We start from the raw sequence: 144,179 nt of genomic DNA, 5'->3' as shown, positions 1-144,179 counted from the left end.
AGATGGCAACAGGGCAAAATAAGAAATTGCTAGGATTGGTGAAGTATGGCATGGCCTTGTGCTACTGGACTGCTATGGCAGCTATGAAAGCATCCTGGACCATCCTGAAATGAACTGGCACCAAAGGGTCTGTTGAAGCAAGCCAATGATGGATAATATATTGCTGCAGAAATTACGAGGAGATACAAACAGACTGATCTATTCTATACTGCTTTGAAATTATTAAGGCAGAGTCTAAACATACAGTTCTCTATATTAATTTACAGATCTGAAGATTGCATAATCCTGGAAAGTATATGACCTGCATCATATAGACCTGCGTGCAAGTATATGACACTGGACCTGGCTTGATAAAAGCTTGGTGGAATTTCATTATCTTCTCCGTTTTGTTGTGTCTCTTTATTTCAGAAATATCAGGAATCTCTTTTCCATTTATTTTTGAGATGTTAAAGGTAACTCAAGGGAAATCCAAAATCTATGAATATAAATTGTTCAGAAAATGAGAGGAAATCCGAATCAAAACAATCCCCTTCACTCAAGCATTCTGAATGTTTACCATTTCTCATTATGGGATTGGTCAATGATATACATAGAAAGATGCAGGACAAACTTTAAAAATGACCCAGAAGAGGGGCTTCCATTCGTTTTATTTCTTTAAAGCAGTGATACCTTTTTCAGGCCTTGAAAAGTCTGGCTTTTTGAAGAAACTGCAAAAAGGTGTTGCCTTTTAATAGCAATTGTTTTTCCACAAACTGCCTATTTCCCCATCCCACCATCACCACGAGTAAGTAGGCCCCAAGTAGAAAATATCTAAAAGGAAATGATATCAAAAGATTGTACTCAATTCTTCTTGCATTAGGCAGAAGGTTGGACTTGATGACCTTTGGTATCCCCCAGCAATTCATAAACTGCAAATACCTGCCAAACTGAATATGAAGAGAGGACTATACTACCAGAAATATAGGATGAAAGATCATATATATGTATGTATGTATGTATGTATGTATGTATGTATGTATGTATGTATGTAGGTCTTTGGTTATTTAGGTTTTCTCCCGTGTAAAATTGAAAGAATTTTACGCAGGAGAAAACCCTAATAACCAAAGACCTACATACAAACACCCGCGAAAACCTCAGAAAACAAATATATATATATATGTTTTCGTAGGTTTTCACGGGTATATGTAAAACCTGCATATATATATATATATATGTATATATGTATGTATGTATATATATATGTATATGTATATATACATATACATATATATATACATATACATATATGTATATGTATATATATATGTATGTATATACATATATATATACATACATATATATACATACATATATGTATGTATGTATATATATATGTATATGTATATGTAGGTCTTTGGTTGTTCGGGTTTTCTCCCGTGTAAAATTGGAAGTGTCTGTGTCTGTTTTCTCATGGGAGAAAACCCGAACAACCAAAGACCTACATACAAACACCCGTGAAAACCTCAGAAAACATATATATATATATATATATATATATATGTCTTTGGTTATTCGGGTTTTCTCCTGCGTAAAATTGGAAGTGTCTTGGCGACGTTTCGACGAAGTCTCATTCGTCATCTTCAGGCTTCAGCTTCGTGCTTCTGGGAGCAATGTGTGATCGCAGCTGTTTCTTCCTTTTAACTGCTAGTGGGGGTTTGAACTGATTGGGTGGGAGCTTGGCTGTGCTCTGATTGGATGGGGTTTTTTCTGTGCTCTGATTGGCTGGGGTTGTGTCCTGTGTTGGTGGGTGTTTGGTTGTGCTCAGTCTAGTCTGTGCTGCAGGGTGATTTGAGCTGGTGAGCTGCATAGCTGTTGTTTGGCTTTGTGGTCGTGCTACATCTTCATAGTGGGTGTCAGTCTGCTGCATGAATGGATTGGAGGGGTTTGAAATGGCTAATGTTGCAGCTGCGGTCTGGCTTCTGGTCCTTGGTCGTGCTTCATGATCAGTGTGGGTTTGGGTCTGCTTTCTGGGTGGATGTGCGGTGGTGACATCCTGTGTGGATCTTGTGAGTGTGGGTCTGGTGTCATTCCTCGTGTTAGGGACTCGTTTGTCAATAAGGCGGGTTTCCAAATGGCTGGTAGGCGGAGGTGTCATCTCGTTTGTTCATGCTGTGTGGGCGTTTTTCTATCTCAATGGCTTCTCTGATTATTCTGTTGTTAAAGTGTTCAGTTTTGGCGATAGTTCTGGTCTTTTTAAAGTCAATATCATGTCCTGTGACTTTAAAGTGTTGGACCAGGGAAGAAGTTGGTTCCTCTTTTGAATGAGTTCTTGTGTTCTTCAATGCACTTATTCTTCTGTTGGTTTGTCCAATGTATGTGGTGGGGCAGGCGGTGCATGGGATTTCATATACTCCTTGATTTTCTAACTCAATTTTGTCTTTGGGGTTTCTTAGGATGGTGGATATTTTTCTGTTTGTGCAGAATGCTGTCTTGATGTTGTGTTTGTGGAGGATCTTGCTGATTCTGTCTGTGGTGCCTTTTATATATGGGAGGAGGGCTGTGCCGTTTTCTTGTTCTCTGTCTTGGATTTTAGTGGGGGGTTCTTTTTGGATTAGTTTGGTAATCTTATTTGTTTGGAATCCATTGGATGTTAGTACGTTAGTGAGAGTGTCTAGTTCGGGTTTTAGGTGTTGTTCATCAGCTAAGCATTTTGTTCTGGAGATGAGTGTCTTGGCTACGGAGTTGATCTGTGCTGGGTGGTGGTGTGAGAGTGCGTGCAGATAGCGGTTTGTGTGTGTTTTCTTCTGGTAGATGGTGTGTCCTAGGAGCCATTGGGTTTTCTGTAGACTAAGACATCCAGGAAGGAAGTTGGTTATTAACTTCTGTTTCCATGGTGAACTGTATTTTGGGGTGTAGGCTATTGAGGTGTGTGAGGAAGTTGTCAAGTTTTCTTTCCCGTGTGGCCAGATTATGAAGGTGTCGTCTACATATCTGAGCCAGAGTTTGGGTTGTGATCAGATTTTTCTAGTGCTTGGGTTTCAAAGTGTTCCATGTAGAGATTGGCAATGACAGGTGAGAGGGTGATCCCATGGGTGCTCCTTCTACTTGTTTGTATTTTGTCCATTATAGATGAAGTATGTGTTGGATAGGCAGTGGTTGGTCAGATCTAGGATGTGCTTGGGGGTTATATTTGTTTTGGATAGCTGTCAAGGCTTCTTTGATTGGCACTTGGGTGAACAGGCAATCACATCAAAGCTCACGAGTAGGTCGCTGGGCTGTAAGTTTTGTTTCTTTATGATCTCTATGAACTGGAATGAGTTTTTTACGTGTGAGGTGATGGATTCTGCATAGGGCTGTAGTTGTTTGGCGAGAAATTTGGCTAGGTTTTGTAGAGGTGAGCCTATGGAGCTGACTATGGGTCTGAGTGGGGTTCCTTCTTTGTGTATCTTGGGGAGGCCATAGAGCTTAGGGCATCTGGATGATTTCTCTCTGGGAATGATTCTTTGTTGGATTTCTTCGCTGATGGGGGAGGCTTTTATTTTGGATCTAGTGGTTTTTTCTAGGTAGGTGGTGGGGTCTGTGTTTAGGGGCTTGTATGCAGGGTCTTGGAGTAGGTTGGTTAATTTGGTTTGGTAGTCAGATGTGTTCATAACCACCGTGGCGTTGCCCTTGTCTGCTGGTAGGATTATTATACAGGATGTCACCACCGCACATCCACCCAGAAAGCAGACCCAAACCCACACTGATCATGAAGCACGACCAAGGACCAGAAGCCAGACCGCAGCTGCAACATTGGCCATTTCAAACCCCTCCAATCCATTCATGCAGCAGACTGACACCCACTATGAAGATGTAGCACGACCACAAAGCCAAACAACAGCTATGCAGCTCACCAGCTCAAATCCCCCTGCAGCACAGACTAGACTGAGCACAACCAAGCCCCCACCAACACAGGACACACCCCCAGCCAATCAGAGCACAGAAAAACCCCCATCCAATCAGAGCACAGCCAAGCTCCCACCCAATCAGTTCAAACCCCCACTAGCAGTTAAAAGAAAGAAACAGCTGCGATCACACATTGCTCCCAGAAGCACGAAGCTGAAGCCTGAAGATGACGAATGAGACTTCGTCGAAACGTCGCCAAGACACTTCCAATCTTACACGGGAGAAAACCCGAACAACCAAAGACCTATATACAAACACCCGTGAAAACCTCAGAAAACAAATATATATATATATATATATATATATATATATATATATATATATATATATATATATATGTGTGTGTGTGTGTGTGTGTGTGTGTGTGTGTGTGTGTGTGTGTGTGTGTGTGTGTGTGTGTGTGTGTGTGTGTGTGTGTGTGTGTATTTTCGGCATAATCTGCTGGACAAAACAGAAGTATCTCTAAATTATAACTATCTTGAGATCACAGAAGATGCTATTTTTAAAAAAATCAGGTTTTCAAAGAATAATATTGCCCCCTTCTGGCTGTAGTCTCCTCTCAGATTGATAGCATATGACAAACAGTTAAAACAATGATTGCACTCTATTTTATTATATTAAACTAGCATATAAAAAGCTGGTGTAAATATAGAATAATATATCATAGTTTGCATTTCTGTTTATAGAAAAGTAAATGAAGAATTCACATGAAGGGAAGTGATAAATTGAAATTGATTGCTAGATTACGGCCAACAATTTCTATATTACTCCTGTAGCAAGTGAAAGACAAATAAATCATACTGAAGAACATTTTAAGGGAAATAATATTGGCATGATCTATGGAGGATTTTTTCCCCTTCAAAGCACTAAAACAATTAGTATTTCTTCATAAAACAGAGCTGGAGAAGATTCCACGTACCATAATTCTATAAAGCAAAGTAAAATTCAAGTACAAATCAAATACTCAATTTAATGAATTATTTAAATACTATAATATAGGGATATATCTTGAAAATACCCACATTAATAAAAGAAATTGACCCTGTTGCTTTTTTACAAAGTTTTGAAGATAGAGTTTAAGATGATTTTTTTTTATAGAAGACAGCAGATAAATCAACAACTGGGAAGGAACAATATAACAGGTGCTATCTCTCTGCAGAACATATCACCAACTAAAAAAGGAGAATATTTGTAGCTCAGGGCTGAAATGAGAAGTCCTTGGTGCTCTTTGAGCTTGGTTGTTTTCTTGCAAACGTTTCATTATCCAAAACTAGGTTAACCTCATGAGTGCTAGGATATTTCATTACCCAAAACTAGTTAGCTTCATCAGTGCTTGCCTTAGCACTGATGATGTTACCTACAGTAGTTTGGGTAATGAAACATCCGCAAGAAAACAACCAAGTTCAAAGAGCACCAAGGACCCATCATATCACTAAACCTTTGCTTGTGATTTCAAATTCTTTGGCAAGAACTCCCATTACCAAGACTGAGGCAACCACCTCAAACAGCAAAATCAGTCCTCTGAACTCCAGCTCAGCTGTTTTCATAGGATGAAAGAAAGAACCACGTGTCCTACTAACTATACCAATTCTCTCCACTTACTTACCTCTTACCCTTGTGTGGGATGGAAGATTGCATTATCAAGTAAAATTCAATTGAAAATCTAATCAGCTTCTGTATGTGATGGAAAAAAAGGAAAAAGGCATCACCCCCTGTGGTGGATTTCTTCCGGTTTGCCTCGGTTCAAGCTCCGCCCACCCACTCATCATCATGGATGCTCTGAGCATGTGCAGAAGGTTCTGTGCATGCACAGAAGCGCCACACAAGAGCAAAGCGAGTGCCCGCCCGCCTGCCCGCGCTCACAGTTCCGAACCAATAGCCAAGGTAAGTGGAACCCACTACTGATTGACCCAGTAATTAGTAAGGTTATTCTCAGGGAATAGGCAGGTACGGGTAGTCCTTGTTTAGTGATTGCTTCTTTTAGCAACCATTTCAGTTACGACAGTGATGAAAAAGTAAACTTATGATTATGCCTCATGTTTATGACTTTCACAGGTCTGTAAAGCAAAGGAAAGCTGATGTAAGATCATAAGCACAGGTGCAGATTCACTTAGCAACTGCTTTGCTTAATATCTGCTGGTTCCAATTGTTATCACTAAATGAGGACTAATTGTATCAGTTTATTCCTCTAATCATGGAGCCATAGGAATCAGCAAAAAACAATAACAGGGAAAAGAGAATAATATGTAATAAGTAAATAAACCATAGCATATGGATTATGTGGGTTGGAGATGAAACTGCAATTATACTGGAAGTGATTGAAAAATAATTATGCAGCAAACAAATTTAATACTGTTCAAGAAATTAACTAACAAGCTTCAAAATTTCAGTCCTGTTAATGATACCTATGATGCCACAGGACAAGCAGAATGTGGGACTCATACTTTTTTTGCAGCAAATATGAAATTAGTTGTTTGCTAAAAGCCTTAGGACAAATGACTATGTCTTAATGTTATCAAACATTCCCTGACAGTTCTTGCTGTAGAACTCATAGCTGTTTTTCCACCTGGAAGAACATGATAAGTGCAATTTATTCTTTTAATTATCATTCATTGTCATTCTACAACCAGTGCTTAAAAATTCTTACCACCATGTTCTGCCACACAATTAGAATGCTATGCTTTCTCAGTAGTCCAGGTGATGAAACTTGTAACAAGGTATTTTCTATAAATTATGTTGGGCCATTTGGGGGTCTGAAAAAACCCATAGCTTAGATTATGTTTCTCTAAGAGCACCATCCTAAATGCAGTTCTAGGAATTTATATTCCATTGAAATTTTAATACACTAGGGATCAAAGCCTATCCTGCTTTTTCCCACTGGCTGCTACACTGTGAATCATTCTTTAAAGCAAAGGATTACATTCTACTATCTATTTCAACACAGCTCATATTACCATAAGAAACAAAATTGTATCTATGGGGCAGAAGGAGCAGAGTTTTACAGTACTTTGAAGCAAAATCTCTTGGTAATGGGATAGTGAGACAAGGCATTAAGACAGAAGCGTTGAAGAACAAACCTTAGCAATGCTTAGAAAAGATGACAGATTGGGGAGAAAATCTGATACATTTGAAAAACAGATAGCATAGCATATTGTATGCTACAATAGCACAAAATATAAGATATAACATGGAACGTCTTCCAGCATTCAGACAAATAGACTTATTGGTCCTATGTTGGGCTAATCAGTCACCAAATTGCTCTAGAGCAGGGGTATCAAACTCGTGTCATCACGGGGCCATCATGTGACGTATCATGACTTTTTCCCCTTTGCTAAACTGGATATAGGCATGGCCAGGGCATGACGCATCTGGCCCATGAGCCGCAAGTTTGACAGCCCTGCTCTAGAGCTAAGGATCAATCTCTCGGTCATATAGTTAATGTGAATGACTGGTCACTATCTCAAAAAATGCACCAGTAATCCATATTCCTAAATTCTTAACAATGCCCCCAGTCTACTAAATGTGCAAAGAAATGATAACTGATCTACAAATGTCCCAGTCAATAGCACTGAAGGCTGCCCAGAGGTCTAAGGGTATTAGAAGGGGCACATTCAGTTCATAACAAAGGCCCACAAAAGTTCCTAACAAAGGCACATGCTGTTCCTGTTCTGTGGGCAGATCCTAATTAAATCCTGATTAAAAAGGAACAAAATGCTCTGCTTCCTCTATGTTGCTTTGACTTCTACACTAACCACCATCTTAATAATGTTCTCCTAGGCTAGAGAAAGGGCAATGGTTGTCAACTATAGATAGATCCAGGATTGTGCTCTGAAAAATAGGGGTGCCTCAAAATCCCTTTCAAGTGATTGGCATTATTCCATGAAAACGAAGGCATTGTCATCCATCTCCACATAGACCATGGCTTCAGAAGGGAACAAGACCTAGCCCACAAATTGCTGGGTAAACCCCACCTCATCAGAGAGAAGACACCATACAACTATTCCCAGATAACCAGGCAAGATTCTGCCCTGCCACTATCAGACTCATCCAGAGGAACTGAAATGAATGATAGCTGAACATGAGTGATTGTATTGGCAAAATGCTCTACAAAACAGTAATAGGCAAGGTAGCAGATCTAATTGCTTCACCCTCCCTAAGAGGGAGCGATCTATTCTAAATGAAATTACTGCCTAACAACCCACCAGTGCAGCCAGGAAGGACTGACGTTTCACCTCCATTATTACTATGACGCAGGCTTAAATTTGAGACTGTACACTTGTTTTGTCAGCAACATTTTTATTTTGATTCTTCAGTGCTATAGGCATTTTTCTGCATACCTCTACTTGGTAAATTAGGGAACCATCCAAAATTAGCCAGCAGAGAAAGGCCTCTTAGAAGCAATCAGATCAAATACCCAGTTCTTATTGCCAATGGCTAACCAAGTACTCAATAGAAAGCTTTTCTGCAGGTAAAAAACAGCAGCCTGTCAGAACCATTCAGATCCATAAGGCATCTGAGGCAGACCACTTTCATTGATCTCTTTATTCTGCAGAGATCATAGGCATCAGTTAATCTCATTGTCAGGGTTCCAAGTAATACCCCCAACGAAATCAAACTCCGAGGCTTGCGATTCCTCAAAGCTAAATTTTATTAGAGATATCATATTGGCACATCTGAGAAAACCCAAATCTGAGAGCTTCTGGGTTTTCCTCACCCAAAAGAAAATTCAAGACCTTGCCCACTTCTCCACATGTCCACCACTGCTCCAATCAGTTCTGTCACATACAGAACAAAACCTCCACTTTCTTCTCAGCACAGCTGTCAGACACCATGGTCTTTAACTTCTCTGCAAAGTTTTGTTATGGCTAATTCTACTTCACTCATGCAATCCCCTCTCCCAACTTCCCATGTAGGATTGTGGCGGGCCTGGATCCTGCAGGCACCAAGGTAGTATGGCTTCCAGGCCTGACACTCATATGCACTAGAACAGGGGTGTCAAACTCATGTCATCATGTGACTTTTTTTTCTTCGCTAAACCATGCATGGGTGTGGCCAGTGCATGATACATCCGGCCTGCGGGCTGCAAGTTTAACAGCCCTGCACTAGAAAGTGATTATTTTAGCAAAGTGTTAAAAAAATGCTCTTCTGCTTTCAATAACTGTTATTGGAATTCCTAATGACTGTCTTTAAGAAAAGGAAAAAGAAAAAGAAGGTGAATGTCACACAGGACATGGACAGGTTGCTGGGTAGGTTGAATGCCACCACATGTTTACTGGACCCGTGTCCCTCTTGGTTGGTGCTGGCCGCACAGGATGTGACACGAGGCTGGCTCCAGGGTCTTACAAATGCTTCTTTGTTGGAGGGGGTCTTTCCGGCCTCCTTGAAAGAGGCGGTGGTGAGGCCTCTTCTCAAGAAGCCTTCCCTGGACCCAGCTGTGTTAGGTAATTATCGTCCGGTCTCCAACCTTCGCTTCGCGGCGAAGGTTGTAGAGAGTGTGGTGGCATGTCAGCTTCCCCGGTACCTGGAGGAAACCGTCTATCTAGACCCGTTCCAGTCCGGTTTCCGGCCAGGTTACAGCACTGAGACGGCTTTGGTCGCGCTGGTGGATGATCTCTGGAGGGCCAGGGATAGGGGTTATTCCTCTGCCTTGGTCCTATTAGACCTCTCAGCGGCTTTTGATACCATCGACCATGGTATCCTGCTGCGCCGGTTGGAGGATTGGGAGTGGGAGGCACCGTTTATCGGTGGTTCTCCTCCTATCTCTCGATCGATCGCATGAGCGGTGTTGACGGGGGCAGAGATCGGCCCGGGCGCCTCACTTGTGGGTGCCTCAGGGGTCGATTCTCTCGCCCTCTTGTTCAACATCTATATGAAGCCGCTGGGTGAGATCATCAGTGGTTTCGGTGTGAGGTACCAGCTGTACGCTGGCGACACTCAGCTGTACTTTTCCACGGACCACCCCAGCGAAGCTATCGGTGTTGTCGGTGTCTGGAAGCCGTGCAGGTCTGGATGGGGAGAAACAGGCTCAAGCTCAATCCCTCCAAGGCGGAGTGGCTGTGGATGCCGGCATCCCGGTACAGTCAGCTGCAGCCTCGGCTGACTGTTGGGGCGAGTCATTGGCCCCAATGGAGAGGTCGCAACTTGGCGTTCTCCTGGATGGACGGCTGTCTTTTGAAGACCACTTGGCCGTCTCCAGGAGAGCTTTTACCAGGTTCGCCTGGTTCGCCAGTTGCGCCCTTTCTAGACCGGGATGCCTTATGCGGTCACTCATGCTCTCGTGACATCTCGCCTGGACTACTGCAATGCTCTCTACATGGGGCTCCTTGAGGAGCACCGGAGACTCAGGTAGTTCAGAATGCAGCTGCGGGTGATAGAGGAGCCTCGTGGCTCCCATGTAACACCTCTCCTGCGCAGACTGCACTGGCTGCCTGTGGTTTTCAGTGCGCTTCAAGGTTTTGGTAATGATCTTCAAAGCGCTCCATGGCAGACCACTTTCATTGATCTCTTTATTCTGCAGAGATCATAGGCATCAGTTAATCTCATTGTCAGGGTTCCAAGTAATACCCCCAACGAAATCAAACTCCGAGGCTTGCGATTCCTCAAAGCTAAATTTTATTAGAGATATCATATCGGCACATCTGAGAAAACCCAAATCTGAGAGGTTCTGGGTTTTCCTCACCCAAAAGAAAATTCAAGACCTTGCCCACTTCTCCACATGTCCACCACTGCTCCAATCAGTTCTGTCACATACAGAAGAATACCTCCACTTTCTTCTCAGCACAGCTGTCAGACACCATGGTCTTTAACTTCTCTGCAAAGTTTTGTTATGGCTAATTCTACTTCACTCATGCAATCCCCTCTCCCAACTTCCCATGTAGGATTGTGGCAGGCCTGGATCCTGAAGGCACCAAGGTAGTATGGCTTCCAGGCCTGACACTCATATGCACTAGAACAGGGGTGTCAAACTCATGTCATCATGTGCCTTTTTTTTCTTCGCTAAACCACGCATGGGTGTGGCCAGTGCATGATACATCCAGCCTGCGGGCTGCAAGTTTAACAGCCCTGCACTAGAAAGTGATTATTTTAGCAAAGTGTTAAAAAAATGCTCTTCTGCTTTCAATAACTGTTATTGGAATTCCTAATGACTGTCTTTAAGAAAAGGAAAAAGAAAAAGAAGGTGAATGTCTCTATGAGTGAGGAATGGCTGATGGGGACGGGAATTTTAATGGCACCCCAGCTGCTTTAGCATTGGTTGAGCAAACAACTCAGCCTTTGATAGGAATGACATGATAACAGTCTCCAAAAATCTGAGAGGCTGTCACAGAGAAGAGGGGGGGTCAACCTATTCTCCAAACACTGAAGGCCAGACAAGAATTAACAGATGGAACCTTATCAAGGAGAGATCCAACAAATAAGGAGAAATTTACTGATTGAGAATAATAAATCGGTGGAATGGCTTGCCTCCATAAATTGTGAATGCTTCATCACTGCAGTTTTTAAGATGAGGTTGGCAGCCATTTATCCAGAATGGTAAAGGTTCTCCTGACTGAGCAGGAGGTGGGACTAGAGGACCTCCAAGGTCCCTTCCAACTCTATTATTCTGTATTCTGTGATCCTCTATGCATCAAGTTTGGGGTTGCTTGGCACGAGCCCATATACACCTTTGAGCCCATAAATGCTTCCTGAACTCTATCCAACCAGGTCTGAATCCATGGATGCGAAGTCACCCAATAACAACAGGCATAGGAGGTCAAACACCAGCCCCCAGATCAGATCAATTTGAGTAGGGGTCATGCAGGAGCAGATAGCCAATACAGCAATAGAATGTATACTAGTACTTTATTCCTATAACCCAATTTAATGTCTAGGCATTCCATTCTTAAACAGAGTCCCTGGATATAGGCAAACTGCCTTGTTGGACTTCAGTCAACAATTCCCATAGTTCTCAGCATTTCCAGTACATATGAAAATGACTCATTTGGGAAAGTCATTTAAAAATATCTAAGCAAGGCACACTCAACCAACTATTTAAAAGATACAGGCTCTTGTTGTTGCTGTTTTTTTAAAAAAAATTGCTATCTTTTGCCACCCCATAATCCAATTTGCTTTAGAAAACAAAGACTATTGATGTTCTTTTCAACTGACAACAGAATTTATTATTTCAAGGGTGGGGGGGAAAGTACCCAGAGAACTGTTATCTGAAATGAAAATAAATAGCAATCATTGTGTTTGTTAAACAAATTGAAATATTCATTACTAGTAATCTTTATCCCTTTAAAGTGAAATATTCATACTTTTTTTTCAGACTCTTATTTTTTGGAGCTGATTGAACTATTTAATACCAAATATCCTTGGAACAAATCCTGTCTCTGTACAAAGAACCCCAAATTACAGAGCACGAAAGTATTCCTCTTCAACCATAGATACTTCTGATACAGACAATATTTCCATTTCCACAACAGTTGCGTGTTTTTGTATGAAGCAAAACATGAAAGTTTAACAAGAAACAATGGACTATAAAGCTTTTGACCATTAACTATTCCACATATTATATCCTAAGCATAAAAACAGCATTTCCCTTGCTAAAGCAGGAATATGAAAAACGAACAGCATGCAGGAAGGAAAAGGTGCTCCAGGGCTTCTGGAACATTCTGGAATTCTCTAGAAAAGATCATTTCAAGATTGATAAATTTTGCACATCCTTACTATTTTTCTAATGTAATTGGCTACAACATGCTGCTTTGGGTCTTTTGTGATAATTTTTATCATATTGAGTTTTCATGTCATGTTACTCACTGCCTCAAGCTTGTAGGGATTAAGTGAATAAAATGACTAAATAAACAAGTGAAATGAATTTTAAAGAGAGAGCAGCTTCGTTCTCATTCTCTGTACATGGATAATATAAATAGAAAATCTTAGCTATGGATATGAGATTCATCTGAAAAGGTCAGGATCTCCACTCTGTATTGGAGACTCTAAACACATAATATGAGATTGTATTATTTGTAATCTGTATCCCATTTGCCAGATGAGAGAAGACCTTCTGTAAGTCATGGCTATATATATTTACTGTAGTAACATAGATAATTTTCTTTCCATTACCCTCCCTCTCTCTCTCTCTCTCTCTCTCTGTCTCTCTCTCTCTCTCACACACACACACACACACACACACACACACACACACTGTACACCAGTGGTGGCTTTCTATCAGTTCGCCCTGGTTTGGGCGAACCAGAAGTGGCGGCAGTAGGAGGCTCCACCCACCCACCTGAACATCATCATGGATGCTTTGTGCATGCGCAGAAGGGCCACACATGAGCGAAGCAAGCGCACGTATGATTTTGAAGTGGTAGCGAAGGCAAGTGTAACCCACTATTGCTTTACATCCACCCACCCATTTATTTTATTCAGAAAAAGGTCTAAACCAAGGGTGTCCAACCTTGAGAACTTTAAGACATGTGGATGTCAACTCCTAGAATTCATGGGAGTGGGGAATTCTGGGAGTTGAAGTCTAAAAGTCTTAAAATTACCAAGCTTAGACACACACACACACACACACACACACAAGTCTAGAATGAAATCCAATCATCCCCTGAGCAAGGAAGCAGGTTTGTCATCCTTGCAAATTGTCACTTTAATCAGCAGAACTCTCTGAGAAAAGCTTGTTTTTAAAAACAAAAACAAAAAAGTATAATTTGCAATAATTTTATTGACCAGAGATAGTCAATAAAGAGAAGGCTGCCACTATGCACAGTGTTGAAATAAAAAGGTTCCTCCCCACCCCCGAGTTTCAGTTGCAAAGAGATTAGTACACTATTTTAACACCATAGCCATCAAGAGATAGAACACAAATGAGATGTGTAATGTTTACTATTCATCCCCCCCAAAAATGAGCTAGTTCACGGTTCAGTGATGGCTAACCTTTTCTGGACCAAGTGCCCAAAGCGCATGCATGTGCCCAAACCCCCAAAATGCAATGTGCACACGGCCTCTGTACATGCGTCCCACCCCCCATGCATGTGTCCCCACATGTGCCCCACCCCCACCCATGCACACATGGCCCCCCGCGCAGAGACCCAAAGACCAGCTGGCTGGTGGGAGGCAACGGCTTGTGAGCCATCAGAGAGGGTGCTGCGTGCCTCCTCTGGCACACGTGCCATAGATTCGTCATCACGGATCTAGTTGATGCTCTGCACTTGAAAGTCTCAACCTTGCCTTTTAAATTTTGATTTCTTAATTCTTCACTACTGTACATCTTGGTCACAAATTTTCATCCATATTTACATTCTCCTTAGTTAAAACAGAGAGATTATTTATTTTATTTTATTTATTTTATTTTATTTATTTATTTATTTATTTATATAAATAAATAAATAAATAAAACAGAGAGATGAGTTTCTTTCATCATGCAAGTGACATGGCAAGGAATAAAGAGGAATATGAAGAGTTCCACTCAGTTTGGGTGTTGTAAATCATTCATATAAATAGCTACATGCTTCCACTCATCTGACTACAATATGTATTCTCCATATTGCCACCTTTTCTACCCATCTAGTAATATGTGACTTTCTTGCCAAGGCTACTAAATGGAACTAACGTCACTAGCAGTGCACTGAAAATAGTCTTGAAGTTACTGTTGATTGCTAGAATATTCTGCTGGTAATTTTTAAATAACAGAAGGCTTGGTTTTTTTCCCTGCAACTGTTCACAAACCAAGCTAAGCTTAGTAGCTTAAAATAAATATGTTCCTTTTCTATTTAATTTCCATACTTAAATTAGCTGGAAGGCACTAGAAAGTCAACAGCAGAGTTAATTTTATATCACAGTTCCAGGCCTTGTGAAGGGAAAAGAGGATTTCTTGCTCAAATATAATTTTGGCTGCCTGTTGAAACCCTCTTCTGATGTACATTCAGCATGTAGAACTGAATGTACATCAAGCAGGTTTCTTGACCTGCTGGAAACAGCAGCACCCTATTTGCCTTATATCCCATTACTTCTAACTTCAGGATATGTACTTTGCAGTCAGACATTGGGTTTTTTTCTATAATCAGGAAATATATTGAGCAGAGCTTCAGACCATGTAGAGAAACTGTGACTGGGTTTAGGTTACACTCATTATTAACTAAACCACTTTATATGACTCTCAGATGCTAAACTATCAGTCATGTCTTTTACATCACTACTCCTGGGTTCATGTATCACACAAAACCAGAACCAAACAAGTTACAGTAATGGTTGGGAAAATAAATGAATCCATGTGTTGTTGTTGTTGTTGTTAATTGCGAAGTCATGTCTGACCCATCACGATCCCATGGACAACATACATCCTTTCTGTCCTCTACCATCCTTTGGAATCCATTTAAACTCACGCCTACTGCTTCAGTGACTCCATCCAGCCACCTCATTCTCTGTCGTCCCTCTCTTCTTTTGCCCTCAATCTTTCCCAGCATTAGGCTCTTCTCCAGTGAGTCCTTCCTTCTCATTAGGTGGCCAAAGTATTTCAGTTTCATCTTCAGGATCTGACCTTCTAAAGAGCAGTCGGGGTTGATCTCCTCTAGAACTGACCAGTCTGATTGCCTTGTAGTCCAAGGGACTCGCAGGCATCTTCTCCAGCACCAGAGTTCAAAGGACTCAATTTTTTGGCACTCAGCCTTTTTTATGGTCCTACTTTCACAGCCATACATTGGGAAAACCATAGCCTTGACTATACACACTTTTGTTGCAGGGTGATGTTTCTGCTATTTAGTATGCTGTCTAGATTTGCCATAGCTTTCCTCCCCAAGAGCAAGCGTTTTTTAATTTCTTGGCTGCATTCTCCATCTGCAGTGATCTTGGAGCCCAGGAAAATAAAATCTGTCACTACCTCCATTTCTTCCCCATCTATTTGCCAGGAATTGGGAGGGCCGGATACCATGATCTTAGTTTCCTGAATGTTGAGTTTGCTGTACTTCTGCATATCTTTTTTTTTTTTTTTTTGTATGTGGTACTGAACTTTCTCCTGTTGAGGATGGGATCAGAGGGAACATGGTAGTGTCATTGCACATATGGGGTAAGGATATGGTTCTTTTATGATAATAAAATGACTGGACATCCCCGTTTTTGAACAAATAAATCATCTACATTTTACTGTATATATTGCCTATTATATGACATCTCATTTCATGGTGATCGGAGGTTAATGTATCTTTCCATAGCTTAAGATTTACAGATGTGTTCTGGTTTGGAATTCAGGGATTGAAGTCTAACACATATGGAAGGCACCAGATAGCTAAAATCTGGATGGCTGCTATATTTTTAGTATAGCCTTCGCTACATTTACTACAATTCATTGCATTCCTTTTGTGTCAATAATGTCAGCAAACATTCTTTTCTGTTAAGATTCATGGATGTGTCAAAGCACCTGCAAAACTATTTGCTCAATGCAAAACTACTTCTTCATTTTATTGAAATTTTGAGGGATTTAGAATTGGATAAAATGTATCCTTGATGGGAACAAAAGTGGGAAAAAGAATGCCATTAGTCTCTGTATGGCCCTCTCCTCTTGTACTGCTGCTCTGCCTGGGAAGTTAAGAAGAGAGATATCATGCAATGGGAAGCAATTAGGCAAGCCTGCTTCCTTTCATTCTAGTTCTGCAAGATCCCAGTCGAAGAAGTTTCTGCCTATAGTTACAAATAATTCAGAAATCCTATTTTAAATTAACTCCATCCCTGGACAGATTAAACAGAAAATACAAACTTCTCAGCTATTACATTCTTATACAATCTAAGAAAATAATTCAATTTCTTTTCTTTTCAAGTAAACATAGCAACTGGCAGCTGATATAAATAGCAGTTTTATAAGCATCACCTATAATCAATTCCACATTCTTTCTTAGCCCATAATTCACAGTAATGATTTACTATTTTATGGGCCATGCTAACTCCATATGGGCCATGCTAACTCCATATCACACATTCTCATTTTCAATGCCCTTTTTCAACTATGTCATTTATATCAGGGACAGGCGAACATTTTTCAGTCAAGGACTATGGTTTTAAAAAGCCATTTGATGATACCATTTTAGTAGGGGTGGGGCTGGCATTTTCAGCCTGCTTGGGGAATTTAGTCTTAACCTAAGTAAAGATTTCATATAGGTATTTTCAAATTTATTTGATGCAAGAAAGAGACTGACTATTGCTATTTTGCAACTAGTTGTTGATTCTGGAGGAACTTTAGGCTGCAAAATGGGCCTGGCCATGACTTGCTTTCTGTAGGAACAAAGATGATGATGATATTAATAATTATAATAACAACAACAACAACAACAACAAGTTGGAAGGGACCTTGGAGGTCTTCTAGTCCAACCTCCTGCCCAGGCAGGAAACCCTACACCGCTTCAGACAAATGGTAATCCAACATTTTCTTAAAAATTTCCAGTGTTAGAGCATCCACAACTTCTGCAGGCAAGTTGTTCCACTTATTAATTGTTCTATCAGGAAATTTCTCCTTAGTTCTAAGTTGCTTCTCTCCTTGATCAGTTTCCACCCATTGCTTTTTGTTCTACCCTCAGGTGCTTTGGAGAATAGTTTGATTCCCACTTCTTTGTGGCAACCCTTGAGATATTAGAACACTGCTATCATGTCTGAGCTGGAATCCTATGTGTATTTAGGAAGTTTTTGCCTCACTAATTTCATTTGGACCTGAACAGCATAACCATTTTCTTTCTGATTGGCTTAAGTAGGCTTGTGAGGTTCTTTGGGACTCCAGGTTTTAAATTAGCCCTAGGCTAACCACAAAATTTTGAGTTCTAACAATGAAGGGGGGAAAGGTCTTGTAAGATCATGTGGGGATACATTTAATGGTTCATGTAACTTTGAAGCTAATGTGTCTTTGTAGAGTCTCACTGCCATTCTTTTCATATATCTACTTTCTCATATCTACTATGAGAGAATGAAAAGTACATTAGGAAGATGAAAGCTTATGTGCTGAAGTAAACAGTTCAGCTGTACTATGGCATTGCTTTCCATTTATATGACAGCAGCATCCTTCTGCCTCTTTCCTGCTTTTTGATATGACAACCCAGCCCTAGAGAAAGCATTATACAGGAATACATTATGGAAATAGAAAGTAATCACTGTTTAATTTTTTTAAAAAGGGGATTGAAATCTAAGAGGTGCAAAGGAAGAATGGGAAACATAGATGGCAACTTCTGAAGAGTTTTACTTTTTGGTGCTAAATAGTATAAAATCATTGAATTGAGAAGAATCGTTTGATCCAAGAAGCTGCCACTTTCCCTTCTACCTCCATCAAAGACATTTTCAAAATAAATTGCTTTGGCATGGATTACAGTTGGAGGAGGAGGAGGAGGAGGAGGAGGCTATCCAATTGTTCAGTCTTCCCTATCTGGCAGTTTCCAGGTGCTTAAGACTGCAACTTCTATCAGTCATAGTCTCCATCATTGCAGTGGCTGGGGATGATGAGAATTGTAGTTCAACACATTTGGAAGCTGTCCAGATTTGGAAAATTATATTACACCGGTATTATGTTTAAACAAGGAAAGGGTAGAAAAATCTTGTGAAACGTGATCTTTTGTTCAGTGCACATTTCATTATATTTTTAAGTGCTTGAAATACAGCTTGCAGTTGAGAGAGACTTACGGTCTGAGTACTGTAAGTAAAACAGCATGCAAATCTATAATAAACAATTCATAACGGATCTTCAAGGAGCAATTGTCTTCCGGGATGCCTAGATACTTTGGCAACTCAAAGTGGTATTTTGTTTCCTAATCTGTGCTGTGCCTGTCAACATCAACTGATATTAACACCATTGAGCACAAAGCTATTCGTGTTTACTTAGAGAGAAATGGCAGGTTACGCTAAAGATGCAGCTAGTGCTGCATATCTGTTTTTGCAATGGAAGGCCTGGCTGTTGTAGAGCTCTCTTACATGGGAAAGAAGGCTGAGTGCTGAAATTTTAACAGTAATTTTCCTATTACTCCCATAGCTATCATCAAGGCCTTTCCTATGGGAGCTGAAGTGAAAAAAGAAAAGCTGAAGAACAAATCATTGTATCACCCGTACCTGTACATAGAGTCTCAAATAAGAGGTAGACATAGTCCTAAGGCAAGCAAGCAAGCAAGCAAGCAATAACAGTATTGTATTCTCGGAAATAAAATGCATTGGGTTTTACATAGGAATGCAGGATTTGTTGTTGTTGTTGTTGTCAGTTGCAAAGTCATGTCCAATCAAAATGAGACCCCATGGACAATGTTCCTCCAGGCCTTCCTATTCTCTAACATTCTCTGAAGTCCATTTAAGCTCACACCTACTGCTTTAGTGACTCCATCCCGCCACCTCATTCTCTGTCATCTCCTTCTTTTGCCCTCAATCTTTCCCAGCATTAGGATCTTCTCCAGTGAGTCCTTCCTTCTCATTAGGTGGCCAAAGCATTTGAGTTTCATCTTCAGGATCTGGCCTTTTAAAGAGCATTCAGGGTTGATCTCCTCTAGGACTGACCGGTTTGATCGCCTTGCAGTCCAAGGGACTCGCAGGAGTCTTCTCCAGCATCATAGTTCAAAGACCTCAATTCTTTGGCGCTCTTCCTTTCTTATGGTCCTACTTTCACAGCTATACATTGCAACTGAGAAAACCATAGCCTTGACTATACATACTTTTGTTGGCAGGGTGATGTTTCTGCTTTTCAGTATGGATTACTGGGTTTTTAAAAATTGTTCAGTGAAAATAAGATTGTTTCAGCCAGCTAACCTCAGCTGATCTTGGCAAGTATCTGATAGGAAACTGGGAATTCTAGGGCTGATGCCAAGACTGGAAAGTTGAGCAAACATTCTGGAAGAAGGCAGATAGAAACGTCTCCTATAAACCTGGCTAGGAAGTGGCCCAGATACAGTCAAACTCAAAGGTATCATTATCTTTTTTAAAAAAAATAAGCTGATCATATAACACAATATGGTCAAATACTGTCATTGCTATTTTGGCTTTTTTAAAACAAAATGTCAACTTGGCCAGGGCTAAACACCTGTTGCTGATTATCTATAAGCTTTATGAAACACTAGACTTGAGCAGTGCCACACCGCAGCCTGAATTATTTCTCAAGCAATTTGGGAATTCTAATCCAGATTGCAATGAGGCAGGTTGGTGCTGAGCCTGACTATGCTCCCCACAAAATATGACTGGTCATTCTCCTGCTTCTTGTATTTCCTGTCAATTCCTTCCTGCTTGGGTTCTGGATGGACTGGTCTCCCAGTGCCTGCCTTTTTTGTTTTAGGGATTTTTTCCCTCTCCACTAGTTTCCATGCCCTTTTTTTGTTTTCCCAGATACTTGCACACATGGATGTCTTCTCACCTCTTTCCTTCATTATATCCACTGAAACTAACATAGATCTTTCCTTTCCTTTCCTTTCCTTTCCTTTCCTTTCCTTTCCTTTCCTTTCCTCCTCTTGACTATGGTAGCTGTAAACCATAATAATTAAAGCGCAAGAGTAAGCTGTCCTTTCATTCCTGATCCTCTATCGGTCTATAGAAATTTTGGAAACTTTGTCAAAAGTAAGAAATTATCATTTATCTCCATGAAACAAAATCCCAAAGTTCATATTTCAAAAATAAATATGTGGGCATATTTGTAGGATGAAAGATGTAGGAAAGCCAGGGGAACAGACTTCATCCATCTTAAACACAAATTAAGAAGGTGGCCCCTGAGAGATGTAAGTGTTGAATGGAATATGCATGGTAGGGGTGAGGATGGTTTATTGTCTTAATAAACCTTTTGTTATATTCATTGCAAGATTTTTTTTAAAAAAACACAAACAAAGAACATAGCTGCCAGCAATCAAGTATAGAATGGCTACTCATTGCTGAAGGAGATGGGGGATGCCAGACACCGTACAATGGGATTCTACTAGAAAGGAACAAAGCATTGAAAACATTGAGATTTGAAGGACTTGAGGTCTGAAATCAGCAGCTTTGAACTGAATCTGCAAACCAGGCATAATGTCCATTTTCAATAATGCATGAATCAGGAAAGGATGACATTATCTGTCCCTGCACACAGAAGTAGTGGGGGAGGGGGGGAAGGCATACTGGAAATGAGCCAAAGCAGAAGTATACCTCTGTCTTAGAATAAAATGAAATTGGGTCAGTCAGCTTCTTCGTGTGTTAAGTATGAACAGGATAAGACAAGCCTGCATATTAGCTCCGTTATGTTCAGTGTCTATATAAATCAGTTTATACAGTGTTTAGGGGAGCTTAATCTGTTTTTGCCCAAACTGGCAAATGGGCTGTTACAGATCTTGCTTCATGGAGATGATGTTGCTTTTTTCTCTGAGAGTCTAGTCAGTCTCAGAAGAGCTGCTGGAGCCTTGGCACAACACTGTTAGAAGAGCAGTTGGTTATCAATTACCCAAACAAGAGAAATATTGCTTTTTCCAGGATTCACAGCTGGTTCACAGGCAACCAATCTATAGAACAAGTCAAATGTTTTAAATATTTAGGGATTGTTTTTAATACTCCAGGAGAAAAACAACTCAAATTAATAATGCTTCCTCCCTAGCTCAAAAGAGTGTTGTAGCGATTTGAAGAGATAACAGGAAACTCTGTTAAACTATTTGTAGTAAAAATGACTGTACAATTCCTTTATGGGAACCAATTAAACCCTGATTCCATCTCTGACTTATCTGGAAAAAATCCAGCCAGGTTTCTTAAATTCTCTTTTTATGACAATGAGATGCATTTCCAATCCAATACTGAGATTAAAATCTCAGCTGTGTACAACCGAAGCCAAAGTCTGGTAACTGATAATCATTGCCTGGGTGGAAATTTGGACGGCTTTCATTAATCACTTTGGACTGACGTATATCATTTCATGTAATGGTATGTAAAAAGACCTTGGGGAGAAAGGGGTAAGAAATGCTCCCTAGGGAGCAATTAGGTAAAAGAGAACATAGCCCTCAGCTGGATAGAAGGCAGGGCAAGAGACTCAGACTTTCTTGGGCTGTAAAAGAGACAGTGGCATAATTGTGATTTCAGATGTACAAGATTGATGTCAGCCTTCCCAGGTAACCAGACAGGAAACACAATGAGATGAACTATTTCTACTTTATTGTAAGTCTACATTAGCAGAATCTTGCAACAGAATCTGCCCCCTTGGGTTTTGTACCAATTGTAATATCAAAGAAAGGAAGGAGAAGCAATTCACTTTTAAAGCAAGTCACTTCTGATCCAAAGGCCACTCCAGAGCTAATAGGCTATGGATGCCTATGGATTAAATTGATCTGTATGGCAATATACTCATGTATTATCCAGCCCGCTGCCCAACTCCTGAGCTGCTAGACTTTCTTGCTGGGCTAGTGGTGGAGTATTCCCAGCTTATCAATGCTGGGTGGGGTGGGGTTAATAAATTTCTTGGGAATAGGAGTTGGAAAGGCTCAGGATTTTATGAACTCTGTGGCAACATTCATTTAGTTCTCAAATAATGTTGCACCAATCAATGTATTTGATTACCTTTGTTTAAAAAATTTCTGGATGATATGAAGATGAAGATGAAGAACAGACTGTGAGTCTGGTATGAAGTTCTGTTGGGTGCCTGGTCAAATGTTGAGACTGGAAGATGTCAGGGTGTCCTTCAATAATGATTCCCAAGTGGCCTCTTTCTGTCAGAAGACCTTCAGAGGAGGATATTGAGATCACACCTGCCAGCTTCTTTAGAACATTAGGATGTAATCCATTCAATGGTGGTGATTTGAACTCACTTAGAATCAATAGGCATTCTATTACCATGTTCTTGCTTATTTTGACTTGCACGCCTATAACGGCTTCTACAGTGCTGCTTTTGATAGGTTGGGTTATTTTTTCCTTTTGCATAAAGACAGATGCAAAGAAGAGCAACAAAGATGATTAGGGGACTGGAGGCTAAAACATATGAAGAACGGTTGCAGGAACTGGGTATGTCTAGTTTAACAAAAAGAAGGACTAGGGGAGACATGATAGCTGTGTTCCAATATCTCCGGGGTTGCCACAAAGAAGAGGGAGTCAGGCTGTTCTCCAAAGCACCTGAGGGTAGAACAAGAAGCAATGGGTGGAAACTGATCAAATAAAGAAGCAACTTAGAACTAAGGAGAAATTTCCTGACAGTTAGAACAATTAATAAGTGGAACGACTTGCCTTCAGAAGTTGTGAATGTTCCAACACTGGAAATTTTTAAGAAAATGTTGGATAACCATCTGACTGAGATGGTGTAGGGTTTCCTGCCTGGGCAGGGGGTTGGACTAGAAGGCCTCCAAGGTCCCTTCCAACTCTGTTGTTATGTTATGTTAAGGTGTTAATCCATTCAGCTTTCTTCCTGCCTGTCAGTTTTTTGACATCATCTCTGATTAGTGGTCTGATCTTTCCTTGACTTTTTTTTCTTGTTCCTTATACAGTGAAAAGAACATTTTTGTGATTTTTGGCATTTGTTGCAAGTCTGAGATCATTCTGAACTTTAGCCTTCATGACTCCAGCCTTGCAGTGATACCATCGAGTGGTATCACTGGAAAGAGCAGGGTTAGTGTTTTTATTCCCTTTTCCTGGTTTCTAGGAGCAAAATGGGCATATTAAGCTTAATTGGGGATTTAACACAACATTTGATTCAAAAACAATACTAGAAAATTATTTTACTGCTATTTTTGTGTCATGGTCGCAGGGGCTTAAGGGAATGTAAAAGAAGTGCCTGGGCTCCATGCAGTTCATGAGTTCCCCATGTTTGCATTATGGTTCACTCGGAATAGCAATGTGCTTTTGGCAAAGCAGATTTGCACAACTAGCAAATCCATCCCATCATAGATCCTCTGAGGCTTCAAAATGCAAATTCTAAAAGAAATAATTGTTCTCTGGGTGCTTCCTTTGCCTGTAGCTTGCTAGGTATGGAAGAGATAAAATAAACACCATATTTCTGAATCATTTCCTTATAAATGCAATGAAGCTAGAACAGACGCAATTGCTACCCAGGAGTATTCAAAGCAGAGGCTCCTGCCATATTTCATCTCTTAATGCACCAAGGATTTCAGAGCTGTTTATTCTTTCTAAAATTCAGTAACTAGTTATTGTTATTTTAAATATATACATATATATATTATTAAAATCGTATGATAATTGAATTTTAATATCATTACTAGATTATGGCCCTCATGGCACCTAGCAGTTTTAATAAGTTTGCAGAAAATGGTTTATGAATTATAATATCCCAATTTTTTAAATGGAAGATGAACACTAGCTTCTTATATGATGTAAAGAGATTTAAAGATTCTTTCTCATGACTGGTGAGAGATATGGCTTGGTTCATTTCTGGAGTGAATTTACATTATAAATTTAAACTTGTGTGTCCAATCACACTTGGCCAATAAAAAATGCTATTCTATTCTATTCTAAAGTATTTATTTTAGTGGTTAATGTTTATTGGTATAAAAATATCTAACTGAGATGGGAGACTAAAAGACAGAGAAGCAACTTGTCCTCCTGGAAACAGTAAATTTAATGACTTTATATGTGGAAACTTGCACTGGTTTGTTTGACCACCCTGTGGTGCTGGTTCCAGATGCAAATTCAGTGGTGAAATCTGGCTGGATCTATCTGGCTCATGCAAACCAGTAGGGCTGGTGGTGGGAGGCTCCGCCCACCCGTGGGACATCATTATGTCCCATTTTTGACCCTCTGCACACCTGCAGAAGAGGCACGAGTGAGCGTAGCAAGCGCATGTGCGCGTGTGCGCTCACATATCCAAACCGGTAGCGAAGGTAAGTACATTTCACCGCTATGCAAATTCCTTTACAGTATTTAATTCATAATAAAGCTGACCCTATGTCCAAGAGATGAAAACAAACATTATTCTCCAGAACTGTGACAATCTGAATCTACTTCTTTCCAGTTGGTTCATCTGTTCATCACCATATCATCATCGCTGATCTTAGAATTCATATTTCAGTCTGTAGTTTCTAGAATTATTCTGCTTTACATAGTTTATATCTTGAAATCTGGATGGATGGTTTTTGAAAGAAACAAGTTTTTAAGTTTCTTAGGATTACAACTGGCCTGGTTTCAGCTGTGATTAATTGTTATTTGAAAGAACTGGACACCAGGTGAAGTCTGGGAAGACTGATCTATCCAGCAGAATGGTATCAGAGCAGAATGGTAGAGTTTTGATGGCAAGATTCAGTAAATCTCAACTTGTTATGTTATGAACAACTCTGGAGGAACTAGCAATATCCAGATATGTAAAGCTACATTATTATAGCAGCAATAGCAAAAGCCTAGGATAATACAAATAACTGTAAATAAATCCCCTCAAATTCCATGTTAATCTTTTCTATGTTGAATTAGCCTACTTTAGTAGCTTGCAAAGCAGGGGTGAAATCTAAAAATTTTCCCTACCGGTTCTGTGGGTGTGGCTTAATTGGTGGGTGTGGCTTGGTGGTAAGATGACTGGGTTGGCGTGGCCAATAACAAAAAAATAATAAAAATAATAAATAAGGTATACAAAACAATAAGAGGTACCAAAAACCAACTTTCACACTTTACACACACACAATACAACACAACTGACACACATAATGTAAAAGCAGCTGCACTTCACCCAAAATGGCCCCTGCAACAAGCAGGAACCTCACACTTTCACACTTTACACACATACAGCACAACTGACACACACACACACACACACAATGCCACATACATCTTTGTGAGATTTTGTGTGCTTGCGTAGTTAGAGTGAAACACTACAGAAACACACCAAATGAAACCTGCACAAATATTTTATTTTATTATTTTTATTTATTTTATTATTTTTATTTATTTTTTTAGATAAGGGGTCTCCAACCTTAGTAACTTAGATTGTGGACTTCAACTCCCAGAGTTCCTCATTCAGCAAAGCAGGAAGTCAAAGCAAACTGTAATCAGTAGCTGAAGAAAAATGCATGCCGTGCCCGAAAGGAGCAGTAATTATAGGTAAATGAGGAGGGGGAATTGGCTGGCCTTGGGTGGGGGCTCTTGTAAGTGGGGGCTGTTAAAAAGTGAGTTTAAAAGCCTGTGAGGATCAGGAAACTCCTCTGGGATCGCCAGAAGAGGCTTTTAAAACCTCTTCTTTTTCCGTTTTTTTCCCCCTTCGGCTGAAGAGGGTTTTTTTAAAAAAAACTTTTAAAGGGTTTTGATGATCTCTGCTCAGCCCCGCGATCATCAGAGGGTTTTTTTTTACTTTTCAAGGCATGTTTCGGCTGAAGAAAAACTGCTTTAAAAAGTAAAAAAAAACCTCTGCTGATGGTGCGGCTCAGCAGAGGCAGGGGGTGGGGCCAGGGATTTTTGCTACCGGTCCTCCGAACCAGCAGCTGCCATCGCTACCGGATCGCCCGAGCCGGTCCGAACTGGGAGCATTTCACCCCTGTTGCAAAGTTAGGAACAATATTCATTACAGTATATATTTTCACTTCCATCTTACTCATATTCCTACAGGCCTTCAATTTTTCAGAAAAGTAGTCATTTCTCTTATATTACAAACTGCTTCACTTTTTAATGAAGTTGTCTACCCTAGCATTGTCATAACCAGATGGACAGAAACTCTCTGGGCCAAAACTAAAATCAATCAATGTCTTCCTCTGTGTCCAATATCTCTTGAATTTCACATACAAAATCATCATCCTTTGTCATGGACCAAGAGCTTTCTTGTTATTTCACTAATAACATAGTCACCCAGAGATGCCTCAAATTGAGAGGTGGGCAGGATATTAGTTAATGAATTAATTACTTAATTAGGAAGTGGTGCCTTACAAATGATATCCAAGGGAATAGATTATTATTTTAAAACTGGGAGATAACTTTATTAATTCGTTTCTTCATTCAGTTCAGTGCCTTCTCTCTATTTTGACCAAAAACCTATTGTCCATGAGAGAAAATAACAGTGAAAAGACAGGAAACCAAATTTATTCAGGGAGGAGACAGAATCTGGGGAAAACAAAATTTGGGGAGAACAAAATTTGAGGATGGGAAATTTGTTTTGGCGGAGAGAAGAGTGAAAGTTGAAGGCAGCCTGGTAGTGTTGAAGAGGTAGCTGAACAAGTCCTATATTGTTTTTCCTATTGATCTTTGGAGGCCTGTATGTCATTGTCTGTCTGTTTCTGTCTGTCTCTCATTAATATTCTCTCAAATCCTCTTCTTATTTTTAATCTGAACTCCTGGTTCTCAATATTTTCTTCTTCCCCCATGTTAAAGAAGGAAAGACAGAGAAGTGGGCTTTTTATCATAGTATATAATATTCCCAATGAAGTATTTGTCCTTTTGAACCCTGAACAGCTGTCTCTATATATTCTTAATGGACTTGGTTCTGCTTGCTCCTATATGCTTTGCTAAATATGGACTTCAACAAATGAATTTGACGATTTCAATCCAGATTTACTTAAACAGTTTCCCTTCCAGAACATCCAAGAATTATTCAAAGTTTTCATTTTGTTAGGAAAAGGTAGGAGGGATCCTAAGTTATAATGGGAAGCAGGGGTGGATAACCACCCACCGGTCTTCTCCAGGGCTAAAGACTAACATTAAACAATATATATCCGTGATGACAAACCTATGGTACGCGTGCCACAGCTGGCATGCAGAGCCGTCTCTGTTGGCATGCAAGCTTTTGCCCAGCTCAGCTCCACTGCGCATGTGGGCATGAGCCTCCCGCCGACCAGCTGATTTTTGAGATGTGCAGGGGACAGAGCATATGTGGGAGACATGCGCGCATGCGTGGGGGGGGGTAGGGGTTGCACATGCATGCACGGGGAATGTGGGGGGGTGCAGCACCCCCCACGGCCCATTTTTGGGCCTAGGAGGCTCCCAGGAGATGCCCAGGAGGCTCCACATGGCCCATTTTGGATGCCAAGTAAGTGCAGGGCCCGCACGGAACCTGAGGAGGGCGAAAAATGGGCCTTCCGGAGGTTCCAGAAATCCAGACATGAAGAGAAAAAGGTTAGCCATCACTGAGTTATATTGACCCAGTTGCTTTCAGAAATATGTCCCATTTCTCTACATTAGTTGAAATCACTTTGATGTTCCTGGCTAGAAGATTCACATATTTGTGAATTTTGGGCTAATTAATCAGGAGGAGGAAAAAAAACTGTTTTAAAATTAAAATCTGGCACATATCTAAAGAAAAAACCTGATTAATGAAGCAGCAGGATACTAAGACCTCCTGCCAGCATTAATAAATTTAAGTTTCTGTAGCTATCTCCATCCAGAGAGACAAACTGATCATATGCTGTCATCTTGTGAACACTTTAATTTGAAACTGAGGATTCATTAAGTATTTATGGAAATTTAGAATAGTCCTGAGTGGAGACCTTCTTCCATAGCAAAGAAGAACATACAAATTGATTTTGTTTATAACCAGATATAGGAAGCACAGGAGAGGAAGGAGACAGATTTATAATAGTAGGCCAGTGTGTTAATACTAGTTTTCTTATCAAAACAACAGCCCAATAATTTCTTAAAACAAAGGTATAAACAAGAGTGCTGGTTATTTGATTTTAGGAAGAAAAGCAGGTAATCTATTAACTGATTCAAAACATTTATTTACATTTAAAATGATTTTAAATTTATTTATTCTGCACAAGTTCCCATGGGCTCCATAAGGACAGGTTTATGAAATTAATTTTGACTAGCTACCAGCAGTTGGCATATATTTGCAACAGTAAACAAGGAAGCATAGTCATCTAGTCCTATCAGCATTCCTATAAAAATAAACTACAAACCTCTTTTACCATTCAAGTTTCTTCTGCATTTGTTACCATCTTATTAAAGGATCTCTTGTGAGGGCTGCAAAGCGGTAAACTATAAATCAGAAAACTCCTGTGATAACAAAGGAGAAATTGAGGCTATAACAAATATACCTGCAGCATATTAATATTTATAGGAGACCCATTCACACACACACACACACACACACACACACACATATATGAGCATAAGTATGTAATAACTATATTAATTGGATATAATCAAAGGAAATAATAGGACAGGAACGGTAGGCATGTTTGTGCTTTTATGCATGCCCCTTATAGACCTCTTAGGAATGGGGTGAGGTCAATAGTAGAGAGTTTTTGGTTAAAGCTTTGGGAATTTGAGAAGAGACCACAGAGTCAGGTAGTGTGTTCCAAGTATTAATAACTCTATTACAGAAGTCATATTTTCTGCAATCAAGATTGAAGCGGTTGACATTAAGTTTAAATTATTGTTTTCTCTTGTATTGTTGTGATTGAAGCTGAAGTAGTCTTCAACAGGAAGGACATTGCAATAGATGATTCTATGAGTTAAACACAGGTCCTGTCGAAGGCGGCGGAATTCTAAGTTTTCTAAACCCAAGATTTCAAGTCTGGTGGCATAAGGTATTTTGTTGTAATCAGAGGAGTGGAGAACTCTTCTTGTAAAATATTTCTGGACACGTTCAGTTGTATTGATGTCTGAAATGTGGTATGGGTTCCAGAAAGGTGAGCTGTATTCAAGAATTGGTCTAGCAAATATTTTATAAGCTCTGGTTAGTAGTGTAGTGTTTCTGGAGAAGAAGCTACATAAGATTAGTTTTACAACTCTTAAAGCCTTTTTTGCGATGTAGTTGCAGTAGGCTTTGGCACTTAGATCATTTGATATGAAAACTCCAAGGTCTTTAACAGGATGGGGGTCATCTGTAAGGTAATGTCCATTGAGTTTGTATTTAGTGTTTAGATTCTTTTTTCCAATGTGTAAGACAGAGCATTTGCTGGTTGAGATTTGGAATTGCCAAGTTTTTGACCATTATGACATAAAGTCAAGGTCTTTTTGAAGGGTAGCTGTATTGTTGGTAGTGTTAAATAATTTGACATCGTCAGCGAAAAGAACACAATTACTTTTAATATGGTCACAGAGATCATTAATGTATAATATGAAGAGTATTGGTCCAAGAACACTGCCTTGGGGAACGCCGCTATTGACAGGAACAGGATTTGATAGGGCACTGCCTATTTTGACAACTTGTCTGTTCGACAGGAATGCTGTTATCCAATTGTGGAGGGTTCTGGAGATGCCGTAGGATTTTAGTTTAAGGAGACGTTTGTCATGTACCACTGAGTCAAAAGCTTTACAGAAGTCAATGTAAATTGCATCTATTGCTTTGCCCTGATCAAGATTTGGAGTCCATATGTTTTTGCAGTGAAGAAGTTGTAAGTTACATGATAATTTTTTTCTAAAACCAAATTGTTTATTAGAGAGTAGGTTGTTTGTTTCTAGGTGGAGGGTAATGGATTGGTTGATGATAGATTCCATAACTTTACAGGTGACGCAGCATAGAGAGATTGGTCTGTAATTTTCAACTAAGCTCCTTTTTTGAAGACAGGGATGACCGTGGCTAGTGACCAAAGTTTGGGAAGGGAACTGGTCGTGAAGGCTTTTCCAAAGATTATGCTTAGGGGTTCTGCTATATTAGTGGAAAGCTTTTTTAAGAAGTATGCACATAGTCCATCAGGTCCTATAGATAGGGATGGTTTCAGTTTGTGAAGAGGTTTTTCAATATTTTCTTCAGTGAAATCTATATGTGTTAGGTTGTTGTTGGTGCGGTTGGGGAATGTCAGGTAGGAGCCATTACTGTTAACAAAGACTGAGCAGAAGAATGTGTTAAAGAGGTTTGCTTTAACTGTTTCATCATTATTTTCTTTGCCGTTAGATTCTTTTAGTGGTGGGATGGATCTCGAGTCATTAAGTTTGTTGTTCACAAAATTATAAAAAGCACAATTGGAATTTGTGTGCAGAAGGTCTTCTTCTTGCTTGGTGTGGTAATTGGTGCATTTAATTTTTATTTGGTTGCATATATCTCTGTATCGGTTTTTGAAATTAGCTACATGTCCCTTTTTGTTTTTTCTCCAAAGGGAATTTTTTTATTTGGATTGAAGCTTTTTTATTGATATGGGTAATTTGTTTTTTCTGATTTTGGTGGTGGTTTGTGATTCGTAGAGTTTAATTACTCTATTGACTTCGAGTAAGAAAACTCTGTAGTGGTCTTCAGCAGTGATACAGGTTGAGAGTAGATTTTGCCAGTCAAGAAATGAGAGGTAGGTGTTTATAAGGTCATAGTTGGCTTTTTTGAAATTGTAGTTTGGAATACTATTATTATGATGATTTTTGTAAGGGCGTATATTGAGACAAAAGTCTATCATGCTGTGGTCACTGTTGGAAAAGGATTCTTTTATTTGTAGTCCATAAATTGAGTTTGTGTTGTTGCCGAAGATGAGGTCAAGGCAGTTGTTGATTCTTGTATTGTTAGTTACTAGTTGTTCAAGACCTAGATTTGTGACAGCGTTGTATAGGGTAGTATGGATGGGTTCAGTTGTACATTCATTTGTTATCCAGTTAATATGAGGTAGATTGAGGTCACCCAGGAAGATGAGAGAATATGGGCAAGAGGTAGCCCAAGTTAGTAGTGAGGTTAACTTGTTCGCATGTGCGATGTTGTAGTCAGGGGCTCTGTACATAGTAGGAATCGAAGTATGGTGTTTAGAGACAGGTCGCATACAATAGTTTCAGGGATAGCAAGTTTATGTGCAACTTGAACATTTTTTAGATAACTATTCCACCTCCTCTGTGGGTTTCATGGTCTGATCTAAAAACATGGTACTCTTTGTCTGAAATAATGGAGTCAGGGATGGATGAGTTCAGCCATGTTTCACATAAAAATATAATATCAAATGTACCATTGTCTAACATGAGTATAAATTCAGGCAATTTGTTTACAATGCTTCTTGCGTTTATCAATTTGCATTTAAGATCTGCAGCATTAGGTGAAGAGGAAATAAGGGGCATGCGTACCTAGTTATTGATGATAGTTGGTTGGAGGTTCTGATCCACGGATGGTTGGAGGTTCTGTTCAACGTGTAGTTGGAGGTTGGTTGGTTGAACTACGATTGGTTGAGCAGTGGATGGTTGAGCAATGGATGTTTGGGGGTTCTGTAAGAAGGATGGATAATAGTTGAAGAATTGTTAAAGAAACAATAAGGGTTTAAGCAGTAGTTTTTCACCACAGAATTGTAACTCTAAAAGTTTGGCTCTAGTAGATTTTTGCATATTTTCTTCAAGCAAGAGTGGAGAATCCTTGACCGTCTAAATCAGGGATGTCAAACTGGTGACCAATGGGTCAGATGCCTCACATGCAGGCCACGCCCATGCCAGTTCCATGAAGGGAAAAAATGTCATGAAATGTCACGTGACAGCAATGTGACATGGTGAGTTTGACACCCATGCTCTAGATGTTGCTGAGCTATAAGCAATTTCTCATTACAGGAAGGATGCTGGAAGTGGCCACAATTCCCTAGCCAATTTGAAAGATTGTCAGGGTTCCAAGTAACACACCCAATAAAAAAAAACTCTGAGACTAAGAGCTAACAAGGATGCGGTGGCTCAGTGGCTAAGATGCTGAACTTGTCAATCAAAAGGCCGGCAGTTCAGCGGTTCAAATCCCTGGTGCTGTGTAACAGGGTGAGCTCCCATTACTTGTCCCAGCTTCTGCCAACCTAGCAGTTTGAAAGCATATAAAAAATGCAAGTAGAAAAATAGGGACCACCTTTGGTGGAAAGGTAACAGCATTCCTTGTGCCTTTGGTGTTTAGTCATGCCAGCCACATGACCACGGAGATGTCTTTGGACAGCTCTGGCTCTTTGGCTTTGAAACGGAGATGAGCACCGCCCCCTAGAGTCGGGAACTATTAGCACATATGTACGAGGGGAACCTTTACCTTTACCTTTTTTAACAGCCTTCACCTTGGATCCCATGCTCAAAACAGGGAGAACACTTTTATACAACCTCCTACTAGGTCTGAAGAGAAAAGTTTTCTATCAGTGTGTGCTACCTGCTCTGACATATGCTGGTGAAACATGGACACTAACCTCACAATCGGCATTACAAAAGATAGAAAGACCTGCACATGGATTAGAGAACAACAAAAGAATATGATAACATCAGGAGAGTAAAAGAATTGAAAGGAAATGGGCTGGTCACATAGCAAGAAGAACTGATGGCTGGAGGGCCAAGGCAGTCATAGAATGGAACCCACTTGGTAAAAAGCATCCACGAAAGAGACCTAAAACAAGGTGGATCAATGACATCAGCAAATATTGCCGGCCCAATTGGCAAAAGAAAGCTCAGGACCATATTGGTTGGAAACATGCAGAAGAGGCCTTCATTCTGCAGTGGGTTAGACAATGGCTACAATGATGATGATACATGGAATAACAAGTATAACCCTTCACCCTCTATTCATGTCAAAATCTATATTGGCAAGGATGGGGCAGAGAGAAATAGAATAGAATAGAATAGAATAGAATAGAATAGAATAGAATAGAATAGAATAGAATAGAATAGAATAGAATAGAATAGAATAGAATAGAATTTTTTTAACTGGCCATGTGATTGGATACACAATGAATTTGTCTTGATGCATATGCTCTCAGTGTACATAAAAGAAAAAATACCTTCATCAAGGTACAACACTTACAACAATGATAGTCATAGGATACAAATTTAACACTTAATGATACAACACTTAATGATAGTCATAGGGTACAATTAAGCAATCAGGAAACAATCAATTACAGTATATAAGCAACAAAGTTACAGTCATAGGTGGAAGGAGATGGGTGATTGGAACGATGAGAAGATTAATAGTAGTGCAGATTTAGTAAATAGTTTGACAGTGTTGGGGAAATTGATTTTTTAGCAGAGTGATGGTGTTCAGGAAAAAACTGTTCTTGTGTCTAGTTGTTCTGGTGTGCAGTGCTCTATAGCGTCATTTTGAGGGTAGGAGTTGAAACAATTTATGTTCAGGATGTGAGGGATCTGTAAATATTTTCACAGCCCTCTTTTTGATTCGTGCAGTATACAGGTCCTCAATGGAAGGCAGGTTGGTAGCAATTGTTTTTTCTGCCGTTCTAATTATCTTCTGAAGTCTGTGTCTATCTTGTTGGGTTGCAGAACCAGACCAGGCAGTTATAGAGGTGCAGATGACAGACTCAATAATTCCTCAGTAGAACTGGATCAGCAGCTCCTTGGGCAGTTTGAGCTTTCTGAATTGGTGCAGAAAGAACATTCTTTGTTGTCCTTTTTTGATGACGTTTTTGATATTAGCTGTCCATTTTAGATCTTGCGATATGGCAGAACCTAGAAATCTGAAGGTTTCTACTGTTGATACTGTGTTGTCTAGTACTGTGAGGTGGAAGTATGGAAGGGTTTCTTCTAAAGTCTACCACCATTTCTACGGTTTTGAGTGTGTTCAGTTCCAGATTGTTCTGGTCGCACCATGAGGCTAGTTGTTCAACCTCCCATCTGTATGCGGATTCATCATTGTCTCGAATGAGACCGATCACTGTTGTGTCACCCGAACTTCAGTAGTTTAACAGATGGTCTTTGGAGATGCAAGATGTTGTAGGATGTAGTGCAGAGCCATATTAACAGCATCATCTGCTGATCTATTTGCTCAGTATGCAGATTGCAAGGGGTCTAACAGCAGTATAATGCTTGCCCAAAAAGAATACCTTTATTTCAATGAAATCCTTATTGGCTTGCCAATTTTGGCCACAAAGAGTTTGTTGTGTTTGAAAATGCCAAGGGTGAAAGTTTTTACTGCTGCATGCTAGGCTTTGATACAGACTGCAAGCATTGCATTTACCTCTGTGAATAGGGACTGCAGGGAAAAAAAGCTGTTGTTTTTATTTCTTTTTCTTTAAAGTAGCAGACAGTTGACTGAAAAGACTTTACGGCTTTTGCTAATGTCTCCAAGGAGCTGGTGCTTTTCTTATGGCAAAATCCTAAGGTTAAACAGTGGAAAATACTAAGTTAAGAACTCATGCAGCTTTGCAACCTCCAAAGTTATGAAAACAGAGGGGCTTATCTCAGTACATAATCCATTAGAAATGGAAATTATTCTTTCTTTAGGGATATATTTCTATAAGAATATTTTTAAAACTCTATTCTCCAGAACACCAGGAAGTCAATTTCATAGGTAATGCACATGGAACATAGAGAGAGAAAGATGAAAAATCATTCTTAAAAAACAATTTTTCTAAATTAAGACCTTTTTTTTGCATTTCATCAAATGGTTTCATCTCTTGGCTAAGATTAAAAATGAAACTGGCTTTAAAAAGAAACAGTTTGAATATTTTTTATGTTGCTCAAAGGAAGCATGTTCTCTTTGGAAACAAAATTAGATTTTTAAAATTAAAATCCTTTTGCTGGTGTATTTTCCCATATATTCTCAAAGGGATTTTTAAAAATTATATCTAGTTACTTTCCTTATTCTTTATTTTTTCTTGTTCCTATTGTATTTTATTGCTGTTATATTCTGAACTGCCAGAGTCATCTGGAGACAGGCAGTGTCTAAATTGAATAAATTAAATGTGCTATATATTCTGCAATATATTAATTTAGTGATCAGCAATCAATATGTTACTAGATATGTCAGGGTGTGACATATCTAGTAACAGTTATACCTGTGAAGCATGCATCTTCTTCTCCTGAAATTTTTTTACATAAGACACTGAAATCTTTTGTCATGAACTCATACCTCCAGGCCATACATTAACCCATTTCTCTGAGTTACAAACAACCATTAGCAGCCCCTTATAGCTTTATCAGATACCGGAAAATTTCAGCAGTTGTGTTGTTTACTGTTATTTCAGAGCCATTAGGCTTAGTAGTTCACCACCCACCTAATATTCTTCTTTTTTTCAGGTGATACCTAGGAATACATATTTTTGCTAAAAGTGGTGATTTTTATTACTTTAAAAAAATACATTAAGGTATTATCATACCCACACAGCTTTCAAATCTAAGCTTTGGTTTCTGCCATTAAAGAGAATAAGAAACTATCTACCTGTTTTCTGATGGCCACCTGATCATATTAATAAATTGCTCAGTAGGCAAAATTGGCTGGATTTATTTTACTTATTTATTTGTTTTTGTCACAACAATATATGTAGGTATCATACAAAAAGATTATATAGTATATAAACACATATATGACTAAATATAAGGAGGTATAAGCATATATATATATAGGAAGAAGAAAAGAAAAACAATAGGACAGGAACGGTAGGCACGTTTATGCGCTTATGCATGCCCCTTATGGTCCTCTTAGGAATGGGGTGAAGTCAATAGTAGAAAGTTTTTGGTTAAAGCTTTTAGGATTATGAGAAGAGACCACAGAGTCAGGTAAAGTATTCCAAGCACTGATGATTCTGTTACAGAAGTCATATTTTCTGCAATCTAGATTAAAGCGGTTGACATTAAGTTTAAATCTATTGGTTGCTCTAGTATTATTGCAATTAAAGCTGAAGTAGTCTTTGACAGGAAGGACATTACAATAGACGATTCTGTGAGTTAAACTTAGGTCTTGTCGAAGGCGACGGAGTTCCAAGTTTTCTAAGCCTAGGATTTCAAGTCTGGTGGGATAAGGTATTTTACTGTTTTCAGAGGAATGGAGAACTCTTCTTGTAAAATATTTCGGACTCATTCAATTGTATTGATGTCAGAAATGTGGTGAGGGTTCCAAACAGGCGAGCTGTATTCTAGAATTGGTCTAGCAAACGTTTTATATGCTCTGGTTAGTAGTGTGGTGTTTTTGGAAAAGAAGCTACGCAAGATTAGGTTTACAACTCTTAGAGCTTTTTTTGCTATGTAGTTGCAGTGGGCTTTGGCACTTAGATCATTTGACATGAAAACTCCAAGGTCTTTAACGGGATGGGGGTCCCTGCAGTTCTCTGTGTTAAACTTTTGTGGCCTAGGTTTTTATATGGCTTCTGATTGCAAGTTTTCCCTGAATACAATAAATATCCCTTCATTGATATGAGCATCTCTGGTTGGTCTGTGAATTTATCTCAAGCTTGGAGACACACATCATTCTATGATCAATGAGGAATACTGAGACAGAACAAAGTCAGTAGTCAGGACTAAAAATAAGTAAAAATCAAACCCAGAAATCAGGATCAAATGACATACTGAAAGTATATAGTAGAATATTCTCTTCTTTTGTTCCAGTGTTATCTTGTTGGAAGAAATGTCCATCTGGGTTCAGTTCCAAGTGGGGATAAAGACACTGGAAACATGGAGACTTCTTGGAAAGATGGTTTAATGGTGGTCAGGATCGATAATGAAATACATCATCTTGCACAATGGGATCTATACATACAGTATATTTTCAATATTTGAGGATATTGATGCTTGTATCTATATTTAAGCAACTTAGGCATTTTTAGCATATTGGTATGCAGAGCCATTCCATCAAGCATTTGCCTTAAGAGTGCTTGGAATTTATTCCAACATGTTAACTGCTAAAGATAATCTCATATTCAAGGTGAGATAGGAATTAGAAAACATCTTTTCTTAGCCTGCCAATGTGTACCGTGCATTGGTGAAATCCAATTTTTTTTACTACCAGTTCTGTGGGCGTGGCTTGGTGGGTGTAGTGTGGTTTGGTAGGCGTGGCAGCGGAAGGATACTGCAAAATCTCCATTCACTCCTCATTCCTGGAGGAAGGATACTGCAAAATCCCCATTCCCTCCCCACTCCTGGGGGAAGGATATTGAAAATCTCCATCCCCACCCCACTCTGGGTCCAGCCAGAGGTGGCATTTGCCAGTTTTCCGAACTACTCAAAATTTCCGCTACTGGTTCTCCGAACTGCTCAAAATTTCCGCTACCGGTACTCCAGAACCTGTTGGATTTCACTCTTGGTACTGTGTCTGCTTATGTACAATATAAGTGCAAAAAATGGCTACTACCAATACATTTTCAGATTTTAGTATTATTACTTCTTTAAGGCTTCCAGAGAAGAAAAAACTCTTTTAAGCAGCAACAGTGGCACTCAGTGGTCATCTACACTATTGACCACTCTAGAAATTCCAATGTTTTCACTGAATTTGTACAATAAATCTGGTGGTTCTCTCAGCTCTAGACATACTGCATTGATCATTTACAAAACCTGAAGAATTTAGTAGATCTCTGGGACTACCCCAGGTGTCATGTGTGGTACATTTATAGTTCAGTTGTCTGAAGTTATATAATTAATATGGGAAGTAAAAATTCTGAGGGTCATACTTCAGTAAATCTAATCTGCTTCATGTTCTCACTTAGGTCTCAGTATAGATCCTGGGATTATTAACACAAAGTAAATAGCAATAAGATAAAGAATCCAGATATTTAAGTAGGATGTTTGAGAGACTTCTTTTTGGAAAGGAAATTTCCTTTCCATCTTCACAAATGGAAAACTATTTTGAGCTACATTTATTCAGCCTTTCCTACCAGGGTGCCCTTAAAAGATACTGAACGCAACTTTGGGAATTCCCAGCCTATGTATTTGAGGAAAGAGAACAAAAGTAAAATAGAAAGAAGTTCCCAAAAGATGGGAATTTGGACTCCATCATGAGTCCAAAAGCTTGGAAGACAAAACTTCTGGTCCTGGTGATTGACTCAGATTTGATCTCCGAAAGAAAAATTCTTATCAGGTGTATTTGCATCTATTTTTAGGAGCATCTGTCATTCTTATGAACTCACTATTTCATGGCCCAGCCTGCCTCCATAACGATTTACGGCAGGGGTCTCCAACCTTGGCAACTTTAAGCCTGGAGGACTTCAACTCCCAGAAGATTGGGGAATTCTGGGAGTTGAAGTCCTCCAGGCTTAAAGTTGCCAAGGTTGGAGACCCATGGCTTAGGGTGAACAGGAAAATAAGTTCCATTTTCACAGACTAGCTATGATTGGATTTCTCAACTAAATTACAGACATCAACAGCCTCCAAACAGTCCCCAGTTTTTAAGGAACTGATGAATGTAATTTGCTAAGATGCTTAAATCTATTTCTCATCATCACTCCTTCTGTATTGGCATCAATTATTGTTTACAAAAAGGTCTGCTTTCAATCCAGTGTTTAGCCCATTCATATCTTTCTGAATCTTGATTTTGTTTCCTATGCTAGCAATATTTCATTGTGGATGTCACTGCAAAACAGAGAAACATCTGCTCTTCATGTTCATGCAAGTCATTTATAAAAGTGTTGAATTCTGCCTAAGACAAAACTTTCTTGCCCTCCATTAAGACTCTCCTCTAGTTTAGAATAGAATAGAATAGAATAGAATAGAATAGAATAGAATAGAATAGAATAGAATAGAATAGAATAGAATAGAATAGAATTTTTTATTGGCCAAGTGTGATTAGACACACAAGGAATTTGTCTTGGTGCATATGCTCTCAGTGTACATAAAAGAAAAGATACGTTCATCAAGGTACAACATTTACAACACAATTGATGGTCAGTATATCAATATAAATCATAAAGATTGCAGCAACAAGTTACAGTCATACAGTCATAAGTGGAAAGAGATTGGTGATGGGAACTATGAGAAGATTAATAGTAGTGCAGATTCAGTAAATAGTTTGACAGTGTTGATGGAATTATTTGTTTAGCAGAGTGATGGCCTTCGGGGAAAAACTGTTCTTGTGTCTAGTTGTTCTAGTGTGCAGTGCTCTATAGCGTCGTTTTGAGGGTAGGAGTTGAAACAGTTTATATCCAGGATGCGAGGGGTCTGTAAATATTTTCATGGCCCTCTTCTTGATTTGTGCAAGTTCAAACTGCCCAAGGAGCTGCTGATTCAGTTCTACAGAGGAATTATTGAGTCTGTCATTTGCACCTCTATAACTGTCTGGTTTGGTTCTGCAACCCAACAAGAAAAACACAGACTTCAGAGGATAATTAGAACTGCAGAAAAAATAATTGCTACCAACCTGCCTTCCATTGAGGACCTGTATACTGCACGAATCAAGAAGAGGGCCGTGAAAATATTTATACAGAGACATTATTTAACAGTTTGTTAGGTTTGGTTCCATCAGCTGTGGCTTCAACTACTAGTATGAGGAACCATGAGGGCCGCGGTGTGGCTCAGGCTGTAAGAAGCCTGTTATTAAAACACAGCTGCCTGCAATTACTGCAGGTTCTAGTCCCACCAGGTCCAAGGTTGACTCAGCCTTCCATCCTTTATAAGGTAGGTAAAATGAGGACCCAGATTGTTGGGGGGGCAATAAGGTGACTTTGTAAATATACAAATAGAATGAGACTATTGCCTTACACACTGTAAGCCACCCTGAGTCTTCGGAGAAGGGCGGGATATAAATGTAAACAAAAAAAAATGGTGATGCAGTGGTTAGAATGCAGTATTGCAAGGTAACTCTGCCAACAGTCAGGAGTTTGATCCTGACCAGCTCAAGATTGACTCAGCATTCCATCCTTCCGAGCTCAGTAAAATGAAGACCCAGATTGTTGGGGGAAATATACTGACATTTGTAACCCGTTTAGAGAGTGTAGGAAAGCACTATGGAGCATATCAGTCTAAGTACTATTGCTATTTTCTTAAATGTGTCCCTTCCCCCCAAAAAAGGAATATATAGAAGTTTATGGGATTCCTGCAATGCTATTAAATAGATTAACAGGACATTTTTTTCTTCATAAATTATGACTAGCATCTGATATTTTAATCATTCTTTTTGAGATGCTCAGAGGAAAAATTACAATTGATGAACTGTTTTTGAAATACAGTCAGTAGTGTTAAAAAATATATTTTCATTCTAATAAGGACCAAACCTGTCTTGAATATTTAGGCACCTAAGCCATATTCCATGACTGCTCAAAGAAAATTACCAGTAACTCTAATGTCTATAACCTTCTTCTGTATTTGGGGATTAATTCACCTTGTCTGCCAGTATCCTGGAGTATAATTTATCTGTTACCTTCAATATACTTACAGTTTGTTTAATTGTGTTTTGACTTACCTGAATTTGATGTATAGTCTTCCTTATATTGTAGATTATTTTTCACATTTTTCAACTAAAAATAGCTCTTCTTATACCAGACAATTAAGACTAAATATGAGCTTGAATAATTCTGTTTTCAGTTCTCTCCATAGTCCATTAAAATGTATCACATTCTTCAAGTAGCAAGCATTTTATTCTTGTCTTTCTTATAGAATCTTTCATAACGACTTAACTCACCCTTCTAACCAAATCTTTATTGGTTGCAACCAGGGCTACCTCAATCTGGTGTGCAAAATATATACCACATGAGGGCACCGTATGAGAGGGGGCACCATTTCAGGTAAAAAAAAGAGAGAGTAAATAGAATCGAATAGAATTTATTGGCCAAGTGTGATTGCAATATCACAATACAGGTTCACTGACTTGCATTTACACACTCGTCATTAAGACTGGTGATAGGAACCTATACATGTGACTCAATAGGCTATTTTTCTTATCTAATTACATTTAGTATATATTTAATATAAAAAAATATTTTGTGGGAACTAAGTGGAATTCTGCACAAGGCACCCTTGTATGAGCCCTATTAGCAATTTGTTATTTCTTGTTATAAACTTCATCTTTTATCATAAATATATTTGAAGAGTCAACTTATAAGAAGGGAACAACAGTATAAGAATGGGACAACAGTAGCCACAATAGTTTCTTCTGAAGTTTTCCATTTGCCATTGTCAATGGCAAGTTTTGCAGCTGTCTGTTCAGAACCTTCTATTTCTCTAATTCCTTTCTTTTTCAATTGTGTCCAACATTCTGAAACTGACTTTCCTAAAGTGCAGGTTAGATGTTCAGCCAGGACTGTTTTCATGTTCCCGCAATTTTTTACTTCAGCTATCAGTTCTTACTTATTTGATTGGAACCATTATTCCTTCTTCTGACATAAAGTCAGAAAGGACAAGTTTACTTTTAAATGTAATTAGCTGTGTTACCAAAGCACAGGTTACCAAAAATGTTAATTATGGATTTCAGAGACTATGAAGTGTGACACAATTAAATACAATATTCTAGCTAGTGTATTGATAATTTATGTATTAATATGATATATTAGCCGTCAGTGAGCGGAATGATTCAGAAAATTACAAACCTCCATGGGAATAGCTAAAACCAAGACAGAAATATACATCATATTTAGAACATGTTTATTATAAAATGTTTATTATCAGAAAATAGAACTCATTTTACATAGTTTTAAGAATTGATATAGTCAGAAACAATGATTTTGCAAAGAGGTGTGCCACCATTACTAACAAGATACTGCTAAATGGATTTAGATAATTAACAAAGTGTACAGGGGGGGGGAATCATCATTGGATTCCCACACTTAACAAGTAAAGCAAGACTAATGTTTTTACAATAAAAATGCTTCTTCAGAACTTCAAGGATGATAATTTGTATTTCACAACCCAATGCTGCAATTCATGATGATCTTAAATGGATGAAGAACTAACACGATATATCAAATGTCCAAGATTTCCTTTTTGCCCACATTATTTAAAAAGTTGATGCAAGAACTCATTTTGTTCTTCTTCAGAAATTGCCACCTGCTAGTGCTAAGATATTGAACATTTCAGCTATTAAAATTGGGTGCCTGATAGGAATACCTCTTTTGTAATTTGAATGAAAAGTTTCCTTGTTTATATGCAGAAATCTATACGGCAAAACCAGTGATGGGATTCAAATAATTTAACAACCGGTTCTCTGCCCTAATGATTTCTTCCAAAAACCAGTTCACCAAACTGCTCAGAAAGTTAACAACCGGTTCTCCCGAAGTGGTGCGAACTGGCTGAATCCCACCACTGGGCAAATCCATCTTTGGATGGATTAAAAAAAACTTGATCCCCATCTTCTTTGACTGAAGCACATACCCGAAGTAATCAAAGTTCACTATAACCATTAGAACAGAGGGGAGAAAAATCCTCTACTAAAGTTCCTTCATTTTAATTAAGTATCCAATTTATATGTTATATAGTGCATAGCAGAATTATAATTTTAATCAATTGAATCAATAAAGATTTAATTGATTCATTGGAGAGGCAAATTTTACCAGTGAAAAAGAGCACAGAAGGTAGATTTTACAGATACTTTTGGTTCCTGGTGTATTGCTGAAATAGGGAATTAATTTAAAAAGTCCCCTTTAAAAATTAACTGTAGCTTTTGCTTATTGCGCAGCTAACTTCTGTCACACTTCAGACTCTCAAAAGGACATTATTACCAAAGTTTAGGAAATATCTAAATATGCTCAAATGTAATTCAGAGATCAATTAATGTATTAAATGACAGGTGATTAATCAACTGAAATTATTTAACCAGTAGACAGCTCTAAGATAATAATAAGAAATAGTGTATTCTCTTACAGTCCCCAGGTTTTCCCATGAGTGCCTTCATTTAAGTTGGAAAGTATTTATAGGGACTTTAATAAGGTATTAAATCATGCCTGTAAACCTCAAATGAGCATTTTGAAGCAGGATCAGTTTGTAAGGTTATATATTTTTAGGAGGGAGGGCTATCATCTATTGTTAGTTTTCTCATGACCTATCTGCTTTGTTTTGATTGTAATAAACTGATTTATACTAACCATGATGGTTAAGGTTTGCCCTGGTCAACGTCTACCTGCTAGTTTAAACAATTCCAAATCTGTTTGAGATCCTTGTAAATTAGACCAAACCATAATGTGTGCAGATAAAAGCAATGTTAATGGTCTGTCTACAGGATTATATCTATACATAGACAGGCAGCACCTTGTTTTGATATATAGTATATTCAGTCCCTGTTGGTGACATGTTAGCATGAATGTCGGCAGGTTGTATGGGGTAGGGTCTTTCCATTAAAGGAACAGAAGATAGTCCCCTTCTTTTGCTAGACACCTCTGCTTCTGATCAAGGATAGGGTAGGATGGGACTTCCAGGTAAATCAAGAGTAGGAAGTTTCCGTCCCCCTTCCCCATTCCCAGTGACTGGTTTCTGACAAATGCCTAAATCCGCCATTCTAGCCATTGGTCAAAAACCCATGTCCTATTATAATGAGAGCTATTGATAGATGTTTTGCCCACAGTTCATGAAATTTTGGCTCTTATCCCAAGTCTTAGGCAAATTGATGGTTTGTTGTTCATATGAAAAGTTTGCCTTCCAGACATGTCTGTTTCCTTTTTTATTGAGCTTAACTTTTAAAATTTAAGTACCCAGAGTTATCTAGAGTTGAGTTTAACAGCCGGTAAATTGTATTAAATAAATAAATAAAGTCCACCCATCACAATCCTTTCTCTTTTCCCTCAGTAAATTGCTAGAAGGGTTTCATTCTCCAGCCTCACTGCAGCGTAGAGGATGGAAAATAAAGATGAGCTAGATGAGCCAGTGCAAATTTGTGATGGCCTGAAATGGAAGCAACATGTTAGGCCAGCTGTCCTTTGAAATAGAATTTTCCTCACAGGATTGGTCACTGTCTTTTGTCCTACAATTTCTATGTATACAGTCTAAAGGCTTCCTACCTAGGAGTTGTGGTCTGTCGGCTGCCGGTCCCTCTAGCGGCTGAATCAGAGGAGGAGGAGGCATGGGAATCAGGGTCATCAGGGCAACCTGGGAGTTCCAAGGGGGAAGACGGAATGGAGCTGGCAGAGAGAGAGACAGAGGTGGAGCCTGGGCCATCCATCAGCCCTTAGGTGGAGAATCAACAGCCCCCAGGTCTGGAGGTGGTTGACGAAGAAGAGGAGGAACAGCTGGGTGCAGTGCCTGACATGCGGTTACGTAGAAGACAGAGAAGAGGAGAACAATGGAAAGCCGTGGGCTGATCCTGGGGAAGGAAGAGCCACTACTGCTAGTGAGGCTCCACCTTAGCTCTGGAGATAAAAGGCAGGGGGCAGAGATGAATAGGTGTGGCAGACAACTATTCATCTTCCAGGCCGGACGGACTTGTTAGCCTGTGAGAGAAACTTTTTGCCAGGGCTGCCAGCACTCCTAATAGAAGAATCTTTTGAGTTCACATCAGAGGGTCTGTCTGTTTGGGGCGTGGGATCAGAACACTATGTATCTTTCTAGATGTGATGTACTATATTGTGATTTGATGTTTGATAAGAAAATAATTGGCTAATGGGTTGCTGGATGAATAGCACTAATAGAGTCACTACTGTTTGCACTAGCTTAAGTTAATGTTTTAGAACCCTCTGGCATTTTCATGACTCTGCCCATTGCCAAGAGTTCGATCCTGACTGGCTCAAAATTGACTCAGCCTTGCATTCTTCCAAGATAAGTAAAATAAGGAGCCATATTGTTGGGGCAATAGGATGACTCTGTCAACTGCTTAGAGTGCACTGTAAAGCATTATGAAGTCTATGTGCTATTGCTATTATCCATCCATTAATGTTGAGTTAATGTCACTATTCTCTTGAGCTGAACCAGCAGGAGAATGGGAAAATGGTTCATTCAGCAACATCTAATATATCTTCTATGCTTATGTTTTGTATTTTCACAGCGTAGTGATAATGTTCCTGGCACAAGTTGAGTATAGAATTGTTCTGCTCAAACTAACTTATGTACTAAAGTACAATAATTGTCCCTTGTGATTAGCTGTGGGAAAAAAAAGATGATCAATACTGGACATCTAAATATATTACTTAAGGGCACAGTATTTTTGCTTTTAAATGTTCTCATTTAATATAAATTAAATTTTTACTTGGAATATTTTAGATTGACATGATAACTTGATTACTCCCACCGTTTAACTGGATTTCATCATAATTTTTGTAGTTGCTTGATGGGTAATCTAATAATTCCAGCCTAGAGAAAACTGGGGTGCCTACAATTCAGTTTTAAGTTATCTATGATTTGTAAGGCTGTTAAATTAGGCAAGAAGGAAACAATACATGCAGTAAAATCACCATTATTAAGATTATTTGCTAATTAACAATTACAATTTAAGATATACTCTTATACCCTAAACGGCAGTATAGTTACCTGTACCTCCCCTTTTATGGACACACCCAGCATGTGTATAAAATCTTCTAGTCAAGAAATGAGAAAGAATGAACCCATCCCAAAATATGAACCAGGATTTTGTAATCTACGTCCCGGAATAACAACTAGATGTATTCCCTAGAACCCCTTAAATTTTCAGAAATTTCTTCCAGTTGGCAGTAAGGCTTGTGACATTTCAAAGGATGCATTCTTTTGTTTCAATAAAGGAAAGCAAGAAAGATAGAGGCCACAATTGTCTGTAAACTACTAAGAAGAGTCATAGGTTTAATGCAACAAAAAATAAGTACAAGTGCAAGCTTGCTGTAGTGGTTAAGGTGTTGGTTTAGAAACCAAGAGACTGTGAGTTATAGTCTCACTTTAGGCATAAAAAAAGACAACAACTGGTGACTTTGGGCCAGTCACACTCTCACAGTCCAAGTGACCTGACAGGATTGTTGTTGTGTGAAAATAGAAGGAGGAAGAAGAAGAATATTGACATGTTTGAATGATTTGTATATGAAAAAAAGGCAAGGTTAGGCAGCATTTTAAAAAATGTTGCAAGCATTTCTAGCATTTATAGCATTTTTATACATTTATGAAATAAGATAGGATTAGAACTAACACAAAGCAAAGAACAGTAGTTAAAATGCCACAAGTGGCTAAGCATTTAAAATTAGACAATCAAAATTAAGCCAAAACAAGACAATCAAATATTCAAATAATGGAATCAGAGATCAGCTGAACCAGTGGTAGTCAACCTGGTCACTACCGCCCATTAGTGGACGTTCCAGCTTTCATGGTGGGCAGTAGGGGTTTTGTCCGATACTGAAGCACTTTCCTTTTTTTAAATTTAATTGACTTTTTAAAAATCACAAGCTTCCTATCAAACAGGAAGCAGCAGGTGAAGCTAAGCAAGATCACATCAAATACCTGTAGAACTAGCAGAGGGGCCCCCGAAGGCTGTGTGCTCTCCCCACTTCTCTTCTCTCTGTATACCAATGACTGCATCTCCAATGATCCATTTGTTAAGCTACTGAAGTTCGCAGATGACACAACAGTGATTGGTCTCATTCGAGACAATGACGAATCCGCATATAGACGAGAGGTCGAACGACTAGCCTTGTGGTGCAACCAAAACAATCTGGAACTGAACACACTCAAAACCGTAGAAATGGTGGTAGACTTTAGGAAAAACCCTTCCATACTTCCACCTCTCACAATACTTGACAACACAGTATTTTTGCTTTTAAATGTTCTCATTTAATATAAATTAAATTTTTACTTGGAATATTTTAGATTGACATGATAACTTGATTACTCCCACCGTTTAACTGGATTTCATCATAATTTTTGTAGTTGCTTGATGGGTAATCTAATAATTCCAGCCTAGAGAAAACTGGGGTGCCTACAATTCAGTTTTAAGTTATCTATGATTTGTAAGGCTGTTAAATTAGGCAAGAAGGAAACAATACATGCAGTAAAATCACCATTATTAAGATTATTTGCTAATTAACAATTACAATTTAAGATATACTCTTATACCCTAAACGGCAGTATAGTTACCTGTACCTCCCCTTTTATGGACACACCCAGCATGTGTATAAAATCTTCTAGTCAAGAAATGAGAAAGAATGAACCCATCCCAAAATATGAACCAGGATTTTGTAATCTACATCCCGGAATAACAACTAGATGTATTCCCTAGAACCCCTTAAATTTTCAGAAATTTCTTCCAGTTGGCAGTAAGGCTTGTGACATTTCAAAGGATGCATTCTTTTGTTTCAATAAAGGAAAGCAAGAAAGATAGAGGCCACAATTGTCTGTAAACTACTAAGAAGAGTCATAGGTTTAATGCAACAAAAAATAAGTACAAGTGCAAGCTTGCTGTAGTGGTTAAGGTGTTGGTTTAGAAACCAAGAGACTGTGAGTTATAGTCTCACTTTAGGCATAAAAAAAGACAACAACTGGTGACTTTGGGCCAGTCACACTCTCACAGTCCAAGTCATAAAGTGCCAAGGTTGAGACCCCTGCTTTATAGACCTTTCTGACAGATTCTATATCACATCAGCAATTTTTAACAAGAGTTTAAAAAAACACCCTTGGGGAGAGTTTCTAATTCATTAATTCAGTCATTCGTTACAAACATTTGTATACTGCCCATCACAAAACTCCAAGTGATTTGCAATAACAAAATATATTACTTAAGGGCACAGTATTTTTGCTTTTAAATGTTCTCATTTAATATAAATTAAATTTTTACTTGGAATATTTTAGATTGACATGATAACTTGATTACTCCCACCGTTTAACTGGATTTCATCATAATTTTTGTAGTTGCTTGATGGGTAATCTAATAATTCCAGCCTAGAGAAAACTGGGGTGCCTACAATTCAGTTTTAAGTTATCTATGATTTGTAAGGCTGTTAAATTAGGCAAGAAGGAAACAATACATGCAGTAAAATCACCATTATTAAGATTATTTGCTAATTAACAATTACAATTTAAGATATACTCTTATACCCTAAACGGCAGTATAGTTACCTGTACCTCCCCTTTTATGGACACACCCAGCATGTGTATAAAATCTTCTAGTCAAGAAATGAGAAAGAATGAACCCATCCCAAAATATGAACCAGGATTTTGTAATCTACGTCCCGGAATAACAACTAGATGTATTCCCTAGAACCCCTTAAATTTTCAGAAATTTCTTCCAGTTGGCAGTAAGGCTTGTGACATTTCAAAGGATGCATTCTTTTGTTTCAATAAAGGAAAGCAAGAAAGATAGAGGCCACAATTGTCTGTAAACTACTAAGAAGAGTCATAGGTTTAATGCAACAAAAAATAAGTACAAGTGCAAGCTTGCTGTAGTGGTTAAGGTGTTGGTTTAGAAACCAAGAGACTGTGAGTTATAGTCTCACTTTAGGCATAAAAAAAGACAACAACTGGTGACTTTGGGCCAGTCACACTCTCACAGTCCAAGTGACCTGACAGGATTGTTGTTGTGTGAAAATAGAAGGAGGAAGAAGAAGAATATTGACATGTTTGAATGATTTGTATATGAAAAAAAGGCAAGGTTAGGCAGCATTTTAAAAAATGTTGCAAGCATTTCTAGCATTTATAGCATTTTTATACATTTATGAAATAAGATAGGATTAGAACTAACACAAAGCAAAGAACAGTAGTTAAAATGCCACAAGTGGCTAAGCATTTAAAATCAGACAATCAAAATTAAGCCAAAACAAGACAATCAAAATTAAGCCAAAACAAGACAATCAAATATTCAAATAATGGAATCAGAGATCAGCTGAACCAGTGGTAGTCAACCTGGTCACTACCGCCCATTAGTGGACGCCCAGCTTTCATGCATAAGAAGGAACTAGAACTCTCCATCTCCTGGTGACTGGCCCAAAGTCACCCAACCAGCTTTCATGGTGGGCAGTAGGGTTTTGTCCGATACTGAAGCACTTTCCTTTTTAAATTTAATTGACTTTTTAAAAATGTTGCAAGCATTTCTAGCATTTATAGCATTTATACATTTATGAAATAAGATAGGATTAGAACTAACACAAAGCAAAGAACAGTAGTTAAAATGCCACAAGTGGCTAAGCATTTAAAATCAGACAATCAAATATTCAAATAATGGAATCAGAGATCAGCTGAACCAGTGGTAGTCAACCTGGTCACTACCGCCCATTAGTGGACGCCCAGCTTTCATGCATAAGAAGGAACTAGAACTCTCCATCTCCTGGTGACTGGCCCAAAGTCACCCAACCAGCTTTCATGGTGGGCAGTAGGGTTTTGTCCGATACTGAAGCACTTTCCTTTTTAAATTTAATTGACTTTTTAAAAATGTTGCAAGCATTTCTAGCATTTATAGCATTTATACATTTATGAAATAAGATAGGATTAGAACTAACACAAAGCAAAGAACAGTAGTTAAAATGCCACAAGTGGCTAAGCATTTAAAATCAGACAATCAAAATTAAGCCAAAACAAGACAATCAAAATTAAGCCAAAACAAGACAATCAAAATTAAGCCAAAACAAGACAATCAAATATTCAAATAATGGAATCAGAGATCAGCTGAACCAGTGGTAGTCAACCTGGTCACTACCGCCCATTAGTGGACGCCCAGCTTTCATGGTGGGCAGTAGGGTTTTGTCCGATACTGAAGCACTTTCCTTTTTAAATTTAATTGACTTTTTAAAAATGTTGCAAGCATTTCTAGCATTTATAGCATTTTATACATTTATGAAATAAGATAGGATTAGAACTAACACAAAGCAAAGAACAGTAGTTAAAATGCCACAAGTGGCTAAGCATTTAAAATCAGACAATCAAAATTAAGCCAAAACAAGACAATCAAAATTAAGCCAAAACAAGACAATCAAAATTAAGCCAAAACAAGACAATCAAATATTCAAATAATGGAATCAGAGATCAGCTGAACCAGTGGTAGTCAACCTGGTCACTACCGCCCATTAGTGGACGCCCAGCTTTCATGGTGGGCAGTAGGGTTTTGTCCGATACTGAAGCACTTTCCTTTTTAAATTTAATTGACTTTTTAAAAATGTTGCAAGCATTTCTAGCATTTATAGCATTTATACATTTATGAAATAAGATAGGATTAGAACTAACACAAAGCAAAGAACAGTAGTTAAAATGCCACAAGTGGCTAAGCATTTAAAATCAGACAATCAAAATTAAGCCAAAACAAGACAATCAAATATTCAAATAATGGAATCAGAGATCAGCTGAACCAGTGGTAGTCAACCTGGTCACTACCGCCCATTAGTGGACGCCCAGCTTTCATGGTGGGCAGTAGGGTTTTGTCCGATACTGAAGCACTTTCCTTTTTAAATTTAATTGACTTTTTAAAAATGTTGCAAGCATTTCTAGCATTTATAGCATTTTTATACATTTATGAAATAAGATAGGATTAGAACTAACACAAAGCAAAGAACAGTAGTTAAAATGCCACAAGTGGCTAAGCATTTAAAATTAGACAATCAAAATTAAGCCAAAACAAGACAATCAAATATTCAAATAATGGAATCAGAGATCAGCTGAACCAGTGGTAGTCAACCTGGTCACTACCGCCCATTAGTGGACGTTCCAGCTTTCATGGTGGGCAGTAGGGGTTTTGTCCGATACTGAAGCACTTTCCTTTTTTTAAATTTAATTGACTTTTTAAAAATGTTGCAAGCATTTCTAGCATTTATAGCATTTTTATACATTTATGAAATAAGATAGGATTAGAACTAACACAAAGCAAAGAACAGTAGTTAAAATGCCACAAGTGGCTAAGCATTTAAAATTAGACAATCAAAATTAAGCCAAAACAAGACAATCAAAATTAAGCCAAAACAAGACAATCAAATATTCAAATAATGGAATCAGAGATCAGCTGAACCAGTGGTAGTCAACCTGGTCACTACCGCCCATTAGTGGACGTTCCAGCTTTCATGCATAAGAAGGAACTAGAACTCTCCATCTCCTGGTGACTGGCCCAAAGTCACCCAACCAGCTTTCATGGTGGGCAGTAGGGGTTTTGTCCGATACTGAAGCACTTTCCTTTTTTTAAATTTAATTGACTTTTTAAAAAATTTTCATAGCATTATTTAAAAACATTTTCATTAGGTTTTCATAAAATTTCCCATGACAATTTAAATTTCTGAAAATATACTATTTGTATTGCCCACGCATAAGTTTAATTCACGTTACGTAAGTGAAACTAAATGGCGCTATAATGCGACCGCAAACAAAGGAGCCTAGTCCCAGAATAGCTCCCCCCACACCACCCAGCTGTAATAGACAAGCAGACCTGGTAGCCGGCACCTCCCCCCAAACCCAATCCATGATGCACGAGAGGCATGCACAGACAACAATACACGGCACATTACTGTGGAACCGGTGGGCGGTTAGAAAATTTTACTACTAACAGAGATACAAAAGTGGGCGGTAGGTATAAAAAGGTTGACTACCTCTGAGCTGAACAGACAGTAGGGAACTGCCAGTTATTATTACATAGCAGCATACAATGGATTGGAAGAAACAAAAGGAGCCAAGGTGCTTTGCAATATCAGAATGAACTTAATATTAGTTTTTCTATGCTGACTTTAGTATTCTTAGCTTGAGACTGAAGCTAAAAACAACATCAGAAATGTGTTCCTATCTCTCACACTGTGTAAAAGAATGAAAATTTCCTTTCCCCCAAGAAAGGACCTGTAGAAATCATGAAAAACCTTGTATATGGGGTATGACATAATGTAACATCTGCAACTTTGTCTCTGAAAGCTTAAGCAGAGGTGCTGTATAGCAGGGGTCTCCAACCTTGGCAACTTTACGACTTGTGGACTTCAACTCCCAGAACTCTTCAAGTCTGGGAGTTGAAGTCCACAAGTCATAAAGTTGCCAAGGTTGGAGACCCCTGCTTTATAGACCTTTCTGACAGATTCTATATCACATCAGCAATTTTTAACAAGAGTTTAAAAAAAAACACCCTTGGGGGGAGAGTTTCTAATTCATTAATTCAGTCATTCGTTACAAACATTTGTATACTGCCCATCACAAAAACTCCAAGTGATTTGCAATAACAAAATATATTAACAAACATCAGGATTAAAACACCTCTGAGTCATAAACATCTTAAACATGCATATCATTCATGGACTTAAAAACATATAGCAATAGCACTTAGACTTATATACCACTTTACAGTGCTTTACAGCACTCTCTAAGCAGTTTTACAGAGTCAATATATTGCCCCAACAAACTGGGTCCTCATTTTACTGACCTCGGAAAGGTGGAAGGCTGAGTCAACTTTCAGCCTGGTGAGATTCGAACTGCCAAATTTCAGTCAGCCTGCAGTCAGCAGAAGCAGCCTGCAATACTGCATTCTAACCACTGAGCCACCATCCAACCCAACCAATACCAACACTGCACCCCATTCCCCCACCAAGTCCAATAGAACTATTTTTAATGTCTTTACAAAAAGCCACCAGAGTCAAACTAATTGAATGTTTGGGGTAACCTTTTCTACAGTGTCAGCATCCTTACAGAAAAGTTTTCCTCTGAGCCTCCATCCCTTAAGCATTCACTTCCAGTAGGATCACACAGGATGGATAGATTTGGACCAGTTGAGTTTACAGGGGATCTTCAAAGATAGCTCTATGTACAATGTGTGACAGTAATCTAGTTGCACGATAAGCTCATGAGCCACTTTCCTGAGGGCAGTAGATATTTGTCAGGATCCCCTTTGCTATATTCATCTTTCATTTTGAAAGTCTCAACTCAGCGAGCTGCTAGTAAGTATATGCTGCCAGTTTCCACAGTGCTAATTTACCTCAGAGAATTAGCCCATAAACATAATAGCCCCGTTGTCTTCATTATTTCCCTTCCCTGTTGTTTTCAGCCACCATCTAGAAGACACTGGGAGATCCATTTGCACATCTCTAATGCCATGTCTCTGACTCTAAATGTGAGTACTAAACTAAAATCAATACCTGCAATTTTTTTTGAATATCCTAAGCTTCCTTCTACTCCCTTTCCCTTCCCCCATCATCTACACACCAATTCCATAAATTTATGTAATCATTAATCATCTTGACAAATAAGAGTTTGGTCACCCGCATTCCTCCTGCTGGGTCCCCGAGGCAGTAGCAAATTGACCAAGCTTATTCAACAACCATAAAGAATAAGCTGCAGTCTCCCACAGCGGAGAGGAACAATTGAACAGTTTCTACATGTAAGATAATTTTAGAAGTGACCTGCATGGAAGTTCATGATGGGAGAAATGAGAGCTAAAAGCTGAAATTGAAAGCAAACAAGGTACCCACAATAAATTAAAATTACAAGAAGAATAACTTGTTTTTAGGTAGAAAATGCCCAGACCCAAAGTATCTGTTTGAAGGAATGTTTCAGATAAGCTTTTGAAATGAAATAGAAGGAGAGAATCAAGATGACTTGAAGTGTTAGTAGCACTTGATAATGCCTTGGAAAGACCACATTTGGATATTGAATCCAGTTTGGGTCACCATGATATAAAACAGATGTTGAGACTCTGGAAAGAATGCATAGAAGAGCAAAAAAGAGGACTGGAGGCCAAAACATATGAAGAACTGTTGCAGGAATTGGGTATGTCTAGTTTAATGGACAGAAGGACTAGGGGGTCACATGACATATGTATGCCAATATCTAAGAAGCCGCCACAAATAAGAGGGTGGTCAATCTGTTCTCCAAAGCACCGGAATGCAAAACAAGAAGTAACGGATGGAAACTAATCAAATAGAGAACCAATCTATCCTGACAGAATAATTAATCAGTGGAATGAGTTGCCTCCAGAAGTTGTGGATGCTCTAACATTGGAGGATTTTAAGAAGAGTTTGGACAGACATTTTATTTATTTATTTTATTTTTATTTATTTGTCACAACAATATATATAGGCATCACACAAAAAGATTATACAGTATATAAACCTATATATGAGGAAATATAAGGAAGTATAAGCATATATATATAAGAAGAAAAAGAAAAACAGTAGGACAGGAACGGTAGGCACGTTTGTGCTCTTATGCACGCCCCTTATGGTCCTCTTAGGAATGGGGTGAGGTCAATAGTAGAAAGTTTTTGGTTAAAGCTTTTGGGATTATGGGAAGAGACCACAGAGTCAGGTAATGTGTTCCAAGCACTGATGATTCTGTTACAGAAGTCATATTTTCTGCAATCTAGATTTATCTAGATTGCAGAAAATATGACTTCTGTAACATTTATCTGAAATGGTATAGGGTCTCCTTTATACCATTTATCTATTTATAAATATAAATATATATATATTATAAATTATATATATTATAAATTATAATATATAATATTATATATATTATAAATTATAATATATTATAAATAATATATATTATTTATAAAAATAATATATATTATTTATTTATACTATTTATACCATTTATCTGAAATGGTATAGAGTCTCCTGCTTGAGCAGGGGTTGGACTAGAAGATCTCCAAAATCCCTTCCAACTCTGTTTATTCTGTCATTTTAATCACCTCAGACTGACTCAGGCTAGCCTGATGCAATTCCAGAATCCAAGATAAGATTTAGAAAGCACCGCATCGTTCCTTCCTTCACTTCTTGCATGGAAATGCACAACCAACTTTAAACCTTTTAACTTTGTAACTCATCTGAATAATTCTTTTTTGGATTAGACACTTTTGAAAGAATGAAGCCATGTAATTTCATCTGAAGAAATGCAAGAGCTTTCAAAGTCCATATACTTTTTGATTCTGATTTTTTCTTTAACTTTTGCAAAGAGAGGTATCTGTCATTTTACTTTTGGGGAACCAAATTCAATTAAAAAAAATTAGTAACCCCATAAAATACTCTATTTCCAATACTAAAAGGCCAATTCATTTAGCCCAGCATTTTTTTCCCTCTGCATTTTGCCAGAAGAAGGAAAATTCACTTCCTTAAAATATGCATGCCATACTTCGCAGTCCTTTCACTACCAAACTAGGTAAAATCATTGGTACATTCAGTGCAGTCAGTGAATTCTGTCTGTCTAGATCGTCATAGAGCTAAAAAAAATCCATCAGCTGCTTTAAAAAAAAATCCTTTCCCAGATCAGGAACATAAACCACAGAGAAGATAGGTAGCAGAATCCCTAAAACATTTCAAGATATTGATGCTATAAACAAACATTGATGTATGCTGAATTGTTAATTGGGGAAACAAAACAACCACTTCATAAGCACATGGCACAACATAGGAGAACAAACTCATAAGGACTACATTCAGCAGTCCATTCAGCAGTGTATTTAAAAGACAAAGGCCACTCTTTTGAAGAGAAGCAAAGTCCACATCTGGGACAGAGAGGATTGCTGGTTTGAAAGAGGGGTCAAAGAGGTCATCTATGTCAAAATTGAATACCCCGTTCTCAACAGAGGGGGAGGAATACGACATCATCTATCTCCAGTCTATAACACAGTCCTTTCAACATTTTCAAGAAGATTCCACACCCATTTGCACCACTCAGGTGACCCTGATGACACAGATAAACCTCCAGATGGCCTTAATGACTCGCTAAAAGAATGCAAATGACCAGCTGTCTGCAAGGACTATAAATCCTTCCATTCGCCACCATCCAGTCAGAGCTGAAGAAGCTTCTTGAATGAAAAGCAAAATGTTTTTAAAACATTTTTGTTGCCTCTTGAAAAAAGCACCTTTTGGGACAACCATGACCTGCATGATTCAGAATCTCCATAGACATTTCTACTTTATTTGCTTTTATTGTTGACTGCTTTTCAGACTTGCTGAAATATTTGTTTTAGTTTTGCTTTTAAGGTATTTTGTTGCTATAGAAATACTTTGTTCTCTTTAAATAAAATGGAGATCTAAAACAAGAAAGAAAAGAAGTAAATTGTAAGACAAGAAACAATAATGAGCAAAAACTGATGGAAAGTTACTGGTAGGAAATTACATTTGATATTTTTTTCTGCAAAAGTGAATGGATACGTACAAGTTGCTGTTTATATATCCATTTATTCTACTTATTTAAAAAAATGCCTTTTTATGACTCTGTAATCCAGGGATGTCAAACTCAAAGCTCGTGGGCTGGATCTGGCCCACAGGGTGCTTAAATCTGGCCTGTGGCGCCACCCTGGAAACAGCAAAGGACTGGCCCATGGGGTCTCTGCCAGCAGAAACAGAGCTCAGGAGGACGACACAACCCCCCTCCCCAAACTCTGTTTTCACTGACAGAGGACTGCAGGAGACAATTGTGACTGAAAATGGAGCTTGGGAGGGCCAACTGTGGCCGTCCTGAGTCTGTTTTCACTGGCAGAGGGTTGCAGGAAGCCATTGCAGCTGAAAATGGAGCTTGGAAGCCCGTTTTCGCTGGCAAAGCACTTGGGACATCACACCCATCCCCTGACATGAGTGACATCAACCTGGCCATGCCCATCCCTGCCCCCCGAGGTCAAACACAACCCTGATGCAGTCCTCAATGAAATAAAGTTTGACACCTCTGCTGTAATCTCTTAATTTGGGATAGAGTTGGGCTGATTGAATGGAGCTGAGCTTTTACTAGCCAGATGCTTTTCTGAGGCAAGATGGAGTTCAGATAGATTTTCTTTGAAGACTAGGAGAGAAATATCTGTCTATCTATATTCAAACCCTCAACCTTCTGAGTGGAAGGTGAGCATCTTCACCCCTACTCTATCACACCACTCCAATATATTTAGTCATTATGTGTGCTTGTTTACAGATTCAAAATAACAAAATAATATGTATGCATTTTATCTGGAATTTACATCACTAGAAATAATTAAATTAGAAGCACAGAATAAATATTAATTATATAATTAAGGTAATCTGAATATTTCTTCCTGATTAATGGCCACTTGGCCTGTGATTAAATCTTACTTTTATTCTCCCACACCAATAATTACTATCTGTAAAAATAAGTTACATTTAAAAGGACATGTTATGTAATAGTTGATGGCATGAACTAAGTGGGGACAGGAATATCATGCTATAACTATGATTATGAGTATTGGTTCTATGTTTTATGAACAGTGACACCTGCAGGATCTTTCGCCTTTGCAATGCCACACTGTTGTTTTCATCGTGACCCCTCCAGAGGCCATTCATCCTGGTACCAGACGCAAGAATGCAATTTTTTCACAGATTAAAAATAAAAAAGTAATAGATTGCCTGTAAAATACATTCTTCTACTCCGTTGACATAATAGGCTCCTTTGTGCTATTAGAGAGAATGACTTATTTATTGCAGGCTGCCTCAATCACCAGAATAACTGCAGAAGGCTTAGGCAATAGGGTTTCCAAAGAGTAAAATAAGAATAATTAAAATAAGCAAGAACCAAGGAAGCAATCATGCATACAGCACCCTGAAGAAAGAGCAAACCAAATTCAATCCCACTATTCTAAAAAGGGCCTATTCTTGTGAGTAATAATAGTACCATAATGCATTTTCAGTGTATTTTGAAATGATTTCTTGGGAGCCATTATTTAAAAACATAGTTGACATCCAACCAGCATATTTTTCAAGGATATTTTGAGGATAGATTCCTCAAGTAACTCTTCAGAATCTCTCAAGCAAGTATGTTTTCATATGCCAGCATTGGAGGGAACAATAGAACTCTTCAAAGGCAGTGAAGCCTTCTCTGGAATTGTTTGAAGCCGAATACCGGGGGAGAATATCTTCATCCCTGAGTGAGTGTTGAATAGATACAAATGGTACAATAGCAAAAACATATTCATAAACATTTATTTTTAATGGCATCTGCCTCAGGAGAAGCAAACATAGGGTATATGGGGAGGTATTTATTTATTATTTATATTTTTATACCGCCCTTCTCCGAAGACTCAGGGCGGTGTAAAGCAGAAATAAAACATAAATATCGACAGTTTAAAATACAATAACCATTAAAAATCTAATTCAATTACGCTGAAAAATTTAAAAATTTTGAATAAAAGTCATAAATAAAATTAATCCCCTTAAAATCCCATTAAAACATTCAATTTAAAATTGTCTCAGACCAGCCCTGCTTGATGAAAAAAGAAGGTTTTGAGCTCGCTCTTAAAGGTCCGAAGATCAGGGAGAAGTTGTAGCCCAACGGGAAGTTCATTCCACAGGGCCGGAGCTCCCACAGAGAACGCTCTCCCCCTGGGGGTCGCCAGCCGACATTGTCTGGCCAACGGCACCCTGAGGAGGCCCTCTCTGTGGGAGCGCATAGGTCGATGGGAGGTTATCGATGGCAGTAGGCGGTCCCGTAAATATCCCGGTCCCATGCCATGGAGCGTTTTAAAGGTGATCACCAGAACCTTGAATCGCACCCGGAAGACCACCGGCAACCAGTGCAGCCTGCGCAGGAGAGGTGTTACATGGGAGCTACGGGAAGCTCCCTCAATCCCCCGCACGGCCACATTCTGTACCAGTTGGAGCCTCCTGGTGCTCTTCAAGGGGAGCCCCATGTAGAGAGCATTGCAGTAATCCAGACGGGAAGTAACGAGGGCATGAGTGACTGTACATAACGAGTCCCGATCCAGGAAAGGGCGCAATTGGTGGATCAGGCGAACCTGATAAAAAGCTCCCCGGCGACAGCCATCAGATGGTTTTCTAAAGACAGCCGCGTGTCCAGGAGAATACCTAAATTGCGCACCGATTCCCTGGGGGCCAACGATTTGCCCCCCCACAGTCAAAGATGGAGTTAATTGACTGTGCCGGGACAATGGTATCCACAGCCACTCTGTCTTGGATGGGTTGAGCTGGAGTCTGTTCGTCCCCATCCAGACTCAAACGGCCTCAAGGCACTGGGTCATCACATCAACGGCTTCGTTGGGGTGGTTCGGGGTGGAAATGTACAGCTGAGTGTCATCAGCTTACAGTTGACAACTCACCCCAAAACCACGGATGATCTCCCCCAGCGGCTTCATATAGATGTTGAACAGGAGAGGCAAGAGAATCGACCCCTGTGGAACCCCACAAGTGAGTTGCCTAGCAGTCGACCTCTGTCCCCCTGTCAACACCGTCTGCGAACGGTCGGAGAGGTAGGAGGAGAACCACCGAAAAACGGTGCCCCCCACTCCCAAACCCTCCAACCGTCGCAGCAAGATACCATGGTCGATGGTATCAAAAGCCGCTGACAGATCCAGATATGGAGTATGCGGTGCCTTATTTTTGTGCATCACAGGTGTTTCTCAACTTATGGCCACAATTGAGCCCGAAAATTCCTGTTGTAAAGTGAGAAGGTTGTTAAGTGAGTTTTGCTTCATTTTATGACCTTTTTTGTCACAGTTGTTAAATCATTACAGTTCTTAAGTTAGTAAGATGGTTGTTAAGTGAATCTGGATTCCCCATTGCTTGTCAGAAGGTTGCAAAAGGCAATCACATGACTCCAGGATACTGCAACCATCATAAAGATGAGTCAGTTGCCAAGCATCTAAATTTTGATCATATGACCATAAGAATGCTGCAATGGTCATAAGTGTGAAAAATGGGCATAAATCACTTTTTCAATGGCATTGTAACTTTGAATGGTCATTGAATGAACCGTTGTAAGTCAAAGACTACCGTTACTAATAAATTCAGAAGTATTATTTTACAGAATCAGGACATTTTTTTCCTACTTTCCTTTAAAGACCAGTGTTCCATTGTGACTATTTATATTAATTTATGTCATATATTGCTAACAGAAGCTCCGTACAAATGTTTCCAAAATGAAATATTCATTCCAATTCCTGTAGGTCCTTTACATACTTGAAATGAAATCCACCTTTCTGAGGCACAACATAATATTTTGATATATTAGAAGAGTTACGCTTATATGATAGACAGCTAAATAAATTTTTTATCATAAAACAAATCAAGTTGTTTATAGATTAAATTTGTGTGTTCTGTTTTTATATTAAGGTATGAAATTTAAGAAGTTTTGCCTATTTTTCTGTGCCTGTCACTGAGAGCTTGCTCTTTAGCCCGGGGGGGGGGGGGGAACATAATGAAAAATGTGGGGAAAAAATGTAAGCTGACAGGCTAAGAAGCTCAAAAAGTTGCAACTAGCAACAATTGAGTCGTAATATTTATTATGTAATACTGATCATACTGTATTTGTTCCTGAGGCATTGAGTTACAGAACTGAATCAAACAGGCAACTGATTTTATTTTCAATACCTGAAAGCAGAAAACTAGCTCAGTTGAGATATCATGTAATGAACAAACACTCTTTTTCAGCATGTCGCCACCAAGTTCCTCTTTACTATCTGTGCTTGAAGCACGTGTCTCATTCTTTCTAATTGTAGGGCCAGCCCTAAATAATTATATGCTCCTAGAAATACAACAGTGATCCTATGGCTTCACTGCTATAAGGTTTAAAACAGGGCTCACAAGGAAATCTATAGTTTCTAGCTTGAGTAAAATATTCACTTAGTTAATCAAATGTCTGTGGCTGTTGAATTTGCAAGCAGGCTACAAAAGCTTTCCAGACGTTGTGGGATAGTGGGAGGAAACTAGAAATATTTCATTCCTGTTCAGATCACTCAAAGGCTATCAATCAGAATGAGAGCACTTCACATTTACACTAATGGAAACAAATCCAGAATGCTAACTACACTATATGTATTTAATGCATTATGCAATTCATCCTTAAAATATGCAAAGTCATTTCTTCCGTGTGTGGATAACTTCCACATTCTGTTCAAAGACTGGCATGTCTTTTAATGTCCCTGTGAGTGATAGTTTTGCTCAACAGTCAACTGAACTTTTCAAAGCTACTAGTTGCTTTTGTTTCTCCAAAGCCTCCTAAACAGGGGTGAAATCCAGCAGTTCTGACAGGTTCTGGAGAATGGAGACAGGTTCTGGAGTAGCAGAAATTTTGAGCAGTTTGGAGAACCAGCAAATACCACCTCTGGCTGGCCCCAGAGTGGGGAGGGAATGGGGATTTTGCAGTATCCTTCCTCTAGGTGTGGGGTGGGAATGGAAATTTTGCAATATTCTTCCCCTGCCCTGCCCACCAAGCCATGCCCACCAAGCCACGCCATGCCCACCAAGCCATGCCCACAGAACCAGTTGTAAAAAAAAATTGGATTTCATCATACTGCTCCTTAAACTACCCTGCTCTTTTCCCATTAAAAAATAGATGGTATTATTTTCCACTTTGAAAGTGCCATCTACTAATATGGTCTATTATCAGACGAAAGCAGCAAGTTGTCCTTCATCTCAGGGGGCAAAATATTGTGAATAGCATTTTCTATATGAGGTTTCTTATGACAGATGGTGATATATACATTTTATAAATAAATAACATAAATAAATAATAGATACAAATATAGATTCTTTTAGCCTAAAATGTTTAGATGCTCACTATGAGAATCTGCCTGGCAAGAGCTGGAATTTAAGATTGATTGATTGATTGATTGATTGATTCATTCATTCATTCATTCGTTCATTCGTTCGTTCTGGACCCATCCCAATTTGAATCAACGTGCTTTTTATTATTGCTTATACCTTGATTAGCAATTATTACAAATGAATCATTTTAGCCAATTATGTTGTAATTGCTTGCTTAATTGTGTTTTAAATATCTGAATCATTTTCTGTTGTGTTTTCAGTGTTCTTCGTTGACTTGTCACCACTTTGCCTATTTATTCCAATAAATATTTATGCAATAATGGTATAAAAGAACTCAGCTTTCAAGCAAGTTAAATTAAGAAGGGAGAGATAGGGTAGTGAACTAGCAAGGAGTATGTGATGCACTGTAAATTAAAAATTGACATAAGGTATCACAAATATTAAAGAGGGGGTTTAGTAGATATTATATTATAATTAACCATAACTACACATTAAGACAACTAAGATTATGGCATCCGGCCCTCTCAATTCCTGACAAATAGATGGGGGAGAAAAGGAGGTAGCGACAGATTTTATTTTCCTGGGCTCCAAGGTCACCACAGATGGGGACTGCAGTCAATAAATTAAAAGACGCTTGCTCCTGGGGTGGAAAGCTATGGCAAATCTAGATAGCCTACTAAAAAACAGAAACATCACCTTGCCACCAAAAGTGCATATAGTCAAGGCTATGGTTTTCCCAGTTGCAACGTATGGCTGTGAAAGTTGAACCATAAGAAAGACTGAGTGTCAAAGAATTGAGGCCTTTGAACTCTGATGCTGGAGAAGACTCCTGCGAGTCCCATGGACTGCAAGATGATCAAACCGATCAGTCCTAGAGGAGATCAACCCTGACTCCTCTGTAGAAGGCCAGATCCTGAAGATGAAACTTAAATATTTTGGCCACCTAATGAGAAGGAAGGATTCACTGGAGAAGAGCCTAATGCTGGGAAAGATTGAGGGCAAAAGAAGAGTGGGATGACAGAGAACAAGGTGGCTGGATGGAGTCAACGAAGCAGTAGGTGTGAGCTTAAATGGACTCCAGAGGATGATAGAGGACAGGAAGGCCTGGAGGAATGTTGTCCATGGGGTCACAATGGGTCGGACATGACTTCACAACTAACAACAACATAATTAACTATAGTTTTTATTCTGTTTTATCAGAACTACTTGTTGATACTACATTCCAAGAATAGATAGATGTTTAAGTTTCTACAGTGGTTTACTGTCTATATGGATTCTAAAATTAATATGTTTTATCTTGAGTCCTGGCTTTGGCATTGCCAGTTAAATATATATAGAACTTCTGCTTTCTGAAATTAGGTACCAGATTATTGTGCCCATTATTAGGGGAAGCTTGAAATCATCAAACCAGATTAAAGTCTTTCTCAGAGAAGTCAGAACTTCATAGGAAATGTCTTTATATGTTACAGTTCTGTTGATACTTCTTTTATAGCTAATGGCAAAGGCAAATCTCAGAAATCTTAAGTTTCATAGATGGGTTCATATACATTGCCTTTGCAATCAGAACTCTAGTGGGGAAAATTTCATTAGAGGGACATTATAAATGCAAGTTAAGGTTCTCTAATCTTTTGAGTGTAGAAGTAAATATAATTTTGCACATACCAAATGAAATGTTACAGCCCTTGGATAAAAGAAAACTATACATTATCTAGCAGCAATTCCATTTTTGAGTGCCACCATATTATAAGGCAATGAATAAAATTCAGGTTTTGCAGTGAAATTTTGTATATAATCAGAAAGATATTGCATGGTACATCAACAGTTTAAAACCTTAAATAAGTATCCCAGAGATAGGTTGCTGACTGTCATTTTTGATACTTCATGGAAATTAGAAAACTCTCTGCAGTTTTAATCTATTTGCAAAAGTCTATGGCCACATAAAGATTGATTTGATCTGATTACAAAAGACGAGAAGTTTCATTACCTTCATTTAATTTGCTTTGACTCCTTAAGATGGAGCCTATACTAAAGATCCTACACTACACTACACAATATAAATTCCATTTTAAAATACAAAATAATATAGATAAGGGAAAGAAAAAAAGATATGGCCAAACAATCATTACTGCACTATAAATTACTAATATAAACACTGATGAACATTTGATTGCAATGACCTAATTATTTATTAGCAGCTAAGTTCTCTAGAATGGTACAGCTGCTATATTCACTTAATTTAGAATGCTCACTCCACAACCTATGCTATTTTTTCTTGTAGATAGAAATGCTATGTCTACCTATAGATTTTGTATAAATATTATTAAACAAATTGAATAGACTACATATTCAACCATAAAATTGATTTTAATTACCAATGAATGGGGATATTCATTGCAGTTTAGAATAGATTAGATAAAGAGTTATCACTAGTTATGGTCATAAACCTTAATAAATGGATTTAAAATAGTTCTGCATCTGAAACATATCATATCATTCTAATGGGATGGATGCCGGATGATTGCTTCAAGCAGAAAGAGTGTGACTTGTTTATAATCCTGATTTCTCGGTAGTATTGGTGAAATGGCCTATAGTAAATCTTTTTAGGCTACTATGTTTCAGTGACTCATTTCAAAAAGGTGATGTTTAGAAAACTACTTTTTCTCCCAATTATTATTGGCTTGGAACATCACAGAAACAACTAGATAAAATTATTTAAGCAAAACAGGGGTGGATTTTAAAACCAATCGCTACCGGTCCGTTCGTGGCCATGCACGTGCAACACTTCTGCGTGTGCACAGAAGCATCTGGGTGGGTAGGTGGAGCCTCCTACTTCCGCCGCTACTGGTTTCCCCGATCTGGGGCTAACCGATAGCAACCCACCACTGAAGCAAAAATAGCATCAGTGTGCTAATGAAACTGGTTGATACTTTTTATCTTCTAATTCTAGAGACAATGGAAAGTGAAGTGCTCAGATGGAGAAATAGAATGTTTGTATGTAAAAACAATAACAAACCGTGATAAGTAAAAATACTGTAATATGGAGGATAAAGATGTAGTTTATCTGAAAGCTCAGCATTTAGTATCAATGATCTAGCACTAATTTTAAATGTTAGGTACTGCAGAGGTTAAGAATACCTTTTATCAACTTCAGTTCATATACTATGAAAGTAGCCACAATGACAATAATTCACATTTCAGATTAGATTTTTGTTCTTTGATTTAGATATGTCTTGCAGGGGTGAAATCTAGCACGTTCTAACAGGTTCCAGAGAACCGGTAGCAGAAATTTTGAGTAGTTTGGAGAACCGGCAAATACCACCTCTGGCTGGCCCCAGGAGTGGGGAGGGAACTGGGATTTTGCAGTAGCGTTCCCCTGGAGTGGGGTGGGAATAGAGATTTTGCAGTAGCCTTCCCCTGCCACACCCACCAAGCCACACCATGCCCATCAAGACATGGCCACAGAATCAGTAGTAAAAAAATTTGGATTTCACCACTGGTGTCTGGGCTTTAAAGGGATTCAGAAAGTTTATCCAGTAATATGATACATAAGACTTTGTAGGAAGAAAAGGCCACCAAAATGTGTAATATTAGCTTTAATTTGAATTATTGCAGTCAGTTATTTCTACCTGGACTTAATTTTAAAGTGTGATAATTTTAACGTGCTATAAAACCTGAGACTACAAAATGCTGTTCAGATTCTTCCACCAAGAGTGTAATTTGGGAACAAAAACTGGGAGTTAGAAGTAAAGACCAGACTGTGTTGTTGAGCAACCCTTAGTGACTCTTCGAAATTTCATTGTCACTGAAAAAAGTGACCTATGACTGGTTTTCACACTTACAACCGATGCTGCAATCCCATAGTCATGTGATCAAAATTCAAACACTTGGCAACTGACTCATATTTATGACAGTTGCAATGTCCTTTTGCAATATTCTGACAAGCAAAGGTCAATGGGGAAGCCAGATTTGCTTAAAACCATGTTACTAAGTCAACAACTTCAGTAATTGTTTTAACAGCTCTGGCAAGAGAGGTCATAAAATGGGGCAAAACTCATTTAACAAATGTCTCACTTAGCAGCAGAAATTTTGGACCTCTTGTGGTCATATTTGAGGACTTCCTGTATACAACTCTTGTAGTACATCAATATTCTTATTCAGATTTAAAGGAGTGATGTCTTTGTCCGCTTGTGATTGTAAATGACAATTGTAAATTATAGATTGTAATTATAAGATCTGAGTGCAAGATAAAAAGTAATAGGTGGACAATCATTAAAGAAGGATCCAATCTAGAACTAAGGACAAATTTCCTGACAGTGGGAACAATTAATCAGTGGAAAGACTTATCTTTGTGGGACCTCCTTTGCTGGAGAGATTGGGAACTCCTTCATAAAGAGATTGGACAACCGTTTGTCCAGAATGGTATAAGGCAAGGGTGTGAAACTCAAGGCCCAGGGGCCGGATCCAGCTTACAGGGTGCTTAGATCTGGCCCATGGGGCCGCCCTAGAAACCCCAAAGGACAGGCCTACGGTGCCTCTGCCAGCGAAAATGGAGCACGTTGCCCTCCCAGGCTTCATTTTTGCTAGCAGAGTGCCCAGGTCACCACAGACGCCCCTGACATGAGTGACATCAAGCTAGCCTGGCCACATCCACCTTGGCCCCCAAGGTCAAACACATCCCTGATGTGGCCCTCAATGAAATTGAGTTTGACGCCCCTAGTATAAGGTTTCCTGCTCAAGCAAGGAGTTGGACTAGAAGACCTCCAAGGATTCTTCCAACCCTGTTATTCTATGTACTCTGTTCTAATTCCTCTCATAGTATAATATCAGCAGTATGTTGTCCAATATGTTTAAGTTTTCTAGTGAATAATCATTCGTATATATGAAGCATCAACTGCAAATCAGCAATGGCTTTGCTGGAAATCCATCAAACTGAGATCAAGCAGCTGTTTATTGTTAAAAACCACTAGATCTTGATTGAATGTGTTGTACTTCCTGCAAGGAACTAGACATTAATTAAGAATAACACCCACTTCCTTGGACCAGAAGGGAGGCAGAAATGTCAGAGCAGGAGAGCTTTGTAAAAGCTTCACTTAAATAAAATTCACAGTTGGTTTAGAGTTTGCTTGAAACTATAAATAATGCCATATTGTTGAAATAATAGCTATATTTTCTAAGGATTTAAAAAAAGAAAGAAAACTTCAAATTGCCTTGTGTCTTTTAATTAAAGATGGAAAATTACAGATTTCCAAACCATGGAAAGAGAAACAATATTTTTTTCAAGCTCATAAGAAGGCTCAAAAAAGTCAGACTTGAATAAGAAAAAACAGCTATATTTGCATTCATGCACCGTCTAAAACACATCTCCTGAATCATTTTCAGAATCTGCACACTCCAGCTATGCCATGCCTTGCAAATCATTGTTTCCAACTCCTCATTTCCTGATATGAAAGGAAGTGTTTTAGAAAATGGACTCAGACTAGAGAAGTCCAGATTCAAACCCACACGCAGTTAGGAAATTGCATAGGATGTCTTTGAATCAATCAACTTTGCTGGATTGAAATATTCAGATCAGTCTCTGAGTGGGCCTGTAAAACCTCATAAGCAGCAGCAGTGGCATTGGCGACTTCATAGTTCAATATACATTACACTCCAAATTCATACAACTGAATTAATTCACTAAAGCAGGTTTGTCATACATTTGCATTTTACGAACACATCCACGATCGTACAGGACTATTTCAGAGAAACGTGCAGATAACAGCACTTTGTTCCTGAAGGAAAAAAGCAGTTGAATGTATGAATATATGTATGTATGTATGTATAAATGATATTGCTGTCATCATCTTCACCATCATCCTCATCATCAAAGGAAATTAATAATCCTTAATCCTATAAATCAACATTGATTCTATTTTCAAAAAGCTCTCTCCAAACTCATTTATCCTGGAAGTACGCTGGTGGGTGAGTGGGTGGAGAATTAATAATATTTTTTTTAAACCTAGAAACGCGGTTAGGAAACCTGGTGATCCATGTGATAATTGTTTGGGAATAGTTAAAATTTCTATGTTGCAAAAAGAAATTGAAATTACTTATAGAGTTAGAATAGACCTGAATATCTAATTAGAGAACTTAGAAGGAAATTGTTGCTTATTAACATCTACTGTATCTTGTGAAATTTTAAATTTGGTTTTACTGTTTAAGAAAGAAAATGAAATGCATTACTTATATTGTAAGAATATTAAATGCAGGACAGTAATGCAGCATCTAAGATTCCTACCACTCAGTTGAAGTTAGTCTTCTCTACAATTTCTGTACAAACTTACATTTACACATAGCTTTCTAAATGTGGTGACAATATGGAACTATGGTACATAATTAATTAGTGATAACAGAAAAATGTCAAACTCAAGCTCAAGAACTAACATTTCACATAGCTGAAATAAGACACATTTCAAATTCGGGTTTCATGAAAGCTAGGCTACCATATAGGCATTGCCAAAATCTAGAAGGCCACTAGATGGGTAAATGGGTCAAGGTTTCTTGCAACCCGTCGGCTACCATCTAGTAATCATCTCTATTTCTGTAGTCCAGAAATCTCATAGGCTTTTTATGTGGCCCAATTAAGATAAATGAATACTTGCATATAAACAAGTGGATTTAATCAATGATCTTGGGTTAGTGGTCATAATACTAACCAACATTGCTGTATTAGAAAGAATACCAACCTTGTAGAGTCGAACCACATTTTTAATCAGATTTTTTAAATTAGCACATAATTTCAGTAAAATCATTTGGGGTTGGGGGGTTGTCAAGTCAGTTCCTGGTGACACTTAGACAAGTCCCTGCTGTTTTCTTGGCAAGGTTTCCGAAACAGTTGGCCACTGACTGCTTACTAGGACTGAGAGAATATTAGTGGCCCAAGGTCACCCAGCTGGCTTTGTGCCTAAAGCAGAACTAGAACTTATTGGCTCCCAGTATCTAGCCTGATACCTTAACCACTACACTAAACTGAATCTCCATAGAATCATAGATAATGGTAAATGTCATCATGTTGTTTATATAGCCTGAATATTCATTCACTTTCTTCTCAACAGGCTTCAGGATTGATGAAATGAAATGGTGGTGTCTTCCATTTTATAGGGTCTTTCCCTATGTAGAGGTTATGCCATGTGCAACTAATTAATGAATAAGAAACTAACTTACATTAAAATTACTAATGAAGGTGAACCTCTTTAGAGAAGCCCATTAGTGATGTTATTTTCTTCATTTCTTCCAAGCATTACAGTTTCATCCCTTTGTTTCATTCCACATCTCCTGTTATGGCTGCTGTAATATGCTTATTTGCCAATATCTCATTTGAATGGTTCCAGTTCACTTAATATAGCATTTAATTCAGAGTTTCTGAGCCCCTGTCATCTATAGCAGAGACTTTTAATATAGGCCAATTTTTGTGAATATTAAATATTAAAGCAAGGAATGACAATGGACATATCAGCAGAAAACATAATATGGTAATTGTACTGTATTATGCAAGTGAAGAGATGACCTTAATTGTTGGCTTTGATCTCAACCCCAAAACTGTAATTGTTTCACGTGTTCATGTGTTACTAAGCCATGGTTTGTTTAAACCATGATTTGTTGAATAGGCCATAGTTTATAGCCGTGATGGTGAACCTATGGCACGTGTGCTAAAGTGGCACATGAAGCCATGTCGCCCGGCATGTGCAGCCTTGCCTGTTTGTCTTCCGGGTTTCTGGCGCTCATGCATGCATGACGATCAGCTGTCCTTCGCACGTGTGGCAATGCTGAAAACCAGTACATACATGTGTGCCAGCCAGCTGATTGTCAGGTGCACATGCACAACAGAACCCAGAAGTTCGGCTTTTCTGGAACGCGGCCCCAACAAGCACGCTCTTGTTCATGCGCGATGTTTCCACATAATTTTTTCGGCACCAAGTGCCGAAAAGGTTTGACATCACTGGTTTATAGAATCACATAATGTCTTAAACGAAAAGCAAATTGAACCAAATATGATTCAATGGGATTACAGTTTAGAGCAGAGGTGTCAAACTCACGTTGTCATGTCTGCACCAAGTGACGTATAAGGACTTTCCCCCCCTTCGCTAAACTGGGCATGGGTGTGCCCAGCATGTGAGACATCTGTCCTGCAGGCCAGAAGTTTAACAGTCCTGGTTTAGAGTGATAGTCACAAAATCAGATTATTTGACTACTTAGGTTTGAGTTTTTGATATTGTCTCTCAAAAAGGAATCTTTTTCAGAGATATTTTAAAATGCTAGGTGCTGAAACTGACACTGATTGTGCGTAAAAATGTGCTTTATCTTTGAAGATATACTATTTCCATTCTTGTATCCATTTTGTAATAAATGAAATCTTAAAACCTTAACAAAGATCCACGCATAGATGCTTTATTAACAAATTCTGTTTACCACTTCTGATCCTCCTTCAAACAATTTAAAAGAGTGCACTGTCCTTCCTTCTAATTCAGGGATTCCCAGCCTCCAGGATGAAGACCACTATCGGGTCGGGCCCTATTCAGAACCAGGCCTCACAAGCAACAGGAAGTGCTCCACTTGTCCAAGCAGTGAGCACTCACATGCAAAGTTCCATTTGCTCCAAGGTAGCTGCGCTTGATCATGTGTGCACCTGCCACTCACATGGAACCATTTCCCCTCTCCCTAACTGGGCCGCCAAGCCAGAAAGGTTGGAGGCCACTATTCTAATGGCACAATTTTTTTTAATTAAAAAATTTTACAAAGTTTTTGCAAATTCTCCCTCCACCCCTCCCTCCACCTCTCCCCCCTCCCCCCTTCCCCCTTTCCCCAATCCCGCCCCCCTCGGACTTCCCCGAGCAAAATACAGGGTATAACATTTAACAATCATAAACTAGACTACACTAACTATCCATAGACTCCCCTCCCTCCCTTGGAACCTTAACTCCCTTTTTATATATAAAAAAAGTACAGTTCTTACATTCTATTGATTCATAAGCTATTTGATATTTCTTAGTCTGATACTTATTTTGAATATAATCAATCCATCTTCTCCATTCCAATATGTATCTTTCTTGTGAATAGTCTTTCAAATACGCTGAAATTTTTGCCATCTCTGCTAAGTTTGCTACTTTTAATGTCCATTCTTCAATAGTAGGCAATTGTTCCTTCTTCCAGTATTGCGCTACCAATAGTCTAGCTACTGATATTAAATTTAAAATCAGTTTACTCTCTATTACCATACAATCCATAATTATACCCAGTAAAAACAACTGCGGAGTAAACTTTATCTTCTTTTTCAAAATATTTTGCATAATCCACCAAATTTTTATCCAAAATGATTTGATTTTTTTACATGTCCACCATATATGATAATAAGTAGCACCATCACAATCACATCTCCAACATTTAGCTTGCAAGTTCGGATACATGCACACTAGTTTTTTAGGATCTAAATGCCATCTATAAAACATTTTCTAAAAATTTTCTCTTAAATTTTGTGCTTGTGTAAATTTAACATTTCTAACCCAAATTTCTCCCAAGTTTCATCATTATAGGTTTCTGTATATTTTGTGCCCATTTTATCATACAGTCCTTAACTAATTCGGTTTATGAATCTATTTCTATCAATGCATTATACAACCTTTTAATATGCAATTGACTTTGATTTCTAATTTGTTTTACCAAGTTTTCCTCATTTTGCATGATACCAATTTTCTGGTCTTCTTTCCATCTAGCTTGCAGCTGTCCATACTGAAACCAAGTATGAATTATCCTTTCCTCTTTCATTGTATTTAAAGATTTCAATTGTAGTTTACCCTTTTCCATAAAAAGAAGCTCTTTATAGTAACCACCTCCTGTTTTCATTCTGTACTTACATTCTCTATCACATGTCTGGGAATTGCCCATATGGGTATTTTATAGTCTAACTTGTATTGATACTTTTTCCAAATCCGCAACAAAGCATTTTTAAGTATGTGAGTTTTTAAAACTTTATCCACTTTTTTATCATATAGTAAATAAGCATGCCATCCATATAGCAAATCATACCCCTCTATATTTAATATTCTTTCTTCTGTTGAATTAAACCAATCACTAATTAATGATAGGGCAGCTGCTTCATAGTATAATCTTAAATTAGGCATTTTGAGACCTCCTCTTTCACGTGTCTAATGGCACAATTTGTTAATGTGATTCTCTCTCTCTCTCTCTCTCTCCAGAGAAAATAATTAAATATGAATGCGCACTCTCTTTTTGAAGAAAAGAATCTATATTTTCAATCCAAACATATATATTAAGATTTTAAGAATCATTTCTACAATGAGAAGACAAGAAAGACTGGTGTTCTGTCCCCCCACCTCAGTCTGGGAGGCACGTGAAATGACTCAATTAGCCAGCAATTTAGTCCATGGCAGCTATCAGCTCTGGCAGCAAACCAGTGAGCGTCTGCCAAGGTTTTCTTTTATCTTTCTTGATGCCGGCGTGTCAACCAGGAAGTCAGGAACAAACATCACTCCAAGCCAAATGCTCAGTCAAATAGTTCAACTTAAGTTTTCTCCAGTCAGTTGATTTGTTCATCACGAAGTAGTATAACAGCCCTTCCTGCTTTTATACCCTGTGGGGTGTGGCTCCGTGACTCAACACTTTCTAGGCTTGCCCCACCCCTGCTTCTGTTGATCCCGCCTCTCTTGTCTACAAAACCTGGGATCTAACCAGGACTGGTTGTCCACAGCTGGGTCTGGGAGCATTGCCTGGGGGGGGTGGATACAGAGGCCTCGTTACTTCCTCCACCTGGCCTGCCTCTGGCTCCTGGAGCTGAGCCAGAGTGGCCGGCCCTGTGGAGTGGAGCCCTGACGGCCCTTCCCCCTCACTCTCTGTCACTCTCTGGCAGGGGGCCAGGCCCCTGAGGGGGGGCTGGAACCACAACAACTGGATTATTTTGCAGCATATGGTCTTGTTATCCTTTCTGCATGCAGCAACATCTGCTTTTCTTATTTTAACAACCTGTATAAACATTTGGGAAATGAAATGTGCTAATTCTTGATAATTAATTGCACTCAAGTAATGTCAGGAATACCCATTTTTTCTACCCATCCTGGTATCAAATTGTGATATCCACTTTATACACACACACACACACACACACACACACACACATACATACACATCTTAACTCTCCAAATATTCCATTCTCTTCAGATAATGATATATACATTTTGGCAGCAAATTTATTGCTTGTAATCTATTTTTAATGAAGATTCGTTAAGAGATTGCACTTTTTCTTTGATAATTTGAAACAAGGAGCATTAAGAAAAGACAAGCAGCTTTGGAACAAAAGCAAAAGTTAGTCAATAATGTCTAACATAAAGTGCTATTTTTCACAAATGCTCCCCCCACACACACACATCCAAAAACTCTTTTCTCATTAAAATGGTTACAGCTCACAGAAAAAAATACAGAGAAGTTCACATTTGCAGGGGAAGAGCAGTTAAAAGGGCCTAAACAACCTTCTAAAGAATACCTGAGTTACAATAGTTCATTTAGTGACCATTCAAAGTTACAACAGAAGAGAAGAAAGTGACTTATGACCAGTTTTCACACTTACGATCATTGTAGCATCCCTGTGGTCACGTGATCAAAATTCAGATGCTTGACAACAGGTTCCTATTTAGGATGGTTGCCATGTCCCAAGGCCATGCGACCATCTGACAAGCAAAGTTAACCGTCTTACTAACTTAACAACTGCAGTGATTTACTTAACAACTGTGGCAAGAAAGGTCGTAAAATGGGACAAAGCTCACCTAAGAACTGTTTTGTTTAGCAACAGAAATATTGGGCTGAATTGTGGTTATAAATCAAGGATTACCTATATGCCATCCCTTGACACACATTATTATAGCAATTAGAGGAGGAAGTTTGGCATTAAGAACATACAGTGTCTAATTCTTGCCTTACTCAAGTGTGTTCAGGTCAGCCATCTTACAGGTTCCTGCCTAAATTAGAATCACTATGCAAGGCCCATTTCAACCATGAAGGAAAATCTAACAGCAGAAGCAGTCAGTGGAGCAGAGACATCACTGTTAATTGTTGCCAGAGCTGATTAGGAAATCTGTCTCTTTTTGTCTCTCTCTGGGCTTTTCCTCCACCACTGAGTTCAACATACAACATTTGCTGTCACCATTGCCCATCCCAATCATGCCTGTGGTGCAGCTGTTCTGAGTCACTGTTGAACGGGGTTATATTGATTGACTGAGCCATTTGTTAAAGGCACCGCACCTGGATTTCTCCTCTGGCTTCAGTATTTCACCAGCTAATGGGGAAAATAGACATCTATCAGAGCTTTGCAGCGTGCAGAGTTGGAATTTTACCTCAAAAGTCTGCCTGGGCTTTTCTATGGTGAAGAAGTTTTCCATAGAAAAGCTTCTCCTCCCGTACTCCCTTTGACACTTCAAATTAAAACAATATCAAATAAAGAAACATAAGACACATATCAGTGAAGAAATATCCACACAAAGGACAGAAGCAGGTATTGGCATGGTTGTGTATTGTTTTTGTCCTCTGAGTGGAGAATAAAATTGACTAGCTAGTAAGGAACCAAATCTTCTCCTTCAAAGGGAATGTCCCTTAGGAGTAGAGAGAGGGTAGTTGAAACTGACCATATGAGGAAAGTGGCAAATAAACAATAAAATATATCCCTCAATATTCAATATATCCCACTTTATTTTTTGGACTAAGTCTAAAGAGCTGTTCATTATGTCAAAGTGGTAAAATGGATGATCAAAGCCATGCCCTGATTTTGTTCATGGAAAATCTGCAACATAACTTAGAAACAGACAGTGCTCCCATTTGCCATAGAGAGCTGTGGTGTGCAGTGGTTAGAATGCAGTATTGCAGGCTAATTCTGCCAACTGCCAGCAGTTCGATTCTGACTAGCTAAACATTGACTCAGCCTTCCATCCTGCTGAGGTTGGTAAAATGAGCATCCAGATTGTTGGGGGCAATATGCTGACTCTGTAAACCACTTAGAGAGGGCTGCAAAGTGCTGTGAAGTGGTATATAAGTCTAAGTATTATTGCTATTTGCATTCACCATTTTAAAATAGAATAAGAGAGTTGGAAGGGACCTTGGAGGTCTTCTAGTTCAACCCCCTGCTTAGGCAGGAAACCTTACACCACTTCAAATGATTATGTAATCTCTTCTTAAAAACTCGCAGGGTCGGAGCATTCACAACTTTTGGAGGCAAGTTGTTCCACTGATTAATTGTTCTAACTGTCAAGAAATTTTCCTTAGTTCTAAGTTGCTTCTCTCTTTGATTTGTTTCCACCCATTGCTTCTTGTTCTACCCTCAGGTGCTTTGGAGAATAGTTTGACTCCCTTTTCTTTGTGGCAACCCCTGAGATATTGGAACACTGCTATCATGTTTCCCCAGTCCTTCTTTTCATTAAACTAGACATACCCCGTTCTAGCAAACATTCTTTATATATTTTATCCTCTAGTCCCCTAATCATCTTTGTTTCTCTTCTCTGTACTCTTTCTAGAGTCTCAACGTCTTTTTTACATCGTGGATGCACGAGGGTGGTCTTGGTGACATTGTGTGGGATGAGTTTGACCCTGTGGCTCCCGAGGACATGGACAGGTTGTTGGGTAGGTTGAATGCCACCACGTGTTTACTGGACCCGTGCCCCTCTTGGCTGGTGCTGGCCACTCGAGAGGTGACACGAGGCTGGCTCCAGGCGATTACGACTGCTTCTTTGGTGGAGGGTGTCTTCCCGGCCGCCTTGAAAGAGGCGGTGGTGAGGCCCTCTCAAGAAGCCGCCCTGACCCGCTGTTTTAGGTAATTATCGTCGTCTCCAACCCGCTCGGCGAAGGTTGTAGAGAGTATGGTGGCATATCAATTTCCTTGCACCTGGATGAAACTGTCTATCTAGACCCGTTCCAGTCCGGTTTTCGCCCGTTACAGCACGGAGACGGCTTTGGTCGCGTTGGTGGATGATCTCTGGAGGGCCAGGACAGGGTTGCTCCTCTGCCCTGGTCCTATTAGACCTCTCAGCGGCTTTCGATACCATCGACCATGGTATCCTGCTGCGCGGTTGGAGGATTGGGAGTGGAGGCACCGTTTATCGGTGGTTCTCCTCCTATCTCTCCGACCGTCGCAGTCGGTGTTGACGGGGCAGAGGTCGCCCCGAGGCGCCTCACTTGTGGGTGCCGCAGGGTCGATCCTCTCGCCTTCTGTTTAACATCTACATGAAGCCGCTGGGTGAGATCATCAGTGGTTTCGTGTGAAGTACCAGCTGTATGCGGATGACACCCAGCTGTACTTTTCACACCGGACCACCCCAACGGTTATCAAGTGCTGTCCCGGTGCCTGGAGGCCGACGGGTCTGGATGGGGAGAAATAGGCTCAAGCTCAATCCTCCAAGACAGAGTGGCTGTGGATGCCGGCATCCCGATACAGTCAGCTAAATCCGCGGCTGACCATCGGTGGCGAGTCATTGGCCCCGATGGAAAGGGTCCGCAACTTAGGCGCCCTCCTGGATGAACGGCTGTCTCTAGAAGACCATTTGACGGCCGCTCCAGGAGAGCGTTCTACCAGGTTCGCCTGGTACGCCAGTTGCGCCTTTCTGGACCGGGATGCCCTATGCACAGTCACTCACGCACTCGTGACGCCTCGCCTGGATTACTGCAATGCTCTCACATGGGGCTCCCTTGAAGGGCATCCGAGGCTGCAGTTAGTCCAGAATGCGGCTGCGCTGGTGATAGATGGAGCCCTCGTGGCTCCCGTGATAACACCCATCCTGCGCAGGCTGCACTGGCTACCTGTGGCTTCGGTGCGCTTCAAGGTTTTGGTGACCACCTTTAAAGCGCCCATGGCATTGGGCCGGGTTACTTACGGGACCGCCTACTGCTACCGAATATCTCTCACCGACCCGTGCGCCTCACAGAGAGGGTCTCTCAGGGTGCCGTCGGCGGCAATGTCGCCTGGCGACACCCAGGAAGGGCCTTCTGTGGGGGCCCCACCCTCTGGAATGAACTACCCCCCGGACTTCGTCAGCTCTCGGACCTCCGGACCTTCCGCCGCGGGCTTAAAACGTATTTATTTAATTGTGCAGGGCTGAGCTAGATTTTAAATTATTGGTTTTAAATTGGGTTTTATTTGATATTTTAATTCTAAATTTACGGGCTTTTTAGAATCAGTTTTTTAATTGTTTTATATTGTATTTATATGTCTTTAAAATGCCTGTACACCGCCCTGAGTCCTTCGGGAGATAGGGCGGTATATAAATTTGAATAAATAAATAAATAAATAAATAAAATGGTGACCAAAACTACACGCCGTGTTCCAAGTGTGGCTTTATCAAGGCATTATAAAGTAGTATTAACACATCACGTGATCTTGACTTTATCCCTCTGTTTATGAACTGTGTTGGCTTTTGATTTTTTTTTTAATTTTGATTTTGTTGACCATTACTATGGATACTGTAACAAGGAAAATAGGTTTGTTGCATAAAAAAAATAAAGGTATAGTTCAGAATATTATCTGAGTGCAATAGTACTAGAAGAATCCTAGTTCATCACACGAAACAGTGGAATTCTGTTCTTCTCCCTTGTTGGAAGTTTGGAAAGAAAATGAACTCTAAGAAAAAAGGAGAATTCGGAAGAAACCAATTTCTAATACCTGGAGATAAATGGTTATGCCAAGTATGGCTAGTGAATACTGAATAAGGTGAACATCACTCCCAACACTCATCTCTGGTCTGACAATGCTACAGTTTTAACATACGTTGAAATCAGGTTGGAGGAGAGGGAAGGGGAGATTACTTTTATATTATTATTATTATTTATTATTATTATATTTGTATACCGCCCATCTCCCGAAGGACTCAGGGCGGTTCACAGACAAAAAAACAACAGAAAACATATAATAGATAAAAAACAGCTAAAGAATAGATAGTTAAATTCAATTGATGCTCTAACTTTTAAATACAAATTTAAAACCTCATTTAAACCCCTTTTTTTAAAAATCCAATTTAAAACTACATTCAGGCTAGTCCTGCTCTTCGAAACAGCAACGTCTTCAGCTTGTGGCGGAAGGACTTGAGATCGGGGAGTTGACGAAGTCCCAGAGGGAGCTCGTTCCAGAGGGTAGGGGCCCCCACAGAGAAGGCCCTCCCCCTAGAGGTCGCCAGCCGACATTGTTTAGCTGACGGTATCCGGAGGAGGCCCTCTCTGTGAGAGCGCACTGGTCGGTGAGAGGATAATGGTGGCAGTAGGTGGTCCCATAAATATCCCGGCCCTAGGCCATGGAGCGTTTTAAAGGTGATGACAAGTACCTTAAAGTGAACCCGGAAGACCACTGGGAGCCAGTGCAGATTACGCAGGAGGGGTGTTACATGGGAGCCAAAAAGTGCTCCTTCTATCACCCGCGCAGCCGCATTCTGGACCAGTTGGAGTCTCCGGGTACCCTTCAAGGGGAGCCCCATGTAGAGAGCATTACAGTAGTCCAGGCGGGATGTAACAAGGGCATGAGCGACTGTGCATAAGGAAGCCCGATCCAGAAAGGGGCATAACTGGCCTATCAGGCGAACCTGATGAAAGGCTCCCCTGGTGACGGCTATCATATGATCTTCTAAAGACAGCCGTGCATCCAGGAGGATGCCCAGATTACGAGCCCTTTCCGTGGGGGCCAATAGTTCGCCCCCAATGGTCAGTGATGGAATTAGCTGACTGTACCGGGCCGCCGGCATCCACAGCCACTCGGTCTTGGTGGGATTGAGTCTGAGTCTGTTCCTCCCCATCCAGACCCGTACGGCCTCCAGGCACTGGGACATCACTTCAACAGCCTCGTTGGGGTGGTTAGGGGTGGAAATATAGAGCTTAGTATCATCAGCGTATAGATGACAACTCACCCCAAGACCACGGATGATCTCACCCAGCGGCTTCATATAGATGTTGAACAGAAGAGGCGAGAGAACCAACCCTTGCGGCACCCCACATAAGAGGCGCCTTGGGGTAGATCTCTGTCCCCCCGTCAACACCGTCTGCGACCGGTCGGAGAGGTAGGAGGAGAACCACCGATGAACAGTGCCCCTCACTCCAAGTCCCTCGAGTCGGCGCAGCAGGATACCATGATCGATGGTATCAAAAGCCGCTGAGAGATCTAATAGGACCAAGACAGAGGAACAACCTCTGTCCCGAGCCCTCAAGAGATCATCAACCAGCGCGACCAAGGCTGTTTCAGTGCTGTGACCAGGCCGGAAACCGGACTATATCAGCATAGCTAATAACTTTAGGCTACTTCACACAGAGACCAGGAATGAGAACAGGGCTATAGAGTCAAGAGGGAAAATTGATGTAACCTTGTTAAGTTTAGGAGGGAAAATGTTACTGATTTTTTTCTTTCATAGACCTTGATCATTTTTCAACATCTTTCATTTCCCAGCATCTTTCCCCCAACAGCAAACCTGGTCCCATTCTCTTCAGCTTTTGGAGCATTATGATGTCAATGGGCAGATTGCTAAGCCTCATTTTATTTAATTCTTTTCATTAGACTGCAAAGAATCAACAGTTAAGGAAAGTACGCAGAACATGGCTTCTGAAATTCTTCCAATCGGTTATAGCAGATCACCCTGAGTCTCGCGACATCAATTTTTGACCAGTCTCCTTTGTTTCAGAGAGTTATCTCAGTGATGTACAGAATTTCAGACTTGTCTAGGTGATTAATTTCCAAACATTTTGTAGGGTGGTACAGAATAGCAATATTTGACAAAAATGTAACATTTCTTGTTTTTAGGATCCATGCTCTCCTTCCTAATGTGAAAATTCAGAAGTGGTTTTGTTTATTTTTGTGATTTGTTTGCTTTCGGTCAATGAGTCAACAGTTACTTCTGCTGCTGCATGCTGAGATCCCAAGAGATATTAACAATAGTAACTGCAAGAACAGCAACTGTTATTCATATATGCTGAGTTTAGCCCTTTCCTCAGCATCTTTTGAGTGCAGAGCTGAAGTTGAGCAGGTAACCTGTCTTTGATCTGACAGGGGTGGATGGGTTGTTGTTAGAGAAAAGCCTTGATTTTTAAAAAATGGTAGGAACTTTAATGAGAAAATATTATATGCACTATATTTGCTGAGATTTTTTGCAAATGAACAAATCCTAAATAGTTATCAAACTTTACAAGAGGCAATAGCACCACCTGTTGACCAGTAATGGGAAACAGCTCATTTGTTACTTTGGTGTTATAAATAGTTGTAGAGTCATGCAAAGTTTAAAGAGATGGCTTCTCTGCCAGGGGTGAAATCTACTTATCTTACGTACCAGTTTGGAAGTGCACGCGCCCCATGCGCACGTCATATGTGCGCACACCCCCTCTACAAAACCTTTCTGCACATGTGCAGATGGTACAAAACACATTACTTCCTGGTTAAAACCAAGAAGTAATGACAGCCGGGCAGGTGGGCAGAACCTTGCACCACGATTGCTACCGGTTTTCCGAACCACTAACCAAAGTCGCTAGCAGATCATGCGATCCGGTCCAACCCGGGAGCATTTCACCCCTATTCTCTGCTAAGATGTTTGAAGCAAAGTATCTCCTCAAATCTAGACTGCAAAACCAGGTGGAAGTTCCATTTCTCAAAAGTGCAGCACAAGGCAAAATGAAACTCTTTTCCTCTGTGATTTGAGAGTTTGAGAACTGCTTGCTTTCCAGTTACCATTGCATAGGAATTGGGTAACAGAATGGCACCTCATGGAAGTGCCTTTCTTTTGTCTAAAACAGGACTGTCAAACTCGTGGCCGTGGGCCGGATGCATCACATACTAGCCACACCCACGCCCTGTTTAGTGAAGGGGGGGAAAGTCATAATACATCACGTAATGACACCTTGACGATGCAAGTTTGACACCTGTGGTATAAAACAAGCATATGCAAAGACATATTTACTTCTGGTGTTGTTCCAAGGTGCTGTGATCCAGTTGTTCGTTTCTTGTTAGATGAAAAAAATATCTCCAAATAAAACTGAATGTATATTCATTGATGGATGAAATAATTCCTTTGCTTCCTCCCCAATCCCACCCCAGACACATACGCTGGGCTTTCTTACCTTTCTAATCATTTTCCAAGAAAAATACATTTGGTCACATTTTTTTAAAATAAAAATGTAAAATAAAAATGAAAGGCAAGTGGACATATATCAATATTATAATTGCAAGACTAATTCTATTTTATTTGAATCAACTACTACAATGGCAAATAAATATGATCATGCCAAGGACAACAATTAGACTTTTCAGAGTTGGTGTAATGTGTTGGATTGAATTAAGGTGGCCAGGAGGGTGTAGGTATGTTTTAAAAAGATGATGGTCTTTGTGATATAATCAAAGCCATGCCTGTTTTGTGTGTGTTGCATGTGACATACATAAGAAAATTGGTAGAACTTTGGTTACTCTATTGTGGCTGCCATTTTGATATTTTTTTTCTACATTCCAGGGATACCACTGAAGGTAACTTAAGTTTAAGTCAATATTTACTCATAGTCATTCTGGGTAAGTAGACCAGTGGTGGGATTCAGCCAGTTTGCATCACTTCGGGAGAACTGATTGTTAACTTTCTGAGCAGTTTGGCAAACTGGTTGTTGGAAGTAATCATTAGGGCAGAGAACCGGTTGTTAAATTAGTTGAATCCCACCACTGAAGTAGAAACATCTTCAAACAAAGCACTAAGCTGCACTTACCCCTTATTTTATTCTATGGGGCATAGTAAGAGTCAAAGAAAGATATAGACATGGATGATATAGATAAGATAGCTGCATGTAACTTCTCATTTTTCAGAATTTGAAATGCATATATTTTTAAAAGTCATGGTGTGGAGAGTCTGGAAGACACATGGGTGTCCACAAATACTCCATTGCCTACATTGTATCTCCATTGTTAATCATTTGCAAGGATAACAGAGTCCATAAAACAACAATGGTTGTTTAGGTGCTACAGAGCCAAGACAGGGTCACAGACATCGTGTGTGGTGTCCACATATATTCCTATCTTCCATTTTATCTCCAGGGTTAGTCATTTGCAAGGATAATAGAGTCCACAATCCAAATGCATTAAAGGCAACTTTGAAAAGTGCTTTAATCAGTATAAATAAATTACATAGGTTCTCACTGAACAAAGTAAATTTTCAAAACCATTTACATTGCATGATTATCTAAAATAAATGCCTCTTTCATTTAAAATATTGTGCAAAAAGTATTTAGACACTGTTGAACGCTGTCCATTCAGATTATTTGCATACATTATTGCCTTTTATTTCTTTGTTTCAGAAAACATATTCCTGACATACTACATGTCAGCACTCAACAGAAGACTGGGAGCTGCATTCTCGAAACTTTTAAAGAATAGCTTATTGACTGCAGATAGAACAGTTTTCTATGGAAGAGAGAATGTCTTCATATTCACAGAAGATTTTCTGGCAATACAATCTGATTATCTTGTAGAAGAAACCTGTGTTAGTCTTTGGTGACATTAATCAGAAGGAGTTTAGTAGCATCTTTTCCAACTAAAGCATTTTATTAAAAGTCAAAAGCTTTCTTGGCTGCAGCTCACTTCATCAAATGCACAAATATAAGGTTTAATTTGGGGTAAGGCAGGCCAAAAAATGCTATGATATTCCTTCTATTCAATATTCACAGTAGTTGAGAGTTGGGCAGTATGCTATGTCATTATTTATAACTATGCTTCCAAACACTTATGAAATTTAAATATTATGAAATAAAGGTTTAAAACACAGACAAAAATAGTCTCTATAGAAAAATATGCATAACAAGGTTAATAATGAACTGTCTGCAACTTTCAAGTTAGCAACTTTTAAAAGAATGATTTTGGAACAAAATTAAGTACCTTTTCTAAATCATAAGGGGGAGCTCCAAAGCAATTTGAAAAGTGCAGTATCACATTTCTATGCAGAAGTCAAAGGCACATCTCTGAAATGTAAGAATGCTGGAGCAGCCACCAACTACTGTATGTACATACCTCAAGGTTCAAATATTGAAAGCACCTCTTCCGTATTTTTTTAACTTGCTTAAAATGAGGTTATATGGTTTTCTTTCTCAACTTTTCATTTTGCAATACAAAAGTTACAAAACTGTTCACAGAGTCAGCCATTAATTTAATAAACCCATATTCTCAAAAAAAAAATATTGAGAACATATGTCACCATTATAAAATCATTTATGACTACAGTGACTAGTATACATTGAACATTGGAACAGGAAATACATATGTATATATGTATGTATGTAGGTAGGTCTTGGCATATTCGGGTCTTTTCCCGTGTAAGGTTGAGAGTATCTTGGCGACGTTTCAATGAGGTCTCACTCATCATCTTCAGGCTGGTGTCTGACTTCATGCTTCTCAAGCTGAAGACACCAGCCTGAAGATGATGAGCGAGACCTCGTCGAAACGTCGCCAAGATACTCTCAGCTTTTCACGGGAAAAGACCCAAAAATGCCAAGACCTACATACCTATACCTGTGAAAACCTATGAATATATATATATATATATATGTATGTATATATATGTGTATGTATGTATGTATAGCCATACACAGTCACACACACACACACACAGAGGGAGAGGGAGAGGGAGGGGACGGGGAGGGAGGGAGGGAGAGAGAGAGAGAGAGAGAGAGAGAGATTATAGCTGCTTTCCCTGATCTAGTATCTTGTTTACATGTTGCAGTTAAATCTGCCATTCAACAGTCTTATTTACATTGCCCATTTGCTACTGACAATCCAAACCATTCTCGGATAACAATATGAAACAATATGAAGTAGATGAACACTATAGCAGGGCAGTATTCCATGCAAATACTACAGGGTAGTATTCATAAATGCAAATAACAATGGTCTCTCATGATATCTGCAGCCAGAGATTTCTTATAAATATAGGCCAAAATGTCACTTAGCATTTATGAATCAAGGGAATACTTGAAATGCTATGAGTGCTGAAATTAATACATCAGTGCTGAAAGTCTTAGTCACAGTTCATCAAGTCCTTGGAAATGGCCCAAGACCATTTTGAATAATTCTGGAGAACTCCAGTTTTGACTTCTGAGTATGGTGAAACAGTTATTGGTTCAGTGTGGGTTACTCCCATTGTTCTTAATGAACTGAGTTGATTAGATCTCAGTCTTCATACCACCTTTAGGGCAGCTCTTAGGGCTGTAACCTAGCAATAGCATAATCTGTAATTTGTGCTTCCAGATGATTAAATTTGCTATAATAATCCTGGACTTCTCCTTGACTGAGTAAATGGATCAATTCTTAAAGGAAGTGATCTGTATCTCTTTGCAAGAGGAAGTAATAATGCTTTTACTAATGAGAAAGTTCTTTGACATGAAAGATCTGCATAATTATAGGTCATTGTCAAATATTCTAGTTTCGGGAAAGATGAACAAGAAGATAGAGGTCTTACAACTTCAGACAGAAGTGAATGATACTAATTTTCTACCTCTATATGAATTAGACTTTCAGTTTGTCATGGTAAGGAAACTACACTGGTTCCCTTGGTAGATGACTTACATCAGAAACTGAAAGGAAATAGTATAAACTGTTGGACTTCTTGAATCTCATGACATCCATTTAGACTGCCTGGCAAGACTGGGCAATGAAGGCATCACTTACAATAGTTCTAGTACTGCCAGGCCATGTTTAGGATGTAGTGTCAGAGGACTACTGCTCAAGATCAGGGCTGACAATCTTTGATGATCCTCAGGGTTCCTTCTTGGGGAAATTCAGCTGAAATTTTAAAAGAGTGTGTCATGCTGACCAACTTAAACTATCCTCATCTATCGCACCCAACTCCAAGTATACAAGAGGGTTGAATAAGGAAAAATATACTGAAGTAAAACTTGGAGGAGATGGTGATACTGTTGGTAAATAGGAAAATGCATATGGGAATCTTTCAGGTGGAGTTCCACTTCCCATAGAAAAAATAAGTTTTCAATCTGAGAATGGTCTTTGATTCTAAGCTATGATTGGATTCATACATGGTAGCTGAGGTAAACCTCTGAATAATTATATCTATCAGCTGGGACTTGTTCTGAACCAATCAGATTTCATAATGGCTATCCACGCCTTGATTATATCCTATCGTGACTATTCCCATATACTTAATGTAGGCCTACCTCTGAAAAATATCCAGAAATTGCATTTGGAGCAAAAAACCCTGACAACTAGACTTTTTTGACTCAAGCATTATATGATACCTATATCAAAATATCTGCATAGGGCCAGTTGTTTGTTACTTGGCACAATTTAAAGTAACAGAATAACAGTTGGGAGGGACCTTGGAGATCTTCTAGTCCAACCCAACCCCCAAAGTGTTGGCATTGATCCCCCTAATCCTATAGAGTTTAGGATCTCACTATCTGAAGGACTGCTCTTCTGACGATGACCTTTAAAAAGCCATTTTTTGTGACATGTAGAATTGGACCTCAGTTCTGTGTTGTTCCCACATTATACAGTGTATTTCCTTGGAAATAATATTGGCCTCCACTCTTTCAGCATTTAGAAAATTAATTGTTCAATGGTTTATGTGCACATACTAAGATTAATTTTAGTAAATGTTTTTAATCTTGGGCAATTTTTCTTTTAAGACGTTTTGCTTCTCACCCAAGAAGCTTCTTTAGCTCTGAGTGTATGGTGTGGAATTCCACCATATGTATGAGAAGCAAAACATCTTCAAAGAAAAACCAGAAAGTCTAGTTGCCTCTTGAAAAAGCACCTTTAAGACAACCATGACCTGGATGATTGAGAATCTTCATAGACACTTGAGCAATCTGATATTTTGAGATGGGGACATTAATTTTGAAAGCTGCCTTTGAGTACTTACCAGAGTAGAAATGGGGAGGTAAATAAAATACATAAAGGTATAATTTTAAAATGTATTAATGTGAAAAATTAGTAACTACTTGGTTAGTAATCATGCTAACAGATTTAATTTTATTTCATTTTGGTTTAATCCTGGCCCATAATCCTCTCAGTGTCCTGAGTCCTAACAGGCAAGATGGTGGCACTCAGATTGAAAGATTGAGCTTGCCTTTTACAGGCCAAAATTGGAGATGCTGTTTCTTATAAAAGTACTTTCATGTCCCATGGAAATTGCTTATCCTCCTACAACCAATTAAATGAGTTTCTAAAGTTGATTTTGGGTTAAAATATTTAGACATTCTACACTACAAAAATCATACTATTCTCTTGAGAGAGTAAAAAGTTTCATGTGACTGAGATACACTTGAAGTAAAATGGATTTAAAGTAAAAGTGTTTATTTTTTTTTAAAAAAAGAATTAAATGACTTGCTCAGAGTCCTCCAGTGCTGGTACTCAGAAGTTACAGCTGCCATTGGACTTCACTGAGATTTTTTCTTTGACTTTCTCTAGAAATAATAGTTTGTTCCTTATTCAAAGACGTACTGAATTGCTTGTTTGATCTGCCTTCGAATCTGCAATGATATCTGGGGGAGGCTTATATAACACATATGCTACGATAGTAAAAATTAGAGAAACTGCTTTGGAACATGCACCTGCAAAAATAAATTGAACAAAAAATAAATTAAACATTCCTGTTAATTTATCTTCTTGCTTTAAGAGGGAAAAAAACACAACCTTCTAAGCTGCCATTATACCAGTAGATTTTTTAATCACATGACAATAGTTCGGACCTGCACTGTTTAAAAGTCTGAAGAAACAAGACTTGCAAATTACATAGGAGTTCCCATGCTCTGATCTCTGCCAATTAACACTTCTCTTTGATTAAAACTGCCAAACTAGTGTATGATCCATTCAGCCTGTAATTAATTAATATTAGATTGTTTCAATATAAATTTCAAATAATTATGCTTATGTGCTTAAATTGGTTCAGTTAGACAATTTACGAAGTGATGCTTACTACAGGTAGCTCTCAAATTATGACCATAATGGATCCTCCCATTACAGTCATAAATAATTGCAGTCATTAAGTGAGATGCCCACATGATTGCCTTGCTCAATGATCACTAATGTGGCTCTCCCAAGTGCGGTCATTAAGTGACCTATTTTAAGCTACCAAAAGAGGGCAAGAAACTCCATTCTATGCACAAAAGGAAATTACTTCTCCTCTCCATGCATGGTTGGCTGGAGAATTCTGGGAGTTGAAGGCCACCTATCTTAATGTTGCCAATGTTGAGAAATACTGTTTTAGACATTGAATATCAGAAAACACTGACTGTTTTATCACATATTTTGTTTATATACCAAACCAAAGAAATGAGAGAATGAAGTAAATTCATTCAGCATATAAAAGTGTCTGTTGATCCCTTCAGCATATCTTCATCATTTTTAAGGAAAACAAAGACACTTACTTATACCAAATAGCAAATATGCCATTTTGGTGTTGTTATAGGTCCAACACGCTCCTTTACGTCCACATCTATCTATAGACCAGAGAGTGCAAGAATTATCTATTGAGATACCAAAAAGGATCGGGCCAGGAATAGTGCCTGCAAAAGATGGAATGATACAAAATTATAACAAGATACCAGCTACAGATGACTGAAACTATAAAAAAAAGAAAATAAATATCTAGAGAGATTTATAAATGTAAATGTGCAAATGATCGCAACAAGAAACCTCTTGCTGAAGTTGTAGACAAATCGTTTAATGTATTTTTGTATATTTTTCTAAAATGCCTTAAAGTTAGCCATTTTTAGTTCTCCCTCCTACCCCAAGGGTTTCATAAGAGCTAAACCAGGAGTGTCAAACTCAATTACATTGAGGGCCGCATCAGGGTTGTGTTTGACCTCAGGGGGCCAGGATGGGCATGGCCAGGGCGGGCATTGCCAGCTCAACGTCACTCCTGTCAGGGACGCCTGTGGTGGCCCGAGCACTCTGCCAGCGAAAGCAGGCTCCCGAGCTCCGTTTTTGGCTGCCACGGCCTCCTGCAACCCTCTTCCAATGAAAATGGAGCTAGAGAGGGCTGCACGTGAGCTCCATTTCCCTGTCTTTTCGGTGGCACTAGCACCGTGGGCCGATCCTTCACTGTTTCCATGGCAGCCCTGCAGGCCAGATCCAAACACCTCATGGGCCGGATCTGCCCCCACTGAGCTAAACCACCCCTCAAAAATCTTCAAAGTGGCTAAAATATTTAAGATGTTGGCAATCTCATTCCTAAGTTTTGCAAATTCTCATCAACAAACAATAACATTTCATGTGGTCTCACATAAAATTGTCAACATTGCAAGTAAGGTGATTTTGTGTCTCTTCGACATCTCTTTATAGTTTTAAATCTCATTATTAGGGGTGGGTCTAAGAATTAGTTAGGATGAATAAATCCTTGATGCTTCCTTAGCTACTGATGTTCTTCAGGAACTACTTATACCAATGATGGTGAACCTATGGCATGCGTGCCAGAAGTGGCACACTGAATCACCTGTTGCTCTTCCAGTTTCCAGCACTGCATGTGCTCATTCCCATTTTGGCACTTGGTGCAGAAAAGGTTTGCCAGCACTGACCTATACAGTTTTTCTGATACACAGTCTCTTTTAATGGAAAGCATAAATTGCTTTCTTCCTGAATTGTGAAATACGTTTTCCTGGCTGTAGTTTGTCCTGGCTTAGGACCCGGGTACTTACGGGACCGCCTGCTGTTACCTTTTGCTTCCCACCGACCCGTACGCTCTCACAGAGAGGGCCTTCTCAGGGTGCCGTCCGCCAAACAATGTCGGCTGGTGGCCCCCAGGGGTATGGCTTTCTCTGTTGGAGCTCCTACGCTCTGGAACGAGCTTCCCCCTGGTTTACGTCAAGTGCCTGATCTTCGGACTTTTCGCCGTGAGCTGAAAACGCTCCTATTTACTCAAGCGGGACTGGCCTAAAATTTTATTGGGGTTATTTATATTTTAATGTTTTAAATTGTTTTAAATTCGGCCACCTTATAATATGTTTGTTTTAATTTCTTTTAATATTTATACTGTGATTTTTACTTGGCTGTACACCGCCCTGAGTCCTTCGGGAGAAGGGCGGTATAAAAATCGAATAAAATAAATAAAATAAAATAAATAAAAGCAATGTAACTACCAGTGATTCCTTATTTGACCTTCAGAAAATAGATCAGCTTCCTTTTAGAAAATACTATCTTTTTCAGTTGGGTCAAGACCTAGAATCTGTTCTCCTCTTCTTCTTCAAGAAAATGTGGCAGAAATGATGCCAGCAATTTCTTGCTGTCTCTGTGCATAGTTTCACTTAGCCCAGTTTTTTGGCCAAGAGAGAAGCTAATACAACAACATGATTTTGTGGAGATTAGAGAAAGCTATACAGACTTTTGTCACTTGCTTTGGAGAAGAAGAGGGTGTAACTAAGAAGACTATTTAGGAACTGAGGCCTTTGAAAATAAAGAATGTATGCTATAGAATTATAACATATTGTAGTAAAATTGTATTGCATAGTTTGACATTTTATTATAAGGAGCAAAATGAGAAGCATAGTATATTTTGGGGATAAGAAAAAAAACTATCTTCCTGTTTTTAGCAGCTTCATATAAAGCAATGCATAGGAAAAAATGGAAATTTGGGCTAAAAATTCTCAATGAAGGATTTTCAGTCAAATTTATGATCGTCAAAGCAACCAGGAAGGGATGGATTTCCAATAATAATAATGAAAACTGGAATAGTTCTCTCTCTACTATAATCCTCATAATACCTAATAGATCAAAACAATGGCAGTATTGTAATAAACTATTACTCATGTGTACTTTGAAGAAAAAAAGTCAACAGGAAGGAGTCTCAGATTTTTGGTCAAATTTGGTCTGCCCCTTAAATCAGGGGTAGACTTCAAAAATTTTAGCAAGGGGTTCTCTGCCTGGTTACTGGGTGGGCGTGGCCATGATAGGCATGGCTTAGTCAGCCTCCTGCACCGTGGCAGTGGGGGGGAGTGTTTTTGCCCACCCCAGGCTCTGAAGGCCCACTGGAGGTTGGAAAGAGGCCTGTTTCTGGTCTTCCCAAACTTCCAGTAGGTCCGTTTTTTGCCCTTCCCAAGCCTCCATGCTGAATTTACCTGCATCCAAAATGGGGCCGTGTTGGGACTCCTGGGAGGGGACAGGTGGGTGGGGCCAGCCAGGTGTGGGATTTGGGGGTTCTCTGAACTGCACAGAATCTTAGCTAGAGGTTCCCCTGAACCCCTGCGAACACCCAGCAGCCCACCCCTGCCTTAAATCTATAGTTCTTAGATTGACATTATTCCTACCATGAAATCTCTTTTGTCAAGCTTTAAACTTACCTAAAAGTCGTAGAAAGAGCATATGAACCCCCAAAGCAAACGATCTGTGATTTTCTGGCACACATCTGTAAATCAAAGTTGGTTTACCATTTAATATGATATATGCCATCCTTCAACAGATACGATGATATGATTGCTATTGTTTTAACTATGCAATGTATTTCTTGAAAATGCAAGGTTAAAACAGAAGACAAAACTAATACTATAAGCTATTAAAAATGTAGAATAGAATAGAATAGAATAGAATAGAATAGAATAGAATAGAATAGAATAGAATAGAATAGAATAGAATAGAATTTTATTGGCCAAGTGTGATTGGACACACAAGGAATTTGTCTTGGTGCATATGCTCTCAGTGTACATAAAAGACAAGATAGTGTATGTAGATAGTAATTCAAGAAAATGTTAACATAGTGACTTTCCAGTCATTTTTCTTCTGATCATTGTCATTTTGAAATCAAATGTCTATTCATTTCTTCATCCTTAAAAATGAAAAACGCTTTTTAAAAAACAATAAACAATTTTCATGCTACCCAAGAGTTCTATAACACAACACATGGGCACAGACACCAAGGGATATATGAATAAGGCCAGAAGAAATGGTAGAATAAAAGTTAGAAATAACAAAATTGACAAAATGTGCACCATGATGTATGTCATGACGCAAACTTTATCCATAAGATTCTCTAATACAATTATAAAAGGGTAGGGCAGGACTTAATATCATAACACTACAACATATATTGTTTTGCCATCATTGTGATAAGAAATGGATGTGTTCTCTGAGGTACTTTTGATTATTTAGGCTGCCAGCATGAACTCTAAGCAGAAATTCATCATTGTACTTGTTCAACCAATAATTGTTGAATATATCTATGTAACAAGAAAGAAGAAAACCAGTCCATCTACTCTATTTCCAAATATCCATCTCAATGGATTAAAAGAAAAACCATATTCAGGGGAAATATCACCATAGAGACATTATGCAAGACTGTTATCCTGATGGTTAGAACAATTAATCAGTGTAATGACTTGCCTCCAGAAGTTGTGGGTACTCCAATGCTGGAGGTTTTTAAAAAGAGATCAACCAACCATTTGTCTGAAATGGTATAGAATTTCCTGCTTGAGCAGGAGGTGGAACTAAAAGACCTCCAAGGTCCCTTCCAACTCTATTATTCTATTATTCTTTTTGGCTACATTTTAATTCTTATCTGTAGTTAGAAATTAGTATTCTGTTTGAATATATTCAGCTCATTGTTTCAAACTGCTGGACATCCCAGTACTTTTGTGGAGATCTACTGCTGATCTCTGCATTCTTGAACACTTTCTTCAGCACTGGGTTGTCAATTTAATTTCCCAGAATGCCCTAGCACCAGGAATCAGACTCAGGTTTTCTCATTTGCATATTATGGAAATCATTTCCTCACTGTACAAATAGTTTGTGTGTTTGCAAAGGGATTTATTTTAAAAAAAGATAAAAGCAGCATTATAATTACCTGAGAATGGCCACAGTTGTTGGTGTAACTGCCATAAAAGTAAAAACAACCGCAAAAAAGAAGAAGCTAAGGAACCAAGGCAGGACTGTGCACTTAGATTTACATTTTCCAGAAGTGGCCCCATGGAAGGTATTCTCAATTTCAAGTATGGGATTCCCAACACAGGAACAATCGCTGTAATGCTATAAATAGTGCATTCAAAAATACAGATAAACAAAATAAGTAATTAATTTGTCCAAAATTAATTGAAAATTCATTCAACAGCAAAATAAATTGATTTCAAAATGTTACAGATATACACAGACAACATATCGCAAGATTGAATAACTAACTATTCAGCCAGTTGTAAAATAAAAATTGTTCTTTTAGCAAGAGAGTTCTATTTCTAAAAGTAATTGTGGAACATTTGGTGACCATGGATCTACCACCTTCATATCAAAATATATGTTCAGCCAATTCAGTGGCCCTTAAATAAACCAATTGCGCCACATCTAAATTCTAGGTATGATATCCATTTCCATATGTGGGGTTTTTCTTTAAAATCCAAATAGCTGTTCTTCTGTTGTCCACTTTGCATTTACGTCAACAGAGAATATTAAGAATACATTAAGTCCCTGGTATCTTCTGAGCTTGGTTGTTTTCCTGCAGATGTTTGGTTACCAGGCTACAGGAAAACAACCAAATTTAGATCAAGAAGCCAACAGTTCAACACTGAGTCACATATTATTCTCTGCTAAACTGAAATAAAATGTCGCAGCTCCTAATATAATTGCTCTTATTCATTGTTTAGTCTCGCTAGTTATGCCATCATTGAGGATAGATATTTCATTTGTTTTCCTATGTCCCTTGTTACTGTCTGGGTTTGTTGTCTTTTTGTTTTATCTTCCCAAGTAGTCCAACTTAGCTACTGACCTGCCCAAACTTCAATGGATTGATAATGATACTGATTTGATAATGATAACGATTTGGTTTATTTTTCAAAGCACCAGAAGGCAAGACAAGAAACAATGGATGGGAACTAATCAAGGAGAGAAACAACCTGGAATTAAGGAGAAACTTCCTAAAAGCGAGGACAATTAACTAGTGGAACAGCTTGCTACCAGAAGTTGTGGTTGCTTCATCACTGGAGGTTTTTAAAAAGAGACTGGACAGTCACTTGTTTGAAACAGTATAGGTTCTCCTGCTTGAGCAGGTGGCTTGACTAGAAGACCTCCAAAGTCCCTTCCAGCTCTATTCTGATTGATACATTTTAAACAAGGCACATGGCTAAATCATTTTTAACATTCAGACCTTAGATTTGATGTAGAGTGAGCATCCTCTTTCATAACATAAAGTGGCCTTACCTTTCTTCCATGCTTCTGAGGAACCACAACAGTACATCCTGCATAACATGGAGAAAAATACTGGACTTCATCTGCACCACAGATGGGCAAAAAGTCTGAACGCAAACATCTACAATGGGCATTGCAGGGTGCTGTTAAGTTTAATAACGTACCTGTCCTGGAACAGAGAAATAATATATAGATGAAATAAAAAAATAAATTTTCCATAATGGCGTGTTTTCATTCATTAATAACATGAACAGTTGGAGCTCAATATTTCTAAAAGTCACTGTAATGTGTGTGCGAGGAATTTTTTTTTATTGTATTCTTCATTTCATAAAGAAATGGGAGACCACTGAAGTTCATGGAGATGATTGCTAGGTAGTCCTTGACTTATTTTGGCAATTGAGACCAGAATTTTTATTGATAAGCAATATGGTCATAAAACATAATGTCACATGATCACACCACTTAGCAATGACAATACCTACAGTCCATCTTGTCACTGTTAAGTGAGCATCTCTCACAATTTCCTACTGGCTTCCAAGAAGCAAACTCAGTGGAGAAGCCACCAAGAAGTTGCAAGTCTCAGGCAAATAGCAAAGCAGGCCAGCAAGCAGCTGGTGGCTGCTGCAAGATGGGGGCAAGGGGATGAATTGGTGGCTGGGAGGTGTGACATGAGTGAGAAAAGTCTTGGGATTGCTGCTGCTGGGTGGGAGAGGTTGCATAAGGATCTGCAAGTAACCAGAGAGGCACAAAATGAGCACAGCAAGGCTCGTGGAGGGGTGTAAGAGTATGTAGGTGGCAGGGGAGGCATGGCATGAACATAGTGGAGATTGGAGTGGTTGCTGCTGGGTGGAGGAATGTGTGTGAGGGTGGACGTGTGGCTGGGAACGTTCAGAGTGAGTGCAGCAAGGTTCAGGGAGTCTGTGTGGATGGGGGAGACATACAATCTCTGCAACCGTCATAAGTATAAACCAGTTGCCAAGTGGCCAGATTGTGATCAAACAAACAACAACAACAACAGAGTTGGAAGGGACCTTGGAGGCCTTCTAGTCCAACCCCCTGCCCAGGCAGGAAACCCTACATCATCTCAGACAGATGGTTATCCAACATTTTCTTAAAAATTTCCAGTGTTGGAGCATTCACAACTTCTGCAGGCAAGTCATTCCACTTATTAATTGTTCTAACTGTCAGGAAATTTCTCCTCAGTTCTAAGTTGCTTCTTTCCTTGATCAGTTTCCACCCATTGCTTCTTGTTCTACCCTCAGGTGCTTTGGAGAACAGCCCGACTCCCACTTCTCTGTGACAGCCCCTGAGATATTGGAACACTGCTATCATGTCTCCCCTAGTCCTTCTTTTCATTAAACTAGACATACCCAGTTCCTGCAATCGTTCTTCATATGTTTTAGCCTCCAGTCCCCTAATCATCTTTGTTGCTCTTCTCTGCACTCTTTCTAGAGTCTCAGCATCTTTTTTACATTGTGGCGACCAAAACTGGATGCAATATTCCAAGTGTGGCCTTACCAAGGCATTATAAAGTGGCACTAACACTTCACGTGATCTTGATTCTATCCCTCTGTTTATGCAGCCCAGAACTGTGTTGGCTTTTTTAGCAGCAGCTGCACACTGCTGGCTCATATCTAAATGGTTGTCCACTAGGACTCCAAGATCCCTCTCACAGGTACTACTACATGACTATGGGTAAACATGTAGTCCTCGACTTACAGCAGTTCATTTAGTGACCGTTCAAAGTTACATCGGCACTGAAAAAAGTGACTTAGGACAATTTTTCACAATAATGACCATTTCAACATCCCCATGGTCATGGTGATCAAAACTCAAAACTGCTTATCAACTGGCCATTATTTATGATGGTTGCAGTGTCCAGTGATTACCTTTTCTGATCTTCGGACAAGCAAAGTCAATGGGGAAGCCAGATTCACTTAACAACCGTGTCACTATATTAACAACGGCAGTGATTCAACTTAATATCTGTGGCAAGAAAGGTTGTAAAATGGGGCAAAATTTGCTTAACAACTGTCTCACGTAGCAACATAAAATTTTGGGCTCAGTTTTGGACTATCAGCATTGGGACAACTTTTAAAGACTTTGAGGACTTATTATAACTCCCACCTGTTCAGCTTTGTCGTTACTTCGAATGGATGCTGAAGGAGGGAGTGTTAACTGAGCACTACCTGTAGTGTCATTGGGAGAATGAATGAGGACTAATTTACAAAACAAGCATGTGAATGAAAAGTGAATTGATTCACAAAATCAATAAGTTCTGATGATGTATAATGAATATTTGTAATTGTTTTATTTGTCTTATGTCTTCTACTTTTTCTTATTTTTGTTCTATGCTTTGCATGATACCACTTTTCTCATAAAGACAATGTGATGGAAATATATTATGAATACTGTTTTCAACAACATCAATATGAGCAATTTTGATTTTCTTTTTCATTATCTCTGAGATGTATAAAAATATAAAACATAAAATGAATTCTGAAGAATGGTTGATTTAATTCACCATCTTGTGGCCCTTATATATTTTAACATATACTTTTAATCGTATACTTGCCCATTATATGTTTCAGAAACACCAGCAAATGGTTCATTCCCACATTTAGCAATTGCAAACACTATGTTTAATAGCAGTGCCAGCGTACAAGTAGAAATAATAAACTTGATTATAGTTTTGCAATTCATTTGCAGCTTGGAAATTAAGGTACCACTTATGATTTGGCCAATTGCTGCTCCTGGGATTAAGACAAGTCCTAACAAGAAAATAAAGGAAAAAGTTAGCAAAGTAATAATTTCACTTAAAATAAAAAATAAATATATTCACTACTAAAAAGAGAACTAATATATTATTGTTATGGTAAACAGTCATTCTTTTACTTTTCTCTCTCTTTGCGTTTTATTTTTTATGAATTATGACTAAAAAAGAAATAGGCTTGGAATGCCAATCTGTGAAAAAAATACTTTTTCCTGCAGTTACTGCAATTACTTATATAGCTGTGTCACAGAAACAAGCTTAGCATAGCTATATTACTGAGTCAATTAACCCAATTTCAAGATTTATATGACATACTCAGAGGTAGGCTGTTGCTGGTATGGACTGGTTCAGGTAGTTCCAACCAGCATCTGGGCCTGCCCACCTGCCCTGGCGCTATCACGTTCTATATAATCACTGGTTTTTTGATGCCATGCACATGTGCAGAAGGCAGTGGTGGTTTTCAACCGGTATTACCACTAGTTCGCTTCATGCACGTGCTTCACTCGCACACATGTGAAATTTGTGCTCCAGACAAGCACAGTGTATTACGGAAGAGCTGAAACACAGCAATCCGCTTTGCTGTGCCTTTAGCTGGGCTAAAAACGACCGAATATAAGTTATTTATAACACAGGGTGGATGGGAGGGCCAAGCTAACCATCAGAGAAAACCAGTTCACTCTCAGATCACCATCACCTCTATCGGCTCACCCAAACTGGGCCAAACCGATAGAAACCCAACCACTGGCAGAAGATCACATTTTCCACACACATGCATGGAAGGTCACATGAGCGTGCTCTCACATTTTTGGTTCTGGGCAAACCAGTTGTTACAGTATGTGACGACCATCCCCTTCACTTCGTATAATGATGCCAATTTACTTAACTGGTTGTGTCATGGGATTACACATGTGTAAATCAGCTTTCAGACATAAAATGCCCAAGGTTGTATAACTCTGATCCTCTCTGATCACATCTTCCCTGACTGGCATGTTCTCTCACTCAGTAACATGTTCCTGATTTTAAGTACAGGAAAGCAGCTGGAAAGAGCAACTGGAGGCAGTTCCAGGCTGCTTACCTTCCATTCAAGATGGCATCCCAGTAAACCAATTATTAATCAAGGATCTCAAACAATGTGACTTTGACTACTACCACCAGAAAGAAAGACAAATGGTTCTTCCTGCAGTGTCACCTAAGGCCCCCTCCATTCCCTGGAGCTATCTTTTAAACAGGCATCATAATCAGGAAGGTTCAAGAACTAGAAAGAATTTGACTGCCTGCATGGAGCACCAACTCTTTTTCCAATGAAGTGGTAGATTCTCAAACTATAAGTATCCATTTTAAGTGGGATTTCTTTCTTTGTGGGAAACCAATCCAAATAGAAGCCACAATATATGTTGCATCCTAAGAGATACTACCTTTCTATCTGCTGCCTCATATATTGATTTGAGTTTTATGGGAACAATGTGCTGAACAGTTTCTGATGCTTTTTTTTTTTAGAAACTGCATCTATTACCATAAATGGAAAGGCAAGCTTGGAAATAAATATTTAAACTAATTCAGAAAATCCTAATATAACCATAAAGCAAAAACCAAATCTGAAATTGTTAGGGCCTACTTGAAACATTTTATCAACTGAGGATCCAGGCTTCCTTCTCTCCCCACCCTGAGTCCGGAATGGGACAACTTGCCACAACTAACTCACTGCCACCAACTTACCATGGCTAACTTGCTGCAGGAAAGCTTGCCATGGTCAACTCGCTGAAGCACAACTTGCTGGTGGACAATTTAACAATTCTATTTAATTATTTAAATTTTAAAAAATATTGTAATTTTTGCCATTCACATTTCATTCTGTCCCTCCTTTCCCGCCTTCTTCAATGATTCTATTCCACTATTTCTTTGATATTAGTGTAACTCTTCTCTTGCAGCAAGTTGTCCTGTTGTGAGTTGGCCATGGCAAGTTGTCCTGCTGCAAGTTGGCCATGGTGAATTGGCCATGGTGAATTGTAATAGACTCCCCCTGAGTCAGTGCCCCTCAAGGGATAAATAACCTGAAGAATAGTAAATATTGCTTGGATTCCCAAATTATTCTGAATTTATCAAAGAAAATAAATTTTACCAGATATAAAATTCATAGAATTCAATAGGATATTTTCTAGTAAAACTCTTAAAACCCTAGTCTTACTTTCCATTGTTTAGCTTTCTTTTCTTCCAAGTATTAAATCCCGTCATTAACGAAATTAAAAGGGTAGAATGAAGCAAATACATTACCTCCTAAAGTAGCTGAATAGCTAGATGTAAATCCAAACTGATTTTCTATAAATTTGGGCAAGAAAGTTGCAAAACCAGTAGCAACTAAAGCTTCTAATGCAGCTGCTATTACAAGATACATCAACACGGGATTTCTCAGCAGCATCTAGAAAAGGAGGTTTAGTTAAGTTCCCCCTGCATATTTTAGTTAGATTTCTCAAATCAATGTTATGTTACATACATAATGCCTTCTTAGATTATTTCACAAAGAAATTGATCTATTTTTTTCAAAATAAATGTTTATTATAACATCAGTTTTGCTATTCAATCTATCATTTTAAAACTGTTAGAAATGTTTACCCCCTTCTCCATCTCTTCAATGAAAAACAAGAGCACATTAGGAAGAAAAACACACTCTTAGTGGACTATTTGTCCAGAAAGACTCCAGGTCTACCTATTATAATGCTGATTAATCCAATTATTTGAATCTATATCCTGAGTTTCAGCTAGTCAAATTCAGTTTGAGATTTGGAATTCATTTAAACCATTCTAGAACTAATATTTACCCCATTTTCATATGACTATCTTAGATATACTGTATTTATGAATAAACTTTAGAAACATTCTATTCTTTTTAAAAAACCAACAAAAAAGAAACCCTCCTGCTAATCAACTATTCTTTTTGTTGCTTTTCCACATATCTGAGCCATCATTTTGGCTTCCTTGATCCTGTCAAGAGATAAAGATGTCAAAATACAAATGAATAATGCCTAATCTTCTCAAAATCCCCAGAGCTTTAACCAAAAACTCTTTACTATTGACCTCACCCCATTCCTAAGAGGTCTATAAGGGGCATGCGTAAGAGCACAAACGTGCCTACCGTTCCTGTCCTATTGTTTCCTTTCATTATATCCAATTAATATAATCACATACTTATGTTCATATATATGCTTATATATTAAATAGCTATTTTCATGCTTATGCTTATATATACTGTTGTGACAAACAAACAAACAAACAAACAAACAAACAAATAAATAAATAAATAAATAAATAAATAAATAAATAAATAATCTTGGCTTTTGCACAAGTTAGCAAAGGGTGGCCAAACAGAGGTAGAAAAAAGACAGGGTTTCTGAAACAGGGCAATTTAGCCAGAGTTTTTCTTAGCATCCATGACAATAATCCCACACAAATGTGTAAACATACATATATACAAAGAATTGCACTAGCTCAATATTTTGCTCTTCTTTCTTCCGTTTCTATTTGGTTTTAAAAATCCAGCAAGCTGTGGGCCTTAGAGCTACCACAGTCTTGACAAATCTCTTAGAGTCTCAACTGTTTCATCACAAAAGGTGGTTGCTTCAGAACTCAAATATTGAAATGTGTAGAAATCTGGTTCACAGGCCACAAACATTGTCAGAGGTTTCTTTTTATAAATATACTTTTTATAAATATAGTTTGGCTGGTTTAACACCCGTGCATGCATGAAAACAGAAAAATGTTGGTCATTTTCTCATCTAGGCACAGCATATGGACTGAGCTAGGATATTAGGTGGAGTTACCCCCTTGTAATATCTTAGTAAGGTTAAGATATCCTTGCCTGTTTTCATGAACAGAAGCTTTTACTGGCATCAGTTGCAGTAAGAAATCATCACGAGGGTGTCAACTTCTTTCTGCTTGTGCTGATGAAAACAGCCAACGGCTATTATTTCTATCAAGGCTTGCAGGGGCATGGAAGGAAATGAGATGAAACTGTCAAACTCATCCCTTAGCTGGTACTTAATTTTAAAATCATTTAATTTAGTATCTAACCGGCCCTCAAGAAGTGCTGAAAACAAACATTATTAGCTACTGATGAGGTGGCCATAAGCTGGAACAGGCAATTAGAGCTGTTGATGTAATCTGCAAAGATATACTGGGTAATAAAAGTTATTATTCATGGTTAATACATTTATCCTTTTTATTATGCTTTTTACTTATCTTTTTTCTAATAATGTGTCTTAGTGATCAAATATCCATTTAAAATCAAAGGATAATTGAATTTTAGAGCTGCAAGAGGTCTTGGGGTGGCATTTAGTTCAGTCTTTTGCTTAAAGCACCATTTACAGTTCAGGAATCTTGCAACACACCATCCTTAACAGATGGTCTTTATTTAAATGCCTTACAACTTTCTGAGGTAATTTATTCCACCCCAACTAGATCTTCCCATTAGGAATGTGCTATAATGAAAAGCAACTATATTCCCAATGCCAACTCCTCTGGCACTTGTCAGAAGCGTTGGCCTCATAGTTTGGTTTGGTTTAAGATCTTTTTTTAAAAAAATTAAAAAGAAGAATTTAAATCTGCAAGTAAACTCTCAGGTTCTAGCATCATTTTGATTTCCAAAAAATATTTATCACCCTCATATTGGCTCTATAGGCATACTTAGGAAATAAGAATGGATGACTGCAACACCTCAGTGCTTTGTTTGTAAGTGTGACTACTTCCCAGAAAAAAAATATAAAGGTTTTGAATTGATAGGGTTTTATCTATGGGATGACAGATAATGGGGAGCAATCTCATCAGTTTTATTTGTTTGTTTATTTGTTTTGTAGTTAATGAGTATTTTGTGATTGGACACATTTTTGTGGCAACTGTTTTTATAGCACACATAAGTTGTTGAAAATCTAAACATCTATCAACTCAAAAGGCAGGGTGTTGTGCTTAAATCTTTCAAACAGAAGCAATCTGCATCACCCTCACCCCTAAATAATCTGTCCTACAACAGGCCTTGCATTTAGGCATTTTTTCTTAACACTTTGCCAAATCTGCTTCCCTATTAGTTCCATTCATTGGTTTTAGAGCTCACTTCTAGAATCATATAAAATAACTCTGTTCCATCTTCTGCATAAAATGACTTCAGACATTTGAAGTTCACTGTCATGTAACACTTAATCTTCTTATTTAAGTTTCACCAATTCATCATAGATCTTATTCTTCTGACTGGCAATCACTTTTGCCTAAACCTCAGTTACATATAAAATATGACAGTTGGCTTGAAGTGTGTGTGTGTGTGTGTGTGTGTGTGTGTGTGTGTGTGTGTGTGTAGGTCTTTGGTTATTCGGGTTTTCTCCTGCGTAAAATTGGATGTGTCTTGGCGATGTTTCAATAAAGTCTCATTCGTCATCTTCAGGCTGGTGAAACCCCCAACCAATCAGAACACACCTCCACCCAATCAGAACACAGCCAAGCTCCCAACCAATCAGTTCAAACCCCCACTAGCAGTTAAAAGGAAGAAAGAGCTGCGATCACACATTGCTCCCAGAAGCACAAAGCCGAAGCCTGAAGATGACGAATGAGACTTCGTCGAAACATCGCCAAGACACTTCCAATTTTACGCGGGAGAAAACCTGAATAACCAAAGACCTACATACATATATATATATGTGTGTGTGTGTGTGTGTGTGTGTGTGTGTGTGTGTGTGTGTGTGTGTGTGTATATATATATATATATATATATATATATATATATATATATATATATATATATATATATATATATATATATATATATATATATATATATATATATATACAGAGCCACCATGAGACTCAGGAGTAGCATGTCCATTTCCTTCTCAAGCATCTTACGTAAAGGTAAAGGTTCCCCTCACACATATATGCTAGTCATTCCCGACTCTAGGGGGCGGTGCTCATCTCCGTTTCAAAGCCAAAGAGCCAGAGCTGTCCAAAGACATCTCCGTGGTCATGTGGCTGGCATGACTAAACACCAAAGGCACAAGGAATGCTGTTACCTTTCCACCAAAGGTGGTCCCTATTTTTCTACTTGCATTTTTTACATGCTTTCGAACTGCTAGGTAGGCAGAAGCTGGGACAAGTAACAGGAGTTCACCTTGTTACACAGCCCTAGGGATTCAAACCGCTGAACTGCCGACCTTTCAATTGACAAGCTCAGCATCTTAGCCACTGAGCCACTAATGCAATTCTCCTTCCATTCATTGCTCTTTGGCTATTAAAAATCAATATTCAAATAAGTAATAGTAGCATAGGTGAGGAAATCTACACTACTGAAATTGATGTTTGAATTTAACTTTAATCTTTTATTGCTTTGAATGTAAAGTACTGCCTTATCTAATCATTTCAAACATTGAATAATGCTATTACCCTTGTTGCATTCTGTTAATGAGGCCTTGCAAGTATTATTGACACAATGACTCCCAAATGTGGCCAGATTCAAATTAACTACAGATATTGATTTGAATGTGTGGCTTTTGTTACCCAAAGTATCATAAGAAAGTCCTTAATACTCCTCCCAGTATATTCATACGTCTGTTTTCCATCATGATGTGCTTCAGAAATCTTCTCTGCTCGTATTTTGCTTGTACCTAGAAAAAGAAATAATTTACTTTTGCAAAACCCAATTGTAATTGCAAGAAGTTCATACATTTTGTGGAAATCAGCTGTAATTTTAAATGTTTGTTCAAGTAACTTTAGTAAGTCTGTCTGCTTGGACACAAATCTGTATTCTTTATGATTTCAGGATCATCTTTCTGTCAGATATTTCCCACTTAATATAGTTTCATCCTCTTGAAGAATGAACTAACAGGATGCACTAACAGCGTTACCAGACTTCTAACACAAGAGTTACCACGATGGGCAGCTAAATAAAAGTACAACATTCCTCCCTTTTGTCTTCATGTCTTTTGTTCGACAGGCATAGCCTTAAAATCAAACATTGTCAGGCTTTTCAAGTATCTCTTCCATAGCAACTGTTCTCCATGGTACAGTGTTTCTTTAATAAGTGCTAAGGGCAAATTTAAAAGCTTTCTGTAACCTTAATTAATTGAAGAGTACTTTTCAACAGGCTTGCTCTCCTGCCTGGAATTGACAAGACTTTAATTTGTTACCTACTGAAGGCTTTTGTCTCCTAACTGACTCTAGCACATTGCTGCCATTGGAAAACCTGATGCTGGAAAAAGTAAGTTCCTATACATGTACAACTAGGGGGTTTTATTTTATTATTTTATTTTTTGTAGATTTGCACTGTAATTTTTTACAGATGTCAAGAAAGTTATACAATTAACGTATCCTCCTTTTCACCCATTTGTCCTTCTTTCCAATTGTCTAGGTCTGTGATGGCACCTGTGCCAGAGGTGGCCACGCAGTGCCCTCTCTGATGGCACATGAGCCATCACCCCAGTTCAACTCTGCTGCACATGCACGCACTCCTGGCGGCCAGCTGATCTTCAGGTCTCTGCCATGCTTACGCGGAGGGTGGGATGCATGCAGGGGGGCTATGCATGCATGCACAGGGGGAGCAGCATGTGCATGAGCAGGGTGCATGGCACATGGGGGGTGCGTTCATGCATGGGGAGCGGGGGATGTGCAAGGGTCTGTACAAGCATGTGCAGGGGGAGCAGCATATGCATGCACAGGGACGTGGCACATGCATGCATGGGGAGCATGCGGGGGGGCTGCACACAGATTTGCATGTTGGGGATTTGGGCACGCGCTCTTTGGGCACTCGGTCCGGAAAAGGTTAGCCATCAAGGGTCTAGGTCCTCCTTTGCCTTTTCAGATCACTGGTATGTTAAGAACAAATAGTTTCAGAAAATCAGTCTTTGACATGAAGGTAAAAAGATATTTATAAGAAGGTATTTAAGTTTGTTGAAAGCAGATTTTAGATTGGAATCACCATAAGTTATAGAGTTATAATAGTATTTATTCCTACCAGCTGTAATGAAGTAGCATTGGCTAATATCCCAAAATGGATTGAGTCTCCCTCTCCCTGTTCAACCAGTTTTGTCTACTGAAAAGTAGAAATGGGGATTTCGAAACAAAGCTTTGCCTTAAAGAACTTTGATTTTGTACCACAGGAAAATTCTGCCTTAGCTCAGGACATCGTGAAGGGACTTTTCGGATCTTTTTGAACGACTGATTCTTGTAATTTTTTTTCAAACATTGGTTAAAGAATAAGATATAAAACAATCTTCTTATCAAAGATTGAAAAACTACCAAGTTTTTCGTCTTACATCCTTATTTTTATTGCTATTAAATACATATGTTGTTTTAGAAATAAGTGTCTGGATTTCATTTGTCTACATCCAACTGATCAATGTGCTTCTCTTAGTAATTATCTTCTCTCTCTCATTCACTCACTCTCTCTCTATTAGGTAGAGTAGCATTATTATTTTGTACCCAATGCTCCTCAGACAATTACACTACTGCAGTAAGAATAATATAAAACTGTGATGAGCTATATGAAAGTTGCAAATTCCAGAATATTTATTGCAGTACAATCCATTCATTCATTCTGTACTGTTTTACACAGTAACTTTAGGAATCCCAACAACTTATCGAAGGCTAAATATGTTTAGTATTATTTTAGAATACTTATTTACCTGGTAAATGCTTTGGGAAATATGAAAATGGTGCTACTAAAAGGCATGTAGAGAAGCTGCATATCACAAAGGCTATCCACCATGCTCCAACCCAGCGGGGATCTTCTGGAGTGAGGTCTACTCTAGAATAATATTATTTAGTGAACACATGTTTAACCAAGGTATTATGAATTAAATAACAATACTTTTTGCAAAGCTGTTTTGTATGATAAAACATACATTGTAGTTTATTTATTACAACTGTGCTGCCTTCTTCCCACATTTATGCAGTGATACAAAAAAGAAATTAGTGCTGTTTTACTAAATGGAAAGTTTTCAGGTAATAATGAGCTCAATCAAGTATTATTGTTCAAGACTACAGAAAGCTTGAAGGAGTTTTTTTGCTTCAAGGAAGATTCAAAAGTAGCACCACTTCATAAATTTTGCATAGTAATATGAGCACCATACTTATAAGGTAAAGTAAAAAAAAAAAGAACAGCACTTTCTCTCTTTTTTTTCCTCCTCAGAACTCAAGGTACAAGAAAAGGCTTTGAGAAATTTTCACCGCTGATTGAAGTGCTTTCAGAATGTGTAGCTTCACCACACATTGGGATTGACTACAATGTACCCTGAAGATGCCCAGTCTGGAACTACCTTAACATGTGAGAAAGGTCTTCCTTTCCCAACCTAGAAGCATCTTAATCAACACTGGAGAAAAGAAGGCTAAGAGGATCCTTCTTCCACAGCAGAGGCCCAAAGAAGCCTCAAGCAATCAGACTACTTCATGAAGTAAATTGGTTGGCCTTTCACAGCATAAATGGCTTCATGTATATCTCTTCACATAGGCCTCTTCTAAAGATAAAACAATCCAAATCTACATCTAGCAAATTGACTAAAAATTGCTCATTATTCATGGCTGCTCAGGTTTCCCAGATATAAATCAATGCTTGGTTATTAAAAACAATCCCCTCCCCCCTCCCCAAAAAACCCCTAGCAACCAAACCCATTAAAATTATTATAGGTAACTAAAATATATGTATTTCTGTATGAACTATTAGGATAAGACTTTTCAAAATGATGTCTTACTATTAAGAAAAAATGTACATTCTTATTTATGTAGATGAAAAACAAAATGTCCTTGCCTTATATTACGATTGAAATCAACATAGACATTCAGCAACTGTCCTCCTAAAACATAGCCAATGGCAGGACCCAGCAGTGACATGGCATATCCAATTCCTGCAGGGAAGATAATAGTTTGTATTTTGGATATTGAGCACAAAAATTCATGTTGGATTCCATATCCACTGTATAAATGTGTAAGGTGATATAAGACTGAGAATGTTAAGTTCATGCATCCTGAGTAGGTTACCATAGGGATGACACTGTTTAGAATGAGAGGAGGATAGCCCAGCTTCCACATAGTTCTTCCCAGCATACAATCTCATTTAAAATGCATTAAATGTACAGATAAAGACAAATGATGCAACTTATTTTCAAGACACAGAATCTTCATCACATAAATGCAGTTATGGTAAATGCCAGACATTGAGTTCAACCTTACCCTAGTCTGAACCCTGTTATAGGAGGTTGGACTAGAAGACCTCCAAGGTATCTTCCAACTCTATTATTCTGTATTCTGTAGTCAATAGCAAAATATTTGAAGGTTGAAATGTGGGATATAAATATCTCAGATTTAATCTACCCATCAATTCCTACTGAATCATCAGGGGAATGCTTTTCCATTTACCAATTGTGTCATGAGCTTGTGTGGACAGCTGATCCTCATCTGAAGGCTTACTCCAAAAAGGCCAAATGCTGCTCAGAGGAAAGAGATGATTTAGGATAATGAACTTCTTTCAGATTCTGTGCATCCTTTGCCAGAAGGAGATAAAAAATGCAGAAAGACTTTCTGCAGTTCACCTGCTGAGGAGGAATCTCCAAGAATCCACAACATTCTTAATGAAGAAGAATGATCTTTCCAAAGCTTCCAACTTCCTCTAGACTTGAAGGCAGTAATTCAGAATATACTGAAGAGACTGAAACCTCCTTCTCTTTCACAATTTTTGCCACCTTTTCTGGACTGCCTTAATGGACCACCAGAGATTCGTTTTCTGCTGCATGGGGAATTTTCCATGAGTCTGCATTAATGAATGATGGGTCTAGTTGTCACAGTTGACACATTTGTTATTCTTGCTGGTTATTCATTTGTAGTATTCACACACTGTTATTCTGTAGTTAAAATGATTATGAGATTGGTTGTGGCTAGGCAACCAAGACCAACCCTGCAGGAACACAGTATCTGATTCTTATTTACTGATTCACACTGATGAGAAGGAGCAATTGCAATGTGGCAAGGGATTCTTCTAGGCTCCCAAAATAGGATCTAAGTGCCAACCCACTCACTAGAAAACATAATTCTGGTACAGATGTTCAATTAAATGCTTGTGATTTGAAGTGGGTAAGCAGCAACCTCAAACATGCCAGCTTTAATTCTTTGCATACAGGTTGTCCTCGACCTACAACAGTTCATTTAGTGACTGTTCAAAGTTACAACAGCACTGGATAAAGTGACTTACGACCATTTTTCACACTTACAACCTTTGCAGCATCTCCATGCTCATGTGATCAAAATTCAAATGCTTGGCAACTGGTTCATACTTATGACCATTGCTACGTCCCGGGGTCATGTGATCACCTTTTGCAGCCTTCTGACAACCAAAATCAATCAAAACACATTATAGTTTAACAATTCTTAAAAGAATAATGAGAGAAGATGATGCACTATAAGAGATACAAGAAATAACTAAACATAGCAAAACTTTCTCTCATTTTAAAAGAAATAACCCAGTTAGGATTATACACCAACATTTCCTCTAATTCAACCTCCCACTCCTTGGATTTCCTGAACTTCGTGTTTTTCCAACTCTCTGCACTACTGAATATATACAGACTTAATATGAAGATTGTTTTATATTACTGTTGTCTGGTTGCTATATTGAAAATCTTGGGATTTTTTAAAGGATGTTGATAATCCTTTGAGGTTTTTCAGTTGTGCTTTGGTTACTTTAGTAGCATTCAGTGTACTTTTAGAATTGCAATAATGACATCCAGTAGAGGGTGCTGCCATTTTTAATACATCTGAAGAATGGAACTCATTCCTAAAACAAGGTGGGCCTAGCTAGATATTTTGTGCCATAGTCTGTTTTTTTTTTTAAATAAAGGAGAATGGTTTGAATACCTTGTTCTTTGTTGTCAAATGCTTCATTATATTCAATGGTTCGGAGGTTATGGGGGGGGGAATGTGTTCCTTTTTGTGAGGGTGGTTCCATTTGCACGGTAAGTGGGAGGGGCAGATATGGCGGAAGGGGGATCGATCGGTCTAGGGGTCACGCTGCTCGATGTCTGCAAGCGATCGCGCGCCCCGATCCTCTGACTTTTCCTGCTCCCCGGATGGTCAAGACTCAGAGCCTGGGCCTTCGCTCATGTTATGCAACGCACGGTCCGTGGCCAATAAGGCCCCCTAATACACGATCTTATTCAGGGGCGCCATGGATCTTATAGGCGCACGGAGACCTGGTTGGGCACTGAAGGGGCGTGCCCTGGTCGAAATGTGCCCACCGGGTTTCCGCATTCCATCAGCCGAGGGCCAGGGTAGGGGTGGGGGTGGCGGTTGCTATTAAAGAGAGTCTAGAGCCGAGGGAGACCACTGTACCTCAGATTGCCGGGTGAATCCTCTTGTGAGATGGGGTCATAGGTGTCAGATGGGCTTGCTGGTCACGCACCTGGCTCCTTGCTGCGTGACAGCTGCCCTGCCCGAGCTCCTGGAGGTGCTTGCCGGGTGGCAGTGGAGACCCCCAGACTTTTAGTCATGGGGACTTTAACTTGCCATCTGCCGCTTGTCATCGACAGTGGCTCGGGAGTTCATGGCTTCCATGACGGCCTTGGACCTGACTCAAGTAGTGGATGGCCCCACTCACATCGGGGTGGCACACTGGACCTGATTTTTATCTCTGGTCAGTGGTTGAAGGATCTGGATTTGAGAGATGTAGTCATAGAACCTTTGTCATGGTCAGATCACTCTCCTTCGCCTGGACTTTCTGACCGCCACTCAACACCGCAGGGAGACGGAACCACAACGCTGGTTCCGCCCCAGGCGCCTGATGGACCCGGAGAGGTTCCGGACGGAGCTTGGGCCACTTCCTGAGGGTCTGGCTCACGGCACGGCAGAGGAACCAGCCGCAGCCTGGCAACGGGCTGCGGCTGGGGCTTTAGACCGTGTCGGCCTCTGCGCCTCTGACCCGCGCAGATCCCAACCGCCCTTGGTTCTCCGAGGAGCTGAGGGGATGAAACGCCGGAGAAGACGCCTAGAGAGCTCCTGGAGGTCTAGCCGTTTAGAGGTTGATCGACACTAGTTAGGTCCTATACTAGGACCTACCTAGTGGCACTGAGGGAAGCGAGGCGCTTACGCCTCCTCATTGCGCCGGCATACAGGTTGTCCTCGACCTACAACAGTTCATTTAGTGACTGTTCAAAGTTACAACAGCACTGGATAAAGTGACTTACGACTATTTTTCACACTTACAACCTTTGCAGCATCTCCATGCTCATGTGATCAAAATTCAAATGCTTGGCAACTGGTTCATACTTATGACCATTGCTACGTCCCGGGGTCATGTGATCACCTTTTGCAGCCTTCTGACAACCAAAATCAATGGGGAAGCCAGATTCACTTAACAACAGAGTTACTAACTTATCAACTACAGTGATTCACTTAACAACTGTGGCAAGGAAGGTTGTAAAATGGGGCAAAACTCACTTAACAAATGTCTAACTTAACAACAGAAATTTGGGGCTCAATTACGGACGTAAGTCGAGGACTACCTGTATTGAGCTTATAAAGGTATGAAGAGGGAAGGTATGTATGGATGAATGTTCAAATCACTTAGATGAGCAATTGTTTGGGAAGTTCCCAATGTGGGTGGGTGCTGACTTTTAAATGCATTCAGTATAACATACTTACAAGGCCCCTTCAGGTCTTTGGGTTGATCATGAAAAGGGCTGAAGCTCCCTTTCATGGGAACTGAGGCCTTAGAGATAAGGTCATCCTCCATATACCTGAAGATGAACATAGCCCTACTGTAAGCAGCTGTAAAAACACATCCTGTATCCCAACCGACTAAAAAAACTTACAAGCAGTTAAATAAGCAAATAGAAAATACAAAAAGATATTACCAAACTTGCTGGATGCTCAAAGCAAATTTGGCGTTTCAAGAAATCAAAATGACCTACCTATGTAGACTGAAGCTTTGTGTTTTGGGACACTATCATCGATGAAAGTTGTGCCCAGTGTATACAGAGGAGTTCCACCTGCTCCTAAAAGGAACTGACCCAGCAAGAAAACATAGAAGTAGTTGGAAAGTTTAGATCTGCTGCGGCACGGCATGGTTTGGCCTCCAGAAAGAGGTACTGGACAGATGTCTGGAAATACAGGAGCAGTAAGTCAATGGAAGTTCTTTCTCTATCAGGAGAAATTTTCATATGATTGAAAATGTTTGAAATAAGTCTACTGGGTCTAGGCCCATGATGGCGAACCTATGGCACTCATGCCCGAAGTGGCACATGGAGCCATGTTGCCTGGCACACACGGCATCACTTGTTCCTCTTCCGGGTTTCTGGTGTGCATGCGTGCACAATGATCAGCTGGCCTTTCTGCATGTGGCACTGCTGGAAATTTGAAGAGCTGGTCTTCTGTTTTCCTATGTGATCCTGTGTGCCAGTCAGCGGATTGTCACATGCACATGCATGCCAGAAACCCGGAAGGCTAGCTGGCCAACACGTATGTGAGTGCCAGAAACTGGAAGTTCATTTTTGGGCACACTCATGACCCCTGGGCAGCTCCTGTTCTGGGTTGTGACCCAGATAAGCATGCACACTCCTTTTTCAGCACTTGGTGCCGAAAAGGTTTGCCATCACTGGTCTAGGCTGTAAAAATCTATCTGCTAGCAACAAAGAGATAGAGTTTTGTTTTCTTTTTGCTGCCATCTAGTATTATCCAGATTTTTCCAGAGCAGTTATATAATCCACAATCAGAACAGTCATAAGATTTCAAAACTGCTCCAAAGTTTCAAAACTATATAGAGCCATTTTTCAGACAATAGGCGAAAAATCAAATATAATAAGTGCATTTTCTGAGTAAGTCTTCTTTAATGTAGTGCTTCCAAATACATTGGGATTTCAAGTCCCCCAATTCTCAGTTAGAATGCTTAATGACTGCTTGAGAATTTGGGGAAGACTGGTTATCCCCGAAGAATGGTTACTCAGAGTTTAGAAAACAGAAGTCAGCTCACTGGAACTATTGAGAATATAATTTAGCTATATTCTGTTTTTATATAACTTAGGTAGCCATGGTGTCTTTAAACATAATTTATTAATAAATCATAACTGACCAGATTCACTCAATTTGCTAAATTATAATCCATGACTTACAAGCCACAATGATAATTTTAAATCAAAATCAATCAAAACACATTATAGTTTAACAATTCTTAAAAGAATAATGAGAGAAGATGATGCACTATAAGAGATACAAGAAATAACTAAACATAGCAAAACTTTCTCTCATTTTAAAAGAAATAACCCAGTTAGGATTATACACCAACATTTCCTCTAATTCAACCTCCCACTCCTTGGATTTCCTGAACTTCGTGTTTTTCCAACTCTCTGCACTACTGAATGTATACAGACTTAATATGAAGATTGTTTTATATTACTGTTGTCTGGTTGCTATATTGAAAATCTTGGGATTTTTTAAAGGATGTTGATAATCCTTTGAGGTTTTTCAGTTGTGCTTTGGTTATTTTAGTGGCATTCAGTGTACTTTTAGAATTGCAATAATGACATCCAGTAGAGGGTGCTGCCATTTTTAATACATCTGAAGAATGGAACTCATTCCTAAAACAAGGTGGGCCTAGCTAGATATTTTGTGCCATAGTCTGTTTTTTTTTTAAATAAAGGAGAATGGTTTGAATACCTTGTTCTTTGTTGTCAAATGCTTCATTATATTCAATAAACAATGCATACAATAGTAACCATGTTGATGATGCCACATATTTTATTTCCAAAGTACAGGCCTATTATTATGGTGCACAAAATATCCATGGAACCTTATATTGTAAGAATCATATAATGCAGACGACAACACTTCTTATTCTTCTTGGCCACATATTCATACCACCAAGGAGTAAATCCCTTAAAATCCAAGATGAGTGACTGATTTTATAACTTTTGATTGCTATACTTCCTCCCACATCTATGGCAAAATGTTTATACCTATATAAGAATACAAAATTGTCTGTCTTTGGCTTTCAAGCTCAATTTGTAAAGGGGCTCATGTCTTCCCTCCAATCCTGCCTGCTGGAATTTATTTATATTGGCTTTTTCTGATAATCTATAGAGCACTATCGTGGCTCTTCCTCATTCCCTCTTGTAACCTGTTCCAACCATCTTCAATCCCATTTTATCAGCTACACAAAACTCAAATATGAAAAAGGCTGTCTTGAGACATAGGAGCCGATGTGGGTTTTAGCAGGAACCAGTAGTGTAAATTTTGAGTAGTTTGGAGAACCAGTAGTAAAACTTCTGACTGGCCCCGCCATAATCTATTCTCTGCCTCTCAAGTCCCAGCTGATCGGGAGGAAATAGGGATTTTGCAGTAACCTTCCCCTGGAGTGGGGTGGGAATGGAGATTTTGCAGTATCCTTCCCCTGCCATGCCCACCAAGCCATGCCACACCCACCAAGCCACACCCACAGAACTGGTAGTAAAAAAAATTTGAAACCCATCACTGCATAGGAGCATTCTTCCAGGCTAGTTTTCATATAACAGCAGTTCAGGAGATTTTTAACTATGGTTTTTAAAACAAGCTACAGTGGCCTGAATTATACATCATGAAAGACTAAACCATGTTGCCCAAATCACAAGGTCCAGGTGGTTTAATACAATTTATGAACCTAGCTTTAATCTTTCTCTTACTGAAAGTCTACTAAAACTTCATTTATACTATTTTTATTCTATTTGGGTGCTGACTAACAGATCACCTTTAAACACTGAAATGTAATTAGCAGCCTGAGGCCTATTGTATAAAACAGAAGAGAATAGTATAGCTCAGGTTTGAACCTTGGAGTCCTTGGTGACTCCTAGTCACTCTGGAGTCCTTGGTACTGATGATATTACCTTGTTGGGCAATGAAACATCTGCAAACAACCAAAGTCAGAGAGCATCCAAGGACTTCTAAGGATAATATTTAGAATGAACCAGAAGTCCCAAGTCTTATGCAATTGTTCTTAAGTTTATTTATTTCAATTTTAATTCAAGTATTATACAGTGCTTCAGCAGACAAAGTTCTGAAAGCAATGACTTTATGTAAACCCCAAAATAATATCCTTTCAAAGGGCATAATGATCATGGAGCTATGTGGCTAATGCTCTTTTCAACACGTATGCATAATCTTTTTCAGTATTCATTAACTCTCATTGCAATAAAGAGAAACAAGATTATGTTTCTTATTGATAGAATCTTAGAAGATAAGATTAGACATGATACTTTAGTAATCCATTTGTAATAAAAAAAAACAAGAAAACCAATAAGAGCTATAATGTTCATGGACTTTTACTTTCCACAGCCAACTTTCATTGTAACAGAAAAAAATGTACATAAGTCCTCAACGTACAACCACTACTGGGAGAAAAATTCCCATTACTAAGGAGGCAGTTGTTTTAGTGACCCACACTTAATGTTATGATCTTTAATGCTATGGTTATTAAGCCAATTACTAAGTTGTTAAGTGAATCAGGGGGTTGTTAAGCAAATACATTTTTCCCAATTGATTTTGCTTGTCAGAAGCCGGCTGAAACAGCTGAGAGGGTCACAAATGGCAGCTACTGGATGTATGTTTTGAGTAGTCCCAATTTAAACAGTAGATAATGGTTGCATATAGACATTTTCTTTGTATGTTATGAGACCCCCATGGCTCTAGTTCAAGTGACAGTTCTGATTATGTAGTACTCTAATACAATTCCAAATGAATCTTATGTGATACTAAGATGTTAGTATATAGTTAACATTAAATGTAAAACCAATAAGATAAGAGCTATACACCTTGGAGCAGTCCATAACATCCATATTAATGGATGGAAACTAATCAAGGAGAGAAACAACCTGGAATTAAGGAGAAACTTTCTAACAGTGAGAACATTTAACCACTGGAAAGTTGTGGGTGCTCCATCACTGAAGGCTTTTAAGAAGAGACTGGACAACCACTTGTCTAAAATGGCATAGTGTCTCCTGTTCCAGCAGGCGGTTGGACTAGATAGCAATAGCACTTAGTGTTATATACCGCTTCATAGTGCTTTTACAGCTCTCACTAAGCAGTTTATAGAGTTAGCATATTGTCCCCAACAATCTGGGTCCTCATTTTATCAACCTTGGAAGGATGGAAGGCTGAGTCAACCTTGACCCTGGTGAGATTCGATCTGCCAAACTGCTGGCAGCCGGTGATCAGCAGAAGTAGCCTGCAGTACTGCACTCTAACCACTGCACCACTGCAGCTCTTAATGACCTCTAAGGTTTCCCTCTAGATTATCTCTAAGGTCCCTTCTAACTCTTGTCATTCTATGTTCTATATCCTTAAACACCAATAGCAACAAGCCAAAAAATGTACTGGGTGAAAAGCCTTAACAAACAAAATCAACAGCATATTTACAGTTCTGGGCATGTAACTTACATTCAAACAAGTTTGCATTCTGTTCAAGACATACTGCCTCTGTGTTTCAGCAGTTTTGTTTCTGTGAACTGTATGCTAAGTTTTAGTTTTGCTGTTGTTTGAGCATGGAGGAAGGAAGCTACGTAAGTAGTTGCAATTACTGCAGGTTCAAGTCCCACCAGGCCCAAGGTTGACTCAGCCTTCCATCCTTTATAAGGTAGGTAAAATGAGGACCCAGATTGTTGGGGACAATAAGTTGACTTTGTATATAATATACAAATGGATGAAGATTATTGCTTGACATAGTGTAAGCCGCCCTGAGTCTTCGGAGAAGGGCGGGATATAAATGCAAAAAAAAAAAGGTTCCGTAATGGAGGATATTGTTGAATTATAACATTGCAGAGAAGTACTGGCTCAGATGTAGCCAGGTGTCTGTGTCTCTTTGTTTGAGTATGTGTGTGTTTGTGTGTGTGTGTCTCCTCATGCATGCATGCTAACCTATTTATTAAACTGCATAACGAAGACTCAAGGCATGCATTTTTTTTAACATTTCTAATCAGCATCCTCAACAGAAGCCACTTTTCAATAAACCTCCTTCTCAGAATTTAAACATTTTCTCAAATCTAGTTCCTTTCATTTTCCTCTCATTTGCCATTTTACTTCTGAGAAGAAAATAGAATAAAACACTCCAGTTAATTTTTTTAATTTATTTTAAAACTTCAGTGGCTTTTTTTTTTCTTTCCAAATTAGCAGTGACAGTATGTTAACCACACCTTCAGGAAGAGAGTAATGAGGATATACAACTTTGTTGCATAACTGCTATTTCCCTTCAAGACAGTTTCACTGGAAACAAATAGAATTAGAAGGCATTGTGTAATAGCAGTTCCACCCTTTCAAGAATTGCTCAGCAACTGGATGCTACAGCACTAAGCTCCCAGATAACCTCTTCTGAAGCCCTTCTGATGCATCAGTTGTGCCAATTCAGATTTCACTAGCAGGATGCCAAATAGATTTCAACTTGCATTTCAAAAAGAGGTCAGTTAGGCAACTACTTGTACTACTTGAACTACTGCAATGTTTCATCAACTCTGCTACTACCGGTAGGAATATGTTAGGCCAGGGGTCTCCAACCTTGGTCCCTTTAAGACTTGTGGACCACAAGTCTTAAAGGTACCAAAGTTGGAGACCCCTGTGTTAGGCAGATGACAGCAGCCAGTGGGGAGACTTAATTCAGTGGCTCATGGTACCTCATACTCCGTTTAATTAATTTTTGTACCATTTTATATTGCACCCCAAAAAAAAAAAAGGCTGCCAAATTCAGATGTTCTGTCCTTGGTTATGAGGAAGCCGACATTTACGAAGAATTGAACCTATGCACATTATAGGAAGCAATGGCATGTTCCATTCCAAGTTCTTTTTTTTAAATTCCAGATCAGACTTGAATCCTAGCTGATCATAATCAATATGCTAAAATGATGTGATGTCATTGTTCCTCATAAATGAACAATACACAATCTCAGAAAGGCAGCGGAATTCTTGTGCCGCAATGAGAACCCACTGAGACGCAAGTTTGAGCAAAAAGAAAAAAAAATAAGCTAGGTTGTTAAAAAATGTAAAATGTGAGTATAACTGTGTATTCAAGCCACAGAAATTGGGCTGCAAAAAAGGCAGATGTAGTCTGAAAAAATGATAACATTTATTTCTGATGTAATTTAACTAACGAAAGAAAAATGAGTATGGAATTATCATGCAAATGAACCTAAGAACATTCCTTATTAACGAAAACAGAGAATAGAGAATCATCATGATTAATATATCTGAAACGGAAAAATACAGGTAGTCCTTACTTACAACAGTTCATTTAGTGAATGTTCAAAGTTACAACGGCACTGAAAAATTCACACTTATGACCATGGCAGCATCCCAAGGATCAGGTTATTAATATTTGGATACTTGGCATCTGGCTCATATTTATGACTGTTGCTGTGTCCCAAGGTCATGCGATCACCTTTTGTGAACTTTTGACAAGGAAAGTCCATGGGGGAGCCAGATTCACTTAACAACAGAGTTACTAACTTATCAGCTGCAGTGATTCACTTAACAACTGTTGCAAGAAAATTCATAAACTGGGGCAAAACTCACTTAAATGACTCACTTAACAACAGAATTTTTGGTGGATTACCTCCAAAGGAATTACAAGATTTGATTTAAAAGAAGAGAAAAATTATCTTGCTCCAAGTAATATTAATTTTTAACCCTCAAAAGCCCTCACTTTTGCTCTCAGGGCTTAACTTTAAACCTCTACCCTTGATGAAACAGACAAAAAGACCCTCTCTTACTCATTGAGCCTTTATTTAATGATTAATACTGTGTGTGTAATATGCAGTGTGACAGTTCTTTAAGAAAAGTGACTAATTACTTCAGTCCGCTAAACACATTTGCAACAATGGTTTCAAGTAACTTGGCTAGTATCTAGTCTATCTAAAGCAGAGGTGTCAAACTCATGTTGTCACAGCAGCATCACATTTGCTAAACTGAGCATGGGTGTGGCCGGTGCATGATGCATCCGGCCCACAGGCTGGGCATTTGACAGCCCTGATCTAATGCATTTAATGGAATTACCATTCTTAGTTGCTTTTCCATAGGAAAAATGGAATGTAGTATCATCCATTGTAGTATTTTAGTCTGTAATTAGAGCTGGAGCCATGTACAGTATGTGGAATAACAAAAGTGGACAAAAAAATATTATTTTGATAACCCTTCATGCTTATAGAGCCATGCCCATCTAGATTACAGAGGAAAGGGACATTAACTTTACAATGAAGTTGAAATATCTTGCAGTTCTTCAACTAACAGTAATTTACATATTAGAACTATCTGATTTTGAAAATAATCAGCTGCATCTATGCATCAATAGTGCATGGGTTTAAGCAAGCAATTGACATAGTAAAAATCAAAGTCATCATTATTTCAATTGTTTGTTTTTCTTTATTATCCACCTTTCTTCTCTTTTCTCTAGCACATTCTCTTATAGATTGCCAAAGAGGAGGCTGGTCATTTTTATAAAAATATGAATTGATTACTTTTAGTTCTCCATGTTTGCAGCTAAAGGGGATTTTTATGTACACAAAGAATGGGACCCTAAATATTGCAAAGTTACAGTTCACATGGAAGTCTTCACACAGACTTGGAAGCTTCCCACTGAAGACAACTGTGCAACTAACATTGTACTTCAAAATAAGGAGATAAATGACATCCCAAAAGCCAGTTACAAAAGAGATTTAGCTTATCAGACACTGAACTGGGGATGTTAATCAATGTAGTCTTTTGGAAAGAGCAGTTATTTGTAGCAGAAGATAGCAGCTGAGATTAACTTTTTCTTCTGATTAAAGATATTTGATGGTTCTGTCATCGGGGCCACTACTTTCCTTTTGATTTTGAAAAAGCTAAATCCATTTGTAATATTTTTTTTATTTAGTTTCATTATAGAAACGAAAGTTACAAAAATATGAAAAGAAGGAGAAAAGTGCAAAGAAAGAAGAAAAAACAATGACTCCTGATTTTCTTCAGTGCTATAGATTATGAGAATATTCCAACATCATTTGAATTTCTTCATATTTCAAACCATTTTTATAATTACAAAATATTTCTAATCATCAAAACCTAAAATAAAAGTCTCATTTTTTTCAGTTTTGAAGAAAACTTCAAAAGCTGTTTCCAAGTAGAAACAAAATTAGAACTTTTTTTCCCTCTGTCCATGGTGGTGGAGTTAGAGATGGTGAAATTTTAATTAAACAGACAACTTCACCATCTCTAACTCCATCAACTTACCATCCACTCTTCCATTGAGAGAGAGAAAGCTAATTCTATTTGGTATGTTGTATTGAGGTCTATTCCAAGATTGTTTGTCAATTCCCAATAAGCAAAAGAGAAAAAAATACTTGTATTGATTCCATAAATACATGCTAGACAGCGGTGAAATCCCTCTGGTTCTATCTGGTTTGCCAAACCAGTAGCGCTGGTGGCAGGAGGCTCCACCCACCTTGTGGGACGTCACATTGCATCCTGTTTTTTACCATCTGTGCATGCGCAGTTCCCGTTCCCAAACCGGTAGCAAAGGTAAGTGGATTTCACTGCTGATGCTAGATATATATTTTTGAACTAGATCTATAGAGCAACAATAAAAAAAATAATGACCGGTTGAAGATATATGAACTTACCTTCTGCTTTTTCTCCATATGTGTATGGTCCAGTAGTAAAATGTGGCAAAGAAAATACTAATGCTCCTGTAGCGATCAGAAAAGAGGACAAAGCCAGCCATCTTGGTTTGTGACCTCTTTCACCATAGAAGGATATGAAAAGGCATAACATGGAGAATGAAATGTCATAACCAGCAGAGATTACGCCCGTGAGGGAACTGCTCAAATCATAACGCTTCTCAATTGTAGAAATGCTGACATTTATCAATCCATTTACAATAATCCCTAGAAGAAAAAGAGACAAGCATTAGTTTATTTATTCATGTTTTTAATCTGTCAAAACAACTTGACAGATTAATCTTTTAATCTCCAAAACAACTCTTAGTAGCATCACATATTTAAAAGCATAAGAAAAAGAACACAAGAAGCACAATTACCCCAAGAAAATAAGCAAAACATAGTCTTTACATTGTCATTAACCTAAAACAGCCTATCAAATTCCCTAAACCAAAGGCCTGGAGAAAGAGCCAGGTTATTAGAACTTGTCTGAAAGTGGGTCTGATTACATCAGAGATGGGTTTCAGCAGGTTCTGACCAGTTCTGGAGAACCGGTAGCGGAAATTTTGAGTAGTTCGAAGAACCAGTAATAAAAATTCTGACTGGCCCTGCCCCCATCTATTCTCTGCCTCCCAGGTCCCAGCTGATTGGGAGGAAATGGGGATTTTGCAGTAACCTTCCCCTGGATTGGGGAGGGAATGCAGATTTTACAGTATCCTTCCCCTGCCACACCCACCAAGCCATGCCACGCCCACTAAGCCACACCCACAGAACCGGTAATAAAAAAATTTGAAACCCACAACTGGATTACATATATAATTTTGTGGATTTTTAAATGAAGTTTTCAGATCATCCTTTTCTGACTCTGAGCAAACAGTGGTTTGTTTGTTTTTTGCCATTTTAAGAAAAAAACACATACAATACTTTATCCAGAATTCCCTTCAAAGAGAACTCTTAGATTCCTTAACCTTATGGCCAAAACTAGAGACATCCAAGGAATATCTCAGACTCTCTACAATGTATATTTATAGTCTCCATTTTTCTTTCCCACTTCTTCCCCAGTTATTTTCATGTAAGTTTACCCAAATACATAGCTCCTTTGCAATATTACACTTCCATCTGAATATATCTAATTCACGCAGAAGAAAATTTGTTGTGTTTCCAAATAATTGTGCATAAGGTTACAGTTTTCACTACCTGATGTTCACCATCTAATTGATTCATCGATTTCTAAGTTTTTAATTCAGGACCCAATTTATAGAATCCAAAGAAGGATCATTGTCATCATTAAAAAGCACTCATTTTCCTATTTAATTAGAATATACTTCCACAAGTAGTTTTAGCTCTATTTTATTCAAGTCAGTATTATTTCAATAGCAATATTTGAACAACAACTTTATGCAGAATCATAGGCATTGGCAATCATAATCTTCAATCTCAGTTATAGTTGTTTGAATCCAAATTATCACCTTGGAAGATTTAGATGGATCAGATAACTAGGACAGTAATTGCTTAGTTCTGGTCAAATGGCAACTGTCAATATTACTTTTGAATCTAAAAGCTAAAGTTTACATTTCAGGTCCTCCACCCATTACTTCCTCACACATCACGTGGTAAGATAGTTGATGCACCATTTGACACGTGGCTGAACAAGTTTCTTGCTGGAATAAAATCCTCATTTATGAACTGAAGCAGATGAGGGAACCAGTCAAACTCCATGGGAGTTCACTTAGTTGAATTTAATTTGTTCCTTTCATTTCAATGTCTATCTTATCACACTGATAAGTGTGATATGCATAGGCCATCCACCCATGTAATCTGTACACTGAGATGTACACTGAGATGTACAGATTGTGTAATTGACCCCAGTGTACATCGGAATCAAAGTACATAAGTCATTGGGCACATTTTACCAAACTATAGCAAGTTGACATAGGATATAAAGCTTCTCTTGCTGCAGTCACAATTTCTCTTCATGTTTCTTTCTTAAGAGACTAGAAAAACAAGGAGACCAATAAGAATTCTGTTTTATTACCTCTATGGGATTCTTTGGATCAAAGAAAATCTATCCCCTTTATTTGTTCCAGTCAGATTTTAGTATCAAAATAGCTGCTTTTAAACAGTTGGGAAATTTATAAATGTTCTTTTCTTACAAAATCTTATACCTAGCCCTTTCCTGGGTATAAAGTCCTAATCTTAAAAAAAAAATCTATAATTCAGAATGATAGAATGTATATGCTATGTTTGAAAACAATTATGTGCCGAGTTGTATTATTTCACTGAGCTGAAATGTTTACTATTGTAAACTGCCCTAGAAAATCTGGCTATGAATGACATTTTTTAAAAAAATGTGATGCAAAACCCAGTAAAGCGGCACTCAAATCTGAAACTCTTCTTATAAAACACACCTCTCAGTTTACCTCATAGCACAGGAGTGCCTGATATCTGAGGCCATTACCCAGAGACAAGAAGCATATTCTCATTGCCATAGAAAATAAGATGGGAGAAGCCTGGTGAAGAAGATGGTCAAGCATTCAATCTCACTTTAGAAGTAGACAAAGGGATCAAGAGAGACTTCAAAGGCCTCCACCCCATTCCAGCACAAAGCTGACAATTATTTTTCTGGTTTCTCTTCTACAAGACAATACTCTACCTGTAAGGTGATTGCAACATATTACCAGCCTACACTAGTTTCGTCACATCTGCACTGGCGAAAGCCAGTGAACACATCTCCCCAGTGTGATTTTTTTTGTTCTAATATACAAGGGCTTATAAAATAATAATGTAATATAATGTATTCAAGATCACTTTACATTGCGAACTGTTTGAAAAGTGGGGTCAAGAGGTTTAGAAGTACTAAAGAGGTTTGGGGTGCTTTTTTGAGGGTGGAGAGCTTTCTGTTACTCATATTTCTGAATAAGAAACAATTGTATATTTTACATTAACATCTCAACCTAAATCCACTTGTATTGAATAAGCACTTGATAATTATCAAACAAAGTTCTATTAAGCAGGACTGTAACATTCCTTCTATTTCCATTTCTATAAAATTGCAGAATTGGGACAGTAAGGCCACCAATCTCTACTTCTCTATAGGAAAAATTAAAGCATTTATGATTTATTGCTGCCTAGCCTGTGCTTGAAAATAACCAAAGCCCAGAAACAGACCTGGTGATTAAAAAAAAAATTCTAACTCTTGGCCTGACATTGTAGGAGGGCCCAAATGACCATCCTGTGTACAGTGGAAGAGAAAGCAACAGCAGAGTCACAACATCAGCATATTAATGATTTCAATCATGTTATAGCTTATGGACATTGATGGTACCACAGCATTCTTTCTTCTAATCAGATAGTAAGGATTATTAATATGGATACAGACAACATTCTATTGGACGCAATGTTTTACAATAGTTCTAATCCTTGGAATCTTGGATCGTGTCCAGAGGGTTGGGCAGAGAGGCTACTTGTCAGGTTCTTTGAGACAATTGTCTCAAACTGAATTATCTGCAATTATTTCTCGTTAATGCACAAAGAATATTTATTTTCAAAGCTTTTTTTAGCAAAAAGTGATGGGGTTATAAAAACGGAACAAGTGGATTTTTCCATTTAGGACCAATTTATTTCTTATTACTTGTTTTGGGTTATTGTTTTTAAATGATAATCTGGGGGTTCCTTTTTTTTCATCATTATTAGAAAAATCTGCAGCTGGTTACTTACATAACAAGAGGTGTATTAATCAGGTCTGGTGGTTAAAACACCAGGTTAGAAACTAGGTAACAATGAGTTCTAGTCCCACTTTAGGCATGAAATTCAGTTCGTAACTTTGAGCCACTCACTCTCGTTCACCTCAACCCACTTCACAGGGTTACTGTTGTGGAGAAACTAGGAGGAGGAAAGATTATTAGGTATGTTTTCCATCCAGAGTTATTTATAAACATAATAAAGGCAGGATAAAAATAAATAAACTCACCATTATACTACTCTTTAACACTTAGGCTATTGATTTATGACAGGGGTCTCCAACCATGGTCCCTTTAAGACTTGTGGACTTCAACTCCCAGAGTCCCTCAGCCAGCAAAGCAAAGCTGGCTGAGGAACTGTGGGAGTTGAAGTCCACAAGTCTTAAAGGGACCAAGGTTGGAGACCCCTGATTTATGATGTCCCACCAGATTTCCACTTCTCATGCAGATTTTAATATTTATATGAAATTGCTGTTCAGAGATAATACCAAGTTCTGGAGTGCCCTGTCATCACAATGCTTTACTGTTTCTTGCCTCCCAACTCCAAGGGAGTAATGAATACAGGTAGTCCTTGATTTACAACAGTTCATTTAGTGACTGTTACAACCTCACAGAAAAAAGTGATGACTATTTTTCACACTTACAACCATTGCAGCATCCCCATGGTCACATGATCAAAATTCAGATGCTTGATAACTAGTTCATATTTATGACAGTTGCAGCATCCATGTGAGCCCTTTTGCAACCTTCTGACCAGCAAAGTCAATGGGGAAGTCACATTCACTTAACCACTGTCTTACTAAGTGAATCAACTGCAATGATTCACTTAACAACTGTTGCAAGAAGGGTCATAAAATGGGGCAAAACTCACTTAAATGTTGCACTTAGCAACATAAATGTTGGTCTCAATCGTGGCCGTAACTCAAAGACTACCTGTACTACTCTTAATGCTGTCTACATTACAGAATGGGTGGGATTTGGAAGAATAAACTGAAGTTAAATCCAGTCGGGGCTGACTCACAAGCAGTTAGATTCAGAGATTAAGGTTCAAAAGTTTTACATGAAATCGCACTTCCTGGAGAAAATGAAACCTGAAACCTGGGACCCTCTTTGATTTTCACCTGCCACTGGATTCTCAGATTGTGTGTGTGTATACATACATACATACACATACACATACACATAGATAGATAGATAGATAGATAGATATTTATTTATTTATTTTATTTATTAATAACATTTATATACCGCCCTATCTCCCGAAGGACTCATAGATAGATAGATAGATAGATAGATAGATAGATAGATAGATAGATAGATAGATAGATAGATAGATAGATAGATAGATAGATAGATAGATAGATAGATAGATAGATAGATAGATACTGCTTAGTTTACTGCTGTGGGTTCTACACTAAGTTACCTTGAAAAGTATAAGTTACAAATGAATTACAAATAGCCAACTAAGTTGCCAAAGTGCAAAGTGCAAGGAATGTACAATCCTCGCACTGAAAGATCTGTATTGGTTAACCAATTGTTTAACAGACACAATTTAACGTTCCTGCTAATCCTTATATCCTTAACGTAGTTTAGGACCAAAGCAGCTCTTTTCCCGCTTCAGACTTGTTAGGCTGATGCACCCCTATCCCAGTCAGAGGCTGGTTATGTGACACACAGGCTGAGGCAGGGCTTCTCTAGAGTCACTCTTGGGTCACCAGTGGATATCTCCGGTCATGACTTTTGTCTTGTATTAGGGATGCCTGTAAAGATGAACCTCTCCCACAGGACCTTAAGTGCTGGTTAATTTTAGTCTCGGGCTTCATTTTGTTCCACCCTTTGCATTTTTATTACCGCTAATTGTTTTGACAGCGCACCGATATTATCCTCATCAGATTAGAAGGCATTCAATTTAGGGAACCGTCTACCCGCAGCAGAACCGATGGGAATTAAAATTCAGGGGCGCAGCGTCTGGGCAGTGGGGTTCCTCCGTTCTTAAATCCTCTTATTCGATGGGAAAGAGAGCTGGAGATCCGAGGGAGAGCGGAACACTAATGTCGCCAAGGCAACTCAATAGTAACTCAATAGTCCTGATGAAAAGTCCCGTCCCCGGGAATGGGCTCCCGCTGCCTCCCGCTTACCTTGGAAGACCGACAGGAGGCTGTAGAAGACCAAGTAGCCTTTGACGTTGTTGCAGACTTGCAGGGCTTGAGGAGTGCATCGGCCGATCCCGCAGAGTTGCTCGTCTGGGTCAAAACTCTGCGACTGTAAGTAACTCGGGGTGGCCGGAGGGAGCCGAGGGTCGACAAGATCCGGGCTGGAAGACTGGAAAGCCGGGTTCTCCAAGCCAGCCTTTTTCATGGCGCGATCGGAGGGGCCGGGAGAAACTCGGCCGCCAAGCCCCCCTCAGCGTCCGAAGCACCTGTCGTCCGAGCGCCTGCCTGCCTACATAGGGCAGAGGGAGAAGAACCGATCAAAGGCGGGCCCGCTATCAAGAACCGGCAAAGTGAAAAATTAGGAAGACGAAAGGCAATGAAGAAAGCCAGCCCTCTTGCGAGAGGACAAAGGTGGAACCTTCGGCGCGGTGACCTGAGGTTTCTCTTTACTGGAATGACCAGTTTGCTCGTATGCCCAAGAAAACGCGCCACCCTAGCTCCCATCAGCGCCTGAATCGGCCCAGCGGGGAGAAAGGAGATCTGCCAGCGAGACAGCCGCCAGGAAGACGAAGCCAAACCGAAGCCCACCCACCCCCCATCCCCCCGCTCCCCTTTGCCTCTCCCCACCCCCCCCACCCCCGCTTTGCTCACCCTTAAATAGCAGCCACCGGAGAGGAAAGAGTAAGCGCATGAATTCGTGAAGAAGAGTTGGAGCCGGTAGATGTCACCCGTGTCCGTACTAAATCTGGAGTTGCCTCCTCCTTTCTCCACCGGACTCTGAGCTGAAGAGTTGGCTTCTTAATACTTGTAGTTTTGGGGTTTGGGCGATTCCGTTCCCATCCCCGATGCCCACGCTTTCCTGAGGGTGGCAAAATGTATCACGATATTGGGACAGGCAGTAGATTCCACATTCCAGTTTATGGTCTTAATAAATGGTGATTCCAGATAATTGTTACAGCTCGTGGCAAAAACAAGAATTTAGAATTTAGAATTTGGAATTTATTTTTTTTCATTATTGGCCAAGTGTGATTGGATACACAAGGTATTTGTCTTGGTGCATATGCTCTCAGTGTACATAAAAGAAAAGATACATAAGGTACAACACTTAATGATAGTCATAGGGTACAAATAAGCAATCAGGAAACAATATCAATATAAATCATAAGGATACAAGCAACAAGGTTACAGTCATAAGTGAAAGGAGATGGGTGGTGGGAACTATGAGAAGATTAATAGTAGTGCAGATTTAGTAAATAGTTTGACAGTGTTGAGGGAATTATTTGTTTAGCAGAGTGATGGCGTTTGGGGGGGAAACTGTTCTTGTGTCTAGTTGTTCTGATGTGCAGTGCTCTGTAGCATCATTTTGAGGGTAGGAGTTGAAACAGTTTATGTCCAGGATGTGAGGGGTCTGTAAATATTTTCACAGCCCTCTTTTTGACAATGGGTCAACTTTACCAACCATGTTAATTGCAGGACATTCAACCCATCTGGAATGTTGCAGACAGTCTGCTTTGTGACAGTTAAAAATGACAGTTGTCAATGGCACCATGGAAGGCATGACATCACTCTGCCCAAGGTACACACTTTTTCTGAACTGGACCTGTGGACATTAACACTAGGTGTCCCCAAGTTTAGAAAAAAGTGAATACTTTATACTTCAGACTTATCTGGAGATTTCACACAGGAGTTCGTTAAAGCCAGTGGGAGGACTGGCCAAATAAATGACTAACTGAAAGGGTTAACAGTTATATATTATCTCTCTTCCCCCACCCTCTTTTGGGAAGCAGTTGAGTTTTCCTTTTCAGTTTAAAGTATTGATAAGATTTGAAGTTAAATTTGAGTCTTCCAATCCCACAAAGAATGGGATGTCCCAAATAGACAAATGGAAAAGTGACATTCCTGTCTGATGTAAGTATGATTTTCTATTGTGATTAACAACAATTTAAAACTTTATTCAAGGGGAATATTATGTCTCCCCCATAATCCATTGTTGAAAAAAGATAAAAGTGAGTATGTTTGGCCTTTATAAAAAAAGACCTGCTATTTTGCTTTTTTTTAATCGAGTCAGATACATCTGGCTACAATTCTGTTTGGGCTGATGGGAGCACTCACTATTTTCATTTTCAGGATGATAATAGTTCTCCTGGCCTTGAAATGAAGCTAGCTGAGTTGTAATTACCCCCCTCCCCTTCCATGAGATAGGTAGGAGATCAAAATCTACTTTTTTATCCAGGGCCTTTTATTCTTTCAGGAGTTTTGTTTTAATTGCTTTAATATTTTTAATTGCTTTCAAATGCACTGTGATCTTGTTTTTATAGTGTTTTAAAGCTTGCTTTCTTTGCATTCTTGAATACAGCCCTGAGCCATTATTAGAGTGGGCAGTGTACTAAAACTCCAAGAAAAAAAATGAACAGAAATGGCTTTTGGAGGTAATAGAAAAGTAGGACAATCATCTCCTTTTTTCTATGCCCAAAGCATGGAAATTGAAATCTCCATGGGGTACACTAAGAAATGTGGGAGCAAATGAGTTTCTCCCAACTAATCACTGGGAGCATGAGGTATTCTTTAGAGCAGGGGTCTCCAACCTTGGCAACTTTAAGCCTGGAGGACTTCAACTCCCAGAATTCCCCAGCCAGCAAAGCAAACCAAAGCTGGCTGGGGAATTCTGGGAGTTGAAGTCCTCCAGGCTTAAAGTTGGCAAGTTTGGAGACCCCTGCTTTCAAGCAATCCCAAAGGTGCTTTTTCAAGAGACAACTGGACTTTCTGGGGTTTTCTTTCTTTTTCTTTGAAGATGTTTTGCTTCTCATCCAAGAAGCTTCTTCAGCAAAGAAAAAGCAAAGAAGCTTCTTCAGCAAAGAAAAAGAAAACCAGAAAGTCCAGTTGCATCTTGGAAAAAGCACCTTTGGGACAACCATGTTGTCTGAATGACTGAAAATCTCCATAGACATCTTTAGAGCAATGTTTTTCCACCTTGGCAACTTAAAGATATCAGGACTTCAACTCCTAGAATTCTGGTGGTTAAAGACCATACATCTTAAAATTGTCAAGATTGGAAAACACTGCTTTAGGGCATGACAAAGAGCATGACAATTATAATGCCCCCACAACAGCAGAGGCAGCATGACATTTCCCCAACAACCCACAATCACTACATAATTATCCATTGCTACATATTATGTTATATACGTTATGCAATGGAAACTGACTCAGATGAGCAAAATAAAGATAACGGTGTTTAGATTTGTTAGTGAACAAATTTAAAAGAGTGAACAGTGGAAAGAAAGAGCTCTCTTTGGACTTTGATTAATTGAAACCATGTTTATCAGATTTTTTTAGGCAATTTGAAATATTTAAAAATTAAAATAATTCTTAAAAAAAATAAAAGTAGAGCAACAACATAGTACAAATTAATATAATTACAGATGTAAACATTGTACAAATAAACAAGTGAAACAATTCATGTAATAGTTTATTAGGAATATCCAAAACTTCACAGGCTGTTTATAAAATACCCATGAAGTGAGGAACTAATTAGACCACATGCATACATTGCAACACAAATTCTGCACCAGCTGTACCTGTGTGTGATATTGCAACTCATGTATCCAAAAGTGAAATTTACATCCTGTTTTACAATGCATTTTTCATCATTCTGACTTTATAATAGCTAGCAAAAAAGAAACCATCCACAGATACAGTAGCTGGATATTTTACAAGGACTGCTGCCACCACAAAAAAGACCCTATCTCATATATAACTAGCCTAGTAAATTTTACTAGTAGATTCAAGTGTAGGAATTCCAATCTTAAGAGTCTCAAGTTTCTACAGAGATGAAAAGTCCCAAATTATTTAGTCATTACACCCTGTTGCCGATAAGATATTAATCATCACTTTGGTCCAGCTATGTTTCAGATGACTTGGCAGATTTTACTACCCTAAAAGAACAGTAACAGTAACAGAGCTGGAAGAGACCTTGGAGGTCATCTAGTCCAACCCGCTGCTCACACAGGGGGATTCGAACTGCCAACCCTTCTGATCAACAAGCTCAGTGTCTTAGCCACTGAGCCACCTAGTCAGAGTATAAAACCACCACAGGAAATGTTTGATAACATGATTAAGTGGGATACTGGTGATACATAACTCTGCATTTGTCAAAATGGTGGTATTTATTATAAAAAGAAGTCAAAATATTTTTGGGATGGGTGAGGAGATCCAACGAAAATCTTGTTGATTTTCTGATCCAACGTGGAACAGGCATTAAAAAAAATCACCATTAAAAAAATATCTTAAAGCTGATGTAGAGGTGCATAGGTGGTCACCTGTTACTTTGGATTATCTACGTTTCTTCTTTTTCCTCAAATCTTTTTTAATCTATTAATGCACAGGAGAAACAAACATGCTTCTGCCTGTAAAAAAAAAATCTCTTGGTTGAATGACCTAAGAATGAAAATAAATATTTCATGTTCTTCCTGGTCTTTTTTAATCTATGTACTTTAATTGCTGTACAGTCCATGCCCATAGACAAAGTTCAATTGTACGTGGATTTTAAGTTCCTGATTAATATCAGTTCCTGATTAATATCAGTTCCAGATTTGCTCAAGAAGTGATTGAAATTTAATATAACTTCAGTAGGGACCAATATTACATCTGTAAATGACATTGTACACAAACATTATCTGAAACCTACTGAAAGCATATCTATCTGACAAAGAGTATACTATTTTCCATTGTACTATATATTGGAAATAAAAATATCTTGATTATCCTAGCCTAGAAACACAAGAACCAGGAAAAGCATGCATAATATGGTTGAATGGAGGAGGTGTGTTATTTGCTTATATCTATCAGCTATTCTAGTGATGTAAATATAGCCAAAATTGGGGAGGTAGCTGCCTTGGGTTGTACAAAGGGATGTGTGCCTGGGCCAAACATCCTTTAAATATTAACCAGCCTAACCCACAGATACCCACCCATCAGGGAATCCAATATGAGGAGGGTGGCATATTGGTAGGGTTGGTATCACAAATGGCAATTGTGAAGGAGCAAACCAGAAGGGGAAAAAATCATCAGTATAAGAAGTAAAAGAAGTTAACTATGAAAATCAGGAAACACATTCCCCCTTCCGCCATTTCAACATTTTCTATTTTCTTAGATAATGAATATGTGACAGTAGTCTATGGAGATTCTCAATCATCCAGGTCATGGTTGTCCCAAAGGTACTGTTAAGAAAAAACAGCTGGTCTTCCTTGTCTTTTTGTTTTTTCTTGAAAACATTTCACTTCTCACCCAAGAAGCTTCTTTAGTTCTTGGGTGAGAAGGGAAATATTTTCAAGGAAAAAAAATTAGAAAACCCAGTTGTCTTTTGAACAGCGTATTTGTGGTAGTCAGAGTAACTGCATTTGTACTTATGCATACTTTTTACTATTGTGTGTTTAGGGACCCCCGCCCCCCAAAGGACATCAGGTGGGAAGAAAACCACCCCAAGAAACAGAAAAACTTCCCACAAAATAAAAATCAAGCTGTACTTTCTCGCTGACTAAGAAAGTAACCCGAAGCATTTTTCGCAACATCAAATATCCATGAATGAGATACTTTCAGAGGGTGGATTCAGCCAGTTCGGACTGGTTCAGGTGAACCAGATGTAAATTTTATGTCCAGTTTGGTGAACTGGTAGTTTTGATGACCGGCTGTCCCCACCCACCCCACTCCACCTGTAATGTATTTGAATTTCAGGAGGGAAATTTGGGCGGGAAATTGCACGTTGCTGATTGGCTGATGCCTCAGCCAAAATACTATTTAAAGAGGGGTTTTGCCTGTTGGTTTTCGCTGGGATCACAATAAACCAAAGAGCTGTTGTCACTTGTATCGTCTCCTGCCTTGTCATTGCCCGAACTTAACATTGGCGACGAAGGTGGGATTTTGAAGGGAGTGAGACTAGGGAAAGAGCTGAAGGAGCAACGTAACTTCAAACCCAGCCAGTATCAAGGGCGGATACATAGCGATGTCTAGCTATACGCCGCCAGCGCCATTCGACCCAGCCAAGGAGAAATGGGGGTCGTACATGGCTCGCTTCGAGTGTTTCCTCAAAGCTAACGAACTGCAAGGAGTATCGGATAATCGGAAGCGAGCCTACTTCCTGAGCCACTGTGGGCCAGAAGTCTTCGATACTGCCGAATCGCTGTCGGAACCAACGGCGGTACAGTCGGTGCCATGGCAAACGCTACAGACGATGCTACGAGCACACTACGCGCCGGTGCCATCGAAGTTTATACAACGGTTCGAGTTGAGGCAAAGAGTTCAGCGAGAGGGTGAATCGATAAGTGTGTACATGGCCGCATTAAGGAAAGCCGCAAACCACTGTGAGTATAGAGACTTGGAGGACTCTTTATTAGAACAACTCATTTGTGGGGTCAGGGACATCCGACTACAGAGGCGGCTGCTGTCGAAAAGCAACCTAACCCTGGCGATAGCCCTGGATGAGGCCAAGGCACACAAGATGTCCACCAAAGCAGCAGAAACCTTACAAAAGCCGAACACGCCAAATGCCGCGGCGAAAGCAACGCCAGTCCACAGTGAAGAAATCCAGGCCGAATCGGACGGTGAAGAAGAGGAAGAGGTCTTCCACAACGGGAGGCCGGAGAGAGGCGACCGGGACGAGTGCGTGAGTTGCGGAGGCCAACACCAATGACAGAATTGCAGGTTCAAAGACGCAATTTGTCGGCGTTGTGAAAAGAAAGGACACATAGCTCAGGCCTGCCGAGCCTCTCAACCTTCCCGCCCAAAATTCAAACCGGCCAATCAACAGGGCGCCAGATACGCAAAGCGGCCAGGGATTGGTCAATTCAAAAATGGCGCGAAGTTGAATCAGACCACTGTGAGAGTGGGCCACGCATCGACACGGCTAGAGAAGAAAATATTCACCAAGACACACATCGAAGGAGTGCAGTGTAAAATGGAGGTGGATACCGGCTCATCAATCACAATTATGTCTTGGGACACAATCACAAGGGACCTACCAGACGTCACGAAACGCCAGCTGCAACCCCAAAAGCTGAGAGTGCAAGACTACCAGGGGAACCGAATCCCTGTTCGAGGGGTCACGTCTGTCAGAGTGAAATATGGACAATTCAAGAAAACCCTGCCGATCACCATCGTAGATGGAAACCTGCCCAGTTTGCTAGGTCTGGACTGGTTCAGAGCCTTGGGCATGGAAGTAACCGGGATTCACAGAAGCGGAGTCAACCTAAAGGACGAATTGTTGAGAGAATTCGAGGACGTTTTCCAAGACTGCCTGGGCAAGTACGTGGGGACCCCCATTTCATTCAATTTGGACCCCCAGGTGGCTCCCATTAGATTAAAAGCTAGGAGGGTCCCATTTGCCCTAAAACCCAAGATTGACAGGGAACTAGACAAATTAGTAAGCCAGGGAATACTAGTCCCCGTCGACCATGCAAAATGGGAGACACCAATAGTGACCCCAGTCAAACCGGACGGATCAGTCCGGATTTGCACTGACTATAAGGCAACGCTTAACAAAGCATTGCAAAAGAGTGCTTACCCCGTTCCCGTAGTGCAACATTTATTGCACTCGTTAGGACAGGGACAGGTTTTTGCCAAACTCGATCACATTGCTCCCGGGTAACACCACTCCTGCGCAGTCTGCACTGGCTACCTGTGGTCTTTCGGGTGCGCTTCAAGGTTTTGGTTACCACCTTTAAAGCGCTCCATGGCTTAGGGCCCGGGTACTTACGGGACCGCCTGCTGTTACCTCATGCCTCCCACCGACCCGTGCGCTCTCACAGAGAGGGTCTTTCAGGGTGCCGTCCGCCAAGCAATGTCGGCTTGCGGCCCCCAGGGGAAGGGCCTTCTCTGTGGGAGCACCTACTCTCTGGAACGAACTTCCCCCCGGTTTATGCCAATTACCCGACCTTCGGACCTTTCGCCGGGAATTGAAAACCTATCTATTTATCCAAGCGGGACTGGCCTGAATTTTAAATTTTTTAATTTTAACAATTTTAGTGGGTATTTTAATTATGGTCAATTTGACGACTTTAATTTCGGCCTTTACTGAATAAGTTTTTTAATTGTGATTTTAAGTTTGTATATTTAACTGTTTTAATGTAGGCTGTACACCACCCTGAGTCCTTCAGGAGAAGGGCGGTATAAAAGTTTAAATAAATAAATAAATAAATAAATAAATAATAAACTGAGAGCAAAGTGCGAGCCATTAGAAAGGCCCCAACCCCAAAAAATAAAACAGAATTACAAGCATTTTTGGGGCTTGTAAACTTCTATGCGGTATTTTTAAAAAATAAGGCAACGGTAGCCGAACTACTACATAAACTGCTAGCAAAAAAATATGTTTGGACTTGGGGCAGGGTTGAGGCTAAGGCATTTGAAGGCATTAAGAATCTCTTATCTAACGATAGCCTGCCATTAGTACTAGTTTGTGATGCATCACCCTACGGGGTAGGGGCTGTCCTCAGCCACAGGTTACCGAACGGTTCAGAAGCCCCTATCGCATATTTTTCCCGCACGATGTCCGCAGTGGAAAGGAACTATAGCCAACTAGACTGGGAAGCCCTGGCTATAGTTTCTGGGGTTAAAAAATTCCACGAATACCTGTTTGGGCGGCAATTTGAAATAGTCACGGATCACAGACCTTTATTGGGACTCTTGGCAGGGGACCGTCCAACACCGGTTGTATTATCGCCCAGGCTGACCCGTTGGACTATTTTCCTGGCAGCATATTCGTACAAACTGTCTCACCGACCGGGCAAAGATTTGGGACATGCGGACACTTTAAGTAGATGCCCGTTGCCAGAGACTATTGAAGACCCGACCCCAGGGACGCCCGTCTTGTTAATTGACTCTTTGGACTCTGGCCCAGTCACATCTAAGGAAGTGACTAGGGCATCTTACAAAGACATTGTCGTAAGAACTGTGATTGGTTGGGTGCAGAGGGGATGGCCCACTGCACCGGGGGATCGTTTTAAAGAATTTACAAAAAAGCGTTCGGAACTGTCGGTACAAGGGGGTTGTCTGTTATGGGGGGATAGGGTGGTTATTCCGGAGAAATTACGAGGGCATGTTTTGGAACTATTGCATGTGGGCCACCCGGGGATTGTGAGGATGAAGAGCCTAGCGAGAAGTTACGTGTGGTGGCCACAAATGGACAAAGACATTAGCGACCGGGTAGGGAAATGCCAAGCATGTCAAGAATCAAGGCCACTACCCCCAACAGCTCCCATAAGGGATTGGGAGAAGCCCCAGGGTCCTTGGTCCAGGATCCACATAGATTTTGCCGGGCCGTTCCATGGGCAGACCTTCTTAATTGTTGTAGATGCCTACTCAAAGTGGTTAGAAATTTTACTCATGAAAACCACAACAGCGGAAGCTGTAATCACAGTATTGAGGCATCTATTTGTGACACACGGGTTGCCTGACACTCTAGTGTCCGATAATGGCCCACAATTCACGGCCACCCAGTTTGAGGGGTACTTGGCAGAAGAGGGCATCCGACATGTCCTCTCGGCGCCTTTCCACCCAGCGACGAACGGACTTGCAGAATGTTTCGTACGCAGTGCCAAGGAAGCGCTATCTAGAATTAGCCCAGGAGATTGGCAATCCAAAATTGATACCTTCCTGGCAGTCCAACATAGTGTGTGACCACCGGCCGCAGCCCATCGGAGTTACTAATGGGTAGAAGACTCCAGTGCCCCCTAGATTGGTTAAACCCAACATACTCCCCTGATGGGTACCAAAACACAAAGGGAAGAACCAGAACAATGACGACAGGTGACCCGGTATGGGCACATAACTATAGTGAGTGCCCAGCGTGGCTAAAGGAAACAATTGTAGGAGTGACGGGCCCAAAGTCATACATAGTGAACATGGGGGATGGCCGAGTGTGGAGACGCCACATAGATCAATTACGAAAAAGAATACAAAACAATCCAGAAACCAAACAGCCAGACCCTGACTACCCAATATTTGAACCAACAGCTAACTCAAGCCCGAGGCGATCGGAGAACTTAGCTGACTCTGAAGAAGTCCAGCGACACCAACCGGCTCCTCCAGAGGACAGCAGGGACGACTCTGCCAATAATCCAGGGCCGGATGGCCCAGAGGAGGAGCTGGGAGGAACAAACAGTCCCTCTGACCAGCTCGACTCACTCCCAGGGAATGAATTGCGCAGGTCAGAAAGAGTTAGGAAACGCCCTGTCTACCTGCGTGACTATGTGGAAAAATAACATGCAAATGTTATGCAAAAAACTATGTAAATATGGTACAATGTGTTCTGGGAGGGGAGGAGTGTAATGTATTTGAATTTCAGGAGGGAAATTTGGGCGGGAAATTGCACGTTGCTGATTGGCTGATGCCTCAGCCAAAATACTATTTAAAGAGGGGTTTTGCCTGTTGGTTTTCGTTGGGATCACAATAAACCAAAGAGCTGTTATCACTTGTATCGTCTCCTGCCTCGTCATTGCCCGAACTTAACACCACCCCTCCCGGGAGTCCCCACATGGCCCGTTTTGGATCCCAGGTAAGTGCAGGGAGCAGATGGAAAACAGGCCTCCCAGAGGCTTGTGGAGGGCAAAAATGGGCCTATTTCCAACCTACAGAGAGCCTCCGGAGCCCGGGAAGGTTGAAAACGGACCTTCCACAGCCTGAAGAAAGAGAAAACTGGATATTATCTATATGTACAGCACTTCAAACAGCTGGTTTTTGTGAGTAGTTAGCAGAAACTGTTATTTTTACAGCCGCTCTTGTGATCAGCTGGAAGTTGCAGGTTCCATCATTCTCTGAGCTATAAATTCAGCATTTTAGGATTGAAGGTTCGTGTAATCACTTTGGAGTTTTTTGTAATTACTTTGGAGTTTTACTTTTCTTATTGTTCTTCTAAGATTGAAAAACCTTTGAAGCAGCAAGTTTAACAGTTGTCAGTGGGATTCTCTTTACTCTGTTTAACAAGAAAGAAAAATCAGATTTTTCCAGCTTTCTAAGATCTTTTTGTAATCTTTTGTAATATACAACAAAGAGGTGATTTTAAAGTTTCTTTTAGAAAGGTTTATAAATACTAAGGTTTTGCGAAACTGATTTAAAGCCTGTGAAGCTAATTATAAAGAGCCTCTTGGGGGAGAAAGCTGTCTGGTTCCCATATCAATTCTGAAACAAAACCATGAAGTTCCATTATCAGAGCACGATGACTATTATAAAGGAAGTGTTTGATTTATAGGCCTGTGAAGTACTTACACTTTTTAACTCTTTATTGGAATGAGAAGTTACTCATGAAGATGAACAAATCCCTCTGGAAACTATTTATTTATTTATTTAATTTTGTCATGACAATATACACAAGCATAACACAAAAGATTATATAATATATAAACATATATATGAGGAGAAACAAGGTAGTATAAGCATATATATATATATATATATATATATATATATATGAAGAAGCAATAGGACAGGAATGGTAGGCACGTTTGTGCTCTTATGCATGCCCCTTAGAGTCCTCTTAGGAATGTGGTGAAGTCAACAGTGGATAGATTTTGAATAAAGCTTTTGGGGTTATGAGAAGAGACCACAGAGTCAGGTAATGCAATTGAGATGGAGTCACTGGATTTACAGTTGGATGATCATTTAATATTTTTTTTAAAGTTGTGAATTAACCCTTTTAAACTGAAATATAGGACATTTTAATTGACAACTTGTTTTGCACATAAGATTAATGTGCATTATGGTTGTAGAAACTTTCTCAACTAGTTCTTGTTATGGATGTGATATGATAGAACACAGCATACCTACCTATTGTCTGCTGCAGGGAACATTGCATAACTCCTGTAAATATTTACATTTTATAAAGCTGGAACTGATCATACTGGTTTTCAGCTCCTCTCACCTGGAAATTCTATTTATATATAGCAATGTTTCTCAACCTTAGCAGCTTGAATATGTGTGGACTTCAATTCCCAGAATTTCCCAGCCAGCTATGCCCAAAACGTACTGCGCAAACTGACGGCAGCTTTCTCAAAATGTTCTGGAATTCAAATAATTTAAGTAATTTTTTAAAAAATTATTTTATAAAACAAAGTATACACATACTGGATGTTTGGAGATTTTCCTTATATTGTTTAACTGAATGAAGCAGTTGCTGAACTAGAATCATAGGTTTTTCCAACAAGTCTTCCTAGAAGTGAGGAATCATAAAATTGGCAACTGGAGTGAATTTCAAAAATTAGGTCTGCTAAAATTGTCACATGAAGTGAACTGCTGCTTCAGACTAATTTGTTTCCAAACACACCATCCTAGCAATTAACATGAGCCAAATGCCATGAAGATTTATTATAATTAATAATACATAGTTATTATTAATACCAGATATTAGTATGTCAGATATTATCTGGATTGCCAGTTGATTCTGCATACATATCCACGCACACTTTGAAGGACATTTTCTACTTGAATATGAAGTGTTGCATAGCACAAGTACACAGTCTCAGACCTTGTTGCAGCTATTTCCACATAGGGGCAAAAGAGGGAAGGGCAGTTGAATAATATCTTGGGCTTTCTGATATTAGAATGAGTAGCTGGCCGATAGTTTTATCAGTTGTGCAAAAGTGGTTTATCAGCACTTATGTCTCATCCTTCTGTTAGCATATGCTCAGGCAGGTTTATATAGAATGAGAGATTAAGATTTATCTATTTTGTGTGAGAGAGGTTGTAGGTAAGCAAAGATGAGAAGTTTGAACATTTATCTCAGAAGAGGCATATCAGTCCAGCTGCTGAGCAAAAGTACTTTAAGAAAAGTCTACCTTAAATAATCCACCAAGGCTGAGAAATCCCTTTTAAAGTTTTTACTTTTTCTATATTTACCTCAGACTAGCACTAATGATTCCTTCCTGAAAGTCATATTGTTCTTGCTTCTTTGATCTTGACAACTAGCAGTGCCCTATCAAATCCTGTTCCTGTCAATAGCGGCGTTCCCCAAGGCAGCGTTCTTGGACCAACACTCTTCATATTATACATTAATGATCTCTGTGACCATATTATAAGTAATTGTGTTCTCTTTGCTGACGATGTTAAACTATTTAACACTACCAACAATACAGCTACCCTTCAAAAAGACCTTGACTTTGTGTCAGAATGGTCTAAAACTTGGCAACTCCAACCAGCAAATACTCTGTCTTACAATTGGAAAAAAGAATCTGAACACTAAATACAAGCTCGATGGACATTACCTTGTAGATGACCCCCACCCTGTTAAAGACCTTGGAGTTTTCATGTCAAATGATCTAAGTGCCAAAGCCCACTGCAACTACATCACAAAAAAGGCTTTAAGAGTTGTAAACCTAATCTTGTGTAGCTTCTTCTCCAGAAACACTACACTACTAACCAGAGCATATAAAACATTTGCTAGACTAATTCTTGAATACAGCTCGCCTGTCTGGAACCCATACCTCATTTCGGACATTAATACAATTGAGCATGTCCAGAAATATTTTACAAGAAGAAGTTCTCCACTCCTCTGATTACAACAAAATACCTTATGCCACCAGACTTGAAATCCTGGGTTTAGAAATTTTAAAACTCCGTCGCCTTCGACATGACCTGAGTTTAACTCATAGAATCATTTGTTATAGTGTCCTTCCTGTTGAAGACTACTTCAGCTTCAATCACAACAATACACGAGCACACAATAGATTTAAGCTTAATGTGAACAACTCCAATCTTGATTGCAGAAAATATGACTTCAGTAACAGAGTTGTTAATGCCTGGAATGTGCTACCAGACTCTGTGGTCTCTTCCCAAAATCCCCAAAGCTTTAACCAAAAACTATCTACTATTGACCTCACCCCATTCCTAAGAGGTCTGTAAAGGGCATGCATAAGAGCACCAACGTGCCTATTGTTCCTGTCCTAATGTTCCCTTTGATTGTATCCAATTTTGTATAGTTATTATATACTTATGCTTATATATATGCTTATATATCGTATAGTTATTTCATGCTTATGGTTAGATATACTGTTGTGACAAATAAAATAAATAAATAAAATAAAAAATAAAACTACATGGAACTGGACAGTGTGGGCCTGAGATATTGTAGTGTGCTTGCTACTGGACTACTACATGCACTATAAAGCCTTTCCTCACATAATAATGTCTAATATAGTAGTGCATATATTAAAATAAAATTATACAATCAATGCTTAATACAATATTCAAAGTAAGAGGTTAGCCATGACAGCGAGTCATGTTGGCAAATCAGTAATATTATACAATAGTTATTTTGGTCTGCCAAGCCCAAAACACATGATCCTACTATTCCTGCTACTTATGCCTGCCAAAAAATTAAGCAACTGCTGCAGGTTTGATGCAATTATCGATGATCTCTTTTTAATTAAACAAAATCTTGAATAATTAAAATTGCCTTGAAATCATGAATCATGAATTATAAATTCAAATAGAACCATGGTATCTTTGGATCTCAGAATTTTGAATTCAAATCAGAACTTCACTCCCTTGTACAGCCCAATTAAACAAGGCTCTTATCTATTCCACCAACTATTATAGAGCAGATACAAGGAGTGCTCTTCATATTTGTTGCAGAAAATCACTTATCATTACACTAAGCTCAATTCACTGGATCAGAGCTTCAAGAGAGGGAATAGTATTTTGCATCCATTTAGGCATCTAATGCCCTCATAAAAAGAACTGAAGACTAAGCTTGGACACAAATAACAAGTGATTACATTTCAATAACATTATATGCGTTATTGCCAAAATAATGTCACCATCTGAATAACAAACCCAGGTCTAAATATATTCTTATAAGAAAATATGTAAGCAGTTGTTTGAACACTGTTTCTAATGGTAGTTATTAAATAAATGTATATTTTATTTTTCTCCTTCCTTTCTCTGAAATGAAGAACATATTCCCTTCTTCCTGTTATCTTCACAAAATCCCTGTGGAGATGTTAGGCTAAGAGATTATGATTGTCTTACGGTCACCTGGTGAGCTTCATACCTGAGCAGATAATTGAATTGTTTTCTCCTACTCTTAGTCTGACATTCTAGGCACTAGACCATGATGGGAAGCCTGTGGTTGTTCAGCTATTGCTAAATTACAGTTCCCAGCAACGCTCATCATAGACTGTACTGACTGGGGCTGCTAAAATCCCAATTTCAAAACATCTGTAGGCCCAAAGGTTCCCTAGCATTGTATGGGAACATACTGGTAAGTGTTAAAAGAGTTCTTTCATCTAAAAGCAACAACATTTTGCCAACAAAGCAAATAGTGCCCAGATACTAATTTATCAATACATTATACAATACATTATACATTAACATTTTGTTGTTATCTGTTCTGGAAAATGGGAGTTACACAGAAGGGCCCTGCAGTTCTGGACCTGATTCCATTCGAGCTGCCAGATTCTCTGTGTATTTTCTCAGGAAAACACCAAGAGTCTTAATTCCCTCTTACTTAAGATATTACCTAGTTATCTATAAAATGTTTACAATTTTTCTCTTTCTGTGTGATCATATATTCAATTTGAACTTTGGTATAAAAGGGCAGAACAAAAGAGCTGCCGCAGCTGTTTCCAGGCAGATACTGTGTTACTTTTAAAACATAATAAGCTAAAATACAGTAAATCAGAATTTTCTTGTGCTGTACCATGAGATACCATATACCATTTATTTCTTTTATCACACCTTTCCTTAGGGCAGCATATAAATGTCTTCACTCCATCACTGCCTTTTTCTTCATAACTCTGTGAGGTAGATTTTGTCCAGACACCAAAGTCATCCTCAGTGTTTTGTGGCTGAATAGCGATATGATCTGAATTTTAACTTTAACTCTTTAACTATAGCGTCCTACTAGTTTTTTTACTTGTCTCATTATATTTGAAGTATACTCTATCTTGGAAAATAAGGAGATTAGGGAAAAACAGAACTTAACTTCAATTAGCCATTCTACCTTTTCAGATCAACAATTGAACAGTTCAATCCTAGCCTCTGGCTTATTATTCTAATGACATCAGCATCCTATAAACAAAAACATTTTCAGCACACGTATCTGTAGTGAGAAAAGATGTGTACATACAACTATTATCCATAGTGGCTTTATTGCTACAAATGCATGTGTATCTGTAAAAGGATGACTTCTAAAGGGATGCAGGAGGGGGTTGGTACCAGCCTGAATGTTTGTGAATTAATGTGTGAATCTGGCATGTCTGAAGAAAGCCAATGCCGTTGCAAAGTTATTGAGGGACAAGGAGTTGTCTGCAGTGCTTAAATGTTGAATTTTCAATGTCTGAATGGACTAGAAACCCCAATACATTTGGATTATTGAAAATAGTGTATACCTATTATATTTTTTGCCATTGTAGTAATTTTCAGAAATTACCAAGAAATGAGAAACACAATTCGACTAAATATATTCTAGTTCATATCAGGTATGCCATGATTCTAAATATTGGAAGTTACTAATTGAGTGAATGACTGTGTTGTTCAGATTAAGCAAGAGTATACATCTTATTCAGTATTGAAATATCCTGGAACTTGCTACAGTGCTACTCTGCCCACACAGCAGGAGTTTGACCCTGAGTGGATCAAGGTTGATTAAGCTTTCCATCCTTCCAAGGTCGGAATGAGGACACAGATTGTTGGGGCAATATGCTGACATTGTAAACTGCTCAGAGAGTGCTGTAAAATGCTATGGAGTGATATATAAGTTTAAATGTCACACCTGCCCCAACTTGGGTTCTTAGGAAAGAAAGACCCTTGACTCCATTTGTGTGAAAGGTGTGCTAACAGTAGAGCAAAGCCAGAACTAAAAGTTTGTGCATGAAGATTCCCCAGTTAATTCCCATTCCCCAGAATTCCGTTTCCCATTGTGCCCCCCCCCACATTATCTCCCTACTGTCCAGTTACATTCAAAGGAATTGTTTTGGTAACGATCCCTGCACTGGCAGGCTAGATGGTGAGCTATTGCATTCCCCTCCCAGGTCTCTGGCCATGGAACGATGAGCGATGTCTCAGGAAGGCATGATGAGTAGTTTTGATTTCCTCCTTCCCAGCGGCCTCCTTCCCGCCCCCCCATTGTCTCTGGCAAGCTGGCATCTATCAAAGTGAAGCTGAAGCTCAGGATGGCAGTTCTGACACTAAATATTGCTATTGCTACATGCAATTGGTATTCTCTGCTACGCTGCCATAAACTAACATCTTTGCACAAATATGCTTCAGAATATGGTTCTCTGTATGATAAGCCAATTTGTCAACCTTATTTTTTTCAAAAAGCCAAAGTTAACTTGGCTTAAACATAATATTGTCATAAATACAAACAACAAGGGCTCCTTGTGTAAATCCAGAAAAACACCATTTGGTATCACATGATCAGAGCGATGATCAGCCTTGACATATTTTTTTTCAACAAATAAGTATTAAAAGATACTATATGACAATTTATGGACACAGAGTATATAGTATGTCATACATACACACACACACACACACACACACGCACACACACACACTGAACCAAACACATTCTAACAAGCAAAATAGATATTGAACAAACAGGAACTTTTAATGTATTGCTTATGAGGCAATATTTTTTAAAAAAAATATTAAATTATTCAATTTATATCACCACCCATCTCAAGTACTTGACTCTGAGAAGCTCACATTAAAAATAAATAAAATATATACAAATGTTAAAATAAGAAATAAAACATAAAAACAAAATAAATATAGACAAATATTAAAATAAGAAATAAAACATACAGCAACCAGAAACCCATAAAAGCCCTCAGTATAACCAAGAAGTGGGACCGATTCCACATATGTATAAACTTTGCACATGCCAATCTTTAAGAAGAATGTGTGTAGAGACACAAAGAATCGAGAGTGGCAAGTTGATAAATAAATAATTGAGCAATCAATAAGGCTAAATATGCATAACCAATAACCAATATTATGTTTAATCCCATTCATTCTTGCTACTCTCTCTTCATCAGTTTAGAATGATCTTAGAGAAGGCAGATTGTGATCAGTGGTAAAGTTCTAATTATTCTGTAGTAAAACCATTTGGATTTCTGAAATTTAATAATTTTTTTTTATTTACATTTATATCCCGCCCTTCTCCGAAGACTCAGGGCGGCTTACAGTGTGTAAGGCAATAGTCTCATTCTATTTGTGTATTTACAAAGTCAACTTATTGCCCCCCCCCCAACAGTCTGGGTCCTCATTTTACCTACCTTATAAAGGATGGAAGGCTGAGTCAACCTTGGGCCTGGTGGGACTAGAACCTGCAGTAATTGCAGGCAGCTGTGTTTTAAAAACAGGCTATCTTACAGCCTGAGCCAATAATGAAACTCAGTAAAAAAAAAATCTATCCAAAAATAATCTACATTAAAAAATGTACACAAAAATAATTCCCTGCCTATAATAATAACTTGTTAATTATTTCCAACCTGCCTTGACACCTGTTTGTAAAGGAAACATTTTCTTGTGGTTGCTGCTAAATGATGCCCAATGTTAGAATTGGATTAGATTGATCAACTATATGAATAGACATCTAGATTTGTACATGTAATACTTCATATTGCAGTAATTGCCTGATTTCCATCAAGTACATCCAACTTCCACATTTCACTGGTTTGTAGCTGGTTCTCCTTGGTGGAACTTGGGCAATGTTGCAGAAACTGATGACCCAACAGGACACATCTTTGGAACTCTTACTCAAAGAAAACTGGGCTGGAAAAGATTGACCTAGCAGAGTAAATTGCACCTCCTTGATATCTACTCATTTTTCTGTACATGTACTAATAAAGTTTATGAGTGATATTTATTTAAACTGAAATAAATTTGCCCTAGATTTTTTACTCTAAAATTTACCTTTGTTTGCTTTATTTCTTTTTATACATTAGAGACTGCTTACAACTATATATATTATTTTCCCCAACCTTTTACTTTCAACTGTAAATTCCATTGTGTAATCCTATTTCATTCTCAGTTCATTTAAATCTGGCTCCCCCCAGACCTAAGCTACCATTATTTTCAAGCACCTCTGCCTCCTACTTTGCAAGAATCTTTGCTTTCTCTATGGAAAAGTTGTTCATCCTGAATTGTGACAAATGGGTTATTGTTACCTGCTACTCCTGAGACTAGTCTCTGTCAATCTCTGATGGCTGTTTTTTAAATGTGTTGGATTACCATTCCCAAAATTTCCATCTTGCATGGTTCCACAGGTTTAAGATAAAATGTTTTATTACTAATTAATTAACTAGACATCTTAGGCAGTTGTGAATGTCTTGTTTCAAAGCTTTTAAGCTGATAACATTCTCATTCTCAATACTAAAATAATTCATAATGGTGCGATCCAGGCATGTCCAACTCATGGCCCATAGTCTACATGAGATCCAAACACTGATTTCATAAGATCATAAACATTGATCCATAATCATAAGATCATAAACATTGAACATTATTATCTATTTATATACATTAACTATATTATATGTTTCATATGGAGCCCAAGACCATTCCTCTCCACTCAATACAGCACAGGCAAGCCAAAAGATTGGACACCCATGGTTATTTCAATGGAATTTACATTCTTCTTCATATGGAATAATCAGTAACACTTGTGGGCATATGGTAAAAGGACATTAATAAACATCATACCTACTGTTTCATTGCTTACAGTAGTGAGTACAGATGATTGAATTCCAAAAGGATTGGTTGCCAAGTAAGTTAACCAAGAAACAATTTTTTTTATTTTATTAAATTTATTGACTGCCCATCTTACCCCAAGGTAACTCTATTATATAAAGTTGTGAATTCCAGGTTATGCAAAACCACCACCAAGCTTAAAAATGATATATTTAGATGATAGAAGACAGACAGACAGACAGAAAGACATGGATAGAAGAGAAAGGGGGGAGGGAGAGAGAGAGAGATAAACACGCAAGGTCCCTCCCCACGGATAACTGCTTCACATCAATGAATACCTGGATTGAACTTGGAATAGGTCCAGTGGCCTCCAGAGGAGACAGCATATTGTGTGTCATATGCAAAATCAGTACTGAGAAGAAGT

The 144,179-nt window shown here is 39.0% G+C and overlaps 2 protein-coding genes across 10 annotated transcripts; one reads left to right on the top strand and one right to left on the bottom strand.

The window, feature by feature from the left end:
* Positions 1–31,761: 31,761 nt before the first annotated feature.
* On the bottom strand, positions 31,762–124,857 carry SLCO4C1 (solute carrier organic anion transporter family member 4C1). Of its 7 annotated transcripts, none has more exons than XM_058170369.1 (14): positions 124,724–124,857; positions 124,058–124,361; positions 118,144–118,407; positions 109,453–109,641; positions 105,303–105,399; positions 104,182–104,303; positions 102,059–102,165; positions 97,799–97,943; positions 95,330–95,525; positions 92,767–92,923; positions 91,424–91,605; positions 89,928–89,992; positions 87,021–87,158; positions 31,762–31,893 (listed from the first exon to the last, which is right to left on the bottom strand). In XM_058170369.1, exons 2-14 carry the CDS (start codon positions 124,275–124,277, stop codon positions 31,814–31,816), a joined length of 1,962 nt encoding a protein of 653 aa, XP_058026352.1. In that variant the 5' UTR covers positions 124,278–124,361; positions 124,724–124,857; the 3' UTR covers positions 31,762–31,813. The 7 variants fall into 7 exon arrangements, 5 of the variants coding, with proteins under 5 accessions (XP_058026352.1, XP_058026350.1, XP_058026353.1 ...); XM_058170367.1 differs by lacking the exon at positions 31,762–31,893 and adding an exon at positions 83,104–86,204; XM_058170370.1 differs by lacking the exon at positions 31,762–31,893 and adding an exon at positions 83,104–84,417.
* A 6-nt stretch (positions 124,858–124,863) lies between these two features.
* On the top strand, positions 124,864–134,177 carry LOC131191846 (uncharacterized). 3 transcript variants are annotated; one of them, XM_058170375.1, is made up of 3 exons: positions 124,864–125,168; positions 129,509–131,371; positions 134,078–134,177. In XM_058170375.1, the coding sequence occupies exon 2, from the start codon at positions 130,074–130,076 to the stop codon at positions 130,758–130,760; it is 687 nt and encodes a 228-aa protein (XP_058026358.1). In that variant the 5' UTR covers positions 124,864–125,168; positions 129,509–130,073; the 3' UTR covers positions 130,761–131,371; positions 134,078–134,177. The 3 variants fall into 3 exon arrangements, with proteins under 3 accessions (XP_058026358.1, XP_058026356.1, XP_058026357.1); XM_058170373.1 differs by having other exon boundaries at positions 124,864–125,980; XM_058170374.1 differs by lacking the exon at positions 124,864–125,168 and having other exon boundaries at positions 126,791–131,371.
* Positions 134,178–144,179: the final 10,002 nt, after the last annotated feature.

The sequence above is a fragment of the Ahaetulla prasina genome, chromosome 2 (assembly GCF_028640845.1).
Source record: "Ahaetulla prasina isolate Xishuangbanna chromosome 2, ASM2864084v1, whole genome shotgun sequence".
Taxonomy (NCBI): Eukaryota; Metazoa; Chordata; class Lepidosauria; order Squamata; family Colubridae; genus Ahaetulla; species Ahaetulla prasina.
This window is presented reverse-complemented; position numbering and strand designations above follow the sequence as displayed.

Excerpts from the sequence above, each read along its gene's own strand:
- SLCO4C1 (XM_058170367.1), bottom strand. The coding sequence starts at position 124,277 with ATGAAAAAGGCTGGCTTGGAGAACCCGGCTTTCCAGTCTTCCAGCCCG. Across the intron at positions 91,606-92,766 it reads CTCAGAAGCATGGAAGAAAG|CATTACAGCGATTGTTCCTG; the intron begins GTAAGGCCACTT and ends CACTATTTATAG. Across the intron at positions 86,205-87,020 it reads ATATTTGCTATTTGGTATAA|GTGCATGTTCCAAAGCAGTT; the intron begins GTAAGTGTCTTT and ends TTATTTTTGCAG.
- LOC131191846 (XM_058170375.1), top strand. The coding sequence starts at position 130,074 with ATGTCTAGCTATACGCCGCCAGCGCCATTCGACCCAGCCAAGGAGAAA.